Source organism: Python bivittatus, unplaced genomic scaffold, assembly GCF_059951505.1.
Source record: "Python bivittatus isolate LINGU-HERP-01145 unplaced genomic scaffold, Pbiv_v1 ctg000080_np1212, whole genome shotgun sequence".
NCBI lineage: Eukaryota > Metazoa > Chordata > Lepidosauria > Squamata > Pythonidae > Python > Python bivittatus.
In genome coordinates, this window is record NW_028277035.1 from 15,895,583 (window position 1) to 16,039,761 (window position 144,179).

Consider the following 144,179-nt stretch of genomic DNA (forward strand, 5'->3'; position numbering starts at 1 on the left):
TTACTTAGGAAAAGCAAAATGTATATATTGTTTAAAAATAATAGATTTAGTATGCATACCAACTTTCTAGCACAGCCATGGACCCTTTTAGATTTAGAGATTAAAAAATACAGCTAAATTTACATAATCTAGCTGTAACCTGATGTTACAAGAAATTAGGGCATTTTCAATTAACATTTTTCTTTTTCCAAAAATACAGCTGCTGCTGCTGATGCTGCTATTATTATTATTACTATTATTCCATTTCATATTAAAATCATATTTCCCTCTTTTGGAAACAACCATCTATGAGATTTGAGGTGAATTTACAGAGCAGTCTTATGTCATTTGAGAACTGAAAATATATATCTGTGCTGGAAGGGCTTCCATTTGCCATCTGTGCTCAAACTTCAAGGGAGAGGAACCAAAAAATAGTATCCCTTATCAACTAAATGTACAGTGAATAACATTAAATTGGATTTTTCCTACATGTGGTTTCTATACTGGCGGTAGCATGCTGTAATCAGGTCCTGAGTTATACCATATTCTACCTTCTGTTCTTGACACAGGAATAGCTAAGTTTCTCAAAACTGAAAGAAGGAAAAACAACCACATCTAATTTAGGATTGTATAAACTTGGGTCTTTGGCAGCACCATAAACTGAAATGGTAAGAATGAAATATAAAAGTATTTATTTTCTGTGTCACCCACATACTGGCTACGACCACTTCAGCCATTCTGGCTGTCTGTATCTGTCAAGGCAACGGGACTCCAAGGCTGGTATTTCTCCCTGATGCACCCATGGTGCTTTGCTGGCATACTGCTCATGGCAGTGGCAGACAGTATATTCTGTCAGCATAAATCCTGTAGTCTCAAAGCTGGCTGACTTTTAGCATGGGATGAACTTTCATCAATAATTTAAAAACATTTAAGTTCTATTTAAGACTAAAGAAAGACATAGATGAGTCATTGTGAGAAAAGAAGGTCAGTTGTCCGATAGCTGCATGATTAACACTTAGCAAGGATTATCTTCAGGGAAGGTTTGCCTCAAAGCAGAGGGAAATAAATGCAGAATCAATACCTCATGTATACAGGCAAGTAAACCTAATAGATTGAAAACTTAACCTTTGATTTTATTATGCCTGATATGTCCAGGGGGTAAAAAGGAAGCATTCTTATACATAATAAAACCTAATACATATATAAAACATATATCTAAAACAGAAATGTCAGGTTTTGGGTTCTAAAATATTATCAAAGTCACAAAAGTTATCTTTGCTTTTCCTTTATTTTATAACCAGAAATTTTTGAAATTGTTTTCCTCCTTAAACACAACTTTGAAATGGATTATGATGTCTCTCAGTTATTTAAAGAACTGAGACATTTTCAGTATAGAAACATTGTGCATCCATGACATGCACAAGATTTTCAGTTGAAAGTCTAAGAGTAGCTCCTTTACATATGGTTCAGAGACAACCATGTGATCGTTCCCCTTGGGTCCTCTTCTTACCTGAGGCATAGAATACAAGTTCCAGCTATCTAAAGTATTTAACTTATTCAGTGATAACGTTCTACTTAATTCATCTTGGAGCTTTTGGCAGATACATCTGGTAGTTAATCAGAAATTGGTTGACAGTACAGTACTGAGAAAGCATCCTCAGTGAAGATAATAGCATCATCTTCATATAATAGTACTGGTAAACTTCTGGCTATTCAGGAAGCTGAGAGTCCAGTTCATGCAACCACTTAAGGAGCTGAAAAGCAAAGGGGCAGACTTAATTAACCTCTTTCTGAATTAACATACAATTTGTAAGTGGGCTGCATCTTACTCATGAACTTGTGTTTACACGTAGCTTAAAGATAAGCAAAAGCAGGTATTTATCCAAGGATAAATCTAAACCTTTCTTATCAGATTTCTCTAAAGAGGGAAACAAATACCCCACATCCTAGTAATTCTATATTTTTCAACTCTGTGTTGTAGAATATACAGAATATACATATGCTTGGTCTGTAATGGAATGGTGCATTTGAACCTGCTTACTCCTCAGTCACAATGTATGCTTATTCCAGCCAGCAGTAAAGTAATTAGATAATTGGAAAATCAGGATATAATAGCCAAGCACCAATCATTAGGAACATGGTCATATTTCTTTCAGCTCTAGAGCAGGATTCCTCAACCTTGGCAACTTTAAGATGGGTGGACTTCAACTCCCAGAGTTCCCCAGCCTCTGGGAGTTGAGGCCCACACATCTTAAAGCTGCTAAGGTTGAGGAACCCTGCTGTAGAGTATAAGCAGACAGACAGTCTAGAAGATGTGTGTAAAATCATCTGCCTGTAACATCAGCTCTCTCCTAAATATTCCCAGGTTTCAATCTCTTCTCAAAACAACTCCAATGCTAAATTCCAGGGGATATTATGGGGCACACACATGCTGCTACTGCTTATACCAAAGTCAAGGTTTGGTTGAATATAGTGTTGCAAATTGAAGGCTGTGATACTATTACGTAAATTGGGGTGAGGTGGGGGGTTAAAACCAATATAAAACTGATGGCTTAATAAGTTTATGTAATTAGAAAGAAATATCTTCCATTCATTATACAACGTAGTATTTTCAGAATGATGTTTTTCACTTCTAATGCAATGGGTTTGTACATTAGTTCTCTGTGCAAATGAAGTCCAGTATGATGCCACCTGGCTACCATAATGAAGTAACATTTTTATGATTATCATATGCATTGCCTACTGCCAGATCTCCCTGTTCTTAAGAGTTGATTCTATATTTATTCACTGCATCCTTCACCTACTAAAACATAGCTGCCTGGTTAACACTGAATCAGAGCTCCCACCTCGACATAATCACCATGTAGAATCCTAACAACATTTCTTTCTTTCTTCTTTCTTCTCTCCTCACATTTCCCTATTCCTTCCCTGCCCAACTTCCCACAATCTCCCTCTTTATCCATCTCTTCCAATATCTTTGGCAATAGTGTCCTGATTATTTCAAATAACCAAACAAAAATAAATACATCTGAAACAGTCTCTCTCTCTCTCTCTCAACTCCTTCAGTGGTGGCCTAATACTTCCCAAACTCCAATTCATGAGAAGATAGCTAATCAATTAGCACAGCTGTTTCATTCCCCTTAGAAAGTTACATATTGCTTCTATGCCTGCTTCCATGGTTTTGGTTTAGTCAATTCTCCTTCCCACTCAGCTTCTGTAAATGTGCATTTGTATCACAAATTCTTGGATTAGTCAATTGATTCTGATGTTAATATACAACACAGCATAATAACCCACCTGTCATTTACAGTTTTATTTATGGATCAGTGTTTCAGGCCTGCTTCTTTGTACCAAGAAGCTACACCTACATTGGTTATTCATACAGGAAGATAAGGACTGATGGACTTGTTCTTAGACATACAAATCTTACTTTGGCATTTTCTAGGAATAAAATTCTTTGGTATGGGATCTTAGTCACCTGTACAACTTTGTGCTGCAGATTTAACTGTACATGCAAGAATGAATCAATCAGTTACCAAAATCAACGGTTACTTCAAACACTAAACTGTTATCCATGCCTTGATTTCATCTTGTCTGGATTACTACAATGCATACTATATAGTGCCACCCTTAAAAGAGGTCTAAAAGTTGCAATCAATACAAAATGTGGCAGCTACATTGTTAACTGATGTAAAATATAAGAACTGTGTGAGGCTCCATTGAAATATATGCCAGAAAGTTGCCAGTTGCCTTCCAGATACAGTTGAGGGCCTGACAAAGGGACCACTTCGCCCATTGGAAAGTTGTTCAGATACAAAGATCTGAAGATCAAACCCTTCTGAAGATGCTCTTGCTGACCGAGATCCAGCTATTGGGCATGTGGGAAAGAGGCCATGGAGTACACTCCGCTGGGAACTGCATTGGGCTTCTACTCTCTCAGCATTTGGGAAATCCCTAGCAGAACCTGCAGGATTAATGATTTTATTATGTATGTTTTTGTATAGTCTACATTCATGTATGTTATGTGTGTGTGTTTTATTTTAAATCAGGGAATGACAATGTGAGGCCCAAATCCCCCCCCCCTTTTTTTGCCATTCCTAGTCAACCTCTGACCCCAGCTGCCAAAAACTGGTGGCATGGTTTCCCGCCTTTTTTGGGAGGGAATAGATTTTTTTAAAAAAGGCAGTGCAAGTTAAGAAGCAATTTCATTGTTGCTTTCTCCCCTCCTGGTGGGTACGGCTTTGTCTCCTGGTCTTGTTGGAATTACTTCTGTTTTAATCCATTTGTGCCTTGTCAGATGCACATCTGTCTCAAGAAAGAAGCTTGATGTTTCATCTAGTGGATTGTCCTGCTTTCTAACCTGAAGGCACATTTCAGAAAGGAACAAGTGGGGGAAAGCCCATAGATGATTCAGGCTAATAAACAAGCAGAGAATGGGTTGACTACTTAGTGATCGGTGACACACCTCTCAGCAGCCACTTTTTTTTTTCCTCAAAATTTCAGAAGTGCCCATGGCTTTCAAAGGTTTGGTAACCTCTGATCTAAAAGGGAAAAAAAAGTGTGGCTTAGTCACCCACCTTCTGTCGCTCAGCAGAAAAGGACAGAATGTATTATTTTAAAAATTTGCTGGATCATTTTTGACCCCCTCCTTTTTTTGTTGTTGTTTAGTGAAGGGTGAACTCAGGGAATGAGCTTTCAGCAAATTATTCTCAAATCACCTCCTCCAGAGAAAGGACATTTTTACAAAGTGCATGAGAGTCCTTGATAAATGATTTGATGTACCTTCACTTTTAGCATACTTAGTAATTATATCTAGTTGGTTCTACAGAAAGCTAAAATGTGTTTCTCTTTTCTCTCCCCCCCCCCATCAATCACTGTGTCCTTTAAAATGTTACAAAAAGTTTGCAGCTACAGTGCCCAAATCTTAAGGGATGGGGAATATTAATATGGTAGTCCTTTGGGTTTGAAGAAGGCACACTGTTGTGCAGTTCATCTGTGGACATGGAGGTGGCTCTGCAGTCCCAACCTGGAAGCATAGAGTCTACACAATGGGGGCACTAGAAGTCCATTGTTGTAATAACTGTGGGTGTTGTTCTGTGACACCAATCACCATTTTCTATCAGTTTTTTGGTGGTGCCTGTCTTCAAAGCCAGTGGAGGCTTCACAACACAGGGCTTGCTAGCAGGTTCTGTCAGCAGCCGCAGCTTCTAGTTCCCTTGGCTAGATGTCATAGTAGCATAGGGTTTCTTTCACAGTGTCTTTATAGCACTGTGTGGTCAACTTCAAGATTTCTTCCCAGACTCCAGTACACTATAGAGCAACTGGCAAAGCATACAGTGGTCATTCATTCTGATGACGTGTCCCACCCACCCACCCACCCATCCAATGAATGCTGAGGATGGAGTGAGAACACACATGTGAAATTTCTCCAATTGTTTGATGTGCCTTCAGTACACAGTTCAAGACTCACATCCATATAGGAGAGAAGGGATAACCACAGCTCTGTAGACATTCACCTTTGTGGAGATATGGATGTTGTGTTGATTAAGCACTCTGGTACGCAGCCACCCCAGTGCCTGGCTGGCCCTGCTTATCCTGGAGTTAATTTCTTTGTCCAAAGACCCATTGCTCATGATGATGCTTCCCAAGTGTTTGAAGCTATTTACATTTGTCAGGTGGGTGTCATCAACAGTGATTTTTAGTTCTATGGGGTTGGTATTTAGCATGGGCTGGTAAAGTACTTCAGTCTTGTTCAGGCTGATAGTCAGACTAAGGAACATAGCAGCATCTGAGAATTTGTTCAGCATCAACTGTAGATCACTGTCTTTGTGCACCAGGAGTGCACAGTCATCAGTAAAGAGGGTTTCTTGGATGACTGTATGGAGGCACTTTGTCCATGAGTTCATGTGACAAAGGTCAAAGAGAGAGACGTCCAATTGGTACCTGATGTACATTCCCTCCCTCAGGCAGCACATGACAACATGCAAGTGAAGAACAGATTAAACAGGACTAGGGCTAGCACACAACCCTATTTTACCCCACTGGAAATGGCAAATGAAGTTGATGTATCACTGTTGTAAAGAACCTGTCCTGTCATTCCATCATGGAGTAGCTGAATCAACCTCATGAATTTCCTTGGGCATCCATAACATCTCAGTCTTGTTCAGGCTGTCAAATGGCTTTTTCAGGTCAATGAAGATAGAGTAAAGAGTCTTCTTTTGCTCAATGCACATCTCCTGGACTTGCCTCATGGCAAATATTATGTCTACTCTACTCTGTTGTGGCCAAAAGCCACCCTGAACCTCTGAGAGGTTCCTTTCCAAGAGTGACAATGTTCAGGAGAATGCAGGCAAAGATCTTGCCTGCAATGGACAGCAGTGAGATACCCCTGTAGTTTCCACAATCTGATTTGCTTCCCTTATTTTTGTAGAGAGCCACAATGAGGGCATTGTAGAAGTTATCAGGCATCTCCTCTGTGGACCAAATGTTTTTCAAGATGTCTTGGAACATTTGTAAGACATTTGGGTCTAGTGCTTTGTAGATCTCAGCAGGAATGCCATCCTGTCCTGTTACTTTATTTGAGTTCATCTGCAAGATTGCTTTCTTGATCTTATCAGTAGAGGGAGCTGAGGAATCTCCTCTATGACATCATGATTAACTATGGATGGCCTATTGAGTAGGTTGGGAAAGTGTTCAGACCAGTGGTTTTTCAGTCCTTCCTAGTCTTTGATTAGGCTTGACCCATCAGATGACAGCAAGTGGGAGCATCCTGATTTAGAAGGTCCATAAACTGGCTTTATGGTCCTGAAGAACTCTCTGGTGGCATGCATGTCTGCATAGCTTTCCACCCATTCAGCCTTTCTCTGCCACCACTCATCCTGCATTTCTCACAGTTCCACTGGTACTTTGGACTGCAGGTGCTTAAACTTGTCTTTCTTTGAGACAGAAGGTAGATCATTTTGCCAGTCTGCATAGACCTTGTTCTTGGCCTGGAGGGCTGCTGAAAGGGTCTCGTGGTTTTCATCAAACCAGTCTTGATGCACCTGGGTTTCAGTCCAAGTACAGTTGTTGCAGTCTGCATGATGACATCTTTAAATTGCATCCAATTTTCAGAACAGGTTCCTACAAGCAGTAAATTACCAGAGTTTTTCATTAAGTACATCTTGGAAATGCTGGGCTTGGCCTGGGTCTTGCAGTCTGCTGATGTTGAATGACTTTCTGGCAGTCCTTGGTTGCTTATGCTGTAAAGGGGCTATGTGCAGGTTGAGGACTGACTGGACCAGCCTATCCAGCACTCAGCCCCTCACATGGCTCAGGTGATGGTGACGTTTTTAAGGTCACACTGATGTACTATGACATACTCAAGTAGGTACTAGTGTTTAGACCTGGGATGCATCCAGGAAATTTTGTACTTGTTCGCAAGTCTGAACATTATGCTAGTGATGCACAAGTTGTGTTCAGCACATTTGCTGAGAAGCAGCAGGCTACTGCTATTTAGTTTTCCCAACCCATGTCTCCCAAGGACTCCATCCCAGTTGTCGCTGTCTGTCCCTACCTTAGTGTTGAAGTTGCCCAGAATGACAAATTTGTTGCTGGCGGGGGTTGTTCAAATAATCTGGTCCAGGTCCTCATAGAAACTTCCTTGCCTTCATCTGGATTCATGAGAGTTGGTGTGTAGGCACTGACAATGGTGATATAGTGGGACTTGCTGAGAGGAAAGTGGAACTTCATAATGCGTTCATTTATTCCAGTGGGTAGAGTAGAGATGTTCTTCAGCAGAGCAGTTTTGATTGCAAAACCTACTCTGTGAGTCTTGTTGTCAGTCTGGGGTTTCCCTTTCCAAAAGAACATGCATCCACTTACTGGTTCCTGTAATGAACTCTCGTCTGCCAGACTGGTCTCATTGAGTGCAGCAATGTCAATGCTATAATGGTGAAGTTTGGCTGCTATGAGGACTGTTCGTCTTTCAGGCCTTGACACCTTGTCTCTATCCATCAAGGTGCAGACACTCCAGGCTCCGAAGATAAATTTTCTTTGATTTGTTTTTCTTGATACTCGACTGCTAAGGAAATGATCTTCCAGCCATGGTTAGCCAGATGTTGTGGGGCAGGCAATGTTTAATCATGCATACTCAATACAGTATACAATATACTATCGAAAAGGCCATGCCATTGTTTTACATCTCTCAGATTCTAATCAATGTGTTCTACTTTGTGTAGTCCACAACAGAAACCATTTAGTACAGAGATATAGATATAGATATAGATATAGATATATAGATATAGATATAGATATAGATATAGATATAGATATAGATATAGATATAGATATAGATATATACATCTCTCCTGGGGAAAAAAAGCCAATTTGCAATTTGCAATTTGTTTGATTATCTATAATGAACTGAGGACTCACATAGCACCAACTCTAGTGGGACTGAACACTACATGTTATTAAACTGGCTTACACATTCAGAAAATCCAAAATGAAAGTATAATTAATACTCTATTACTACAGTTTATTAAATAATATTTGAGGTCTAATTGCCTGCAAGATAATGGAATAATCATTTATTTGCAGGCTAACACAGAGATTCTAAACAATGTATCAGCCTAAAGGCTAACATGGGGACATTAAGTAATTAACACATTTTAATATGACAATAAAGTAACTAATGCATTTTAATTGACTTCAAGAGATAAAAGTTGAGAGTGAAGTAGAAAAAGGATGGGACTAGTGACAGAGACATTTAATTAGTCTTGGCTGGTTTTGAAAAAAGTTAGGCAGGCTTAGACCAGGTTATTATTTGGATGGGAGACATCAGGAAATCTTAGGGCTATAGGCTAGAAGGGGAAGTTAAAACAAAAAATCCAGAATGTGATAGTCAAACCTTTTCTACATTGTTGCCAAGAATTATATGGGTGAGGGAATCTTTACAGCATATATAAGTGTGGCAGAAAATGCCATAACTCCTTTGATTAATGAAAAGTGTCATACCCGTTGGAGATTAAAACGGCTCTTTTCAGAAATGCAATAAATCAGGGTAGGCAGTAGTTAAATTAGAATTCGCTGGTACTGTAGATATCTAGGTAAATTGCAGTACAGAAGCAGGAAGACACAGTTCCCAATGACTGAATAATAGTAATATCAAAAGTCGTCCTGCCTCCTTTTAAAATCAGGCGGGTTGTGCTGGATAACAGACAGCTTTATACAACAGAAAGAATGTCTGGAAAGAGAAAGTTGAAGTTAGGAATATAACTTCTATAAGAAAATATTCATGAGGATGGTTTTTGCACAATAATGATGATAATAAATAAACCCCATTGAAGAAATAACATTGTGATGGGAAAGCCTACATTGCTGAAGTCCATCTACAATTTAGAAACTGTGCAGTGCTTTCCTCCTCTAGGGAAAGAGGATGAGTCACATAAACTTCCAAAATGCACAAGTCAGAAGAGAAAGAGCTAAATTGAGAGAAGGAAGTTATGAGAGTCCTGAGAAGAACAGTCTAACAGGCATATTACACAGAGATACAACAGTTTTGGCAAGGAAAGCTGATTCTTGCAAAGTTCAGCTCCAACTTTGGAGGATGGACCTAAATGATACGTGTGCAAGTTCAAATATTGATACGACAAATGCATTCCTAGCTTAAGCTTTGGCACAGAGACACATTACCTTGCAAGTTTGTGTCTCCCCACCTGAGTCACTCTGTTTCACCTTGTTCTGACTGATGGAAGTCATGGTTCAAATGCAAGCCTCAACTCTGTTTTTGACTGACAAATTTAAACGGAAAAAGATACCATTCAGATGGGATAAATTGGAAGGAGCAATCTTCACTTTTAAACAACAGAGGTTCAGAATGAAGTCAGTCCAAAAAGCAAGAGAATTTTTAGAAAAGTTTAAAGGGGAACTGGAAGAAATGCAGTGGAAATGACAAAGAGCCCTAGCACTCTGGACTTTGAAGAGCTACAGCAAGAAACTGTGGGAGAGACCACCATGTTAGGTGCTACAGGTATTGACTTTTCTACATTTTTGGCACAAATATGGATTATAAATGGCTAATGTGAAATATAAATGAAGAAAATGCTCCTCAAAAAAGAAGAAAATGAATTATTTTAAACAATTGAAACAAGATGTAGCCTGTTTGCAAGAAACATATTAGCAAAAAAAAAAAAAAAAAAAGTAAAATATTTGATTTGCAACCATTTGGGTGAATAATTTATTTCAGCAGGAGTTAAAAAATGAAGTTGTTTTGTATATAAACTCCCAATTACAACCAAAAGTGATATTGACTGATGATTATGATAGATATGTGGGGGTGGAAGCTACTTTGCATGGGGCCAAGATAATGGGAATTTATGCTCCAAATGAAGACAAAGTTACTTTTTACAAATGACTTATAGATAAATTAATGGACTTACCATATGAAAATTGGTGTTTAATGGGGAACTGGAATGGAGTAATTTGTCTACAAAAGGACAGAAACACTGAGAAAGATATTAAACCAACATAAGGGAAACTACCAAAAGTTCTTTTTGATGTCATGGACAATTTAGAGCTGGTAGAGGCATAGAGACACAAAAATTGTGATGCAAAAGAATATACTTATTTTTCTGAAAGATGCAGATCTTTTTCAAGAATTTATATGTTTTGGATATCTAAGAATTTGGCTACTAATATTCACAAAGTGGAGATATTGCCAAAGACCAATATCTTTTGGTAGACCAATATCTACTTTTTCAGACCATAAAAAGTAAAGCTTTTATGAGGGGACATTTCATACATCATAACAGCAAACTAAAAAAGAGAGAGAGAGAGAGACAAGAGAAAACACAGACATTTTTAGATTAGATAAAAATGAAAGAAAAATTAAAGAAATTCCCCAAAAAGAAAATTATTTCACAACAAATTAAACTTTTATATCAGCAGCTGTCTTTGTTAACAGTAAGAGAAATGGAGGTAAAAATGAATTATGCAAAACAAAACAAAAAAGTGACTTGCAAATAAACCAGGAAAATGGTTGGGATACATTAAAACTACAAGATGAAAATACCATAATAACTGATCATTTAAAGATGAAAAAAAATTCATTAATATTACTTTAAATTATATAAAGGAGAAGAAATTTCCCTGATAAAAGTTGACGTATATTTAAAAAAACAAAATCTATTGAAGATTACAGAAAAACAGAAACAATTAATGAATGGACCTATAACAATAAGGGAAGTTTGTGAAGCTACAAAAAAGGTTAAAACAGGGAAACTGCCTCTTATTATAAACATTTTGTACTACAACAACCATTGTAACACATGATGTAGTCTATTTTACAGATTGGAAAGACACCAGACAATTGGATAGAGGCCACTATAGCATTAACACCTAAAGAAGTTCAAGATTTGACCTCACAAAAAAAACAAAAAAAAAACACCACCCAATATCATTACTGAATAATGATTATAAGTTATTTATAATGATTTTAGCTGAGAGAATGAAGATGGTTTCACAGGACTTTATTCATGAAGATCAGTGTGGGTTTTTACCTAAAAGATAGCTGAGGTACAATATTAGAAATGTATTCTATATTTTGGAATACTTGGAACAACATAATGTAAAACAAGCAGCACTGATTTTTCTTGATACAGAAAAGGCCTTTGACAATTTGAATTGGACTTATGCTGGCCTATGACCATACTAAATATTTGATTGATTGAATTGGACTTGTTTAAAATTTTGGAGGATACAGATTTGGTGAGAATTTTATCAAATGGGTAAGATTGATTCACACTTTACAAAAGGCACAGATAATTGTGAATGGGGAATTAACAAAACCTTATGAGATACAGAAAGGACTAGACAAGGATGCACCTTGTCATCATTGCTATTTATTTTAGCTTTGGAAGTACTGAATAGAGATATAAGGCGAGATGAAAGAATTGATGAAGTAAAGTAAAAGAGAAACTTATAAATTATGGATGTTTTCGGATGACCTGATGATAATCTTGGAAGATCCTCTGGAAGGAATAGAAATATTAATGGAAAAACTAAAGGACTTTGGGGTACTAGCTGGCTTTAAAATTAACTTTAAAAAGACGATGCTAACAAAGAATATGAACATCGAATTTATGTTATACCAGAATATTTATGTTAAGACATGGAATGAAATCAAGGAGGACATGTTAAGATGGGAGAAATTACAATTGTCATTGTTGGGGAGAATTTCTGTGACAAAAATTAATGTTTTGCCAAGAATGATATTTTTGTTTCAAACAATAACTATTTTGACAACTGATCTACCATTTAAACAATGACAGAAAGATATATTTAAGTTTGTATGGCAAGAGAAAAAAACCAAGGGTTAAATATAAAATACTTCAAGATGTAAAGGAGCAAGAAGGATTGAGACTGCCTGATTTGAAGTTCTGCTTTGCAGCCTGCTGCTTAGTCTGGATGAAAGAGTGGCTTCTGCTGAGAAATAAGAGGATTTTAGAATTAGAAGAGTACAATCTGAGGTTTGGATGGCATGGTTTTCTCTGATACAATAAAGTTACAATTAATGTAGATTTTAAGAATCATTATATTAGAAGTGCCTTAAATAGAATATGGAACAGACTGTGTCTGAAAATGCCTTTAAGGGTCTCAGCACAGGAAGCATTTTATAGGAAAGAAACAGTAGGTAAAGAAAAGTGGTTAACTTGTTCAGAGTTGTTAGAACAGAAACATGGAGAACATAAGATGTAATCAAGAGAGCAATTGACTGCAGAGGGATTTAATTTTCAATGGTTTTCGTATGCACAATTAAGAGAAAGATTTAAGGTAGATCCAAAGACATTTGGAATTGAGCAGCAGAAGACAGAATTTGAAGTTGAACTATGTGCAAATGATGAATACGAAATTGCTAAAATGTATAAACGTTTACTGAAATTTGAAACAAGAAAAAGTGAAAGGCTGTATGATAAAATGGGCTAAGAACTTTGGACACAATATACTGATGGAAAAGTGAGAAAATATATGGTTAAAGGATTGAAATTTATATTATGTTATAACTTAAAAGATAATTTTTATAAAATGATGTACTGTTGGTATATGACTCCAGAAAAATTGTCTAGAATGTATAAAGGTACTTCAAATTTATGTTGGAAATGTGGACAATATGAAGGATCATTTTATCATGCTTGGTGGACTTGTAAAAAAGCCAGAAATTTCTGGGTTCAAATACATACAATGATACAAAGAATGCTAAAGATCAACATTCAGTTGAAACCGGAACTTTTCTTGCTGGGATTAATGGACAGTCAATTAGAAAAGAATCATGGAAGATTATTTTTATATATGATTACTTCTGAGAGACTATTATATGGGCAAAAATGGAAAGATTCTGAAATACCCACAAAAGAGGAATAGTTGGTGAAGATGACAAAACTAGCAGAGATTAACTAGCAAGCAAATTAACTTGTTTGATTAGAGAAAGATTAACTACTACATTTATCAGTGTCTGGAAACCCCTTATGAACTTTTTGCTGAAAAAAGAGAAAAATGAACTTATGATTTATAGGTCTGAAGATTATAAAGGCTAGTTTATGGAAAGAAGGAAAATATAATGTAAACTTAGAGAGAGAGAGAGGGTAAAATATAAATGTGTTTATAACTGCTGTCGAAAATACCAGAAGCTGCTTCTTTATAATAATTCCTTTCCTTTCCTTTCCTTTCCTTTCCTTTCCTTTCCTTTCCTTTCCTTTCCTTTCCTTTCCTTTCCTTTCCTTTCCTTTCCTTTCCTTTCCTTTCCTTTCCTTTCCTTTCCTTCCCTATCTTTTTTTACTTACTATTCTTCCTTATTCGTTTCTTTTCTAACATTTTTATTGTTTTAATTTTGTTAAAAATTTTCTCAATAAAAATTATATTTTAAAAAATCTCACTGGCAATCCCATTCTCCCAAGGATTTGCCATTAAAATATGCTTATGATCGGCAGCCACCAGGCTGAACAATACCTGCAGCCCCCAGCTCTCTGGTCAAGATTGTAACACAGTGGGAGAAATTCCAGTTACTGGTAGCATCTCCAATTTTGTCTGCTTGTTTGTTTGAAGGCTTATTTCATCTGATTTTAAAATACAGTCAGAATTTTCCCTTCAGGTTGTTCTGGGGAAAAAAATATCCAGAGTATGATGTATGTACACTGCAAAAAAAATGATACTATTGGGTGAAATGACTTAGAGTTAATTGTAAGAAATTATATAACTATGTCCCCAAGAAAAGCAGGGAAAGGGGAGGACAGAGGAAAAGCAAATGTTAAAATGCCTGAATGTGAACAGAAATGTTAAGTAAGGATGGAAACCATTTCATGTACAATAAAATTAAATACATTGCTTTTTGTGATTTCTTTTCTGCTGAAGAAAAGTCATTTTATATCCAATAGACTCCTGACAAAATGACCTTTCTATGGATTGATTTAAAACAAGAGATGCACAGCATATTGTCTTTGCTATTGGCTATATCTAGCTAGAATTCTCCAGCCTGAAGGAGATGGAAACTCACTGAAGATTTTTTACTGCATATTCCAAATGCTTGCTTCAGTCAATTACTAAGAACTACATACGAAGTCATTCAATTTTGCTTTAAACTGGAAAGATAGAAGGTGGGAAGAACATTGATTACTTTGAACTTACTTCAGTGTTGTTTTTTTAAAGCTCCAATTCTATATTCCGCACCTGAAAGTAAGTCTTGTTGAACTCTGTTGAACTTTCTGAAAAAAGAAGGAAAGAAAGAAAGAAAGAAAGAAAGAAAGAAAGAAAGAAAGAAAGAAAGAAAGAAAGAAAGAGGAGAGGAGAGGAGAGGAGAGGAGAGGAGAGGAGAGGAGAGGAGAGGAGAGGAGAGGAGAGGAGAGGAAAGGAAAGGAAAGGAAAGGAAAGGAAAGGAAAGGAAAGGAAAGGAAAGGAAAGGAAAGGAAAGGAAAGGAAAGGAAAGGAAAGGAAAGGAAAGGAAAGGAAAGGAAAGGAAAGGAGGATGCCATCACTCACAACTTGCATTTTCTTACATTGGAAAACACCTGATCAGTTAGCTGTTTATGTTACATTATAAAAATAGAACCTGGTTGCCTATTCAGCATCATTTGGATGAAATATTTTATAGCTTCATTCTTGAGAAAGTAAATGAAAATTTAAGATGACTGATTGAGCAAGCATTTTTTAAGAGGCAGGAATGATGATGAAGATTAAAGGTCATTAAGGATAGGATGACTTCTGATATATTGGGTGAAAAACATCACCTAAAAAAGGACACAGATTTACATATATTTTGCATCTGGTAATTTCTATCTATAGATATAATTTTATAATAATTACTATAATTTATATCAAGGGTGGACAACTTTAATACCAAGGGTGGAGAAACTATGGTTCTGCAATTGCCAGCAGCTACAACTACTATGTTTTGTGGGATTCCAGGAATCATTGCAAGTTCTGGAGGATTATAGGTTCCTCAGCCCTGACCCAAATACTTCTCCATACTGGGAAATATTGTGATCAAGTGACTTGTGTGCCTGCTAAACTTGCTGTTCAGGAGCTGTGATGCATAGCTACAAGGCTCTGCTCTCCTTTTAAATAGATCTATAACTTCAAGGCAGCCTGGATATCTTTTGCTACATAGAAAATATTCAAATAATTGACTCTTTAATTAGACTATATGGCTGCCTTATTGTTAAAAAATCCAGTTTCTAGTATTATTTTGGTAGCAATAATTTGCAATTTTATCATATGTTCTTTAGATACATGCCTTCAGACAATGTTTGACAGGACTTCAAATGTAGGATTGTTCTTTGAATAAATTTGTTGTGAAAGTTGTAAAGTTCTTTGGCGTGAGATAGCAAGCTAATCCAAGACATATTGCTTCAGGCAAAGGATAAGATGCTGCCTCAGCCCTAGTGTTAGGTGGACTGATGAAATTATCAGGTAGCGGATGCCTGATTTCTTTTTTCTTTTCTTTTCCCAGGACAAAATTATATGAACCACACGCTTTGTCCTGCACCCTATAACCTAGCCTGCTATTCTCAAGTTCTGTGGAAGACATCATTTTATCATCAGCACTGAAGAAAAATTCAATCACCTTGTTTACATGGAATCAGAGGGTCACCATACTGTCCTTTTAGCAACATACTGTCCTTTGGGTCAGCACTGACAAGATTCTTTTCTCCATCTCACATTCAAAGCTCACAAATTAGCTGGACTGACAAGTGAATCTCATTTTAATGGGAGAAATAGAATAACAACCTACACCGTACTCATGGGTAGCAATAGTAGCTTAGGAAATATAAAGCCACATAATATTTCTTGCCTCCAATATCTCACCAATATTCTTTGCATCTAGCATCTGATTTCAAAACCATCCACTTCATTTTTCCTGATGGTAGAATCAGCCTTGGCTTAGCACAACCTCCTGTAAAATATTTCAATTCCTTTATCAAACTGTGGACTTTATGTCCAGACTGAGCTAGAGAAAAAATCACAGTCTTCTGATTTTTGGTACTGGAGGCCATTAAGTACAGAAAGGGCAGAACTGGAAGGCCAGCAGTTAGGGTTTATGTATATGCTGCAGTTAGGCACTAGACCAAAGCAAATTGATATAGATGCTCCCTATCTACTTAGCTGTGTTCACAATGTGCACACTACTCTCTTCTGTACATATTTTGCAAAGATTTTATTATTATAAATACAGTTTGACAGAGTAGCAATAACTGTGATAGTGTGAAGAAAATGTCACAACACAGCCAGTCATTTGTTTCTCCTTCCTCTTTGTCTGAAGCCATTTCTTCAGCCATTTCTTCTTCATTTCTTCAGTGTCTTGGTAGCATCACCCAATCATCACTGAAATGAAAGAAAATCTGCCCCACATTACAGTGACTTTGGTTGGACATCTCTAGAAGACACTACAAGTTGCTAATGGGGAAATGTATTCAGACACTGAAAATATTTATGTTGCTCTTCATTTCTTTCTATGCCAGTGAAGGCCAACCTGTGCGCCTCTTATAGCTCTCAGCATCCCATTCATGGCTCCCAAAATACTGAGTGTTTTCTCTAGAATGAATGAGGGCAAAATGTTCTGAGCTGATTTTTCATTTAGGAGAAATTTAAAAAGCTTAAGTCTTATGGAGTCTTTAGGAATCCATAGCACCTTTCAAAAACTTAATTCTCAGCCAAAAATTGGCCAATTTTGCTTGTTTTGGAATGTTAAAGAGACAAAATGGATGCATTACTTTTGCCCCTTAAATTCCTCAGAAACGTAAGATTAAAAAAAATCCAATCCTCAGAATGTTAGCCCTGCCACTTTGCTGATACATCCCTGTGGCTACCAAGCAGGTCACAAACTGACAGATTGTCCATTCCTCTTTTATGCAATATCCCTGCAAAAATAATCAATCGAAGAAAGTTGTATATGTACTTGTTCATATTTCATAAGTGGTTTCAATAATGAATTATCACCAGGATGAGCAGCCAGATTCAAGCTGGGGAAGCCTCCACACCATCTGGTTCATGCATCATGCATTAACCTATTCTAAGGTGTGTTGATTTAACATTGGTATGATCTGTGGGCCATTTCCCCAAGTTTAGCATGAAGTTTGACCTTAGGTTGCAAGCAGCCACTACTAGCACACCAGTGAACTCTCTATAAAATTCCAAGGATGTGTTTGAAAAGCAGCTGTCTTACTCAAGACAGCATAGCCAGTTTTTCTGACACCTTATGGTATAACACAAAACACTGAGTTGCATCAGTCATGTTTCATTATATTGGCTACCTATCCATTGCTGGAAGGAAAGTGCTTATCCTTGTCTTTTCACACTGAAGAACAGTACATTGGAGTATAAGTCCACTTCCAGTTATCCACTGTAGCATCCACTAAATATAGATAGAAAAAGATGCAGCTACACTTGTTGACACCTTTTTCTAAGATCTTGAGTAAAGAGAAGAACCAACATAACTGCAAATACTCTTCCAGATTTGGAGAATATCAGTGCTTATACATAAGCATCTGCTAAAATTTTATTTAAGAGCAAAGAAACCTCTCTGTATGACCACTTCTTTCCATGGATTCACTTCCAGTGATGGAGCACATGTTTGCTGCACCAAAGATTCCACCTGTAAGGATGGTGGTCTGGAAAGACAGCCCATCTGTGAAGAGAATATTGACTGGGCTCAAAATTGTTACCAAAGTTTTGCTGGGAAGTACATACAGTAATTTCTTTGCATCTATGAGTTGTTTTAACCACTAGAACAAGTGGCAAGAGACAGATAAAGGAAAAGGTCTGTCCCTGCATCTGTTTTTCACCAGCCCATGGTTACTTGAACTTAAATGAGTCTCTATGTTGAATTGATTAGAAAACTTCCCTTATCCTTTTCCCTCTCTTCTAGGTGTAGTTAAGCTGGTGTTTTTTATCCTCATGTATTTCCCAATAAGTCTACTTTTTTCTTCAGATACAATGAATATTTGTTAGCATTCATTGATAGCTGAGCTAAGCCCATACTCTGCATTCAAGATTATATTATAAGATTGTTACATTTTCAATATGACATTCTGCTACCGAATTACTCAGTATTCTTTTAGCACTCTGAATATGCTCAGCAGCATCCTCTACTAAAAGCTCCTGCTGAATACAAATCTTCAATAAGTTTGTAAGTTAATAGATGTATATGTTCACATAAACCTATACATCCATAACATCATTGCCATTATTTCACACCTTCCACCCAGAGAATAGTAAAGTCCTTGAGTCTCAGAACATTCACTGTCCCCATGAGAAGCCATAGCAGAGATTGCCTAAATCAAATTACCCTTGGATTGCCAAACAAAAATTGCTTTAAAAACACAAATGGAGAGTGGGAGAATATTACAAGATTGATAAATTGATTTTACTTCCACTTAAGTTACATAATAATGAGAGTTTGAGAATGATCCACTGGGGAAATGATTAACCCCCAGATATTCGCTGTACTATATTTCTCAGCAGGCCTAGCTAGAATGACCAATAATGGGGAAGCTAGTGGTTGTAGTTAAGCAGTATCTGGAGGGTTACAAAGGAAGAACAAGAGAAGTAAGACAGAGGTGTGGGTATATATGCATCTGTATATGAATAGATACCTAGATAATCTCAATTGCTATATATTGTACATGGTTATATTTTAAGGAGAAATCAACTCTTGATTTCACTCATACATTCTTACATGCATACATATTTGGCGTGATCCTCTGCCTCTGCTATTCCAGCATTTTTTTTTATTTTTTATTTTTGGTTAATTGAAGTAACTCTGATTATTTTCTGGTAAATGTTTCCAACCAAAAAAACGCTTCATATTCATGAAGCATGATTTACTGTAATCATTTCCTTCAACATTCTGCATCTACAAATATTTTAAGTACTTGAATTCTGATTCATAAGCAATTACATGGGCATATCTTATAAAAAGTAGCAAGCTGAAATTGTGGGGAAAATTTCCCTGGTGCACGGTTGTTCAGCTACAGCACCCTTTTAGACTGGTGTTGGTTGGCATTCAGCAAAGTCCAAAAGCCTGTTCTTGGACTCAGTCAAAGATAAATTGTGTACTTTAACTGCTCTTCTATATTACACAATTTATTATTTATGACAATAATTACTCAGTATACAAAACCAATGAGATAGCCAAGTAGGGCCTGAAATTCACTCTGTTCTTACTTTATACCAGTAACATCCTTTATTGCTCCAGAAAATGTCATCTTTCTGGGGAAAGAAAGGCATGGGGAATTCAAGTATTTAATGTGGGTTGGTCAATCTGTCAAACATAATAAAAATAGTTGTAGTTAGCATTATATTCATGGGGGGCTGTAGGGTATAAGATGGAGATCACATCTACATGATACAGTCTAAAGGAGAAGGGAAGTTGTGTTTTGGGACAAAAAGGAGAAAGAAGGTATACATAAAATATATTTCAGTGCCCCTTCCTGCTCTATTTCTTATGCTTTGTTCTGAAACTTCATTAGTACAATATTGTTATGCCAAGAATGAGTAACCTATGGCTGCAGGCTGGACAGAACACCTCCAGTTAGTAAAATTGCTTATGTTTAGCAGTGTGTTGCTTTGTGATTTTACTTTTACAAGACCTTCCAAATGTTGCCAGACGCTGTGCTATGCTAATGGAGACCACTGAAGTATCATAGAGTTTTTGTGATGGAGCATCTGAAGCCATTTAAGTTGGTTGGGAGGATTTTACCAGTTATAAACAGAGCCAACAGAAAGGTTGGGAATGGTGTTATTAGACAAATTCCTGGATGGTTGACTGTTAAAAAAAATTGCCATTTCATTGCCCCCCTTTTGGCACCATATGAAGCAGGTCTCTTCCCCCTGCAACCTTTCTGTTCAATCAGAACAACTTATGCCTAAATATTTCTGCTTGTTTTCATATCCTTTTCTTTTCCCTTCCTATTTTGACTTTCTGATATCTCCTCCTCTTCTTCAGACATTCCTCATTCATCCCCCTTCGTTGCTTTCTCTTGATTTTGGCTGAAGGTGTGTTACTCCATATTTGATTAACAGAAAGAGGGAACTTCATTGGTTGAGCTCATGCTTTTTATTATTCCTATTCAGGCTTGGAAAGAATCCTGAGAACTGCTGCCAGTTACTGTGAAAATCTTCCTCAACTTCATTCCTAGCACTTATCACATAACGGAGCTCCAGTTCTCAGCGTTCCCTGCCAGCAGGGTTATTGCTCACGTTAACTGATAATCCTATGAAATGTAGTCCAAATTGGTTTGGGGGGGGGGAGGGACTCATGGAGCAGTGGTCTGATTTTTTTTTTTTTAATTTGGATAGTTGACTTCTGAACTATCCAAATCCAGCTTCCTAGCCATTTTCACTTATTTCCTTTTTTGCCAGAAATAGCATCACAACTGCCTGTCAGCCATTCTTCATTCAAGCTGCCAGTCTCACCTTCACTGTGATCTCTCTTTACTGATGATGAAACACTGGACATACTCATTAGTGTCTGAGATGCCAAGGTGTGATTATAGTGTTGGTGCTCAAGTTTTTCTTTTCTTTTGACTGAAAATGCATTAAAACTAAAAAAGCAAGCCACATCCAGCCTTGAGTTTTCAAAGCATCCACAGAAGGAGTCAGTTTGGCAGTGAAGAATCAGCAGGCAGGAGAAATGCTCATCTCCCAAACACATATATAATCTGAACACATATATATGCTGTTTTCCTGTCCCCTTTCCTCAGTAAGAATAAAGGAAGCATTATATGACAAAGCTGAAATAACAAGAATGGCAGTTCATGACCAAGACGGGGGGGGGGGGGGGGGAGGGGAGAGCTGGTAGGAAGTGACAATATGGAGACAGAGCTGAAGAGACACACAGAATAGAGCTGGACACAAATGGCCTTTTGAAAATCTCCATCCAAGCTGGGGCAGTGAAATTGGGTGGAGGATTTCTCTGAAAGGAGAAATTCTCCAACAATTTTTTCCTTCCCAATATCTTCCCTAGGAATTTGACTAAAGAATGAGAAACCTGCCATGGGGACTGCAGACTGCTAAAGAAAAGACTGTATGGTGAATGACAGAACATTCATACATACCTCATTACTGTAATCCAAGAACATCATATCCTGTTCATGACAATTTCTCTTAAACATTATTTCATCAAATTGAATGAAAAGTGGGAAGGGGATAGGCAAGATATTTTCTGTGTCATAGAGTGAACTGGTGGAAACTACCTAGTTTAAATGAAGATCTGTGCTTTTTAAAAGTTCTGTCTGATTCCCATAGGCATCCATAGGAATTTGGTGCTTTTATCAAAATTATGAAAGTACTGTTGTATTGTTGCACTGCAAGCTCTGCCCACTTTGTACATGCATGTGACTCATACACACATAAAGAAGGGGTGAACTTTGTGTTACAACAGCATGATGCTTCTTTCACTTTTCTGGTCCCCCTCTCCCCCTCACCTTGTGGACACTGCCAATGATTCCTAAATGGTTACATACCCTACTTGAAACACCCTTGGTGGATTCCACACTGCATTTGTAATGTAAGCCTGGAACCTAAGAAAGGATAAAAGCAGCTGGGAGACATTTCAAGGGAAATGTAGCAAGAAGTAACAATGTGAATACTTTTTCCTGGCTTCTTCATGAAAACTCTTTCTCTTGAAAGATGTCTGGAAGCAGCGGCATGACCAGGAGTTAGAGGAGCTAGAGTGTCTCTTGCCACTGGACATGCTGGTACAGATTGCTGGGATCTGGGAGGCAAGAGGTTTTCCACTCCACATTAAGATTGCAATTTGCAATTTAGCCCTCAAATTCAGCCTCATAAAAATACCCAGAGGTAATGGGCTCTATTTCACTGAATGGGTTTGAGCAGAACCTGGGGAGCCGTCTACTGAAAATGCTTTCAGTTGGATTCAGTGGCCTAAATGGATTCCTCAAGGAAGAAACATAAAGTCTCAAATTTTCTACATCTTCCTTAAAATCTGGGAAGTTTGCAGATTGCTCCAAGAGTTAAAATCAATAATACATTATAATGAAATTTGAAAGCCAGTTCCTCAGCTGGAAGTGGCATTCTCTATTACTATTTCTGTATGTGATCCACCAACACATTTCAACCCAACTTTCAACTCATGTTTTTGTGTTGGCTTCATTACAAAAGGATTGTTACTTAGGTAACTTTGTCCAAACCCTCATTTTGATAACAAATGAAGAGACCAGCCTTACACCCCATTATGGCAGTTCAGCATCAATGGGAGAAAAACTACTTCTTGGCTGTTTAATTATGTTCTAGGAACAAATGAACTGGGTTTTTTGGATCTTCACTCATAATGATAATAATTTTATTACAGTCAACAAGCAGCTTATTATCTTTGTTCACCTTCTAAAGGGTTGTTAATGACCCATTGTCTCCTAATGAAACAGAGAATCTTAGGTGTGCCAGTTCTCTGTTCATATGTAGTTGTGCCTAGTTGGATTAGAGCAAAAGGCAGAAAATCAGCATCTTGCTTCCCAAAGCAACCATCCAGATATGTGAGAGATAAGACACCAAGACAATTACATTTATTCAGTATTGTTCCTTGGCAACTAGTATTCAGATGTATAGTGTCTCTGATCCCGGAAGTAAGATAATAATATCATAATTGTGGTTAACAGAATAGTTTGTCCAAATCTCACCCACCTCTTAAAGTTACTACATCCTGTGGAAATAACTAATTAAACTCTCAGCTGGATAAATGATTACATTCTGGGGTCTCTCCTTATTCTCCCACATAGAAGAGTACTTCCTATCACCATCTGAAGATGGCTTTTTTCACCTCTGGAAATCTTTGGCAAAGGAGGGCATCTATCAGACTCTTAATGTACCAATTTTATGACTTGCTCTATAAACACAGAGAAATCACACTGCTGAAAATCACCATTTTGCTGCCAAATGTTGGTGGTGTAATATGGGGGTCGGGGGAGGCTCCAAAGGCTCAACAATTGAACTGGGAGCTACATACAAGTTGAAGGTTTCTCACCTTAGACCTAACTCATAGCATGTTTACTGAAAGTTGTAAAAAGCTCCTATTGGAAATCGTTGCAAGAGTTATTCAAAGTGCTTACCAATAATTCATTATGATGTACTTTTACACAAGAACAGTGAGATAACACTGTTTAAGATCAAGGTTTATCAAATGCGGATGACTTGCAAGTGGTCCATTGTTTGATATAGAAAATGATCCCTGCATCCCCTGGATCATAACAAGGAATTCTGCAAGCAACGATTGGCAAAAGTAGCTGCTTAGTAAAAGCCTAGACCAATGAGATTGCGTCTTTTTACAGCCAGTGGAGGTAGGTCAGTTCAAGAGCAAAATAATCTATTACCCCTTCATACATCCTGTCCCATAGATGATCATGCACCACAGGGGCATTTGTGCTGCTGTGTGCTGACTGACTTACAGCCGGTATGGAGACCAAGAAGGTAAGTTTAGAAATTGTGCAAGAATGGAAAAAGTCTGAGAAACGTTTCACAAAGCTGCATCTTTTGGAAAGCTCTTTACCTGAGTTTACAGTTTGATTCTGTCCACATCTACTCAGCCACAGAACCCATAACAGTCAATGGGATCTACTCCCAGATAAATGTGTAAACATCTGCAACTCGAATGAGTTAATAACTGTGTTGTCATGTTAGCAACAGCATGAACCTTTTCTCCTACCTCCACACTAATCGTGTAACAACCACGAGTAGTGCCAAATGCAAGGCTTTTTAATGCTGTCATCCTAAGAGAGATGCTTTAAAGAAGTTACATCTTTTTATCTTAAGCACAAATATTGATTGACCTGCTTTCTGCTAAGTCCTGCTGGCCTTGGGGCTTTCATTGAAAACAAGAAGCTCTCAGAAGAGATGCTGGAAAAAAAGAAGTAGGTCATATTGAGAACATGAGAAGGGGAGATACTGCAATGAGTAGGGCTGCATATTTTTAACAGTATAAGAAGCCATAATCAGCTCATTTTTCCTGAACTGTACTAAATAAATTTATCCAAAAGTTTACTTTGAAATCTGACATATGTAATCTTTGATCACAGGCTGTATAGGACCCAGCTGAATAAGAAATATTTGTGCGTGGTTACTGCTGTTTTAGGATAGCCGTTCCTGATTTATTTTGAATGGTCCAAGCTGGGAAAAGGATCAACATAGATGGCAAAGCACAATCAAACACAACATTATTATTTCTTGCAAATTATATCAACTTAAGCATAAATTATACTAAAAGTTTATGAAGAACAGAATGAGGAAGTAGGCTTTTTTGTCCAGTCAAATTACCAATGGGGTTCTCCTTCTGTCCCCATGGAATTTAAGTGCAAGGTGGCTACTCCATACAGCAGCAGACGGTAGAAGTTTTATTTACTTCTTGCACCATATTTCTTCCACTATTCCTTGAGAGAACATCAAGGAAGGTAATTAGAAGATATACAATCTATTCTAGTATGTCTTACTCCAGAACTGTAACATATGGCTTATTTGTACAGCGTATGAGTTCTCCAATCAGTTTTCCTTTCAATCCATTCTCCTCATACTGTACTTTTAGAACAGTTTTTGCTGTGTTATGATTTCCTGCACAAATCAGTTATGTGTGTTCAGCGTTAAAATCTGTGGACAGGAAATTCATGGCCAGTTCTCCCCTCCACCCCCCGAGGCTATATTTCACTGTGAACCTAAACTACTGTGCAGTTGGGAATCTTGAAACTAGTGTTCTGAAAATCTCTTCAGTGTTGGCCCACATTCTCTTTGTTTCATGTCAATAAAATGTCTAGATGAGTGCAAGTTTCACATATATCCTTAATTATGGGTATATATGAGTATCCTATCTTGCACTTGTATCTTCAGTGGTCAGCAGTCTGCCTGGCTTCCCATACTTCAATTAAATCTTAAAGGAATGAACTGAACAAAAGGAAATGACACAACTCTACCCATTAACCTTTTCTCAGATCAAAAAGAATGGGCAGCCAGGAAAACTTCAGAGAGAGTAAGTTCTAATGGAGAGATGTACTGTAAGTCCTAAAGCACACCTAGAGAAATGCCAAAGCACCTTAAAACTGAGGTAAGGAAAAGAAAAAATACTTCTATTGAAGGGAAAGGGGGGGAAAATCAGGAAAAGTTCAGTGTTATTCATATTTTTATATCGTAGCCACAAACAGCAGCAGAGGCCAGTGGGAAAAAAGAAGAGAGGAAATGCAAAGGAATTCATGAGGTTGCCAACATGAATACATCAAAGATAAAACATGGGATCTTTAAATTTTACCTTCCTCCTTTATCTTACTTTTATTATGGATTGCATACATTTGTACATTTAGATATTGTACATTTGTTAATGTGTGCCTCTAAAGTAGCAATTCAGTTTATTTAAAAAAAAATACTGGCACAACAAAGCCTCAGAAATGAATGCAGAAACTGCCCACAATAGACTTGAGGAAGGGGCTTTGTAAGAATGACAGGGCCATACTGCCCTCATACCTGGTTTATTTAACCAAAGTTTATCAAATAAACCACAATTGGCTGGATTTGTACAATGCCATGTTTGCAAATCAATGGCTGGGCTAAACACCAGCCCAACACACTCAAACGTATCATGGCTTAGCACAGTAGGTAAAGCAAGCCACTGAAAGAGCTGCTCTCTCCATACTTCATCCTCTAAGTTGGATTTAGAAACAAGAGGCACAAATGAACAAATAAGCTGGGAGAGTTGCTTGCAATGTTTCTCTAGGCCAATGTTTCTCAACCTTGGCCACTTGAAGATGGGTGGACTTCAACTCCCAGAATTCCCCAGCCACCCTTGGGAGTTGAAGTCCACTCATCTTAAAGTGGCCAAGTTTGGACAACACTGCCATAAAGGGTGAAGGGGAGCTGCCCCCATATCCCCTTGCTCCCAAGAAACAGAGTTGCCTCAGTGAGTGGGACAAAAGTCAAGGGAGCTTTTTGGCTGGGGACTCCCTCCGCTTCCCATTCTCCCTCTTTCCCAATTTCTGCTGAGCAAAGGAGAAGAGATGACTCCTATCTTCTGCTTTTGATGTTATTTTCGACTAAAAGTGGCAGCGTCAACAAGCGCGCGTTTCACGCTCCACTAGCCCCGCACTTTGGCTCTGAAACTCTTCGGCTGGGTGCTGGACACTGGGAACGGGAAACAAAGAGAGCTAAATGCGAAATAAGCAAGTAACCCGCCGCTGGTGCAACATGCGGTCCTTGTGGCTTGGCTTTGGGCTACAAGAGGCCTTCAAAGCAGCCGCGACTAACCCCTGTCCGCGCAGCCCTCGCGCAGCGCCCGGGCCAGCTTGCCGACGCCTGAACGGCGTTCTCGCCTCCAGTCGTGAGTCGGCCGCTCCACTTCCTAGGCAGCCTATTCGTTTTGCTTCTGCAACGAAAGCAGTTGCGCGGCGGGGCCCTTTGATCTGTACTTAACTGTCGTACCGACTATTAATAATCATGAGAACAGTTTTACGTCTGCCGCGCTCGCCTGGACAAGACTGTCAGCAGACGGGAGGAAAGCGCGCGTCGCCCTTTCGGGATCTGTTTTCGGAACAGCGGGAACATTTATTGCCACGATTTATGGGAGGGCTGTGAAGCAGGTGGATGTCACGACTGGGGAGTAGGGAAGAACAGGAGCGTAATGTTTATTGAACTCCTCTGGAGACTGGCTTTTTCCCCCTCCACCTAAATCTGGATTGATTGTTCCCATGGCAAGCGAAAACGCCAACGTTGGAACAATGGCGCCATCTCGAGGCGGCAAAGGGCACCAAAAGCTGGAGATGGAAAAAACCGATCGAGTGAAAAAAGGAAAGCCGAAGCTAATAGTGGTGGGTGATCTTGCCTACACGAATTCGACAGTAATTCTGAACCTGGTCCTGGGAATATTTCAAGAAGAGCCTGCCTGACCCTCTGCCCACATTATTTTTTAGAAACAAAAATGATGAACCGTAACAACACAGAACGGGGAAACTGGAATGCTGCAAAAGAAAATGCCAGATTTTCTCTTCCATCTTTATTTATTGGGTCTCAAAGGCATTATTAGATAGCTCATAGTGATGTCCAGTATTTGAATCTGAAGCAGATAAGGGCACTTTAGATCCAGCTACCGCACATCCTGTGCCCAGACACATACAAACAGCAAATGTAACCTCCAATAGAAGAGCATATCTGTAGCCCAGGGTTGAACTGTGGAGTCCTTGGTGCTCTCTGAGCTTGGTTGTTTGCTTGCAGACATTTCATTACCCAACTAGGTAACATCATCAGCACCAAATAATGTGGGATTTGCTGCCTGTTTATATGCAGTAGCTTGCCCTGCTAGTTTTGGTGGGGTGTAGTTTCCTCCTACACCCTACGCTGTGAAAATAGTCCAAAATTAACAAAAAACAAGATACTCAAAAAGCCAGGCAATATTTGACTTTAAGGTTATGCCTGCCAGACAGAGGACATGATGACAAAAAGGAGGATGTGTCCTCCTTTTGCCATACATCTGATAACCCTAACTATGACCACCATGACAACTGTTATAAATAGGCAAGAGCTGCCCTATAGCAACTATATTCTGAGAAAACCTAGGACATGGTCTTAAAAATAGGCCTCCTGACTTGAAAATATTATCTACAGTTACTGTAATCCTATCTATCAGGCATGTTGGTATCAGTACAGCTCCAACCATTTGATTCTGATATATAGGCATCTTTATGCTACATGCATGTAGTACACAGCTCTTAGCTACCAGAGAAATTGTTATTGTTGGATTTATTTGGCATTTTGGGGAAGAATCTCTATCTCCCTCACCTTTATTGCTGTTTACAGTGCCCTATCTGTTTTCTTTGCAGAAATTCACCATATAGATTTCGTTTCATAAGACATCACTCAAAGATTATTATTTGTGTCATTTTTGTCACAGAGGAACAGGCCTTGCTATTCGATTCTGCTTTCCTGCCATTTTTTTTTTTAGGGGTTCTGGGATTTTATCCTGAGGTTTCAAAGGACACAGTATCATTTTCCTCCTTTGCTAGTCAAAAGCTGTTGCAAAAGGGAGGAAAGGAGCCACAAAGCCGTTATCAGATATCGTGTCCCCCTATTCCTGACATCTGAAAGGAGGAAGCATTTACACAAAGAGCTGTGTTATGTATAGTTCCAGAACCCAAGATGGGTACCCACAAAAATACAGGTTTGCCACTTCATATGAAATTGTAATCAGGAGAAGCCATGCTTCATTGGTGGTGGGGCCCTAAAGTTAATCTTTCAGTTAACTATGCATTTGTCAGACTGAAAATGCACTCCGGATGCTAGCCAGCTGAGAGAAGGCTAGTCTGTAGGAGATGACAACAACATTGATTTTCCTGAGGGAACTGTCAGAATATCTGATAGAAAATCACCATACCAGCTAAATTTTCCTGGGTCAACAGGGTAGCAAAACTGTTCAAGAAGACAGATGAGGAACCTGGGAACAAGTGTTTGGTGCCAGAGTAAAATAGAAATGGATCTAGGAAGGGATCATAAAGAACAATCCTGGAAACCAAATGAATCTCAAATTAATTTTAGAAGTAAGCTAAAATTCATAAATCTACCAGTTGCACAGCCAAAAACACAGCATCCCTTCAAACAATGGATATTCAAACTCTAGAACTGTTATTGTTTTTGTAATAAAAAGTACATTGGACTTAGTGGCTGTGAGGATGCAGTCAAGATGAAATGGAATGAAGGAATTAGTAGTTTGATTCTGTCTACTTGACCGAGTGACAACTACTGAAACTTTTAGGATTTTTCTTGTGTGTGTGTGTGTGTTCCAGTACTCTGGCTTGGTCAATTTATAAACACTATTATGGATTAGTTGGCTGGATGGTCTTCTATATATAGTTTCAGTTTAATGGGAGGAACTTTCATAAATTTAATTAACTGAAGATGCACAAAGAAGATTAGTATCAGGCCCCATTAAGCTACTTAAAATTCTCTTTTCTCTCCTGAAAGACTTCAGGCCCATAGCTCTCTTGATTGTCTGGATTTTGTTCATTTGTTTAAGCCAAAAAAACATGGGGTAACATGTATGAGCTCCACTGTAAGAATTAGGCTATCTAGTGGAAAGATTTCTGTGAAAGATTCTACAGAGCAGTTAGATATTATTCCACCTGTTTCATTCAGGCTGGGTTCACACGCTATATCAAACCATAATGTGGTTTGCTAGGCTTAGCATGTTTTGTGAACTCAGTTGATCATAGTTACTAAGGAAAATATGATTAAACTTGATTTTGTAGGCTCTTGGCATACAGATTCTGAACTGGATATAGAAGGCAGTCATGAGTAGAGGTGTTTTCAACAGGGGTGGGTGATCTGAGGTTCTATAACCAAATATCGCTTCCCCTTTTTAGGGCACTCAGAGACCCTTTGATAATAATTATGGAATTGCTATTTTGAGGAGGAATCCATAAAACTTTAAGATCTAAATTAAGTATATAATGGTTAAAATGCAAAGAAAACCACCCAAACTCTCCCAAAACTCCTGTTCTACCCACATTTTTAATGTATCTCCATTGACATTGTTGTCTATCCCTGAAATCTTTAGTTACAGAAAGGCAAATTCTAGCTGAATGTCAGGAAAAATTCCTTAACATTAACAGCAGTTCAACAGGGGAACCAGTTAACTAGTGAGCTAGTGGCCTCCCCTTCATTGGATGCATTTGAGCAAAGGCTAGATACTAGATAGCCATTTGTGGAAAATTTGGATTCCTTCAAAGAGTAAGGGGTTGGACTTGGTGACCTAAATTATTCCTCCCAAGTTTATGATTCTTTATGCCACCACAGAAAAGCATTGCTCTTGGATTCCTGCTCCCTTTAACTTCCATATATGGGGATTCATAAGTATCCTTACTGGGACAAGTATATTGAACAACTAACAGTGAGTATATAAAGTTAATTTTATTAGGGGAACATAGATGGAAAAGCCTGTTGCCCTTGCAGAGTAGGCATCAATAATTTAATCCTGTGATCTTATTTAGCTATGGAGAAAAAAGAAAGAAAACAGATTACAAGAGAAAAGAGACTATAAGCGGGGTTGCCATTAATGTGAGGAGTCTTGATGGTAAAGGGAAACAATCTGTTGGGTTGAGGACTTTACCTTTACTTTGTTGGTCCCTTTTGTTCAGACAGGTTAGCAACTGCTGCCACTTTGTTTCTGATTATTTTTCTCCCCCTCTCATTATCTTTGTTGGCCCAGATGATCAGTAACAGTGCCTCAAGCCACTTTATGTTGGTTGTTGAAACATGAGTGATGGTGGGGTGTCCTATTAAGAACATAAGCAGTGCCCTGCTGGATCAGATTCCTGGCTCATCTAGTCCATCAGTCTGTTCTCACGGTGGCCAACCAACAGCACAAAGAAGCCCACTAGTCTCCTAGCAGACGGCCTTCACAGCCAGTCCACTGCCATCTAGGCTAATAGCCATTGATTCCCGTGATTCCATGGATTGATCCAACCCTTTTTTGAAGCCAGAGAGCTGGGAGCCAGCACCACATCTCATAGTAGCAAATTCCAAAGTTTAATTATACATTGTGTAAAAACAAAAACAAAAAAATCCTTTTACCGGTTCTGATTCTTCTAGGACTCCATTGCACTGAGTGACCTCTGATTCTAGTACTTTGAGAAGGGGAAATTTATTTATTTATATTTATATTTCAAATTTAGTCACCTCCCATCTCACTCAGAAAGCTTTTCCTTGCCACTTTATCCACACCAGGCATAATTTTGTACATCTCAATCATTTCCCCTGTCATTTGCTCCTTTCTAGACTAAAAAGTCCCCAATCCATCCTAGAGGAGCTGCTGCAGCTTAGTTGCCCTCCTCTGAACTTCTCCAGCTCTGTAGTGGGAAAAGAGAATGGCCTAGAGGGACAGAAGGAAGAGCCACTACCAAGGCAATGATCAGATAGAAAATGACTGAGTTGATTTCCTGGTTTGGGCTACCTTGAGTGGCCGACAGATTATGAGAGTCCAGCCTTGGTGCCTCTCAGGAGACATTTAACTTGTCACTTCTCATGGCATTTTGTACATCTCAGTGGTATTTGGAGTTCTTGGACATTAGACCATGAGGAAATCCAGGGCTATGAATTAGATTAGGAAGTTGGGGGGGGGGATTCCTAAAAATACCGTATTTTTCCGACTATAAGATACTTTTTTCTAAAATCCTTACCCTAAAAACTGAAGGGCGTCTTATTCAAGGAAGTCAGCTGAGAATCGCACGCTTCCAAACTGCCCATACTTTGTTTCTGCAGAGAGGCTTCCTCCTATTGCTAGCCTCCAATCACGAATGAAATAGCTTGTCTCCCAAACAGACTTCCTCCAATCACGAGCCTGATGTAACTGACGTCAGCTGATGCTGAACAAACCAATTAGAGGAAGGCTGATTGCAGAGACAAGCTATCTGCAGTTTCACTCGTGCTTGAATGAAATCAGTTAAGCAAAAGAGCATGGAAATAGAACTGCAGAGAGACGGTTTGGACCTCCTCCCACCGAGTGTATCAGGTCAATGTTAACTAATTACTAAATAAAAATGTGTTCTGCACTATCTTTAAAATATTGATTTTTTAATTTTGGGCTGGAAAAGTGGGGGTCGTCTTGTACATGGGGGCGTCTTATTGTCGGAAAAATACGGTAAATGGCAAATCATTTTTGAGTTGTTGCCAAGAAAGCAAATATGGATGTGTCAGTGTAATCCCCGGGACTCAAACTCAACTCTGAGGAGACTTTATTTAAAAAGAAAGAAAGAAAAGAAAACAGTTAAATGGTGTTTTAAGGGCTAACAAGTGATAATGTGCTAAAAATAGAGCCTGAAATCCTTGATCACAGAGGGCAATGTGATTCAAAGCAAGAATTGCTTTGAAAAAAATAATATGGTAGCATGTAAAGTGTTTCCTACAATTTACTAATCCACCCTTGCCCCAATACAAGTGTTGACTCTGTAGCTAGTTCTTTCTTTTTTATTAGGAAAATAAATACGTGAGAAACATTGCAACATAGTCACAAAAATTAATACTGATTGCTAGTTTTCCATCTCAACTTTTATTTTTGCTCTTTTTAAAACAGCAACAGAAGCTTTAATGTGCATATTGCTAAATCCCACTGATTATATTGTGGTGTTAGACTCATGTTTTTCATGCCAGATGAAATATTTGGGATTGAAAATGCTTCATTTCAGCTGAAATATTGGCTAAGAATTTATGTACAAATAAATAATATGGATGCATGGGCGGGGCTGTAACTCTCCAGATGTTGCTGAATTATAGCTCCCAGCATCCTTCACTTTTGGCTGTGCTGACTGGAGTTGCTGGGGAATGTTGTTCATCACATCTGGCAGACCACAGGTTCCCTGACCCATTGGTATGAAAAGTAAAGGAGGCGGGGGCGGGGGGGAGGAACAGTTTATTAATGCTAGAAATAATTTGGCATAGTGTGCTAAGTTAAAAAAAAAAAAAGTCAGTGGAAGCCAAATGGAAGAGCTTTACCAAAAGGTGGAAAGTCGTGTGACTTCATGAAATCATGATAGTCACAGTAAGATGACATATGACCATTCTTGACCATTTTGCATACATACACAAGGTTCTTTCTCTGCCTACCCACCCAGTTTTTCCTTCAGCTGCTCCTTTCCTTGAGCTTCAAAAATACATTTGAACATAAGATGAATTTAAAAAGCTGTGGTTTAGTTTTTAAAAAAATGCAAAATCAGCATGTAGGCATTGGGATTATTGTCACCTTTCATTTCCTTGGAACTATAATGTAGATGTCATATTAACTTTAAATATGTGTTTCATTATGTAGTGGAATAATTTAGTAATAAATACAAGTTTAGATGGGCATTATAACGAGCCAGCTTTTTTGTTTGTTTTCAAGGAATTGCCCTTGATCTTGACTTCCCTGATTTCCTATGTTGAAGGTCACTCCATTTTGCTTGTGATAGGAGATTCTGAATGTGTATTTATCAATACTGCATGCAGCTAATTTAGTTTTATGGACAAATGACATTCTCCTAGAAGAGAGAGCAGTTAAGTAGTACTTAGAAACTGACAATTCTCTAGGACATTACTTCCAGAGAAGGTGGCTTTAAAATACTTCAACATTAATATAGTGGATTTAATATTAATATGGGGGGGGCGTGTGGAGAGATCAGAAGCAGCAGTAGTCATTTTAATAAGCAAGTAAAGATAAAGCAGAATCCAGAATTTTTCAAGCATATTTCCTGAGAAGGGATTAAATAAGAAAAGGGAAATTGAATGCACAATTTGGACAACTATGTGCAACTTGATGCCCTACAGAGGTTTCGGCTAGAACTCTCAATTTATTGCCATGGCATGATGGTAAGATTGAGTTTAAAAGCAACTCAAGTGCATTAGTTTGCCAACACCTGGTTTAAACTAATTGCACCATTCGGCACAAGGTTAAGGTTGGAGTGGAATTTGATTTAGATACTAGTTTCACTATTTTCAACATCCTAAATCTAGCCCCAAGAATTTCTCTATCATATAAGAACTAGAGAGGAAAGCTGACAGCAGAAAGATTGCTGGAGCAGCCAAGTCTTCCTTTTTTTTAATTGCCCCTTGCTTTTGAGCTTTTAATATATAGCTTGTTCTGTAGACAATAATACTTATCCATTCTGTGAAAAGATTGCTGCAGACAAGTACACTGGCAATTGTAGGGTTGCAAACTTATATATTTATGCTTTTGGTATACAGACAAAGGATAATGCAGTAAACGTAGCTGCACTGATGAAAACGTCAGAAGATTTTGTAACAAGTTTGACAGGAACCAGTTACCCAGAAAAGTGATAGGCTGCCCTTTGTGGATGTCTTTCAAGAGAAGGCTAGACAGGCATCTGTTTGTGAAGCCATTTAGAATCCTGCATTGATCTGGAGTTGGTCTCTGGGGCCTAAATGATCCTGCCAACTCCATGATTCTGTGATTCACATTAGAAAAGGTATTTCATAGCCATGTAAGAGTCCACAATTGCTGAATAGCCTAGACCTGGGAGCAGCTACTTATATAATCTCAGTGTTTATATTTTAATAGCAGTGTCGTGGATTCAGTCTGAACAAGGAGCACAACACTGAGAAAAACCATGTTTATTGCAATGATCATTGGGCGCCTGCTTTACAAGAAAGAGGGACCCCAACAATAGAAAAACAAAGATTTTTATAGAAGTTGAGGGTTACAAGATGGGAAATCCTAGGGATCTGATTTGCTGGCCATTTTGGGGAAGCTAGGTAGGTCCTTGTTAGTCACCTGGGGTTAGTTCTATTGTTAGGCAAAATGGCCTTTCAGGAAGGCAGGAGAGCTGAGGAAGTTCATTGTGAAGGAGATGGAATGTTGAAGTCATCAGCTGATAGAGGATGAAACCTGGGGTTTCTCTCTGTTGCAGTTTCCTTCTTAGGGCTGCCTTTGGGAGGCTTCTATTCTAAATACCCACAAAAGGGTCCCATCACCCTGGGCACAGAGAGAACTGCTCCTGTCTGTGCTCCTGCTCTCTGAAGATGCCAGTCACAGGTGCTGGCGAAACGTTAGGAAACAAAACTTCCAGAACACGGCCACACAGCCCGGAAGACCCACACCAGCCACCTTCTATTCTTTGGTTTGATGGGATTGGAGGGGGCTTTATCTGAGGAAAGGGAGGGTCAGCTTGCATCTGATAGGATTAAGCAAAGAGATGAACTGGGTTTGACCCTAGTCATGTCCAAAAGTCAGGGAGGAAAAGAGTGCAACTTCCATTTTGTGTGTTAGTTTTATTTTCTCCATTACAGCAATATTCTCACTCTTATACTTAGGAAGACATATTATGTTTGAAAGTGTGAAGTCTGTAAAATCTGAGAAGCTGGGGTGGGAGAGTGATGTGAGAGTCCCGTAGCCAGCAGAAGCATACTCTATTATGTAAAATTGTTAAAATATAGAATAAATGAGGCAAAAATAAATTTGTCCAACTTCACTAAATTTGCATATTTACATAATTGTTTTGATCATTAAATACAGAATATACAGCATTCATGTATTCTACAGTCAGTGTGCTGTTATTCCTCTTACTAATACTTCCTTGATCATTTGTTGAAATTGTGCTTTGGAACTGCTGATTAATATTTATAAGGTAGCTAGGAGAAAAATAGTATATCGTCTGCCAAGCCTCGTTATCTACTTTTGATCTGGAAGACAGCAGAGAATGACAACTTTCTCTGGGTTCTTGAATGATGTTATCACATTTTAATTTATACATGTGATGATTATAGTTGTCATATGATGGCTTGAATACATCACAATAAATTAAGTGAATCATTCCCTCTTCCGAGTTCAGGAAATTGTCTAACCCAGGCAAGATGGAAGGTGATAAGTTTATCATGGGTTGGATTTCATTTATCACACATGCCTCTGAAATTAAATATATTAAATTTCCAATACAAATAAAAGTGATGATAATATAGGACTACCACGTCTGAGCAGCACAAATCCAAATAAGGACTAGATGGCAACAAAGAGGTGCTAAAAAACTTCATCTTGCTACCATCTGGTGATTATCCATATTTTTGCAGCACCGTTGTTTCTTTGGGTTAACTTCCTCACATAGCATGGATAGACAATGAGCAGTCAAGGAAAGTAAGTTTCACTATGTTAGAAAGGAGACAGGGCATATTTCTACTGAAAAGTACTTTTGTTTTATTTAGTAGCTTTTTTATATCATCTTACTATATTTATCATCCTGGTTTATGCAACAACTTAGACTAAAATGCTTGCAAACAAAGGAGGGGGGAGCCATATTACATTAAAGACCAGATTTCACATTCTGCCTTGTGGAATCTTGTCTCCCTGGAAGTGACATTAGTTCCATCCTCTTAACATTCCACACATCCCTTAAGACCTGGCTATGTGATCAGGCCTGGGGATCCCAGGTGATATTTTGCAATGGCTCCCTTATTGTGACTAACCTCATCCTCTCTTGTTCCGTGTGCTTTTTTATAGTTTTTATAATGACTGTTTTATATGTATTTATTGGTTTTCTTTTTAACTGTCGTACACTGCCCAGAGTCACTTTTTTGTGAGATTGATAGCTATATAAATATGATTGATAAATAAATACATAAATAAAACAGCACTGAAATCACTAAATGCACATTTACTCCTTTTTTTAAAGCTAAGAGGGTAAGGGCCACTCCTCTCTCTCACTGAAGAACATTCCACTATTTACAATAATTCAGGAGAAAAACCTGTTTCCACATGCCTGATAAAAAAGTCTCTCTAGGCAATGGTATTCTCAGAAATGTTTCTGCACACCTCAGCAACCAGGCAGCCTTATTCTGAGAGTAGGCAAATATAAATGTGGCCTTGGTTCTGATATTTTATTAGATCTATTCTGCCTCTGAGCAGTGCACAAATGAGAATTAATCAAATAATTAAGATCACCCATGGAACAAAAATCTCTGTTGGCTTGTTGAATGTAAGAAAGCTGTACACTGTGTGCTGAAACTTAAAGATAGATATATATAAACCATAGACCATTCATAGAAATGTATATGAAAAAAAGACTTATTTTACAAGTGGTAACATTTGTGGATACAAACCATATCAAAAAATATGTAGGTGCTGAACAAGATCACAGTTCTCTTCATTTCAGCTGGGTTTTCTTAAGAAGTATGCCCAGAGTGCCATGATTATGTGTTTAATTTGACATTAATTAGACCAATTTGACATCCCATCACACACACACACCCTCCTTACGTGTTCATCAGTTTGGGATGTAAAATAGATAATATATGTGTAACTTTTAACTTAATTGTGCCCAATTCTGGATTACTTTTGAGCAAATGGCTCTGTCAGCCTAAGAAAAGGAAACCATAAAATTGTATTTAACAGCTGAAAGACAGAATTATATGCAATCAACAGCTGTTAGTTACAGGATTGCCACTTTAAGAGCACAGCTGTTTGATTGTATCCACTTTTAAAGTGTTATTCAACCCTCAGTTCCCAAGCCCTTTTCTAAAGAACTGTCATTCTCCTACAAAGAGGAACTTGGTTGAAAACAACTGTAGACTGTAAAAAGAATATGTGCTGTCAGCAGTCTTTCCTCTTTTAGCCAGATCATGTTATTTTGCAAGGCCAAATGCTTTCACAGGATGCCAATTAAATCAGAAAAAAAAGCTGCAATTTGTAATGATTTCCTTCTCCAATCCTCTAAGTGCTCAGATTGTGTACAGCACAAGTGTATGCATTTATTCAATCCCATTATGTTCAATGGGACCTATTTCCAGGTAACTGGTAATAACATCAGCGTGATACAATTTGTTCGCTGAAAGGCCACAAAGCTACTGTTCTCATTACATATCCGTGTATTTGTGTGAAATTGGATAGAAAGAGGGCGGGGAAGCTGTAGTCCTAACTGGCCTATCATAGCTGCTGTTACTGTCCCTTTTTGTTTTAATTGTCAGCTGGTCAGCTATCACAAAGGTGGCTGAGATATTGGCCACAATAACCGTTTCCCAGGCAAACTGGCACCAAACCTTGATAAAAATGTTACCTCAAATAGTAAGAGCTTTCTGACAAACTAAACTCCAGTATCTAGCCACCCTGTCCAGTCCTCAGCGTCCATCCCCTGAGAAGGCTGCCTCACTTTGCCTAATAAGAGCACCAGTCCTGTTTGTACAGAGGCATCCTGCATAGTGAATAGAAATCTCCATGGTTCTATGGTTCTTTAGTAAAGAAGAGGCTCCTATAACAAAAATGAGTTGTTGAATATAAATCAGATGAGTTTGATATTTCTATTATCTTCTTGACCTGTCACCAGATAGTGTAACCTCTTGACTGGGGTAGGGCTTTGTTTTATTTTATTTTGTTCACCAGGGGCCATTTCAGATTGGCCAATTCAGAGATTTTCCTCATAGGTTTACTACAATATGATGCCCTTGCTAGCATGTGTCTGGTAATTACATTTTTCTGGAATATTCCTGAATTAGCAGAGGAAACATGTGTTTCTCCTTCTAAAGTAAGCTAGGGTAGTGCTTCCCAAATCTAGGTAAATGATCCAGAATTGGGTAAAAGTGTTTTTTCTTTGGCTAACAACACCTGAATCCATTACCCAATCACAATAGGGACATTTAAATTGGCTTAAAGATTGCCATGTGTACTAAAATATATTTGAAAGTCTTCCAAAGTCTTCCTGTTAAGATGGAAATTGATGAAATTACCCATGGTAATTTGTTGAAATGACATAAAGATCATTCAATTATATTGTTTTTATAATGCAGGTAGTCCGCATGTTATGACCATTTGTTCAATGACAGTTCAAAGTTACAATGATGCTGAAGGAAGGGACTTATGACTAGTCCTCAAAGTTCTGGCCATTGCAGCGCCCCTGTGGTCACATGAACAAAATTTGGTCGCTTGGCAACCAGCTCACACTTATGACTGGTTGTCACATGATCACCATTTGAAACCTTCCCTCCAAGGAGTTCTCTACAAGCTTAAGAACTTCTCCCAGAACTCAAACAACAAAACCTAGGCATGTACCTTTTGCAATATCCCTCCTAAGCTACAATTTTACAAAGTTATAATACAGGGGATGAGCATGATCTCTCTAAATGGGAAACCAAGGAGTTAAGTCACAAGAGGAAGCTGGTGGATTTCACTTTAGGACCTCCAATGACCCTAAGTCAAGCACTGAATAAGGATTCAAGAGGAACTTGGAAGATATTATTTATGTATGAATATGGTTTTAATTGTATTTTAATTAATATTTATTCTTGTTTTTACTGTAAACCACCCAGAGTTGCTTCCTAGTGAGATGGGCGGTGACCAAATTTGAAATATAAATTAAAAAAAATATATAAACATACTTTCTTTTTCGGAAAGTTGCCAGCTTGTGACATAGACATTTTCCCCAAAGTCCTGCTGTCCTACCTCATCCTGGCAGAGTGTGTGTGTCTGTATGTGTGTTCCTGGGAGGGATGAGCAAAGAACGTGGGAGTGTATGCCAAGAGTTATATATTCTCAGCAGGATCACCCAAGGCATGAAGGTCATCCCAGCTGCCCAGCTAAAGCATGCGGGGATCAAGATTGGGCAGCACCAATATAGGAAGATGCAGGAGATAGATAATCACTTTAGTGACAATGGCAAAAGTATCAATTCATACTGCATGGGAGAAGAAAGCGGTAAACCACTCCTGTATTTTTACCAAGAAAACCACATGGATAGAAAATATTAAGTGACTGACAATATAGTGCCAGATGATGGGCCCATCATCTCAGATGGCACTCAACATGCTACTGAGGAAGAGCTGAGGATCTTTCAGAGTGCTAATGTTGTTTATGATGCAGCTAGATTAAACCTTTTGGAATGTTTAGTTTGTTTATTTATTAATTAAATTTATATGCCACCCATCTCCCCCAGAGATTGCTGACTGAGATTGGACACTTTCAGTCAGAAGATCACACTGTTTATAACTCAGGACATGAAAAACAAAGAAGGAATGGTGTTGCTTTTATAGTTAGGAAAGGTAAAGCAAGAACAGTACTTGCTACAATGCAATGACTGAATAATATCTATATTATTAGACTTTGTGGACAACCCTTTAATATGACAATCATCCAAGCTTATGCTCCAACCACTGATGCAGAAGAAGAGGAAGTTGATGAGTTTTATCATCGTTCATTTTGAAATCAACAGAACATGCAAGCATGTGCTGTTTGTGATTGGAGAGTGGAATGGCAAAGTTGGAAACATTAAAGAGGAAAATGTAGTTGGTTTGTATGACTTAGGAAACTGACATGAAGCTGGACTTTACAATTTCTGCTACTCCAATGATTTCTTCATAGATAACACTGTCTTCAAGCAACCAAACGATACCTCTATACATGGACCTCACCAGTATATAGAAATTAAATTGACTATACTATTGCTAAAAGGAAATGGAGGAGCTCAGACATGGCCAGGTGCTGACTGAAACAGATCACAAACTGATCGTGTGCAAGTTCCATGTTAAGCTAATGAAAAAGAAGAAAGCCAGTCAGTTTCCACAATATGATCTTGAACATATACCCACCATTTTCAAAGAGAACATCAGGAACTGTTTTAAAGTCCTGAACTTCATTGATAGAAAACCAGTTCATTATGGAATGAACTTAAAGAAGTCATTAAGGATGAATGTGAAAAGAGACTGCCAAAAAAAAGAAGAAAGAGAAGAAAGCAAACTGGCTGTCAAAACAAATCATGGAAATTGCCAAGAAGAGAAGAGAAGCCAAGCCAAGAAAACAAAGTTCTCAGGAAGGAACTTAACAAAGAGTTTCAGAGAGCTGTTAGAAGAGACAATAAGCAGTATTACAACATCTGTAGAGACACTGAAGGTGGAAACACACGGAAAAGCAAGGAACATCTTTCAAAAGATCTCTGAATTCAGAAGGAGGTTCCAATCTCAAATTGGTTTGCTAAAGAACCCCAAGGGACAGATAGTAACTAATTCAAAATAGATCAAACTAAGATGGAAGGAGTATACTGAAACACTGTACAGTAGAGATGTCAGAATCCAAGATACCTTAGAAGATATTCCCTACTTTTACAAGAACCTCTAGCACAAGAAGATGAAGTTAAATCAGCACTCTGATCATTAACAAGTCGGAAAGCTACAGGAACTGATGCAATACCCACTGAAATATGGCAAGCAACAGAAGAAGAATCAGTAAAAGTTCTAATCAAACTATGCCAGCAAGTCTGGAGAACAGCAGAGTGGCCAATAGATTGAAAGAAGTCTATCTACGTTCCAATACCAAAAAAAAAAAAAAAAAAAGTGTGAGAGAGATTTAACAGTGTGTGCAAATTATCAAACAATACAGGTAGTTCCCAGGTTAAGAACGCCCGGTTTACAGGTGACCCATAGTTAAGAACGGAGCCTACTGTAGCAAAATTCAAGTTAAATACACAATTATTTGAGTTAAATGCACAATGCTTCAAGTTCAGTACACAATACTACTTGTACACCATTATACAATAATAACACTGTTCCATCTTACATACAAATTCAACTTAAGGCAGACTTTGGGAATGGAACTTGTTCTTAAACTGGGGACCACCTGTATCCTTAATTTCACATGTTAGCAAAATAATGCTTAGGATCATCCAACACAGATTAGAGCTGTACATAGAAAAAGAGATGCCAGATGTTCAAGCTGGCTTTAGAAAAGGTTGAGGAACACAAGAGATTGGATAACTGAGAAAGCCAAACAATACCAAAAAGAAGTCAGTATGCGCTTCATTGATTATAGAAAGGACTTTAATTATGTCAATCATTGTATACAAGTATTCCACCTTTAAAATATCACCTGAAACAAGTTTAACTGGGGTGAAAGTTTGAAATAGATGCACCAATGCAATCTTCATTCCCTCTGTGAGAGGAAACCTTTAGGTTTTGGGAAGCTGATAAATGCCAGCTTAACATTCATTATATGCATACCTTTGGTTTTTCTCTGGGATTCTTTTTAAATTCAAGTAATGCAAACAATAATCTATTATTTAAAAACAGGTTGCTGAATGTCTTTGCCCAAAGTAATTTGTTTAAATTACCACAAAATAAAATTGCCCCTTGGTTTGCACTTAATAAAACAAAAATTGAATGCAGACATTATCTGAGATGTGTTACAATGCCATCCTTCCGAGAAGCACTTACAAGACTACAGTTCCAGCAAATGGCAACTAGAGAGAGCTGATTTCTCTTCTTTTTTTCCCAATAATTTTATTGAAGATTATATAGAACAGAAAAAATGAATACAAAAACCTAATACAAAATTACAATAAAAAATAAGAAAAAAGTGTAAAGAGAAAAAAAAATTCCCCCCACAAAAAAAGAAGAAACTTTCCCTTTCATCCCCAGCAAATATATACAACTCATCAATCAATCAATCAATCAATATTAATCAACAAAAGGTGTAAAGATTAACAAACATAACAACTTAAACATTTAATCATCCTTTCCATTTAACCACAGGCAATCTCAATTAATAATTAAATATTATAAAAAGATAAAAAATTAACCATTAATCATCACCCGAGATAGCAACCCATTATTAATCCCAATTAACAATTAAATGTTACAAAAAAATAAAAAAAACTATTAAACATTACCAAAAATAGTAATCCCTTATTTTTATATCAAAAATAGTAATGTAGATATTGCAAACTAATCCATTACGTCCAGTCAGACATTTCCAAAAAAGAATAATCCAGGCAAAGTAACCATTAAACATAACAAAAAATAACAACCCATTTCTTAACCATAATCAAATAACCATTTTTGTATTTTTTCTTCTGCCTCCCATCAATCCTTAAATCCCATAGATAAAATTCCAACATCTGCTTTCTTCTATTATCCTTCTCTTGTCTCGAAATCCTTGTCATCTTTGTCCATATGTCCATATGTAATTTTTATATAGCCACTCCTGTAAATTTCTTATATTCCAATATAAACGGGTAATCCACATCCCTCTTTTGATATATTTGTATACCTTTTTTAATTTTCAAATGTTCATCCAATTCCATTTGTAAATCCAATATTTCCATATCTTTCTTATAGGTTATAATTTTTAAGTCCACATTAAAATCCATTTCAGTTATCTTCCAAGGAGTTTGGTTTTCTTCAATAGCAACTTTTGATTCCAATATAGGGTTAAATAGTCCAAGCATTTCTTGAGCCAATTTATAGAACATTTCCTTTAAAGTAGCCGTCTGGTGCTCTCTGGTGATTAACCTTCAAAGCTTCATTATCAGGGCAAAATATAAACATGAATTCTTTTCCAACATGAGGCTCCTTTTAATTAACTTCCAAAGTCTTACTTTAAATCAATTTCATCCAAATTTTTAATGTTCAAAAAGTTTCCAAAAAGCAACATTATATTCCCCCTTTTGTTATATATTGCAAAAAAATAAAGAGCTTACAAAGCCGGAGAGGGCCGATTTCTCAATATCCCATATTATATGCACTTCTCCACTTGCTCCAAGGAAATTATAGAAGATTTTACTTATTATTTATTGTACTGCCCTATTTCTCCTTCAGCAGGGGGAAAATTTCTGGAGCCCCTTTTGATAAGAAAAATCATTTTGGCCTGATTCATATAAAATTAAATATCTAATGAATTTAGACAAGGAGCCACTAATTAGCAAGCTTTGCACAGGCTGCTGCTAAACAGAGAGAATATTTTATCAAAAGTTCCTAATGGTTTTTTTTTAATATTTTACCTGCTGTAATAACCCTGTTTTAATGTTTTTTTTACTGATTTTTGTACATTTAAATGTATTTTATTAATGTTTGGCTGCCTGCCACTTTTGTGCAGGTTTTATCTTATTTGTTATGACTGATGTCAATCATGTCGAGCTGTGGAATGTGCTCCAAAAAATGGGAATCCCCAAATAACTGATTGTCCTCATGAGAAACTTACATACAGGTCAAGAAACCACTGTCTGGACATAACATGGTGAAACAGACTGGCTCCAGGTTGGCAAAGGAGTGTGACAAGGCTGTATATTCTCCCCTTATTTATTCAACCTCTATGCTGAAGATATATGGGAAGCTGGATTGGAAGATGAGTGTGGTTTTAAAATTGGAGGAAGAAGCATCAATAATCTGTGCTATGCTGATGACAGTACCCTGATAGCCAAAAATGCAAAGAATCTGCAAGCTCTAGTAATGAAAGTCAAAGAGCAAAGTGAAAAAATAGAACTAAAATTAAATATACAGAAGGCCAAACTAGTGGCAACAAGTAGAACATCCAGCCTTACAATTGGCAACTAAGATATCCAAGTGGTGGATAGCTTCTGCCTTTTAGGATCAACCATAGGCAGTAAAGGAACAAGCAGTCAGGAAATACACCACAGACCAGCACTTGGTAGAGCAACCCTGGAGGCCTTGTTAAATATATTCAAATGCTGTGATGTGTCCTTACTTACAAAGATCAGAATCGTACAAACCATGGTGTTCCCTGTGACATTCTATGGAAGTGAAAGTTGGGCTTTGAAGAAGCAGGATAGGAAGAGTTTCATTGCTTTTGAACTTTGGTGTTGGAGAAGTCTCCTGAGAATATCATGGACGGCCAAGAAAACAAACCATTGGATCATTGAACAAATCAAACCCAGATTTTAGGTACAGATGACCAGGCTCAAATTATCCTACTTCAGACACAGTATGTGAAGACTCAGCTCTCTAGAGAAGGCTGTGATGCTGGGAAAGATAGAAGGAAAGAATATACGAGGACAACCAGCAGCAAGGACTCAGTTATAGTGTTGATCGGTACACTGTTGGAAGACCTGAAAGACTGTCATGGAGAAAAATCTATTTATATGATCACTAGGAGTCAAAAACCACTTGATGGCACATAAGCAATCCATCATTCAAAACATAGTCATTTATCTGGGAGTAAACTTTTCTGATCATAGTCTTATTTCTGAGGGTGTAGGTAACTCTCTGTTGCTTATATCCTTTCCAAGGTATCTGCTAGAAAGGCTATTTGCAGCGTGCTGTTCAAAATCATTCTCCTCAGACCCTTTTAAAAGCTGAAGAAAGCAACAGCCTAGGGGTTGGCAACAAACTATGATTTTGTGTGTATATTCCTACTAAACCAAAACCTAAAAAAAAGCATCATGGTTTAATGTACTGCATAAATCCAGCCAGCTGTTTCAGTGATTTGATGATCTATCCCTCCAAAGGCAGCAACTTATTGTCCATTTTCAATTACAGTCTTCATCATGGGGTGCAAACTGTTAAATACAGTATCCCTGTCTTCCCCAATCACGCCCTGTGCAAAAGATGTATTGTTGCCTATACATTACAGATGGACAGTCTGTCACTGAGAGGTAACTAACATTTACAACAAGCCTGTAATGTAGTGCAATTCTATTACTCCCATGCAGCAGATTGGAATGATCGTCACAGCCATCCTATCCGATGTGACCTGTGCGAAACGAACGCTTGAATTAATATCGCCTGTGACTGTTGTGTTTGTGTAATACCTTTATTCACTCAGTCGTGCTCCGAGGGATGATAAAGCAGGACTTGTGGAATGGGATTTCCTCTCCTTGGATCGCCTCAAGAAAACATATCCCGTACAAATCCACCGCAGCTTGAAACGAAAGTTAACTTTCCTGAACAACTCCAAGGCCTGAATCCCGCCGAACGCAGCGACAAGCGTATTTATCTGCCGGTGATCGCGGTACCCGAGATGCATGAAAAAAGTAAAGCGCCACAGACGCTCAATTTTCCTACATAGCTGATAGGATTCCCCATATAGCTTCTCACGCCCCGCTCCGAGCAAGTCGCGGGACGGGAGGCTCTGATTTGTTCACCAGATCAGGACAGTAGCCAATCGGAGGAATCCTCATTTCTTCTATAAAAGCCGGGGCGGAGTTTTTAGAGTAAGCCGTAGTGGAGTCTGCGGGATCTAGTTGTCTCCGGAACAGAAGGAGAGGCGGGGAACCTTCGCGTGCCTTACTCAAAGCTGCGGCCGTCACTGCTTGTTCTGTGCTTTTGTTAAGTAAATGAATGAAAGGCTAAATTATTTGTTTTAAAGAAATATCTGGAGGTCTATTTATTTTAAAAATCAATAGTTTATTCTTTGTTTCAACTCCGACTCGGGTTATCCGAGGGGTCTCCGACCGCCTGTGTTTTTCCTGGAATAAAAGGTAAGGGGCTGGAGTTCTGGGAGATGGGCTATTTATTTCGCCATAACCTGTGTGCTACTGGTGGGTGGCTGTCAGCGGATGTGTCGAGAGGGCAAGCCCAGACATGTCTTCGAAGTTGGTGTCCTTAGAGTAAGAGATTACTGACTTGATGAAGTCTGTTTAAGTGTAATAATAGTTCCTGTGTCTATCAGCTGGAATAACGCAAACTAAGGAGAACAAGAAGTGAAAGATTTCCCATTCATATCCATATTTTCCAAATAAGGATTCCCGAAAGGAAAGTGAGAGAGATAAAGCCAGCTGTGGCAGAGAATATTATTATTAAAATGTTACTTGTTATATTTATGTTGTTAAACTTGGCAATACTTAACTCAGCCTCTCCCAACCAAATGCCCATTTAATTCTGCTAGCCCCTTGGCAGTGCAGTCAAGCCCAACACTTCTAGAGGACGCTGGATAGTGGCAGGCTAATTTAACGGATCTATTATGTCAGGATCTTCTAATAAATTATAGTTGACCTTTTCCTACGGGAGAAAGCGAGGAACTTCATAGGGAGAAAGTCAGAATGACATTCACAGTAGTGCTCTGTAGCTAATACAGAGTTAGTGGACTAGTAAATAAATCTAAATCTTTATCCTATTGTATGTGTTGCTCTCTTTACAGTGTTTTAAAGGCTTAAATCATAGGGCATTTATAGTATAAAAATAGTTTTAAATGTTTCATTTTTAAAAACCATAAAAAGTATAGAAATATAAGTGAAGGTGTGATCAGGATAATTTATTTTATTTATCAGATTTTAATATGAAAATACCTGTTTCACTGTGGATACAATGGCTCTGTTACAGTTATAACTTTAATTCACATTTGCATTTTCAAACCTCTTCAGCGGCTCAGCTCCGTATTCAATTAATTATTCTGACAATCTCCACCCCCTCAGCTCACATTTTCCCTCCTGCTAAGCTTTTTACCTGTGCATTTTGCATTACTTCTGCCATATGCATGTTACATATGTAGTTAAAGAGCACAGAGTATGACTTGGAGCAATGTCTCTGTGGCTTTACTGCTTTGTAAAAGGCGGCAATATCAAACACAAACTTCTCTAAGTGTTTTGCTTGAAGCAGTCCTGATCTAAATTTTGTATTTCAGATGATTGATACATTTGCAACAAATGGGACTCGGGAGTTACTGCTGCAGCTGAATGTGTTGCTTGAGCAGGAGTTAAGGTATCAGCCAAAGCTCTCTGGCCTGAGAATAATTGAATCAGCTCATGATAACGGGCTCCGGATGACGGCGAGGTTGAGGGATTTTGAGGTGAAGGACCTGCTTAGTTTGATTCAGTTCTTTGGCTTTCGCACAGAGACATTTTCTCTTGCCGTGAATTACTTAGATCGTTTTTTATCAAAAATGAAGGTAGGTCTTTCGACTATGAAGTTATAAGCCTATAAGTGATGTTTCTATTTTGACACAAGACTTCACAAATTGCTGCTAATTTGCTTTTTTAGTCTCCAGCTGCCAAGGAGAATTTTATCACTACAGCATTAGTTTGTAATCTTAACATACAGTTATGCCATGTAAATCTTATTAACTGGCATCAACACTTACTTTTAGCTGAATATAGTGGATGAATAGCTCACAGGAGGAGCATTTATAGCAGAAGCTATAGCAGCTTGTATGGTTTAACATCATTACAAATACCAATTACATTTGGACATTTCAGGATACTTAAGGACTAACAGGGGAACCATACTATGACTATCTAAACCTTTTCCTTGCCAGTCTTATTAAAGCACAGGAGTTCTTTTAATTTGGGTGAATACAGATCAGCCTTCCTCAGCCTAGTGCTAGATTGTTTGACTGCAACTCCCATAATTCTCATTGAGTCTGGGGATTCTGGAATCTGTAGTTCATCATAGAAGTTTGGCCTAATGGACCTTTCTGTTGCCTTATGCAAAGTATGTTGCTACAAGCTTCTGTATATATTTTGGGGAGGGGGCTTAGTGGATTTATGTGGTCTTTAAAACTTCTGGGTTCTTCAATGAAACAAAGATGAGGGAGGTTCCAAACAAGTGTATCCCTCTAATAACATCTTTTAGAAAGTGCTATTTTAGATGTGTGATGCCCTTCAGGCCTGTATGCTGAGCTGAATTGTCTTGAGGGGTAAATATATAAATGGTAGGTGCTTGACTGATGTTGGACAGCAAGGAGTGATTGCTTTACTTTCTGAAACAATAGAAGCATTAATGGCATTGTGCCAGAGCATTGGTTCCACAGTGGGAATTCCTGTTTTCTTGAATAAACGTAAATACACTAGAAGTTTAAAACATAGGATAGAAGAAAATAGCTAAATGATTGACTGCTTTTTATTCTATGTGAGAAAAAGTTGCTATAAGCCCACGCTTAACATTTTTGAGTTAAAAGTCCCATTGAGTTAAATAATATTTACTCTGGTAGGTTTGTAGTCTCTATGCAAAGCAGGGATATTGTAGACTTCAACTCAAAGTCTTTTTTTCTTCTAGGTACAGCCAAAGCACTTGGGCTGTGTTGGGTTAAGTTGTTTTTACTTGGCTGTGAAAGTCATGGAAGAAGAGAGTAATATTCCATTAGCTACTGATTTAATCCGAATAAGTCAGTATCGGTTTACTGTTTGTGACCTGATGAGAATGGAGGAAATTCTTCTAGAGAAGCTACATGGAAAAGTAAAAGCAACAACTGCCTTCCAGTTTCTGCAACTTTATTGTTCAATTCTGTGTGACAGCATTAACTGTGAAAGGTAAGTTTCCTTTTCAGGGCCAATTTGGAATTGACAGTTCCTTTAAAGCAAAGATATAGGTTTATAGAGAAGAAATGTCCTAGTGCCCTAGCAGGATAGTAAATATCCAACAATCTCTTCAGTCCCTTATTAAAATAATCTGGTTGTGCATTTTCAATTCAGATTTTAACCATGTGGTGAATGCCCCCACAACTCATGCAAAAATGCATTGCTAGATGTACATTACAGCAAATGGACAATCTGGCTTTAAGAGATATTAATATTTACAACAAGGCTGTGATGTGGTACAATTCTATGATTCCCCCACAGCAGGTTGAAATGTTATAATAATCCTATCAGATTTGAGCTATCTAAAATAGCGTTCAATAAATATCACTTATTATTTTTGTATAATACTATTATGCACTCTGTCATGTCATCATGGTTATTAGAGTAGTGCTTATGGAGTGGAATTATTTTTCCTTGCTCCTCAAGTAGTAACTTTCTGTCAGTGGCCTTTGAGGTTTCTAGAGAAACATCTCTCATAGAAATGTACCTCATCTGCATGCAAACAAATGCAACAGAGTTAACTCTGTTTAATAACCTGAATTACTTGAATTCTGCAGAATGCAATGGAAAGTGTACTTATCTGGCTTTGAACATGGTATCAGAACTGGATGGAGGAACCAAATGAAAACCAAAAAACCCCCAAAACAATAGACACTCAATTTTTCTGTGTAGCCCAATCAGCAAGATTCTGAACAAGAGTTTGATTTATCTACCAAAGATTCTCTTCCTTGGTTGAATCTAAGCTAGGCTTGAACTACTGTTGAACTTGAATATTGTTTTTAAATATGCTATGATTGAAACACAGTTGTATTTTGATGTGATTTTGTAATTTATGAAAATTTAAAGCTGTGGGCAAATATTAGGTAATGTATTTTTGATTTAAGCTCAAATATTACTTTATGACATTAAGTTAGCTTTTTATATGTTATAACTTCTCAGTTTATTTTTTGCTTTGTGGTAATCCTTATATAGAAATATTGAAAACCAACAAATTAAGCCTTGTTTTATCACAGGAACAATCATCTTAATTTAGAGAGACTTGAAGCCCGACTAAAGGCCTGCCACTGCAGAATTGTTCTTTCGAAAGCAAAGGTAAAGACTCTGATCAATTAGCAGTGATCAATTCAGCAGTTAGAATTTTGCAAAAGCTTAGCATAATTGATCTTAATTATTTTGTCTTCCACTAGCCTTCAGCGTTGGCACTTTCAATAATGGCTCTAGAAGCTGAAGAGGAGAAAGTGCCAGAATTGATGGAAATAATACAATGTCTGCGAATACATTCCAAGGTAGACCATAATTAAATGTTTGTCTGTTTGATGTCATTAACTTTGAATTAACTTTGTTTTCTTAGAAATATTATGACTGACTTGTCAAGAGGCTAAGTATCATTCAAGGATTGCTTTCATCTAAAAATGTTTGGTATGGTTAGATTAGAGGAAGAAGGAAATAGCTATGTAGGTGGCAAGAGAAACTGAATAATTTTCAGGAGAACCCTTGCTCCATTGTAGCCTGACAGTTTTGGAAAAAATCTTTTGTGAAGCTATCTCAAATACATGTTTGGGGCCACAGTTTCAGTCCTTTGTAAATATCTCTGATAACACAGTAGCTATTTTGCAAGCATTAAAATAACTTATTTGCCTTAACTCTTGTCACAGCAAATTGTGCAGTTCAGTTCTCATTGTTTAATTTGTTCAGTGGAATTGAGTAGCTGGCTAGAGTTCCATGTAGAAAATCCTTTTAGTGCCTCTTTATTTGGTCAGCAGAATGGGAGTTAAAGGGCAAACCTGACACTAGGAAACAGGATATAGTTCTGGATTAAGGGTGCTGATATTTGGACAGTGGTGAAGGGCAACTTTAAAAGTTTCCACAACTTAGAGGTTTAGTAGTTTAGAAACCTTTTTGGAAGTGTGGTGAAATTCATAGACTAATTCATAGATTAACTGATTTGTTAAATTAGCCACACTATGTGGTCCAATATAACGTACTAAATAATCCTTGTTTTTCAAATCACATATTACAATGTGTGTATGTTTATGGATTTTATTTTATTTGATCCACCTAGTTATAAGCTGTTTAAATCTTACCTTATAGTACAGAAATCCTTTTTTCTTTTTAAGACAGAGGGTCTTAAATTGTAATATCAAAAACATAGTTCTAATTCTTTAGCAACAGACTTAAAATGTCAGGGTTTTGATAACAGGAACCATGTTTCCTAAAGACCACCTGTAGAAAATTTCAAGTCTTTAGAATATTTCTCTGTTCTAAAAGTGTTGAGAAACTTCACATTATTCAATCTGCTGCAATGAAAGGGTTGAGTGGGCTTAATTGTAGGAAACATACTAGTTCGTGTTTCTGGGCACAATTCAAAATATTTGTTATGACTTTTAAATCCTTAAACAGTTTGGGTTCACGCTATTTAAATGATTGGATTCCTACTTGTGAGTGTACTTAAGTCTTTAAACCTTTTAGAAGGGCCCTTCTCTTGGGCATTTCACTATTAGAGATGCATTTGGTGAGAGTATGAGAGAGGGCCTTCTCATTAGTTTCTTCTAGATTTGGAACATTTTTTTTTGGAATATATTTGGTATATATATGTAGATATGAGTATGTTGATATATACATTTTAACTCCTAATTTTTTCTCTGATGCATAATTATCTTTCATTGTAAATCACTAACTTAATACTCAGTCTCATTTTTGAGAAACTTGTTATCTCAAAATATATTGCTTTGTTATATTTTTTTTCTAGACACTGATATCTCAGATAACTTTAAAAATACAGTTCTGCAACTTTTTATCCTTTATAATCTTAATCTCTGGTGAATCTTCATTCTAGAATTCCCTTTTTAATTATTTACCTAAATCACCTTGCACATTATTTTTTTCATGACAGGTACTAACAATTCATTGTGAACCTGCTTGGATTTTGATGTATCGTCCTGTAATAAATCAGTTTTTAACCTCTTATTTACATTTCCATAGTTTTATATTAAAAATGCTTTCTTGTCATAAGACAACCTAAAATGGTCTGAAGTAAACTAAAATTCGGTATTGAATAACCATTTTTAAGCTTACATGATAAATGAAAGCATGTGTAATTGTTTCAGTGGTATGAACTTTCTAGGTTATGTGTCACCTGGTTATCACTAACATGTATTTTGCTGCTCCTGAGTGGTACTGATTGGTTTTTAATTTCCAAATTTGTTTTCTGCAGATAAATAGTAGAGAGTTTTCCTTTTGGAAGGAACTTGTGTCAAAGTGCCTCTCAGAATATTCCTCAAGCAAATGCTCCCGGCCAAGTGGACAAAAGCTAAAATGGATTGTATCTGGTCGCACAGCCCGGCAACTGAAACATAGTTATTACAGAATTGCCCATCTTCCCACTATCCCAGAAACTGGTCCCTGAAAGGTAAGTTTTCTAAAAGTGGTGTTGACTGAGCATCATAGGAATAATTCATAAGCTAGAGCATTAAAAAATTATAGAATATTTAACTATACTGACTTCTTGAGTTGAAAAAAACTAGTGTAAAAGTTGCAGCACTTTTTTTTAGGAATCTGGAAGATGTAATTCTGTAAGAACAAAAGCATCTATGTCTGAGAACTAATCTCTAGGTATCTCTAAGGAAAATATTGAAGGCCTATTGAAATCTAGTGTCAATTTTATACTCTCAAAGATCCTAATGTGCTTTGCTATACAGGTGATCCTTGCTTAACAACTGCCCTGTTTGGTGACCGTTCAAAGTTACTGTGGCGCTGAAAAAGTACCTTTATGACAGGTCCTTGAACTTATGACTGTTGCAGTGTCCCCATGGTCACATGATTGCCATTTGCAAGCTTTACAGCCGGCTTCTGACAAGCAGAGTCAATGGAGAAGCTGGTAGTGAAATTGCAAGTCGCAGTCATGTGATGTCTCATTTAATGACTATGTTGCTTAGTGATGGAGTTGCCAGTCCCAATTGCAGTTATTAAATGAGGACTACCTGTATTGATCCTTTGTTTTTAATATATTTGCATGCATTCTTCAATCTAAAATGGCACAAATACTGTTTGTAGTAGATGGCATGTAATAACCAAGAAGTAAAGCCCTAAGCAGTGAGAAATATGAATTTTGGGCTTTCCTATTGTTGGTATACATACAAATGCGCTCGCTTACCAACTGCTTGTGCAGTGACTGGTTAGGATGGTGCTGAAAAAGTAGCTCTATGATCAGTCCTTGAACTTGCTGCCAAAGCGTCCACGTGGTCACGTGATTGCGAATCAGGCACTCAATAACTGGTGCACATTTACAATGGTCACAGCATCCCATGGTCATGTGATTGCCGTTTGTGACCTTCACAGCCAGCTTCCAACAAGCAAAGTCAATGGGGAAGCCTGCAGGAAGTTGCAAGTCGTGGTCACATGATGTCTCGCTTAACCACAGCTGGAACTGACTTTAAGTGGGAGCAGTCATGTGATGTTTCACTTTATGACTGCATTGCTTAGTGATGGATTTGCTGGTCCCAATTGTGGTCAGTAAGTGAGGACTACCTGTAATCTTAAAGAACTCTATTAATGAGAGAATAGAGAGTTCATCTTTGCAAACCAGGAACCCTCCAGATATTTTAGGCTTTCTTTCCAGTAAGTCCCTGCTGATTTGGTTGTTGCTGGAGGGGGTTTATGACAGTGGACTCAACAAAGATAAATATAGATAAACAGTTTTGTTCAACAGCATAAAAATTGAATAGTGGAATAATTAATGGGAATTTTCAAAAGGGATAAATTCCTGTTTGTTCTTTTAAAAATTACTACTTGTAAACAATGTTAATTCAACCCACTCTTTTGTGTAAGCATATTTTATGTTACAATAATAATTTTAAAACTTCTTTTGATTCAGGGGCAATCCTGAAGAAGAGTGGATGGGACATTGCCTGGCAACATATGTTCAACTAAGCTTCCCTGTGCTGAAGCAGAAACATTGTTGGATACTTCTGACCTATGGAAAGTGTGATTTCATGAATATTAAACTACAGCCACATTTTTTGACTCTGAACCATAGGACAATATAGCATGTTGCCATAAGGCTGTTCTTAACCCTCTCAAAGTTCTTAATAAAACTGAAGACATTTTTACAAAACAATACTTGGGTCTAAAATGCAAACAAGTCAGCTGATTTTGTTTTTGTCTGCCTCTGGAAATGTGAAATGTGAGTAGTAGGGCTTGATCCTTAATATTCTTCTGAATGCTGCACTTCTGCACTAACTGTTGGCTGAAAATGAGCATAATCTAGATATATTGAGAAACCATCTCTAAACTAATAAAACATGCGCATAGTACTCTGGTGAAAGTAGGAATGTTAAAGGAAAGCATGCTGCATTATGGTAATGATTGATAGGAAACAGTAACTTAAAATTCCAAATGAATCCAAAATTAGATAATTCCTTTAAACTGTGATGCACATTAGAAGTTTGGAACTGAATTAAAGATATGTGGGCCCTAGATTATACTGCTTGCAAGTGCCAGATTTAGTGATCTGTATTTCCAGTGTGTTGAAGTAAAGAATACTTTTTTTTCTTTAACGTAACAAGTATCAGCACCGTTCAGATTCTAGCAAAATGTATTTGAAAGAAGTCGGAAAGTAATACTCACTGTGGAAATTAAAGCTGATTGAAGAATGCAAGTCAGGCACCAGCTGAGAATGTGGGCAATGTCTAAAAATAGGATTAACATTCTAGATCTAGCCTGCAGTGCTTCACCCTAGCCTTTAGTTCAGCTTGTGTGGACCAAAATTGGTGAGACAAGTTAAGCATGATTTGAGACCTCTGTGTTTCACTGCGAACCAAAGCTTACTAATTTTACTGCATTTCCCTGGTTGGATTAAACTTATTTTAGTCCTTGCTATTAGAAGCATAAAGTTTTACATCAGTGTTTCTCAACCATGGCAACTTTAAGATGTGTGGACTTCAACTCCCAGAATTCCTCAGCCAGCCATGGCTGGCTGGGGAATTCTGGGAGTTGAAGTCCACACATCTTAAAGTTGCAAAGGTTGAGAAACACTGTTCTATATGTTTGTATTTAGCATACATTTCGGGAATGTTTCTGTGGTTTTGGATTATTGTCAAACTTTCAGTAAAACATTGCGTTAAATGGACTTCAAAGAATAGAATTTAGTGTTATGCCACTTTAAGCCATTTTAATTGATGATTTTTTCAACTTGAGAATGTTTTCTACCAGTGTATACTGCATTGTTCAGCCAAAAGTTGGAATGGGTTCTCCTAGGAAGAAAGAACTCCTGCAGTGATGCTAATAAAAACTAGGCAGGATTAAATTACTATTTTGCTCATTCTGTTTATAATTATCAGTTGATTCAAATGGATAGTTGAGATGGCTAAACCAGAAGAAGTTAAATTTGTGCATCGTGATTTCTTGAATGTTAAATGGCCTAAGGAGGCAACAGTTGCTAAACAGCAGCCTTGCTACACAGCAGTGATCTGTTTAAGCAGCTGTTAACATGTTCAATAGCTTTTTGACTTTGGTTCCTTTAAAACACTTCTCCCAATGTCTGTTTCTAGCTGTATTGTGTTCAGATTAGTATTCTACCTACATCATTGTATAGGCATTTTTCTGGTTCTGTTTAAATTGCCACAAGAAAAACTGGAAAGGATAATGCAACCATTCTGACATTTTAAATTTTAGCTTCTCTGCCTTTGGTGCTGTCTTAATGGCTCACTTAAAGCTGACTGTCTTGTATTTAGAATTGAAGTAACAAATTTAGGAGAATTGCTTAAGTACAGAAATCTGAAGACTTGTTTTTGGTTTAACCCAGCGTTTGGTACAAACCATTTACTTCTACCTCATTGCAAGCTGCTCTTCAGAACAAAACTGATGGGATGTTTCTTCAGACATTTTTTTTACGGACAAGTTATTAAATTGTATCTAATATGCCTTTGCTATCTGAAGATTGAAAGTGAACAATATTCCAGATGGAGATGTTTACAGTGCCAAGGAGGAACAAACTGGTTATCAGAAAGTCCTATTATGCCTGTAAGCAACAAGTGTACCTTTCAATAAAACACATTGAAATGGAATTGCGTGAATTAAGTTGCTCTGTACTCTAAACAAGGCTATATGTTAAGATATGTATGTCTGTGTTTGCAAGACATGGCTGGTCTAGCCAGCTACTATCCTGGGTCAGACATGTACCTGTAACTCTTTGCCAGCAATGCAAAATTGGAGACACACCAATCAAAGTGTGGGCCATCTTTGATGCTCTCCCAGCTACTGCAAAGGTGATCCAGAAGCTTTTTGCTTTGTTTTCCAGAAAAATATACAGCAGCAAAATATGCAGATGGGCTTGTGGGAACTTACCTTCTTTATCATTTTCCCCTCCCCCGATTGGAGGTTAATTGACCCGATCAGTTAACCTGGATTTAGAAATTGCTGTGTTGTGGGAATTCAGACAGATATTCTGGTCCTAGATTATTATGAATGGCAGTTAGATGTTTTGGACTTCAGCTCCCAGTCATCATGGCCCATATGGCCCAGAACAATAGAATATATCTGGAAGGCACCAGATGATGCTAACCTAGATTTAAGGCTTTTAGTTAGGAGCACCAATTTTGAACCCCACGTGTGGGCAATGGTAAAATTACATACAACTGCAAAGGTTTAAGCCCCCCTCTTCAAATAATGCATTTCAATGAGGTGAAGAGGATACATAAAGATTACCATTTTTCTGCAAATTTGAATGCGCACTTAAAACACAGTTCTTTACATATTCAAAATAAAACAGTAAAATAGGGCAAATCAAATGTTTGGACTCTTTGGACTGTCAATGCCCAGAGTTGTTGAGAGCCAGGCAGCATATAAGTTTAATAAATTACATCTATGACAGAAATAATAGCTGCCATGTTTCCTGTAGCCAGCTAGGAATCTCTTCTTGTGCAATTTTTCCCATACTCCTCCGCAGAAGTCTTCCAGCTCAAAAATATTAGGCCTTCATCCATACACTGCGTGTTTCAGATCTCCCACAGATTTTTCAACAATATTCATCTGAGGATTGCAAAGGCCATTCCAAAACTTTTTTTTCCTGTGAGGACATAATGGTTTGAAGATCACTGTCTTGCTGAAATAATCTCTTTCCAACATCCTCATATGAGTACTATTGATAATTATTTGTGAGAATACTACTTGGGCTTAATGTACACATTTTTCTCTTCTCCTTTGCATTTCAAGTCTGCCTTAGGCATACAAAATCAATTTTATTGATTCCATTTCCTTAATTTGTATAAACAATCCATGTTCCTCTTGTGGCATCTTAATAGCTGAAATAGCAGCCTTGAGTTCTTGGCAGACAAAACACTTAGCATTCTTGGCAATGTACAATTAAAACATACTATACAACAAACTGAGGTAGTTTAAATCTTTTCTTATACATGAAAATTACTACTTAACGATAGATAACTAAACACGTCTAAGCATAAAGATGCCACAATTATAGACAGAGTACACATGGTTAGGGAGCGAATCTGATTACAATTAACTTTTATTTTGTTAATTGGATGAGTGTGTATATGCACAAAGCAGAAGCGTCTTATGTTTAACCATCCTTTTGAAGGTGGTACAACTGTTAGAATTTTTAATTACATAGGAAGCATGTACTTTATTCTTACATATATAAATAAAAGGTATATGCAATGTTTTCCAAACGGATTTCCAGTCACTGAATGAGAATTCACCTCACTGTTTTGTCCTGTCCCCAGTTCTATATCCCCTAGCATGCTGGAGCCAATCAGGGATGCAGAAGGGAACTGTTTGGGTGGCCAAGGCCAAGAACATCGCTGGATACAACCCAGATCTTTTTGACAAGAGTGTTACAAACTTGACAATAAATCATATCTTGGGCTGCAGAAAAATATCCACAAATCCAAGGGCATTCAGAACAATGTCACATGAGAAGTTACACATATTTTTAATAATCTTGCCAAGTGTTCCAGACAGTTTAATGTATAGCACAAAGGAGCCTGTTGTCAAAACAACAGAAGTTAAAAATATTCCTTGCATGAAACAGCTCTTTAAAGTGTCCAAAATGGTTATCTGGATCTCATGACAGTAAAACTGGAACTCCTATTCTTATGAAGAATGTCATGGGATAAATTTATGAATTCTAAACTGCTTTACTCAAGGATGCATACTAGATGTTGTGATTTGACTGACAGTACAGTGTGGCACAAAATTATGGAAGGTATTTATAATACCAGATTTTAACATTACTAGTTTTAAAGACTTCTATGTGAAATATAGTGCTTGAGTTGGCTTAATACGACTTTTTCAGGATAGTAAATCTGCTTTTAATCATTAGCCTTCAAAATGTGCTTATACCACACAACAGTGTATTTGAAAACATATTTCAAAGTCTATTTTAGCAATTTGCCACTGGAGAAAAGCTACAGTTGTAATTACAGCCAGGAGCATTTAGGTAGTAATTTTTTTTTTACTCATCCACGTTGCCAAAGAATAAGCCAGGTCTCAGACTTTCAAAAAAGTATTACTAGCATATAAATAAACAGCTTAAATTGTAGCAGCTGAAAATGTGTGCTCTTAACCTTGATTAAAGTGTCACGATACAAATAATATTGATCTGAGTATGCATGAAATGTTTATTTTTAATTACTCTGTTAGTGCAATTTTTGATAAAAGTTGTTGTTTGTGGTTTTTGTCCAGAAAAACCAATAAGCTATTCTGAAGCTTAAGGCTTTGTCATTTTGTAGCAACTGGAGGATATATAGCTGAAAGGACACCACTATCTTTCAAGACTAGAAAAGTCTGGCCCCCCTTTGGTATAATTTCCAGAAATTTCTGCTCCACTGAAGTCAAATCCAGGGTTCTGCAAGAGAAGGCATAACATTTTATTGATACTCTTGCTGATTATACCTATTAGGATATATTTAAAATTAATCATTTTAAAAACTAAGAATGCACAGCATTCTGTTCTGTACTCTTCTTAACAATTTCCAAAAATTTACTGTATTAACACCTGAAAAACATAAATAACTTCACATTGCCTCTAAAGAATTTATTGTTATTTATTTCATAATATTTGTAACCTGCACCAATTTGAATGCCACTTCTATTTCTTGCATCTTCCCCTCATTCTTCTTTTAAATAAAGCTAAATGTAAAAACAGCCAGCTGTGCTCTAGCATCATTAATACATAACACATTTGAAAGCCAAAACAAAATTCAGAATATATTTAAAGTACATTCCATGAGTCTTGGTCCCTGGTAAGTGAATATAGTACTACAGAGCCAATATGGTGATTATTTTCTGATACAGATAGTCTATAAATATAATATATTCCAATTAATTCTGGATTACTGTTTATAAAGCATTGCCTACAATACAGGCATTTTACTAGGTGGATAATATCTGTTGACTTGCCTCTCTCTGGAACCTTTCCAGTGTAAGCTTCCTTTGCATTTGGTCTTGGACCCAAGGATCAGCAGCATACTCATTCTCCAGCAGGGAACTCCAACAGTTGCCAGCATCACGGTTGGTTTTTGTCAAGGTGATTCGTATCAATTTCTGGTCCTCTTTTCAAGAGAAAGAACACTGGATTTATTCACAATTATCTTTGGAACAATTCTTATTTGGAAGAAGACGACGATTAGCAGCAAGGTGGATGGACTCAATGAAAAAGAGAATTGAGGTCTCAATTAAAAGGTCTTCTAGCAGTGTACTCAAGGACAAGGTTGAAAACAAATTGTCCTGGAGAAAATTTATCTATGTGATCACTAAGAGTCAGCACTGATTTGATGGCATATAATCATAATCCTCGTATTTGGGACTGTAAGAAAGTGGAACACAAATTATTGTGGACCATCCCCATCTGACTTCCAGATGGAAAGGACAGGGTCTAATGATATTCCACTGAGATCAACCCAATACAACCATTGGGGTATAGTCCTGTTTTCTGTTACAGCTGAAAAGAAGGGTGGATGCTTGTACTAACTATGCTAAATTTCAGATGCTCAGAAAGCAGAAAGAAGGTTCAGGAATTTCCAAGATGGTCAGTGCAACATGGGGAAGAACTGCCATTCTTCTAGGCTTCTGAATTCAATGTGGCATTTAAGTAACCCTCAAACTTTGCTGAGTATAGGAGGACAAGAGAAAGGCTGTTTTTTGTTTTCATATAGTGGATATAACAAAATATTCACCAGTGTATTCTGCGGAGCCTTATATATTACATGAACATCATGAATACAAACCTTCCCTGTTAGGGCTATTTCTCTTTTTCTTGCATCTATGCATGTACTGGCATTACAATAAATCTTTTAAGGTTTTTAAGAGATCAGTGCTGTCCTGTCACATCCCCATATCTCTTTTCTTCAATGCTCCATCAAATTAGAAGAAATCTGAACATATCTTAACCCAAGATAGCTGAAGTATTTCCATGGAACTCAGCAGACTCATTTTTCCCTCCACTTCTATTCCCAAAGCAGTATATGAGAATGGAGGTCTATGCAGCTCCCTCACCCTTAAGAAGCTTTCCTTTTATTTTAAAAAGTGTGGAGGGAGAGAAAGGGGAAAACAGTAGCCAAAATTACATTTCATGTGTTCCTGCAAAATAATGACCAAATCCCATGTGATTTTTTTAAACAATGAAACAAAATCCATGCTAGTAGAAAGAAAGTCCACAATGAAACTAAATTGTTATGTAAAGTCCTCTGAAGCACAGGTCTTACCTAGTGTCCAGGTTGCCTCGTCAGCTATTGTGGAATCAAATAGATTACCCTGAAAAAAAAATATTTTTTTTAAAATACAGTACAGGAACAAACTCTGTGTTTCAAAAGCAAATAGGTTTATAATAAATGAACTTCTCAAATTGGTCACAGCAGCACTGTAGTTTTGCATATGTTTGTAAAATTTACTAAATAAATGTTAGATTTAGCAGATCATCAAAAAGGTCAGCTTGCTTGGTAGTAAAATTATTGCATAAGAGGAGTTCACATTTTTGATAGATTTTGCCATTTTAATTATGAGACCTTTAAGATCATGATATACTAATACCACAATTCCAAGCTTAATTATGGCCATTTGTTTTTCTTGCATTTGAACTCCATTCTGCTAAAATGGCAGGATTTAATTCCAAATTGCATCCCCTTTGGAAAGAAATGATTAAGTAGCCAACTGCTTAGTAACACCTAATGAATACAAAAAAAAAAAAAAAAAAAATGGTAATAGGGTTGCTCTTTGCAGAGCCATGATTCCAAAGATGGAGATGAGGAAGAATGAATCAACATCAGCAAACAACATATATATTTGGGAAATAGTCACAAGGGGGACAGATTATCCCAATGTAAAAGCAAACTTAAGAACAAAAACATAATACTCCTTTTTAACTTTAAGGCAAACACTTGGTGCTGAAAATAAATTCCAAAGCTGTCCAGCTTATGAGAAAATCAGGTTGTAACTTAGATAAGCAAAAGAAAAATACTAAAAATATATATAGAAAAAAGGCAAGATAAAAATATAATAATTTTATTAATAAAAACAATAACATATTTCTACACAGAAGATCCTGAAAAACATATTTGCTCTGCTTCAAGTACCTGTATTTCCAATCTTTAATCAAAGGCTGTGGGGACGGTGGTCCCATGTTCTTCCCAGCTTTAGACTTTCAAAAAGTTCTGCCAAATTCTCTCCTTTGTTTTAAAGTAACCAACCCTTTTCTATCTGTAGCCTTTATGTATGTTATAGGGATCCATCTGCCCTTATGGGATGTTTACTGATTACATAGGTATATAGGCTGTAGTCTCTTGTGGAGATGTGGACTGTGAACATCTAAAGTTGGCAAGGCAAGCAAGCTATACTCACAATAGCACAGATGTTATACTTTAATCAGCTTCTCAAGATAGACTGGCATCCAAAAGGAGTATACAACATAAACATTTATTACTCTTTTGACTGTACATTATTCCTGGCTTTACTGATGGTTTTCTTTATTTCTAGATGGCAAGCTAGAAATCTGCATGTCTGCCTAAGATAGGAGACAAATATGAGACTCAGAAGCTTTTATATGAAGTACTCAGGAAGAGAGTGAAACAATTAGCCACTCTGTTCCAGAATTCTAGATATAACCTGCTACCTAAAATATTTATTACTAATCAATGCATCCAGTCCACAAGTTCCATTGAGATAATAAATAATGCATAGCAATTTTCATTGTCATAATGCCTACAGTAATAGTTCCAAAACTTCATCTCCTGAAGTACCATCTCTCCCTGGAAAGAATTCTAGAAAATGGAAAAGGTTGCACATTCTTCTATGCCATTTTGGCTGGACTAATAAAGATATTACACAATTGTGGATTTTATATTATTTATTCCCAGGTTTTTCAATGTGAAAAATATGTACAGTACTAGAATAAAGGTGGTAAGTACATTGGACTGAATACCATAAATGCTCTCTGTTGGAAAGCAAGCGAACAAACATATGAAACAGCCACAGTGTGGTTGATAGTATTTTCATGAAGTTGATAGTTTCATTCAGCTGGATGACAATATGTCTGTAGTTTCTATACATTTCAAGAATTTCTACTCATTTGTAAAAGAGGCCTTGCATCTGTTCAGGAGACTTTCCAAAATGTTGCCTTCTAAATGTCCTGCATTAAACTAAGTCTTCCATAAATCTTGACATGTCTTGATGTCAAATCTTCAACAGCAAAGGATAATGTCGGTATTGACAACATGGAACACATCTTTTTTTTTAATTGGAACTGAACAACAAACAGCTGCTCTTGTGTATCTGTTATTAACTGGGGAAGAAAGGAATGAAGAAGAAAGAAAAGAAGCCTATATGAAAAGCTGGAAGGAGACTGATAGATATTTCCAAGTTGTGCTGAGAGAGAAAGAGCTAAGAGAACTATAAGGCCAGAACTAAGTCCTGCTAAAAAGATGTACAGGAAGAAATCACTTAAAGCAGTGTTTCTCAACCTTAGCAACTTTAAGATATGTGGACTTCAACTGGGGAATTCTGGGAATTGAAGTTGACATATCTTAAAGTTGCCAAGGTTGAGGAACACTGTCTTAAAGGATCAAGAAGCAGTTCAGCCAATGGAAACCATTTCTGAATCACAGTGAATGACGTGTACTTTCCCCTTTCAATCACTTGTTTCTTGACTAGAATATGCATACTGTCTAATGTTCACTCATTAGGCTTAATAAGCCTTTAGTTTCTAGAAAAACAAGTTCTTTGCATTTTCAGAGCAGAGTGGTATTTCTCTATAGTAAACAGACGCTCTGGTGGTAGGACCAGGTCTTGGCCGTAGCTGTGTTGGTGCCTCAATGTGGGGCCAGGAGTGCAATCTTCTCATTTTCCTTCCTCCCTCCCTTCTTTCTCAGGTGTAAAAGAACATGTGTATGGTACTACTGATGGAACAGTGTAAGGATACCTTATCCTGGTGACAAATTGCCATGTATTCCATCTCTTCCCTATCCTCTCCCATTCTCCTTCCCTGACATTTTTTTTCCCTAATATCCTCATATGTTCCCAGTCTTCCTCAAATCTTTATTGCTGCTGAATTTTCTAGCTGTTACAAAGTGTAGGGGTTTTATTACTGTTTGCTTTGTTTTTTTTTTTTTTTTAATGGAAGACTGTGGCAGGGTTCATGAGCCCAGAGCAGGGTAACATCCAAGACTGACTCTGGTAACAGCAGGATGGGGAGGCACTTTTGCTGCTTCTATATGCTTTCCATGCAAAAGTGACATTTTTATTGTGCATGTGTGCCTTTGAGTCAGAGTAGACTCCTGGTGTCTGCCTTGACAAACCCCTGCAGTCTTCTTGGCAAGGTTTTTTAGAAGTGGTTTCCACTGCCTCCTTCCTAGGGCTGAGAGAGAATGACTGGCCCAAAGTCACCCAGTTGGCTTCATGCCTCAGGCAGGACTGGAACTCACAGTCTCCTGGTTTTTAGCCTGGGGCCTTAACCATTACACCTACCACAAGCATAACCCCAATATCATCAGAAACCTCAGTTATTACCACAGCTGTTACTGCAACATTTTAAGCTCACCATTATGCATATGGAGCTCCCCCCCCCCCAACTAATGAATTAGTCCTCCTGCAACCCTGATGACTTGAGATTGAGACTCCTGGTTTGAGGAAAAGGCTTGAACATTTAACTGATCCTGAATCCAGAAAGCGACAACTCTCTTGACATGAACAAAACCTTGACACCCTTGATATGTTGACAAAGCAAAACATTTTTCACTCTGCTGCTCTGCACTGCTGTATAATATTATAGTATTAGTATAATATTAGTATAGTATGCCAGTTTGGTGTAGTGATTAAGGCATCAGACTAGAAGCTGGGGGACTGTGAGTTCTAGTCCTGCCTTAGGCACAAAGCCAGCTGGGTGACTCTGGGCCAGTCCTTCTCTCTCAGCCCTAGGAAGGAGGCAATGGCAAACCATTTCCAAAATCTTGCGAAGAAAACTGCAGGGACTTATTCAGACAATTGCCAGGAGTCAAGATCGACTTGAAGGCACCAAAAAAAAAAAGTATAGTATAGTATAGTATAGTATAGTATAGTATAGTATAGTACAGTACAGTACAGTACAGTACAGTACAGTAAAATAGCGTTAACCAGAGCTCAATACGGGACCACGCGATGAGCCCTGCACTACGCTATCCCATGCCACATCATGAGGGCTATACGAAATAGCCTCGAAGGAAATGCTCTCTCCCATTTTGCAAAGGTACCTTGAGCACCTCCTTCCCCGCCACGGCCAAAGCCAGGTGCCGGCTCTTCAGGCTGCATTCCACGTCCCGCGCGCGGGTCCCTGGCGGCACGTTCACCTCGACAAAGACCTCTTCCATGGTCTGGTACCAGCGGCCCCAGGGAGTAGCGCAGGGCACGAGCCCGCTCCGCTCCTCGAACGGCGCAGACATCCACCTGGCCGCCCAAGCCTGAAAGAGACGCATGCGCCCTTGCGCGGCTACCGCTCATCCGATCTCCTCGTCTATCCTCGGAGCGATTCCGGCAGGAACCGCGGGGGGCGAAGCCACAGCGTGCCATTCTTCCGCCAGCTTCCACGACACAGCCCATAGACCTAGAGTGGGGTCTGAGGGGGGGAGTCTTAGGCTGCGTGGTTATATCGTTTTACAACTGGCTGCAGGACAGCTTGCCATTTTTGGGTGGGGGCAGCTGGTTCAGGCTTCTACTTGTTATCACTCAAGGTGCTTTCGTTTTATTAATGAAAGGTCTTTAAGACCTGCAATATGACAGCCTGCCAAGAGCTACTGCAAGACAATACGGGGAACCAGGACTGAAAACAATAAAGCCCTGTGGTTATCCGCCACATACGGTAACTTTGTTTGCTCAGTGCTGCTAAAAGGAGCATAAGTAGAAACACGGGCCGCTTTAAAATAAAATCACATTTAATTGCTGCTGTTCACCTAGCACAGCAATACTTTGCGTGAAGAAAAGGATGCATCAGTATTATTATCACGTGCATTACTCTTGACCGAGAGATGTTTTGGAGTTCAGTTCCCATAATCATTCACTGGCCAGCAGATTGTGAGAACTGAAACGGGATTGATCTGGAAGTAAAAAGATATCAGGCTGGGGAAGCTTGCTCAATATATCCACAATCTAGTCGACATGTTTGGAACTGAATTCTGTGTGCCCAGTATAAAAGGTATTTGCATTTAACAACACGAAATATATTATTGAAAACCGGACAGTTTATACTTAAGAAGAAAAAAATAAGTAGGTTCTAAACTATGTTAAACGTTCATTTTTCTTCGCAACCTCAAGTTGACGATAATTTCCGTTCAGATTGCACTGCGCTCAGCATGAGGAAAGCCAAGAACTTTCCTCACTATTCCGACTTTCGCGATCTTCGTCTTATCTATCCGCCCACCTACAGCGCATGCTCCACGGCGGACCCCTGATTTGTAGACCAACTCGCCGGCCGAATTCTCCGATTGGCTGATTCGGGCGTTCCTTAAAGCGGGCGGGATGGTGTTCGATTTTTGAATTTGTTCTGTTCCTTCTGGGTGTGGGGGAGTTGCGGACTAGTTATGTCGTTTCCGAAGGCTCCGATCAGGCGCTTCAATGAGGCACCAAGTAAGTGAATGGGTGCTGGGCAATGCTGGGCTTGGTCTGGTTTTCCAGAGGCTGTCTTTCGTTCCTCCGAACGAAAAGGTCGTTGAAAATATCTTTTTCGAGCATGATGGAAAATTAGCGCGAGAACGTTACTTTACTGTATTTCTGTGCAAACTTAAACTTTCTTCAGAATAATTGTATATTGTATGGAGTTCCGTTCCTGAGACGTTTGGGGTATCATATCTTCACTTCCTCCCCCCCCCTCCCCCATGTAATAGGATAGCCTTCCCCAATCCAGAGCTTTCTTCTAATCAAGTGGATTATAATCCCCTTTATCGCCAGCCAGCATTACTATTGGCCTGCAGAGAAACAGGGTAGTAAAACATTGTTGGAAAAAAACATTAGAATTGCTTGGCTTACATGTAATATTCTAATGCACTAGGATAGAGCTACCTATCAACATAACTAGGTGAAAAAATTGAAAAAGGAGGTGTCTGCTTATCATATGCTAAACCATGGAAAAGTTTTCTTGAAACTGATTAAGAGTACCTCTATTTAGCATCCTCTTTTCATAGTGAACTGTTGCAAACCTCATGAACAAGGAGGAGATCAAACAGATTGTTACATCTGCTGGTGAGTCAGGAGAAAAAAAAATGCTGTTAGGTGAAAAACCTCTCACTAATGGAAGGAGCCTTTCAATAGGAGGTTTTTGGAACTCTAGAAGTGATGCAAAAATGGTTCCTGTTAGGTTCCCTCCAGTCCTCATGTAAACTAACTGATTAAGCAATGGAATTAAATGGGCAGATAAGAAAATGTAAAAATAGAAAGGTCTGATCCTGTTAAAAGAATCAAATAGTAACTGATAATGAAAGACCCAGTTAGAAATCTAGGGAGGTAAAAGGTAGTCTTGTGTGAGCTGAGCTTAACTCCTAATGACTTCATGGAGGAGTTCAATTTGTTTTCTTGGCAACATTGTAGAAGTGGTTTGCCACTGCATTCTGGGATGTTTTCTGACTTCTCAGCCCTGATATTCCTTGCAGGTTTCCTACTCAAGTTGTTACCATACCTAACCCTGCTTAGTTCCGAGCCCAGATAAGGTCAGAACTAGATTTTAGGGAGTTTCCTGTTGCTTTAATATCACTAATCTCATCCAATCCAATAGAAGCCATGGCAGTTATGCAATCACATTCCAGAAGCCTGTACCAATGCTAGTTGGAATGTCAGCTCTAGAAATACCTTGTATTCTAATTGAATTCAAGATTGCTAATGAAATAAATCTTCAAAATAACTGACCTGTGCTGAAGGAAGAAATCAGGGTTCCAAATAATCTGGGAAATCTCAGTTATGGGCATTGTTAGATTGAGGGGTGGCATATCACTCTCTCTCCGTCAAGGCTGGTGGCATTTCCCCCTCTCTGAGGCATTAATCACTCCCTGAATTAGCCACACATGCCAGCCTTCAGCCACCCAGCTTCAACATAGATCCAGCCTGCTGGTAACAGAGGTCATGTTACAGAGGATCCTATTCTCTTTCTTGGGGTCATGAAATCAAAAGAATCCCAGATCACATTGAAAGATGTTACCCCATTCAAGTTGCTATGAGCGACTTTATCTGCAAAGAATTTCACAAAGATGACACAGTAACCTATAACACTGTCCTGCCCTTTCTTCTCCAATAACATACACATTACCCTGAACAGTCAAAAGTCTGAAGATGCAATAAGAGCAGAGAAGTACACATTTTGCTACACTTATCACCATAGTATACCCAAACATGGTTATGTACGTAGACTTAGCCATATTCACTCCTGGTCTTCCAATATAATCTCTTCAGTTGTTTGGTCTACCAAAGCTATTTGATAAGCCAGGAGTCCCCCAGGATCAGAGACTAGAGACAGGATCAGTCAAGGCCAATCTCATCAAGTGCACTGGTCGTCTCTATTATCCAGAGATCAACCAGGTATGAGATAAATTTGCCTAGCAGATCACTGGGGAAAAAAAGGCATAAAAGAGGGTTTGTACTCAAGGTATGTCTATATACAGTAGTTTTCTTCTGAAGAATTGATGTAGACTTTGTATATTAAACTTTCTAATTCTTTTATATCTTGATGACCTTAAAGTACATATTTATGAATCACTGAGATTAAAACATATATAATGTAAACTTTACAAAATCAATTTTTACAGTCTTCAAAAACAGCCTCATTTCAGTTTGTGCTACTGTACATACAAACACTAACTAACTTGCAAGGTGTACATACTTGCCATATTGTATGCACACATGCAAGGTTTACAAACTTGCCGTATTTTTATGTACATGGAAAAGAGGGGCTTATCTTCTACACATTTATGCCATAAATTATTTTTGTCCTTATCAGCTACAGATAATTTTTCGAAGGCAGAAACACATGACAGCCTATTGGGAAGGCAACCTCTGTCTATCTTTCTGCTATGTATGAAAAGTAGTGTTTTATGATTTGTGTCAGCAGAGATCGTGCTGTTCAGTTGTCTGCTACACTTCATTTCATTGTGGAAAAACACCTCTACCCCCCATTCGTTACTGTGTGGAAATGGCAGGAATACCTCTTCAATTACGGTTGCTACCCTCCATGTCCATTTAAAAAAAGAAAAAAGAAAAAAACCTTCACCAGTGGAACTTACTCTTTTTTTAACAAGTTTGCTGATAGAACAGTGAAACAATGGGGCTGTCTAATTTTATTTATGTTTGCAAGTTCACTGATGGAACAATGAAAGGACTACCTACTTCCTATTTTTGTTTTTTTGTTTTTTAAACCAGATGAAATTGACAAGAGTTCCTCGACTTTCCCCTTTTATCCCAACCAGCAGGGAAAATGATAAAACTTAATTTTAATAATGGCTCCCTGGTGGGTTATATGAATCTAAAAGAGTACAAATATAATGCACAGTCATGCGTGTTAATAGTTGTCAGCATGCAAATACCAATGGGCTGTGTGCAACAAACAAAGTGTGTTTTGTTTCCAACTGGAAGCCTAACATCACATCTGGAACAGTCCTTTGAAACATTAAGCATTCCCCCACCATGGTAACACAAGCGGAAAACAACAAGAACAATATATTCTCTTCTTTTCACTCCATGATCACAAAAACAGATAGGATAGCTATTTATATCGAGTGCTCTTTGAAAGCTACTTTGCAGAAAAAGTGGCAGGAAAAAAAACCCCCAAATACCTCTTTTTAAAAAATTCCCATTATATAAGCATTTGTTTCAGCTTCCTAGGCTGTCTGTTCTGAATTCAAGTGCAAGTTGAATTTGCCCTAGGGAGGAAGGATGGCAAGCAGAGCTTCCCAGGGTTGGCTATCCCACCTTTATTATTTTTATAAAAAAACTCAAGGCAGCAAACATACCTAATATTCCTTCCTCCTCCTATTTTCCCCACAGCAACAACCTTGTGAGGTGAGTTGGACTGAGACAGAGTGACTGGCCTAAAATCACCCAGCTGTTTTTTCATGCCTTTCTCTTAATCTCCCTCAAACACAGACTTTTCTCTTATACACATTTCCAAATCAATTACGTCCTCCCAGGAAGAAGGATATGCTGGCAGAAAATGAACCCCAGTCAGTCCATTAATACAGATGGGATTTCTTTTTAAATTCTTTTAAAGTACAGTAATTCTCTTAATCTAGGTTAAGTTTGTCTAAACCTACTTTTGCAGATTGTCAGAAACATGGACTGCCTCTTTCCATGTCAGTAATGTATTTAAAGGTTCATCTGCAGATTTACCTTCTGTTCCCACCTTCCCCCCCCCACCCCCCGGACTATTTTTGGCAGCCTGGGTAACAAAAACAAGGCACTCCCCCAAAGTGTCTGCAGAGGCGGGCGCTCAAAATATCCAGTGCTCAGCCGACTGAACCAAAGCAAGACATCAGCACAGCAAACATGTGGGGACAGAATACCACCTTGATGATATATGTGTTTGCCCTTCTTTCTGAGTAATCATTGGAGACTTCCCCAAATTGAGAATTTCTTCAAAATCCCCTAACAAAGTTTCAAATAAATTTTCCCCAGCTGTATTCTTCCCAAATAGCCCATGGTAGATCATTCAAAAAGAGAATGTACTCTTTTCTTTAAAATCAGTGCCAATTACATCAAGGTCTCAAATTACATTTTTTGGAACAGATGAGTTTACCTTCTCAATCCATGATGTGGGCATTTCATTAAGAGTTCATAAATATGCAGAGGTACCTTCTACATTTAGTGGAACCATGAAATCAGGAAAAAAAAATAAACTCAAAATGTATACATTTAAGTTAAATATCATTTTAATTGATTATTTAAAAAAACAAAAAACAAAACTTATTTTAATTGGGGCTCTGACTTTGATTAATATTCATTCCCTATCCACCTCTCTAGCTTGTGCCCCACCACCAGGCTCTTACGATATCAAAACTTCAGACCCATCAAAAGGACCTGTGTCTTTTGAAAAGTCTCAGCGATTTAAGATGCAAATGGGTAAGTAATTGGGTTATGAATAGCACTGGTTTGCAAAGTTTCTTCAGCAGCTTCTTGCTTGCGTGTATGGTTGCTTCTTTAATGCTAAGCATGTGTCTGGAGGGCCTGTTTCTAACTTTTACTGCAGTTTGATCATGTGTAGAGCCTGGATGTTGAATAACTTTATTCATTGGGATATCTCCTGATTTATGACCTCTATAACAACTTGAGAACAACGTTCAGCAAACGTAGCAGAGTTTATTTCCTAGAAAATTCACACAGGACTGTGCAGTGAGTAACAAACTAAGGCTCAGTGCAGAATCTAACTGAGTCAATCGGCAACCTTACTCAAGATCATTGTTTCTTAACCTCAAGTTTGCTGGTCTATGACCGAATAAAAATTGATTGATTGATTCTACTTTATCTCTCGAGATTAATCAGATTCATCCACCGCTAGTTGACAACCCTGGCAGTGAGATAATATGAAAATAACAAAATTCAAATTGCACTATGTAGAGATATGGGGCGTATCTAATTTTTTCTTTAAAAAATAACTCGTATGGCATACTGAACATCTATTTTCAGTTTGAAATTGCTGAAATAACTGTTAAGAATGTTAACAAATTACTCCTGCTTATCTTATACAAACTGGATTTTAATCAGATGTTTAAAGGATTGCTTCTGTTTGACAATGCTACTTTTAAATATACACTAAAAAAATTACATTTTGATTTTACTGTAAATGTAATCAACTAATCTTGGCTTACTAAACTAAGTCTTGCAAAAATGTGTGTATGTGTTTCCCTTGTCTAATTCCTGCATTTTTATTGTGTCAGCTCACATTTAACACACTTTTGAATGTAAAAGGCTGCATACAGATATAAAATGCATTTTAAAAGTTAAAATATTATACCATAGTCTCTCCTCTAAAGCAAAGCAGTCTCATTGGTCATTTTAGCTGTAAGGCTCTAAATAGCTTAAGAAAAAGGAATCCTATATATACTGGAACCATGCATTTAACATTTGGGATTTCTGTAATGTCTATTAATCTCATTATAAAACTGTAATATGCTTACATTTGGCATATAGGTTTCCATGGAGCACAGAAAGGGGGGCAAATGATTAATGTGATGACATTGCCCTGTGTCACCAAGTGGAATTTGTTACATGCGCCACCAGTTTGGAACCTAAAAATTGGATGTAAAATAGATAATGTGCCAGATTTTCTTCATAGAGTGCCTCCATCTTCCAGTGTTTCAGTGTTAATAGCTTTGAAATGTATTTGGGGGAAATTACAGTCTTTAGGATGGAGAATGAAACCTCTTATATTATATTTTTGTAGCGGATGTAGGAGTTCAGCCAAATCCAAGCAACATGAAACCTATGCCTTCCCCAGCAACTACAAGAAAACTTCCATCTCTTGGTTCAAGAGTAAGAATCACATTACACCTCTTTCATGTGCCATTAGCATTATTTTGTAGAGAGTGAGAAGTCATTTGTCTCTAAATAGGAGTTTGTAACTTACAGTAGAACATGTAATATCTAAATGTTAAGCAAGCTGCTGGTCACATTAAGGAAGACAGAATTTGGCATTGTAATAATTGTGACAGTGACAATTGTTTTATGGAGATGGGGGGAAATTTCCAGACCCCACATTTTAAACTGAATAGCTTAAAATGTGCTGAACTATTTTTCAAAGAATTTTCGCCAAATGTCATTAAATATCCCTGTGAATAGGCATCTAGGTTATGGTTTCCCAGCAATTAGTGTATTTCTCAGCTCGGTGGCTGTTCAACCTGCATTTATACTTTTAAAAGTTGTTCTCATAAAAAGTGAAACCAAAATTTCAGTTTCTAGCTTCCAGTAACCTTATGAAGCAAACCTGCATAGTTCTAACCTTGTTTCTGTATTTCTTGAATTTACAGCCACACAGCACAGGAATAAAGTCTGACAAGGATCTGACTGCCATTAAAGAATCGAAAAAGCAAAAGGAGCTGGAAAAGGAGGTATGAATCAACATCATTTTAAGTTTGATATGCAGTCAACATTCTAGTTGTTGACATATCTAAATCAATAAGCCAGCTCTGCAAAGCAGGCTTCTAGGTTTTTGTCTTCTCAGTTCAGCTGTATGTTTTTATCTTGCATGGCAGCGGTTCTTGAACTGTTTGATCCAATTACCCCTTTTTCTGGTTTTGAATAATGTCATTACCCCCACAAAAAAACCCAGTTTTATACAAGTGACTCAGTGGTAGTTCCAAACTGGATCCTCAGCTCATGAACAAGCAATTACAAATTGTTCCATTACCCCCAGGATACTGGTAGTCCTCAGTGGCACTGAAAAAATGGTGGTTACGACCAGTCCTTGGAATTCTGACCATCCCAGCACCCCCACAGTCATGTGATTGTGATCTAGGCAATTGGCAACCCATTCACACTTATGACCAGTTGCCAAGCGCCCCGTGATCATGTGGTTGCCATTTGAAACCTTCTGTGTTGGTTTCCCAAGAAAGTCAGTGGGGAAGCTGGCAGGGAAGGTTGCAAGTCGCTGGGGCAAGTCTCCCCCACCCATGCACCCTTCTGCATCTGTCTGCTTTTGTGCTGGCTACTCATGCACCTGGCCTGTGCAGTGCCTCTCGTATGCACCCTCCCCAACCTGCACATCCTTCCAAACCCTCCCCCACCCCCTCACTCCCTCCCACACCTGGCAGCAGCCACTTACCTGTCTGTGAGCCTGGGAATTGCAACTTCCTGCTGGCTCCCCCACTGACTTTAGTTGTGGGAAGCTGGCAGGAAGTTGCCCCACCTTATGACCATGGGATTCAGTTAACAACAGCAACTGGGACTGCAGGGATGGCCATCGCTAAGTGATGTGGTCGCGCTTTATGACTGCATCACTTAGCAACAGAAATTCCAGTCCCAATTGCCTTTGTAAGTTGAGGACTACCTGTATGCCCAAATTATCCTTGGGGGTAATTACCTCCAGTTTAAGAACCACTGTTGTATGCTGACTAGAGATGTTATGAGTTGGGTAGCCTACAAATTTAATAAATAAATTGAGTATCAGTAAAATATCATTTTTTTCAGATATTTGATGGAGGGACTGTCTGATTACTGATCTTTGTAAACTAGTCCCTGGTTGAAGAGCATGTTATAAATGCTTTAATTTACATCCTAAACTCTGTAAGAGTAGACTACCTACTTTCTTTTGGTTGTTTAATTTAACCTGTGTTTTGTGATTTAAGTTTTGTAACCATCCTGAAATCATTGATAGAAGGCAGTGCATATTAGAAATAAATATATGGTTGCTTCCCTCAGTGGGCAAGTAAGGAATGGAACATTTCAGTCCAATGGTTTTATTTTAGGAACAAGTTTATATGTATTTTGCCAAAATATATAGAGGGCTGGACTTCCCTTCTGTCAAATGTTTTAGTTAATTTCATCCTGTTTGGATAGATTCGGATACTAATTGGAGAACGTGGCCAGCAAGGTAAAAGATTGCAAGTCCTGGAGGAAGATCTTATCAAGTCTGAATCAAAGCTGTCTGCTGCAGTTCGGGAGAAAAACACTCTTTTGGCAAATGTTGCTTCTCTGGAAAAACAGCTTCTGGAGTTGAGAAAAAGCAATGACTTGCTCAAAACAAAGGTGCATATAGATCTCTATAAAGGCATTATAACAGCTTGTTGTGGGGGGGAGTGTAATGATGAGCTCCAGAATTTATGGGTGGAAGATAAAAAGCAATGTAGGACAAGTACATAATGATCACTGTTCTTTTAAGGTAGATGTTTTATACAGGTAATCCTTGCTTAATGACAGCCACGTTTAGCAACTGTTTGAAGTTACAATGGCGCTGAAAAAGTAACTTTACGACCAGTCCTTGCACTTATGACTGTTGCAGCCTCCCCATGGTCACATGATCAAGATTCGGGGGCTTCGCAACATGTGGGCATTTACAACCGTCACAGTGTCTCGCAGTCACTTGATTGCCATTTGTGCACTTCACAGCCAGCTTCTAACAAGCAGAGTCAATGGAGAAGTCAGCAGTAAAACTGCAAGTTGCGGTCACGTGATGTCTTGCTTAATGACTGCAGCAGATTAGCTTAACTATCACAGTGAAAGTGAGGTTGTAAATCCATTGCAGTCATTTGATGTCTTGCTTAATGACCGTGTTGATTAGTGACAGATTTGCCAATCTCAATCACGGCGGGTAAGTGAGGACTACCTGTACATTTAAAATACAAATGCGATACAGATAGTCTTCAAGTTACGACCATTCATTCAGCGACCGTTCGAAGTTATAACATTGCTGAACGAAGGGACTTATGACTGGTCCTTGAAGTTCCAGCTATTGCAACACCCCCATGTTCATGTGAACAAAATTTGGGTGCCTGGCAACCGGCTCGCACTTAAGACCAGTTGCAGCGTCCCGTGGCCATGTGATTGCCATTTGCAACCTTCCCTGCTGGCTTCCCCCAAGCAAAGTCAATGGGAAGAAAGCAAGAAAGGTTGCAAGTCATGGTATAAGTCTTCTGCCCCCCAGCCTTTCTTCGCTTGCATGCACCACACCCTCCTTCATACCCTGTGTCCTCTTTCCCCAGCCTCCCTGTGCTTGCACGCACGTATGCATGCACCCAATGTCCTCTTTTCATGGCCTCTCTGCAACTGCATGCACCCTGCACCCTCTTTCCTCAGCTTCCCTGCACTTGCATGCACACACCCCCAGGCTCTCTTTCCTTGGCTTCCCTATGATTGCACGCACACATGTGTGTATCCTGTGCCCTCTTTCCACGGCCTTCCTGTGATCGCACCCACCCTGCACCCTCTTTCCTCAGCCTCCCTGCACTCATGCACATGCACACACACTCATGCCCTCTTTCCTTGCCCTCCCTGTGATTGCACACACGTGCACGTATCTCATGCCCTCTTTCCACGGCCTTTCTGCGATTGCATGTACCCTGCACCCTCTTTCCTTGTGCATACCTCATGCCCTTATTCTTCATCCTTTCTGAATTTGCGCTGCACTGAGTATCCCTTCCCCCAATTTGTGCATTGCCTTTGCCAGGCCTCCCAGGGTCTCCCCCACCCCCTGAGGCACCCCGGCACTCCTTACCTGGGACCCCTTCACTTCCCACTTAATGACCTGCATGCGTTGGGTTATGACAATGACCAGGACTGCCTGGATTGCTGTCACTAAGCAATGTTGTCACGTGACATTGCACTTTACGACCGCATTGCTTAGTGATGGCAATCCTGGTCCCAATTGCAGTGATAATTTGAGGACTACTTGTATTCATTTCTTCTCCAAGAACATTTTGGTGGTAATGCTGTGTAGCAAATTTCTGCATTGTTTTGTAGCAATTAATATTCAGTTTCATGAAAGAGAATTTGTTTTCAAAATTTTCTTTCAAAGAAAAGAGCAGTTCACTGAAATGTTAGGACAAGTGTGGTTTTCTTGTACTTCATATCGTTTGAGGTAGCCAAGGAATTTGTAGGACTGCCTTCTTTCTTTTTTGTGCCATAACATCTCCAGCAGTCTGGAGTTTTCCTGGCTTTCCATAGCTTCAAGAGGAGACATCATGCAGGAACTCATCCTATTGAACTTGTTTCAGACTGTGCAAGTAGCCGAGGAAACTTCAGAGCGGTGGAAAAATTTAGAGCAGAAAACATTGTCAGTTGTAGTTCAGCGATAAAGTAAAAACCACAAGAGAAATCAGAAAGAAGTGTTCAAGCCCTAGGCACAAAATGTTTGCAAAGCAGATTTCAGCACGTGATTTAGTGGCACTACTGTATGTGTAGTGATTATTCATCCAAGCAATGGCAAACGTATGGCGTGTACTCAAACAAAAAAGCCCCACGCATAGTGCGTGTTTCCCTTTTGGTTCTAGTTGAATTTAAAGGAAAGGTTTTTACAGGATGCCACACTGACATCTGGTGTAGCATCTTCATGAAATATTGATATCACTTAAGTAGATTCTTCCAACCGAGAATCAAGAACACGTTTAAGACTATATTTGGGGACAAGTGTCACTGAACACTCTGGGACTTCTGAGCTTGGCATGGGATTATCCTCTCCCACTGGAATCAGATACGTCAAAGTCATGTTTTTTGTAAGTCTCCTAGGTAGTTTCTGGAGTAGCCTATGTCGAATTTAATAATAAAACTAACTTGCTTTGCCTTCTGTCATTTTAAGTGTTTTGAAGATGGAACCCAGAAGAAAATGCACAGTCTCTATTTGGAATTAATGAAGCTTAGGAACAAAATGAACTCAAAAAAGGTATGTTACCTGACCGATGTGGATTACACTTTCTCTCTTAAAAAAATTGTAAGTATCACAAGTTCATGATAATATACTGTATTAGACCTACAGTTTTCCCTAATGAATATGAGTTAGAGGAACTACTATTAGTTATGTTATTCTATTTTCATATCTTTTTCCTGGCTTAAAGAAAGTTTAGGACAGTCATAGTCCTTCACATGGTGAGCCGTTCTATAATGTTTGTTGATACAATTTCAGATGGATCCTATTAAAAAGGAAGACATGGAAATTCAACTAAATGTAATCCAAGGAACTGTGGACGAAAAAGTAGCCCACCCTGAAGAACTGTAAGTTATCTCATGAATTGTTAAGCACCAACTGTTTTTATTAACTTCACTGAAATGTAGTTTCGTAATAACATATTTGGAGTTTAGTATCATCAGTATGCTGTTGATACCCAGCTTTACATCTCTATCCTGGGCTGCGCAAGTGAAGCTGTTGAAATACTGACCCAGTGTCTGGAGGATGTTTGGGGCTGGACTGGGAGGAACAGGCTTTGACTCAATCCTGGCAAGACTTAGTGGCTATGGCTGTTTGCACCACCCACCCCCCTCACAACACCCTGCCTTGGGTCAGGGACATCACCATCATTGGTCTTGGATGGGATTACACTTCCCCATTCAAGACTGGTGCACAACTTGGGGGTTCTCCTGGACTCAAAGCTACTGCTTGAAGAGCAGGTGGCAGCTGTGGCCAGGAGGCCCTTTGCACAAGTACATCTTATGCACCACTTGCACCCTTTCCTCAACTGGGAGGTCCTGCAGACAGTCATTCATGCCCTGGTGACCTCACAATTGGACTACTGCAATGCACTCTACATGGTGCTACCTTTGAAGACCATTTGGAGGCTACAGCTGGTTCAAAATGCAGTGGTGTGAGCAGTAATGGGCACTTCTCTTGGTACCCATTTGTCACCTCTGCTACATGAGCTACATTGACTGCCAGTTGGCTTCCTGGTGCAATTCAAAGTGCTGGTTGTTAATTTAAAGTCCATCATGGCATAGGACCTGGTTACCTGAGGGACAGCCTTTCTGCCATTATTTCTGCCTGCCCACTACATTACAGCAAAGGAAGTATGCGCCACATTCCTTCTATTAAATGTTGCCATCTTGTGGAACCTAGGAAGTATGCCTTCTCTGTCATGGTCCTCACCCTCTGCAACAGCAACCCCCCGAGATAAGGACTGCGCCCTCTCTCCTAGGGTTCCGAAAAGCCCTTAAAACCTAGCTTTGGTCCCAGGCCTGCAGTTAATGCATTTTGGGGAGGGGGGGGCTGTCATGTGTTGTTTAAAAGGTTGCTTTTAGTCTGTTTTTAACTGTTCTAATTTAGTATTATAGTTTGTAAGCTGTCCATTGTCTGCTGGAGTGGGTAGCTATATTAAATTTAATGAAATAAATTAAGGAAGTCTTGAAAGACATGGATAGACAAGCTGCCATTATTTTCTGAAACTTTATTTTAAAGAAACATGAGATGTAAATTAAATTATCCGTTTTGCCAACTTGAGACTTGGAAAATGTTTTGTCCTGTTTTCTGAAGATTAATACTCTGTGATCAAACTTTATTTCAGAACAGAAACAGAGAAGCCAATTGAAGGGAAATATGACTCAGAGAAACTCCTGGAATATATAGTAGAACTTGGGTAAGTGAAGTATGCATATGAAATCCTAATTTTGGACAAGCCATGTTGTATAAAGATCATGGGGCTTGTTTTCTATCCATTAGTAGAAATATATGTAAATATTCATTTGTCTAGACTTGCTAAACCAATGAAGATTACAGATAGGCACATTGCTTCCAAATCCTGATTTTCTCAAGCTACAGTTTTATACATGATAGATGAATCCCCAGTTCCCAACATGGCTATCCTAATACACTAACATGGTCTATGGGACCCAGGGCTGGATGTAACAAATATTTTCAATTAATATTGGTGACTGGCAGAAGATACTTGCTAGCTAACTGTTCAATTTTAAACTAGTATGGTGGAGAGAAATTAAATTGGTATTGTTGGATAGGCATGTAAAAAACAACCAAGACATTCATTCACAACATTTTGCCCTTCAAAGAAATAATTTGTATAAAAGCTACATGTACAGTATGTTGAACACCCTAAGGACAGCAGCAAAACCAAACTCTGATTGAAGTGACTATTTTAGTTCTTTATTGCTCAAAATGGCTTCTGCAGAAATTCAGAACAGAAAACCTATCCATCTATCTGTCTGTTTTTAATGATTAATACCTTATGGGAATTACCAAATATATCAGTGTTCTCACGTGAAATCTTGTAAGGCTGTGAAACCATTAAATTCAAAATAACATAAGATAGGACCTTAAAGGTGACATCACTGATTTTGACCATTTTAACTTATTTTTGAAAAATTATTTTTGGTGCCTGTGAGATTGTTCTCTGATGCTTGATGCCAAAGAAGGTTAGAAACACTTGTCCTACTGCGTACAATTCAGCTAAAGATTTAATGAAAATATTGGCTAGGAATAGCTTGTCAGATATAATCTAAACTTCAACTGCAAGCAAAAAAGCTGGGGTATTTTTGGGAAGAGATTATTTTAACAGAGATACAAAAAATAAGATTCCCCCCCCCATAAATTTGTATATCATATAGAAGAAGATGAACTGAAATATACTACTTTTGCTAACCAAATTATTGTAAAAAACAATGACAAAACTAGTATGATTTTTTTCTTTCTAACAGCAATGTTGCAGAACAAGTTGATGATAAATACAAGCTCCATATTGTCAAATTAGAGGAAATAATAGAATCCAAGAACAAGGACATTGAAACATTGGAAAGTACTCTTCGTCTGAAAGAAACTATGGTATCTACACAAACTGAAGAACTGAATCAAAAGTGCAAGATACTTGAAGAGCAGAAAGGTAACTCCAGTAATGTTGTGGTTTGGATAGATATTACTCTGTCAGAAGATAACATTCATTTGTTAGCATTCTGAAAAATATTTCTAAGCTTGGCTGAGAAATATTTTCTTCCTGCCCATCATGACAAATAAAATAATTTGTCTGCCAAGTCAGAACTTCCTATCAATTGATGAAAGAAATAATAGATGGCAATGTCTAAGCTCTAGCCCAAACACTACCTTTAGATCAATACCATTCTTCTTTAACTGGGTTGCACACTAATATAGATCATAACAGGAATATATGTCAAAGGATTTTCTTATGTTGACTTCAGCGTTGTTTCATCTCAAATTTATGTGCAGTGGGCTGGTTTCTATCCTAACTTGAACCTCAGAAAGGGATTTAAGGAAAATTTGGCTTGATGTGCTTTTGAATATATTAAGCAGCATGTGGTTAGGCACCTTAAAATACTATTCAAGAACATTGACAGGTTATACTACCTTGACCTGATGAGCTTTTATCATGTTACATTGATAATCTCACAGAGAGGGCATGCTCCGGACCCCCTCGACAAAAGAACTCCCACTAGCGGGGTCCAGAAGGCGGCCCTTCTCTGGTGTAGCCCCCGCCCTTTGGAACATCTTGCCCCCGGAGGTGAGACAGGCCCCCTCACTCCCGGCCTTTTGGAGGGATTTGAAGACCTGGCTCTGCCATCTGGCCTGGGGCCGGGAGGGAGGTTGTCAGAAATGGGGTTGGCTAGCCCCCTAGAAGGCCTAGTGTGGCTTCCATGAGCCTCTTGGATTTTTTTCTCTTCTTTCCATCTGTGTAGATGCGTTTGTCTTTTTATAAATTTTAATCATATATTTATTGTTTTAACTTGATGTAAACCGCCCAAAGCCCCCCATTGTGGGGAGATGGGCGGGGATAAGTCAATGTATAAATAAAATAAAAATAAATAAATAATGCCTCATTAGTCAATGAAATGGGATCTCTATTGATTTCCCAAGGGAATCACATCACCAACATGCATGCATGGTTATGCTTTCAGTCTTCTAACTCTAAAGATGGGAATCCATTAGCCTTTCCATGAATGTTATATATTGGTTACTAAATATTTGTTCTCTCTATGGGCTCCATTTAGCATTGCATCAACTTTCCTCCTGCCTTCATCCTTCTATAATAGGTTAGAGAAAAGGAGAATGTAAAAAGGAGAGGGAACCTAATTTGCCAGAATTGGTATTCCACACGCAGATGGAACTACTGGAAACTTTATGCATATAATCTCCACTCTAATCAGGACAGAGCTAAATAAATGCTTTATTTTGTTCACATCTAACAGTTACAGAAAAAAAGAAGAAAAAATCTGTCAAGAAGCTGTGCTAAGAAATGGACACTTTTTGCCTTTAATAGTCTGATCTTAAAAAAATGTAAAGAGAGTGCTGTAAAAATTGTTGTTTTGATCAATCCCAGCAGCTTGAATAGAAAATGTTCAAACATTTACTGGCATTTTTGAGAACAAAAATAATTAAAAACACATTCTGGAAATAGCTTTTGCTCTTTCACTTGCATTTCTAAGAAATAAGTGAGGCTTGAAAGCTGCTAGGTGTTCCATGGGCTCTAATAATATGTTATTATGAAACAGTTTATGCGGAGAAACTTAAGCTGTCAAGTTTTCCTGTAGTAGTAAAAATAATCAAGGAATCTCAAAAATATATGAAAAAAGTTAATAGAACAATAGATAGAATGTATATCTATATATGAGTTCTTACGTAAAAAGCAAAGTTCTCATTTAGAGAAATGCTTCCGTGAATATGGAGAAAAGGAGCAAGTTATGACTGCTGAGATACAAAGCCTAAAAGAAAAATTATCTACAGAAGAGCAGGAACACCAAAAGCAGAAGAAGATTATTAAGGTAAAAAGATTAGATAACTAAAGGTTTGCTGTAACTAAAGGTTTATACATTTAGAAGTGTATAAAAAAAAAGTGTATAAAATTCAGTATGTACTGAGCATCCCCTGTGTGCTTCCCAGTTCTTCCCCCTCATGTTCTATCAGGACCTGGATGAAGACCTCCCCTGGTCCGATTGGCCTCTCATTGGCATTCGGTACCATCAACTATGGTATCCTTCTGGATTGTCTGCAAGGATTTGGAAGTGGAAGGTGTTGTTTTACAATGATTTTGCTCCCACCTGAATGAATGATGCCATTCTGTAGTTGAGCCCCTGACTCCTTTAGTGTGGGGTGCCACACGGAGCTTGGCTCTATCATTCATGTTGTTTAATATCTACATGAGATTTCTGGGAGAGGTCAATCAGTTTGGGGTGAAGAATCATCAATATGCTGATGATACTCAAGTATACATTTGGGAATGGTGTGGAGATCCTGATCAAGTGATTGGAGGCTATGAGGGGTTGGATAGGTCGAAACAAGCTCAAATCCCTGTAAGATGGAGTTGTTGCTTGTAGGTGATGGTTGAAATTTGATCCCAGTCCCTAAATTGGTTTGGGATGAAGTCATCCTCTTTTTGAAGGAGAAGGTTGCAAACTTGGGGATCTTTCTGGATTCATGAGTACTGCTTGAGCAGTTGGTGTGCCAGTTGTAGGTATTTCTGAATTAGGATAACCTTGTGATGGTGACTCATACTCTCCTGACCTCACAGTTAGACTATGGTAACATGCTTTAGATGGGGATGCCTGTGAAGATGACTCTGAAGCTGCAATAGGTTCAGAATGTAGCAGCCCAACTACTGACAGGTAGAAATATCTTAGCAATGTTACCTCTATGCTAATGTCTTTGTATTGGTTACCTGTATGATTCTGAACTCAATATAAGAAAGGTATTCAGCCTTTCATGGTTTGACATCAAGGTACTTGCAGGATCATCTCCCCTAATGAGAATCAGTCCATACTGCATGTTCATTCCAAGAAAAGCTATTCTGGGTCCCCATCTCATGTGTGGTAAAAAAAGTGAAAACCTTTCTGCGGCAGCCCCCCTTCTTATGGAATACCTTGATTTTGGGAGACCCCATCTGAACTATTCTTATCTTCTTCTCTGTAAATTAAAATGATATTAAATAGAAATGCTGTTATAAATATAAATGTAAAAAAATAAGTGAGAAGCTTGAGTAAATTGTCACAAGCGAAGGTTAGGTTCTTGCTTCCTGCCTTCTGTTAAATACTATGTTCTTCAGGTAGGAAAAAAAATTACCTGATTATTGACCACATTTCATTTGTATTTTTGTTGGCACCCATTTCAGGATGCTTCAGCTGATATGCATCAGAAGTTGCTTAAATTCCAAGAGGAGGTAGCTAAAGAGAGAGAGATTCTAGAGACAGAATTGAAAGAAGCCATGAATGAGTTGGATAAATTGCACACTAAAGAAGCTAAAGTTGAGAAGCTGTTAAAGCACTTGGAACAGGATAATGAATCCCAAACTGGGGAGTTATCACAGCTGGAAGCAAAACTGCAAAGGTTTGTAGAAAAGCTATTAAAACCATCTGTGTCAGTCAGCTAATAGGACAGGTGCTGCTGATAGAATGGATTTCCTTCTTCAAGCCTGTGTATTCTCAGATCTCTTCTGAATGTTCATAGTCCCTTTGGAGACAATCAGGGTATATGTGCTAAGAAGGAACATAATTTCCTGTTAAAGAAGCAGAAGTGTGGTCATGCACTAATGGATGGTGCCCTTAGTTCTCACAAATGGCAGATAATGTAGACCAGAAGTGCATGGTTTGAGGTCCCAGGTTTGCATGTGACATCTGTAAACTCCCCATGTCTCCCCAGAGACTCCAAAAGTTGTTATCAAAGTGTAATTTTTTTTATATGACAGGAAAAAAAATGAATAAATACATGAGCAAGGAATAGTCATATCAACTTTTTTGGTTTAAATTAAACAGAAGCAGATTTTTATTTAAAATTAAGGATGAGAATGGAAAGACCTTGTGCACCCTTTCCTACCCTTAATCCTCCTATCCCTGCCCAAAACTTTCAGGCTATTTCTGGAGTCTAAGAAGAGGAATTCCCAAAGGACTCCCATTCCTATCCATTTAAATATAAACTAAATTAAATCAAATTTGAAATTAGTCCTGACTCCCCCACACTCTGTTTGTAGTCTCCAGTTCAATCAGTAACTTTTGGAGCGCTAAAACAAATTAACTATTGAACATTATCACTTTGTGCAGGAAAAGTGCAGAGTTAGAAGAAATGGCTGAATCACACAAGAGTACCATTGAAAAGCTGCAAGGAGAACACAGCAAACTCCAGTGTAAACTTGGAGAGACCACCACTGAATTTGAAACGTATGTCAGTACCATGGCATGGAAGGGTTGGAAGGGTCCTACTTCTTTGGTATGTTGAACTTTCTCTTTTTTCCACGGTCATCTGTTTCAGAGTGACTATATATGAACAGAGGGATCAACATCTTGTACCGTGTTTCCTTGCTTTAGGTAGCAAAGATCCACTGAAATTAACAGGAACCCTTTTAAAATTAACAAGCTTTATTGTTCCTCTCTCTCAATACAACCTGTCAGCCATGAGCTTTGTGATAACCCCTTGTGTCAGGATGGTGGGTAAAACCTTAGCATAGAGGTTAAGAATCAACTTTTAAACTCAAAAAGAAATGCTAACCGTTAAAATCTTCCGTAGTTACAAAGTCTGCATGGCTGAAGAGATTACATGCCTGAAGCAAGACAAAGCTACTTTGCAAGATAAATTAACTGAGATGAGTAGAACAGTCCAGCATGTGACTCATGCAGTGCAAGAAGAACAGCATGCTAAAGATCAGGCAAAGGAAGATTATATGAGGTATGGACAGTTAGGAAATTTTGCCAAGTAGACTTGACCATGAACTTGGTGACTACTTGGTGCTTTGTGGCATTTGTAGAATCAGAGAATTGAAAGAGGCAGCCTAGCTCACCAAGTCCAACTCTCTACTTTATACAGGAATCCAAAGTAAAGTATCTATGACCATTGGGTACCCAGCCTCCTTTACACATTCAGTGAAGAGAGGCTCACACACCTCCCTTCTTAACTGGTTCTGTTGTCAAACTACTATGATTAGCACTTTCCCCCCAATATTTTGTTCTCTTGTATTTGTTCTGATTTCTGACTGCTTAGAATTATGTAGTTTCCATCAAAAGACCAGTTTATAGGAAGTTCTAATTTCTATCAATTTTGGTTTAGATTAGTTTAAGAGAGAATAAGCTATTTGGAGAAGAATTCTTGTCTTTTGACTAAACCAGAAAGAAGTTTGTATGTTGACTGGAAATTGTATAAAAGCATATATCTCCTTTCACCCCCAACTCTGCAGTATGTTGAATTATATACTGCTGAATTGATATCTACAATGATTTCAACAGCACAATCACATTTAGGCCAGCACAAGAGTAACAGATTTCAGACTGTAGGATTTGCTTTTATAGACAAACAAACAAACAAATCCCTAGGATTTAGATCCAACAAGATTGCATTCTAAAAGACATGACAAACATTTGGAATTAAACAATTTGTTTTGACCACCATACCGTAGTCTTTTTCTGCAAAGATAATTTTCCAGTACAGTGGTACCTCGGGATACGAACTTAATCCGTTCCATGACTCTGGTTGCAACTCGAGTTGGTCTCAAGTCGAGGTAAAGTTTCCCATAGAGTTCAATGTAAATCCGGTTAATGCGTTCCACCCTCCGAATTTGGTCACAACCCGAGGCAAATTTCCCCATAGGGTTCAATGTAAATCCGGTTAATCCATTCCGCCCTCCGCCCAAATTTGGTCGCAACCCGAGGCAATTTTCTCTTCAGAGCCTTACTCCCGCCAAGCCTGCTCTGCATTTTCTTTGGAGCCATGCTAACACGCACACCAAAAACCTTTGCAAAACACCGCAAAACACACCACAAGCCTCGCCGAACGTCTCCTTGCTACCGCGACCTTGCCCACAGGAAGCCGCGACCGCGTGGCAGCAGGGAAAATGGCCGCGGATCCGGTTCGTAAGTCGAGGCGAGTTCGTATCCTGAGGTAATTTTTTCCTGCCGAAGCTGGTCATAACCCGAAACGTTCGTTAGTAGAGGCGTTCGTATCCCGAGGTATCACTGTATCTTCAGCTATATTAATGTTAGCAGTATAATTTAGACAGTGGGATTATTTTTAATGTTTGCTGATTTATTGGTAGCTACTGACCTACCTTTTTCCCATTTGTGACATAACATGTACCACCTTTTTTTTCAGTCTAAAACTTTGCCAGTGTTCAATCATACTTAAAATTACTGTGAATTTCTTCTAATTTTTCTTCTCCTCCTACCTTTGTTTTAAGGATGCTTCTTGAAACTCAGACGAAAATAGCATTAAAAGATGCAGAAATAGAAAGAATCAAGGAATCAAGTATTATGCAAATTGCTAATCTACAAGCAAAACTAGAGGAGCAAAGTGAAGAACTAAACAAAAAACTTGAAATAGAAAGGTGAGTTTCAGCTTTCTTGCATGGGATCTTCAGATGAAAATAATTTGAGTCTTTGGGAAAAAGAAGTCTTCAGTAGGCATTAGAGCGGTGGTGAGCAACTTGGGGCTCTTTGACAGGAATGCCCAACATTTTTTTCAGCTAAGACATGAAGTTGGCCTTTGGATGGCTTGTAGTTGATCTTACTCCCAAAAAATGGGACCAGGACAAAAAGTACAGTAGATAAAAACTTGCTTTGATTTAGTAGAATATAGCCAATATTATCACGCTCCATGCATTAAAAAAATTCCCCTACTGCCCTGCTTTTGGAAAGATTCAAATATTTCCAAAGTCCAGGGGTTATGCACTTTGGCAGAAATTGGCAGAATTTCCAAAGCCTGATATTCAGATCTTTTATTGCAAACTGCTTTGAGATGCTTTGGCATATAAAGAGAAATATAAATATATTAAATAAATGAAAATAATCTGCACATTTGCTGTCATTATTTGGCGGGGGGAAGGTACAGGAGGTGTCAGACAAAAGGGTATCAGAAGAAAAGAAATCTGCAAAAGAGAAAACGTCTCCCTCCATCAACTGATATGCTGTGCTCCAAGAGAATATGGTCCCAGAGAGAATGGCTGCCTACATAAATAGAAATATTTAGAAGACTTAATTGCATATCCCATTTTTTTTAATCTTTAGGAAAACCATTACAGAAAAAATTGGAGTAGATTACAAAGAGAATATAAAAACTTGGCGTGTCCTCTATGAAGACCTATATAATAAAGTAAAGCCTTTTCAGGTTAGTCTTTATTAAGCATTGATGGGTTTTTGGCAGCTTTTAATAGCTTATTACATTTGAACCCCAAAATCAAGCTGGAATTTTGACTATTTCTTGGATGCTCCCCTTGTTCTAACACTACAAATACCCTGTATTCATGGATGGTTACTACAGTGAATTGGTTATTATTATTTTTTTTAAAAAGAGGTATATTCTGATGGTGGAAGATTTTTTGATCCATCACAAACATGGGCAGGAAAGCAATTCTTCTCTCTATGTCATTGGGAATTGTACTAAACTAGGATTGGGGGACCCTTCTGAATAGTGTGGGAGATGGCACAACTGAGAAGGAGATCACCTCCTCCTATTTTGTGGAATCTGTTGAGTCAAACATGGAGATCAGTTGAGATTTGCTGATCATCATAATTCCACATATATTATCCTTTGCATTTCAGCAACAGCTAGATGCATATGAGGCAGAGAGAAATGTCCTCTTAAATGAGCATGGTGCAACCCAAGAAGAACTGAACAAAATTAGTGATGCTTATGCTAAGTTGCTGGGCCATCAGAATCAGAAGCAGAAGATCAAACATGTAATGAAACTGAAAGAAGAGAATACCCAACTAAAACAGGTCTGTGTTACTCTGTGAAGGACACAAAGTGTTTATGTGTGATAGGGAGAGACAGAAATATCAAAGGACGTGTGAATAACCAAGGTGCCTCTGCATGTATCTATTAAGGTTGGGGGGGAAGTCAACATATGCTGTCAAATTGCTATCTGTGTATATGGATAAAGAACATATGTTTAACAACTATAAAATAGCTATGAAATGATCAAGCACATGTTCAAAGTAGAGCTTCTCTCCACCCCCATCAATTAGCAGGGAATAAAAGCCAACCATCCTGGAACTTTAGTGGTGATAAGACCCATAAGTGATAGAAGTGGGTAGAAGAATGAAGGATCAAGAACAGCACCTAACAATACTTACTGGAGGAAAAAGAACATATACCTCAAATCAGTCATCAAACACTAACCACGTGATACTTACTAGCTGAGGGGAATAGAGGCAAAAAGAAGGGATAGGAGTTTGAACAGGTCATAATATGTGCCTTGAAACTGAGGATTAGATTGGAGAAGGGTGGGAGTGGTAATCAAGAATTATGTCTCATGCTATATAGATAGTACAATATAATAGGACTAGATAAATTTTAGGCTGATAATGCAGACTCAAGAAAACACTTCTGGTTTCTCAGTTTCAAGCACAGCTAATTGAATGGATACGACTGAATGATTTTCTCTTTCTTCCCTAGGTTTAGTTGATAAGAGAGAAAAAATCTTTTGTTCCCTGAACTCAAGATTTCAGTATAAAACAACTCTAATCCTATATACAGTGGGGCAAAAAAGTATTTAGTCAGCCACCAATTGTGCAAGTTCTCCCACTTAAAAAGATGAGAGAGGCCTGTAATTTTCATCATAGGTATACCTCAACTATGAGAGACAAAATGAGAAAAAAAATCCAGAAAATCACATTGTCTGATTTTTAAAGAATTTATTTGCAAATCATGGTGGAAAATAAGTATTTGGTCACCTACAAACAAGCAAAATGTCTGGCTCTCACAGACCTGTAACTACTGCTTTAAGAGGCTCCTCTATCCTCCACTCGTTACCTGTAGTAATGGCACCTGTTTGACCTTGGTATCAGTATAAAAGACACCTGTCCACAACCTCAAACAGTCACACTCCAAGCTTCACTATGGCCAAGACCAAAGAGCTGTCGAAGGATACCAGAAACAAAATTGTAGACCTGCACCAGGCTGGGAAGACTGAATCTGCAATAGGCAAGCAACTTGGTGTGAAGAAATCAACTGTGGGAGCAATAATTAGAAAATGGAAGACATACAAGACCACTGATAATCTCCCTTGATCTGGGGCTCCATGCAAGATCTCACCCCGTGGGGTCAAAATGATCACAAGAATGGTGAGCAAAAATCCCAGAACCACATGGGGGGACCTAGTGAATGACCTGCAGAGAGCTGGGACCAAAGTAACAAAGGCTACCATCAGTAACACACTACGCCGCCAGGGACTCAAATCCTGCAGTGCCAGACGTGTCCCCCTGCTTAAACCAGTACATGTCCGGGCCTGTCTGAAGTTTGCTAGAGAGCATTTGGATGATCCAGAAGAGTATTGGGAGAATGTCATATGGTCAGATGAAACCAAAGTAGAATGTTTTGGTCTAAACTCCTCGTGTTTGGAGGAGAGAGAATGCTGAGTTGCATCCAAAGAACACCATACCTACTGTGAAGCATGGGGGTGGAAACATCATGCTTTGGGGCTGTTTTTCTGCAAAGGGACCAGGATGACTGATCCGTGTAAAGGAAAGAATGAATGGGGCCATGTATCGTGAGATTTTGAGTGAACACTTCCTTCCATCAGCAAGGGCATTGAAGATGAAACGTGGCTGGGTCTTTCAGCATGACAATGATCCCAAACACACTGCCCGGGCAACGAAGGAGTGGCTTCGTAAGAAGCATTTCAAGGTCCTGGAGTGGCCTAGCCAGTCTCCAGATCTCAACCCCATGGAAAACCTTTGGAGGGAGTTGAAAGTCCGTGTTGCCCAGCGACAGCCCCAAAACATCACTGCTCTAGAGATCTGCATGGAGGAATGGGCCAAAATACCAGCAACAGTGTGTGAAAACCTTGTGAAGACTTACAGAAAACGTTTGACCTCTGTCATTGCCAACAAAGGATATATAACAAAGTATTGAGATGAACTTTTGATATTGACCAAGTACTTATTTTCCACCATGATTTGCAAATAAATTCTTTAAAAATCAGACAATGTGATTTTCTGGATGTTTTTCCCCATTTTGTCTCTCATAGTTGAGGTATACCTATGATGAAAATTACAGGGCTCTCATATCTTTTTAAGTGGGAGAACTTGCACAACTGGTGGCTGACTAAATACTTTTTTGCTCCATTGTATACATGGAAGTTATGATGAAATCTTAACGCATTACTCTGTTTTTAACTCTACTTACTGTATGTCCTAATTCTAGAGTTAAAGAAGGGCTTATAGAGATTGATAGCAAAGTTTTTGAGATTATTGAACTTTCTCTAACTGGTAGACTTCTGGCACCTCTGCTTCTGCTTCACTAGTGTTGCTCCTCCGTGCTCTTCACCCTCTTGTGGGTCTTCAGCATGCTTTTCCAGAACATATCCTTGTCCTCTTGGGGATCTCAGCCCATTTGGAATTAATGAGCCTTCAGTAATATAATCTATTTTGGGATTACCACCACACTTTCTGTGTCTTAAACCTAACTGTCCATTTTCAACAGCCATTTCTTGCCTTCTCCATTTTATGTGCCAGAAATTTTCCAAATCTCCATTCCAGTTCTTCCCCCTGAGTTCTGAGTTTTCTAAAAAGGCTTCTTGCCTTGATGCCAGCTCAGTCCAGTGGCCACTCCTATCTCCTATGATATAAGCTTTTCTTATAAATCTAAGCTAATACCTACTCTCGGCTTCTTGCTAACCACAAAGTTAGCACAGCCTGGCTCCAAAATGTTTGTTTGGGTTAGAGCATGGAAGTTTGGATATGTGACAAGGGAGATAGGACAGATGAAGGGCACATGTCACAAGGGATATGTGTGAAAGATGAAAAATGCTTTGTTTTGAGCCTCATAAAACAATATTACTCAACTTTTTGCTGGGATTGATCTGGGGGCATATATTGTCATATTTGCAGTATCTGGAATTTATTTTGCATTGGGATTTTTTCTTTTAGGAGGTATTAAAGCTGCGTGTCCAAGTAGCAAAGGAAAAACAAGCAAGGGGAGAGCTCCAAGATCAAATTAATGAAATTCAGGGTATTAGACGATTTGATCCTTCTAAAGCTTTCCAGCATTCTAACAAGGAAAATGTTGGTCCCAAAACACCTTTTAAAGAAAGTGAGTACTCATAAGTATATTCTATAAATATTAACAAGTTGGGCTTGGGGAATTAGTCTGATATTAGATGTATGCATTAACTAGCAGAGTAGCTTTAATATGTTTTATTCTTATTTCAGCACTATGAATGCATTTGTTTTATTGATGATTTAATTAACTAATTGGTGGAAGTAATTCCAGTAATTGGGCAGATCAGAAATACAATAAAATAAATTCTAAGTCTTCTGTAATTTAAAAATAATAGTTTCAATTAACTTATCTTCACTATTTAACAGGTAACGAAAACAAAAATCAAGCTGTTCTCTGCTGAACAAGAACAAATTCATACTTGAGAGATTCATCTTTCCAAGAAAGTATTGATTGTCTACTATTTTGTGTGCTTCAATCTATATTTCTATAATAGAAAGCTCTCTTTAAATATCTCTCTAATAAAGCAAGTAATACTTACTTTTAAACTATCTAAAATGCAAACAGCTACAGTACTTACATCTTAAAATATCAGTAGGTCACAATGATAAAACATTAAGTGCTAGCCTAGTAATTTTTGTAGATGACATTGGTATATAACACCTAAGTGAAATTTGTTTATACACACACCCAGGCTATGTTAGATAGTTAAACTCTGACTTATATACAGTATTTTAGAAATTGAAACAGTTGCTTCAGTGATCATAAATAGCTCATAGTTGTGGAAGTACTTAGCCTTCAAACACTATGCAACTTATAATTTACAAATTTTTCTGTTGTTTAATTAGCATGTGAATTGATTTTGTTTTTTTGCATGTGAATTGAAATATGTGTGGCTCTGATTTTAAAGATTACATTAGGTTGTAGTGTTATTTGATTTTATTCTTGGCTCACCATTTTATTTAGAAGAATTTGTGAAACCCTCATGATTACAAGATGCTTGTCTTGAGCTGGACCATTTCTTAATTTTAGGGTTTGTAACTGGTATATCCCTTAGTTTCCTATTTGTTATCTATATCCTATTCTTCTGTGGAGAGAACAAACACAAAAGGAAATTCTTACTAATAAGTGTATGGAAGAAGAGACTTTGATATTTGGTTAGTTCCTCCTGCCAGCCAAACAGGTTTCATCAGCAAAACAAAGCAAATTTTTCCTGTCCTCATTGTGCCTACCCTGGAGCAATTCTTTATTTTTACAATACTGATGATGCTAAGAAATAAACTTTTATTACTATAACTTCTATGTGGAGCTGCTTATCATTCCATTCCCAGAATAACTAACCAGAAGCTCTGTAAGCTTCTTTGTGGCAAGTTTCTGACCAGGACTAGATGTGATGTTTGTTTTCAATGTGTTGAAGGTTGAACCTGTTTGGATATGCCTGTATAGTCTTTTCAGTGAAAATTAACCATAAGATACTATTAATCATTACTTTGATTCTTAGGGAATGTGTCAGAATTTTTTTTTCTTTTTTTAGATATATGATACTATACAGGTTTTTATATACAATAAAGATGGTTGCATGGATGGACAAAATTCAGCAATTCAGACCATGCCAAGCTGCTTCAGATTTGAGGAATTCTGGAAGTAGCTGAATTCTCAGAGATATACCAAGTTCTAGACGGAGATCTGATTGTTCTATTCCTTTCTGTTTGTTAAAACATTTTAAACTTTTGAAATGGCTTATCTTCCAGATTTTACTGTGCAGAGTTTCTGGAAGTTAGTTAATGGAAACTATTTAGTTTAGGGCTGCAAAAATCCTGAGGGCAACCAGATTGTGTTTGGGTCCAGCCAATTGACCCTCATTACCAGGTTTGGGACTCGGTGCGAGGTAAACAGAACACCAAGATGAAAATCAGACTTTTTCTATCCACTTTATTTTAGAGCTCTAAACAGACTGGAGACTCCCAGCTAATGGAGGGAGTCCTGATTACAGATTTTACATACAGTGGGGCAAAAAAGTATTTAGTCAGCCACCAATTGTGCAAGTTCTCCCACTTAAAAAGATATGAGAGCCCTGTAATTTTCATCATAGGTATACCTCAACTATGAGACACAAAATGGGGAAAAACATCCAGAAAATCACATTGTCTGATTTTTAAAGAATTTATTTGCAAATCATGGTGGAAAATAAGTATTTGGTCAATATCAAAAGTTCATCTCAATACTTTGTTATATATCCTTTGTTGGCAATGACAGAGGTCAAACATTTTCTGTAAGTCTTCACAAGGTTTTCACACACTGTTGCTGGTATTTTGGCCCATTCCTCCATGCAGATCTCTAGAGCAGTGATGTTTTGGGGCTGTCGCTGGGCAACACGGACTTTCAACTCTCTCCAAAGGTTTTCCATGGGGTTGAGATCTAGAGACTGGCTAGGCCACTCCAGGACCTTGAAATGCTTCTTATGAAGCCACTCCTTCGTTGCCTGGGCAGTGTGTTTGGGACCATTGTCATGCTGAAAGACCCAGCCACGTTTCATCTTCAATGCCCTTGCTGATGGAAGGAAGTGTTCACTCAAAATCTCACGATACATGGCCCCATTCATTCTTTCCTTTACACGGATCAGTCATCCTGGTCCCTTTGCAGAAAAACAGCCCCAAAGCATGATGTTTCCACCCCCATGCTTCACAGTAGGTATGGTGTTCTTTGGATGCAACTCAGCATTCTCTCTCCTCCAAACACGAGGAGTTTAGACCAAAACATTCTACTTTGGTTTCATCTGACCATATGACATTCTCCCAATACTCTTCTGGATCATCCAAATGCTCTCTAGCAAACTTCAGACAGGCCCGGACATGTACTGGTTTAAGCAGGGGGACACGTCTGGCACTGCAGGATTTGAGTCCCTGGCGGCATAGTGTGTTACTGATGGTAGCCTTTGTTACTTTGGTCCCAGCTCTCTGCAGGTCATTCACTAGGTCCCCCCATGTGGTTCTGGGATTTTTGCTCACCGTTCTTGTGATCATTTTGACCCCATGGGGTGAGATCTTGCATGGAGCCCCAGATCAAGGGAGATTATCAGTGGTCTTGTATGTCTTCCATTTTCTAATTATTGCTCCCACAGTTGATTTCTTCACACCAAGCTGCTTGCCTATTGCAGATTCAGTCTTCCCAACCTGGTGCAGGTCTACAATTTTGTTTCTGGTGTTCTTCAACAGCTCTTTGGCCTTGGCCATAGTGGAGTAAGGAGTGTGACTGTTTGAGGTTGTGGACAGGTGTCTTTTATACTGATACCAAGGTCAAACAGGTGCCATTACTACAGGTAACGAGTGGAGGACAGAGGAGCCTCTTAAAGAAGTAGTTACAGGTCTGTGAGAGCCAGACATTTTGCTTGTTTGTAGGTGACCAAATACTTATTTTCCACCATGATTTGCAAATAAATTCTTTAAAAATCAGACAATGTGATTTTCTGGATTTTTTTTCTCATTTTGTCTCTTATAGTTGAGGTATACCTATGATGAAAATTACAGGCCTCTCTCATCTTTTTAAGTGGGAGAACTTGCACAATTGGTGGCTGACTAAATACTTTTTTGCCCCACTGTAGCTTATATACTTTTTCTTTGCAGGATCCACGTGACAGTTTAAACAAAGAAACCGGTTAACTTCTTACAAACATCTGCAGGTGTTTCTTATAAAATTATCTATTTCACCAGGTCACTGTGACTTCAACCAAAAATGAGTTTCTGTGTCCTTCACAACCTCCTTCTGCTATGCATTAATTATCACTCATTATCTATCTTAAACTTATCTTAACCCCAACCCCTTTCCCCTTATCCTATCAGGAGAATAATATTACAGGCTTATAGATCTTGTATGTTCTGTCAGTTGCCCAAGCCATGACCCATCTCATCAGACTGACCACAGCTGGTCTCTTCCACCTCTGCTATAGGATCAAGGAAATCACAAATCATACAATTATTTTTATCTTCAAGGATACAATGAAATCACTAAATAATATAATTCTATTTAAAGATTAAAGATTACAAAAGCAAGGGGGTTGCAAGAAAGCCATAAAGCACATAATTATCTTTAAAAATTGCATAGGCACGTCATTGGGAACGAATACATCACTCTTGACAAGAATACTGAGTATCGTTTCTATCACAGATGCCACACATTCTCATGCCAGCCCACCACACATGTCTTCATATGCAGGTTCAACTTCCACATACTCAGGTTCACTATCAGATTCAGCTCCCATGCCCATTCCTACAATTGTAACCTTGTTTCAGCAGTTTGAAACATGTAATAAAAGCTAGGAAATTAGATAGCAATTTCACTTTTAATTGTATCTTGCCAGGTTCCCTTCTAACCTGTGTATTTAAAGCAACCTATTTTGAACTGGGTGGCAAGTTTGTGCATGCTGTTTTTAATGCATATTTTCCATGTATTTTGTATATGCATACAACATGTTTCCATATTTGCAAAGATTTCTGGCTTTGAGAATAAGGAAGCTAATTTTTGCCTTACATACTAAACCAGTAGTGTGTTTAACGAAGAAGTTTTGTTTTGAAGCTGAGAACAAGTAGGAAGTTCAATTTATAAGGGAGGCGGGGCTCGGATGTTTTCATGAATTTATTGCCCTGCGGCTCTCTAGCATTTCCGGGACAGGACAATGTGCAAAGAACGGCCACCAGCTGATTTCTCAGGGACGGGGGGAAGTGATTTTCTAAAACAGACATACTGCGGGGGTTCCGTTCAGAAATTCCCTCAGCCTCCAAAGCAGACAGGAAAGCCTTTCAGAAAAGGAAGATTAAAGTCTGGAAGAGAGCAGCCCCGCCCTCGCACCGTAGCGCACGCTGCTCGCACGTCCGCAGTGGGTAGCTCCCTCCGAGCCCTGCCTCCCGCGGCGGAAAGAACCAATCAGCATCGCGGCTGGAAGAGGAGGGGTGGGCCTTGGGCGACGGCCGCCGCCAGAGTCCAGTTGAACGCGGGCGGCGGCGCCTCAGAACCAAGGCAGGAGGGATGGTCGGGTGGGAGAAAGGGCTCCGCATCCATTTTGAGCCGGGGAGCTGTTGGCTCGAGGAGGTGAGGAAGGATTCGCAAGACCCCTCGTCCTCTGCGCTGGCTTTTCCGTGGTAAACAAACTGGCCGCGCCTCCTCTGCGCCGCCTCACCCTTCCGGCCCGGCGGCTCGGCTTGGCGGCGCCCTCCTTGCTCTGCCGGGGGCAGAAGACGCCTAAAGGAGTCCTCGGGCTGCAGTTCTGAGTTAGCTCGCAGATCTCCCTATGTTCAAGAGGGTTTCCTCCCGTGCCAGGGTTTATGACAGTGTTCCTCCGGCTGGCGCTCTCTGGGTGTGTTAGACCAGGACGCCCATAATTCCCAGCCGCCATTAGTTACGGTGGAGGTTTTAGGGCTTGGGGTCCCACTCAGCTGGAGAGTGCCAGGTTGGGTGTGCAAACACTTGCAAACAGTCTGGGGAATGAGATCTAGAGGGAGTTCCTTTTTTCCCAGTTAGTACTGTATGGGAGGAGATTTATTAAAATAATCCACCCATACACGTGATTGCTTAATACTGCTTGTTGTTTGGTGAAAAATACCATATCTGGGGAGGCGAGTAGTTAAACTGTAGTCAAACTGTAGTATTAATGTTGCATAAAAATAGTATTCACAGTTCCGCTACTATGTGCCTAGTAAACAAATGAAAGATTAAGCAGATTAACTTCCAATTGTCTTTTTAATTTCTAAGGTTTCTCTCTAGTGGGGCTCTATATGGACTTGGAGGCTATTTCTCTTGGCTAAGGTGGGATAGGTAGATATTGTATTAATTTGCATCCCCCCTCCTCCTCCTCCTCTCTGTTTCAGTAAGAGATCCTCTACTATCTAGGTTAAGTTGCATAGCCTGAAGTAATAATCATCCCTAGTTCTTATGATCACAAAAATTGCTGATTTTATTATTTGTCACGTATTTGGGCTTTTTCTACTTCAGGGACAGACGTGTTTAAAGTGGTCTAAGTGCTTTTTTTGGATATGAAATTCCATTAACCCTTTCTCAGCTTAATTTTTAAAAGCATTTATGCCCTGCTCCTAAGTTATATATAACCCTGGACAAACTTACAGATCAACAAAGGCAAAACAGACCTTGCTGTCCGACCTAGCAATCTAAAAAGTCGTATCATGAAAGGAAAAAAAAAAAAGTAGAAAAAGAACTATTTAAAAAAGCCCCTCAGAATTACTCCTTAATGTTGTGTAATTCCAATAACAATTCTTTATAAACAATTGGAATTACAATTCTATCAGCTATAATGCTAATAGAATTCCAGAAAGCAGCTGAAAATCATTGATCAGTCTGGAATGGAAACACTTCCTAGAATAATTTACAAGGAAGGCAAACATTCAGTGGGACTTTTGGTAACTGTGTTTCTTTCTGTCTTTGCAGAATCTTGATAGAAAAACTTGATAGGTTGATAGGTGAAGAAAAGTAATTTTGTGTTGTTTTGTTTTCTTTTTAAAGAAAATAATCCACCTTGGAAGGTTTTTGTTTTGACAGTTTAAAACAGAAACAAAATGAATACATACATTCTTCAGTGAATCTTTTTGTAGAGATCAATTTTAATAACATGGAATGACTAGTTCTAAGTTATAGTCGTCTTCTGATATTGTTAACCACAATATATGGGTATGTTATCTTCAGTATTTGAACTTCCTATGTAGCACAGATTATTATTGAAGCTGCTATTCTGTGATTTAAGCCCAACATATTTTGAAAATATGGGATAGAGATGCACAGGAGCATGCAAGAGTTTTGGGAAAAACAGTGATAATTTGATATGACTATAGATTATATTTTCTTTTTACAGGATGATGTTGATATCCCAAATAGACGTGTCCTAATTACTGGTGCCACTGGACTACTTGGCAGAGCTGTTTATAAAGAATTTAAAGTAAATAATTGGAATGCTCTTGGCTGTGGGTACAGTAGAGCTCGACCTTTGTTTGAACAAGTTAATCTTTTGGATCCTGTTGCTATTCACAGTGTAATCCAAGATTTTCAGGTGAGAATTTTGAAAGGAAAGGAAAAATACCTCATGCTGTTCAGAATTGTTTGTTCAGGAATTTAACTGGCTTTCCTAGATACTGGCATTTCCTATTCATTGTGTAGTATGAATATTCTGTTTTTAAACAATCTTGACCTTATTTATGTGAAATGCTTGTATTAGAAAAAGAAATGGAACAACAGAAAAATAGTCTTGTATTGAATTTATTAAAAGTAAGACCATACTTAGTAGAATCTTTTCTGTTACTTCTTGTTGTATGTTTGAAATTCTTTGGGATGGCATAAGCAAATAAACAGGAATCATCAGTGGTAAACAGCCAAGCTCGGGCCCTGTTTTGGATACATATTATATTCATTCTGGTAGATCTCAGGTAAATTAGTCTTGCAGCAATATAATAGGAGTTTTAGGTAGAATGTATTTGTGTATTTAAATGGAACTTCAGTGGTCCTGTTTGAATGAACTTCCTCATATGGGTGTATCATTTCCAGCCTCATGTGATAATACATTGTGCAGCTGAGAGAAGGCCAGATATTGTAGACAGTCAACCAGATGCTGCTGCTCAGCTCAATGTGACTGCTTCAGGAGTCATAGCAAAAGAAGCAGGTAAAAATGACTGATTTTTTTTTTAAAGTTAGGTTATATTATTATTTTCGATGATATTGTAAGTATAGGTAGTTCGATCAGTGTTGAAGAATTTTTCCCAGTTAATGTTTGATTAATGTGGTTTGGTAAAGGAGGATTGTGGGAACTGCTGTTTACTATTTTAAATCTGGTCTTTGGTGTGATTCAGCAAGTTTATAAGTGGTATAATATACTGGAGAACTGAAAGCTAGATGGAATATTCCCATAGATACACATTTAATTACGATAAATGTTTTTCCAATTTAGCTCAAGTGGGAGCATTTCTGATCTACATTAGTACAGACTATGTATTTGATGGAACAAATCCTCCATACAAGGAAAATGATGTACCAAATCCTCTAAATCTCTATGGCAGAACTAAACTAGAAGGTGAAAGAGCAGTTTTAAAAAACAATGAAGGTAAGTATGAATTTGGGTACATATTTTTCCCTTCCCCCCTTTTTATTGTTTTATAGCAGTTAGCAAGATTAACAAATAAAAATAATCAATGGTAATAATACAATAAAAAGATATACATATATGTGGTTAAAATAAGCTAAGAAGGAAGGAGGAGAAAAATCCATATAATAATACAAAAGTAGCTCAGGCCTTTGACAGCTAGACCATGTCAAAATGTATTTTGACATCTTATTTTTATAATAAGACATTTCAAAAATATTGAAGATCAGATCTCTTGAACCCACTCTTTGACACCTGGAATGTTTTATTTTCATCTACCTAGAGTAATTCTCCATAAAGTGCCAAATTCCTTATTTTTGGAATGTAATTCAGTATCACATATCTTTAACTACTATGTTTTTCCCCCCAAGGTTGTATTCACAGATTTGATGGAATCCAAATCATATGAGTCAGATTTGTTATGGTGCTAACGCATACACAAAAAGAATCTGATATCCATCCTTTTCTGAAATATTCTTTAGAAAGTCCAGTAGATTTTTTCTAATGAATTAACTTCATGTATAAGTCATAAGTATACAGGTGGTCCTTGTTTAACAACCACTCGTTCAGTGACTCTTTGAACTTATGACAGTGCTGAACAAGTGGTACTTACAACCGGTCCTCAATGTTCTGGCTTTTGCAGTGCCCCCACAGTCATGTGATCACAATCCAGGTATTTGGCAATTGGCCCAGATTTCTGACTGTCGCAGCATCCCATGGTTACATGATTGCGATTTGCAACCTCCCCTGCTGGCTTCCCACAAGTGAAGTCAATGGGGAAGCTAGCAGGAAGTCGAAAGTCGCAATCACATGAGGTCCTCACTTAACGACCCACAATGATTTGCTTAATGACAATAAGCAGGGACTGCCAGAACTGCTGTCACTAAGTGACATAGTCGCATGATCATGTGCTTTATGCTGTATTGTTTAGTGACAGAAGTTCCAGTCCCAATTAGTGGTGTTAAGTGAGGACTATCTATATTAGCATTTCTTAAAACTTGGCCCATTAGTTTTCCAAGATCAGAAAATCCAGTTGCTTATTCCACAAATTATATATACTACCATTATTAACCATCATGGTTTTTTGTCTCACATAAAATTGAATTGTTGGTTTTACTTCAGACAAGGCATTTCTTAAACATTCTACTATTTTATGCGTCTCTGGAGCTGCTAAGGCATCCAGGCCATATTGTGTTAACATATTTTAATTGTATATATTGCTGTTCAGCAGCTCTTTAGCTCTTTTTGTTTTATCACACATGCTTAAGTACCTCATTTTCACTATTTTTAACTTTTACGTTTCTCTTGACATACCCAATGCTTAATTCCATATAATGATATGAGCAGAAGAACATTATTAGAGTCATTTTCACTTCTTTTGACAAACATTTCCTCCCAAAAGACTGCATTCTGCTGCATTTCTACCAGGACTTGCAAGTCTTAAAATTTCTCCATTTTCATCTTTAGTAAATGGTACACAAGGGACACAGATTCATCCATTTTTTCTTAGTTTTTCAGTGTTTATATTTAATTTACACTCATGCACTCTATTTTCCTTGTCAAACACAAATGTGTGTCTTTGAGCTTGCTAGAAAGAGAATATAGAGGAAGTGAGGCCAGTATGCTGTAGGGAAGGGAAGATCTGCCTGTCCCATGTGAACTCTGGCCCCCTTCTATCAGGAGGTACAATAGGAGAGAGCATGGAGGCAGGCCTTCTCTGTGGAGCTCCCCTCCTTTGAAACAGGTAACCCTCTGAGTGAAGAGTGGCCCCCGTTCTTATGGCTGACTTTTCTGGAGGGCTTGAAAGATTAGGAGACCTTTGCCAAATGTGGGAATGTTGTTATTGTTACTACATTGTGGTTTTATTTTGTATTCTATTATATTCTGTTATTGTATTGTTTTGTATTATTACTTTTGCATACTGCCCAGAGCTTTTGCAGTGAAGAGATTTATGACTCTTACAATACATAAATAAACTAACATTGCATTGTAGACCTCTCAAAGAAAGGGTAAATTAAAATGGTTTAATATTTAATCTACTATCTGTAAGATTATGTCTTTTGTTTCAGTGCTTGAACAGAAAGGTGGTTACAGTGACAAGCAGGATGCTGGTTTATAAATGATCAGTCATAGGCTTTATGAAAATATTTTGCCTCTTCAAAATATAAATTTGATCTATTTAGCCAACCAAGCTGTGGTAAACAGATGTAGTTAAACCATCGGCCATAAAAGCATCTCTATGCAATTATAAAATGCTTGTTTGCTTACTTTTCAGTGATTGACTTTCATTGTAAATAATGCTGGGTTGGATGTGCTTACATAACAAGCTGTTTCCTATGTTGTTAAGGGAAAGATTTAAGGAATGGTGGAATGCTACGTGAACAAGTGGATTATGGCTAGGTGGAAATTAAAGAGAGCATATTTCTGAATAGGTGGTTCATTACATAGATAATAGAAATGGAAAGAGGAAAGATAATAATAAGGAGTGGCAGCAAAAACAACTTCATATTTTGAGTTTTTAAATGATGTCTCTTGTTGGTATTTCAGAGCCAGTTGAATTTGCAAGCTCATGTTGGTAGTTTCCCAGATGTTAGTACAGTGAGAATACTGTACTATGAAAGATTTTATTGACAGAGTTATCATTAGAAACAAAGCTACCTGGACTTAGTATTGACAGTTGAAGTTACTCTAGGAAACATTGCTACAAGCAGTTTTGAAGCAGTTTCCAGTTTACAGCCTTTTTTTTTTTTTTTTGGTTCACACACCATATGTAAAATAATTTGGCTTGTCCCAGTTAAACCTGTCCCTTTTCCATTTTTTCTATTGGTGTGAAGTTTGCAGCAAGCTGGGCAATTGCATGGATATGCTTAGTTGATTTCGTGCAATATTTATGGCTTATCTTTCTTTTCTCTTAGGTGCTGCTGTGCTTAGAATTCCTATTTTATATGGAGAAGTTGAAAAGTTGGAGGAGAGTGCTGTGACAGTTATGTTTGATAAAGTGCAATTCAATAACAAATCAGCCAATATGGATCATTGGCAGCAGAGGTTTCCTACCTATGTCAAGGATGTAGCCATTGTTTGCCAACAGCTAGCTGAGAGGAGAATGGTGGTAAGAGCTTTCCTAAGTGTATTAAATGCACCTAAATCAAGGTTTTAAGGACTGCTTCACATGTAAAATGTGTATAAATAATGTGTGTTTTTTGTGACGTATTTGAGGTTTCAAAAATTCATGCAGACTTCCTAAAACATTTAACATGTATCTGATTATATTGTAACATGAGAAGCATAATAAAGTTCTGATTAAAACATGCAGAATATTTGTACAAAAGTAAGTGGTTACAATATATATTATAATATTATACGATAGTATAGTTATTCTTAGGGTTAAGATAATAGGGAAACAGGAATCATATGGTGGCATAAAAATAATGTTGGAAGGACATGAAATAGATGTAGAGACATGTTCTGCTTCTCTGAAAAAGCAGCTGTTTCAAAATTTAAAAACAAAAGGGATCTCCATCAAAAAGGGCAACTGTCAATTCCTCCTTCCTCATGTAAATCTGTACATTCTATATTTCCCTGCCAGCTTTGAAAATCAGTGAACATTAAAAAAAAAAAAAAAGCTATGAAGCTGTGATTAAAGGTATACCCATTTTTCAGATGTCCATTATATTTATGATGCCTCCTACTGTCAGTCTCAATGCCCTGTGTGCAGGACCTGTATCATTTAACACTTAAAGCATTAGATAATTTTATACAAGGCTAAGTTTTTAATATTCAGAGAGTTCACTGAGATTTTTTTTTTAAAAAAAATCCTGCATCATGATAATGCATCTTGGATTGCTAGATTATATTTGCAACAAAAATGGTTGTAAAACAGCCACAACTACTCTTTTGGACAAGATCAGGATATTGAGTATTTTCTAGTAACACTATTGTGTACAAAGTACCATATAGCTGAGTTGAATTTGTGTATAGTAACTATTATATTCTGTAGCAGAAACAAAAATCTGTTGAGATAATGCAAAAAAAAGTTCATTGAGTTAAATGTTGCTTCTCATATTACAGATAGTCCTCGACTTATGACTTCTTGTTTAACAACCAGAGTTATGACGGCACTGAAAAAAGTGACTTACAACCAGTCCTCACACTCATAACTATTGCAGTGTCCCTGCGGTCACATGTTCAAAATTCAGGTGCTTCGCAACTGGCATGTATTTACGACAGTTGCACCATCCTAGATCACATGATCACCTGCGACCTTCTCAGCCGGCTTCCAACAAGCAAAGTCAATGGGGGAAGCCAGATTTGCTTAGACTGCATGATTCACTTAACGGCCATAGTGATTTGCTTAACGACCATGGCAAAAAGGTCATAAAATCAGGCACAACTCATTTAATGACCATATTTTATAGTGACAGAAGTTCCAGTCCTGATTTTGGTTGTAAGTCGAGGACTACCTATAGTCTAAAAAGAATGGCCTCCAGTAAAGCTTGGATTTTTTTTTTCCTTCCTGGAACTGTTTAGCATAGGAAAATTAAAATGAATTTAAATTGTTTATGTTTGTTGCTTTTCCAAGGATCCATCCATTAAGGGAACATTTCACTGGTCTGGTAATGAGCAGATGACCAAGTTTGAAATGGCATGTGCCATGGCTGATGCTTTCAATCTTCCTAGTAGCCACTTGAGACCAGTAAGTAATTAATCAGAATGAGAAAAGCTAACTTGTAGTTGATAAACATTCAACATTTATTTTATATTGTGCTATGAAATGTTATCCTTAAGGAACAATTGCTCTTTTTCTGATGAAAACTTTGAAATTGATAATCCATTTATCTGACTGTTTGGGAAATGTGTGTTTTTACCTCTGCAGTTTAAGTGATAACCTTATAACAATGTAGCCCAGAAATTTCAGCTGCAGTTAAGATGCTATATGGAAAGGATGAAAAATTACTTTCTGATTGTAGTTTCTCACATTTTAATAAGTGGCTATTTGCATGGCCTTTTTATCCCAGCCTTTTATGTAAACACAAGGAATTCCATGCAGCTGACTGAGGGCCTGACAAATTAGAGAAGGAATACTTTAAAGTCTTAAAGTGTATCAAGTCTAGAAATGAATTCATCTATCCCTCTTCTGTCAGCCTCTAGTATCCTAGTAAAGGGAAAATGTAAGGTAATAACTTTTGCTTGATTTACAAGCAAAGACTATCTTTAGAAGTATCTTCTCAGGAGAGACAAATGACTTCAGTGTCTGTCTGTCTGTATCTCTGAATTCATAGGCAGAAGTGTTTTGGCAGATAACCTCTGATTCTATTTTTGCACTACTAGCAGATTTCAGGATTCCTTGCTAAGTAATATGAGAGAGAAAAAGTGGTTTTGGGCTAGGAGAGAAAGGATCCTTAGAAATAAATGCATGTCAATATTTTTATTCTGAAGATAAGTATATTGGTCTTTGAAATTAAAGATTACAGATAGCCCAGTCCTGGGTGCTCCTCGTCCCAAGAATGCTCAGCTTGACTGTTCCCGTCTTCTGATGTTGGGCATTGGTCAGCATACTCCATTTCAAGTTGGGATCAAGGAATCACTTTGGCCTTTCCTCACTGACAAGAGATGGAGACAGACAGTCTTCCACTAGCTTGTAAATATTTTAGTGTAAGTATGGTATGAGGCACTTTTTTAAAATGGGGAGAAAGAATAGTTTTGTATTGAGCATTCTTTGTTTCAAGTTCAATCAGGTAAAAATATGGTCTTGCACTAGTGAAATTGTAAGAAGTATTGGCAAAAAAATGATCCTTGTTTGAAGCTGTTAATATTCATTTATGTTTATCACTGGCTTATGATAAATATCTAGTCATCTACAATTATTGCAGTCATCAGTAATGTGGTATGAGAATGTTTCCTCACATGCAATTTTTGTGTTTAAAATTGTTGGATAGAATCTCTCTTGGCATTTATTTTCTTGATTATTATAAATAAATAAACATTGTAATGCAAAACATTAATGTTTCCAATGCAATTTGAAATTAAAGTGAAAAGCACTGGAGCTGCTTTAGATATTAAAACATTCTAATAAAGTAAACTTTATTTTTGTTTGGAATGAATGTATATTTCACATGTTTTCACATTGTGCTGCATCTTGAAACTCCAGCTTTGTATGAAACAGTTCACTACCCTTTCTCAAAAATGCTATTGTATATGCACACTGATGTATATTAACTGATCTTATTTACCATGTCATAAAAGAGGTACATTTTTCCTGCAATTTACTTATTAATATTTGGATCTGGTAAAATCCTATAAACCATTCAGACCATTCAAAGAACTATTCATTTATTCAGTTCCAAATATTTACAGAATCTTACTTGTTTAGCTGAAAAGAGATATATCAGAATTATCTCTCATTCATCCCCAAAGCATACTAGCAGATGGAGTGACAACATTAAGTAGTATACTATACTATAAGTAAAAGGCAAAGCCTGAAATGCAGTTACTTAAACTGTTAATACAGCTTAATATTGAATGAATATCCACTTTAAGTTTTTACAATTTAAATGCAAATTTAGTGTTTTTACATCAGTAAAATATTGGGAGTATTACAAGGATTCCCCTAAAATAAAAAAACCAAGATATTTTATGACAGCATCTTTTCCCTACTACTCCCTGATCTTCCAAGCTAATGTACCCAAGAAAAAAATTCTATACTTGTGACTTTTCCTTCAAAATATGTTGATAGAGCAGCAGTCTAACTAAAAAAATACTTTGAGGCCTCTTGATTCAGTTCCTTCACATAAGAAAATACTGCCTTATCAATACTCTTGATAATGCTTTGCTAAAAAATATAAAATTAAAGAAGTATCACTAGCATAGTAAACATGTTATACTTCTTGACAATCTCTTGTGGAAATTAGAGGCATTTTTTAAAAAAACTTAACTGTTCCTAAAAATTGGAAGGCATTACAAAAGCATATATATTAGAATTTAATTTAATAGATATTTGGGTTTTTTTAAATACAAAATATACTTTTTCACATGTACTTCAACATTATTTCAAATTAAATGAATTTTTTTAAGTCTACTTTACTGTATCAAGTTACGGACTCTTCAGTAGGCCCGTTGCAATCTCAAACAAAGCTCCAGGGAGTCTGACTATGAAATATAACTTATAAATCAGCCAATTCTACATGGTATTTGAATATATTTCTTCTAAGAGTTCTCTTTATATAAAATATATTAAGGATTTTTTAAAAAATAAATTGGACCTCTACTAATCCATTAACTCTCTGGAGTACATTTAAGGCATACTGTACGTCGGGATCAATTATTGCTGTCGCCTCAGCAAAAAGTTCTAATCTTAATACAGTTGGATTGTTAAAGATTCACTTTTGTTATTTGCTAGAACCCAACAGACACATCATATCAAGCATTTATAGCAGCATTTATAGCAGCAAAGCATGTACTGGAGCTACTACACTCAGAACAATTTGAATACTGTTTGAAATTTACTAACAAAAAATACTGGGAATCATAGGAGAAAGCTAGAAAGTTACTGGCTTATGGCTTGAAACAACAAAACTAAGAAACTGCCATCCAGACTAATGGTAGAGTTATTTATCAAAACAGAATCGGTTAGTTGTATGGTGTTTGCTTTCACTTACATCAACTAGGGATTCCTGTAACTGAAAAACAAATTATCAATTTCCTGAGAAGTATTGAAATGGAAGAGATTTCTCAGGAAGATGAAATTAAATTGGTACAGCCATTGTCATAAGAAATCACAGAAATTCTGCAATCTCTGAAGGTGGGGAAAGCCCCCGAACCAGATGGACTTCCAAATGAATACAGACTTATTGTGACTTAACAGAGTTGGAGATCTGTAATCATTTTTTTATTCTCCATTTATCATTTTATACTCCTACAAGATGTGCAAACTATAGTCTAATACCTTTGCTTAATGCGAATGCTAAAATATTTCCTGCAACACTAGCCAGGAGGCTACATAAGGTAATATTTATAATTCATCCATCTCAATCTGGATTTATAAAAAAAAAAAAAAAATAGACAAGCACCTGACAACATCCACCTGGTGATTGATATTATGGATATTGTAGCTGATGAAATTAGCTGTTCTAATTTTGTTGGATACTGAAAAGGAAGGACTTTGATACGGTTCATGTCAAATTGAAGATAGAGGATTCCATCATTTTTTTGTTCATGGGATTACAGTTGGGTATCTTTACCCAATGGCTAGAGTTATTAATGGAATTGTTTTTCAAACTTCCAATTTATATTGCATTTGTAAGGATACTCTTTGACTCCTTTCATTTTCAATTTGTTTCCTGAACTACTAGCTGCTTCTGTTAGATATTTTCAAGATACTGAGGGTATAGTGGTATTTAACAATGAATATAAATTGTTCATACATGCTGATGATATTATCCTTGGTGATTATGCAATGTCATTACCAAAGCTTATTGAAGTCATATAGCAATATTGTTAATACTCTGGTTATACTATTAACTGGAACAAGGCTAATTTGCTGCCTTTGGGAACTTCTATATCTATGAATTACTGTAACAGATTAGGATTTACCATTTGTACAGGCTGCATAAAATACTTCGGTTTATATCTTTTTTGAAATATATCACAATATGCTAAATTAAATATGTATAAATGCAATTTCAGTAAATATAACTTGATGGTTAAAAGTCCAATTAAGTCTTTGGGGCAAGGTTAATGTTATCAGAATGAATACTACCAGAATTCTAAGATAGATTTAAACATTAAGTCCTATTAGATACTTTATACTGATAAGTTAATAAGAAAATTCTTACGGCAGGCTAAAGCCTTTCAAATATCCTTGGCCAAATTGAGCTTACCTTGTGATAATAATGCTTCAACCTACCAGATTTTCAACTATATGATTGAGTTTTATTTTAACATTTGGGGGGAGGGGGAGAATGAGAGTTGTATGCCCCCCTTAGGCCCATTTGGAGAGCACGTGTGTAACACCCCTGAAATCTTAGCGAGATGTAGGGTCAAAGTATACTAAACAGGGATGTTCATTTCCAGGTTGAAAGCTACCAGGGACATTTGGTTGTTCATAGGTTAGTAATTAAATTTTTCATACAGAACAAAATTAAAAATTGATGCTGAGGAATAAGCCAAATTTGAAAATAGGGAAGTTGTTTTACTGGAATGCTTGGGCTAAACAAGGGATGAACATTTTAGATCAATTTATAATGGTTGCTTTAAAAACGAGAGGTTGAATATTGAATATGATTTATCTTTAATACTCCTTGGAAATATATCCAGTAGAAGCATACATATTAATTAAACAGTAAGACCCAAATACGCTAGCAATCTCCAAGGTACCTACAGTTTTTAAAAATACTTAAAAAAGGATGGACATTGACTTTTTTATGTTAGCATAAAAGGTTCATTAACATCTATGATTGTCCAGTTGTAGCCTAGTTTGGCTTTCAGATCACTACATATATCAACACAGTTGTAATGTGCAGTCCAGTTTTAGAAACAAATTGCTTAAACCTGGAAGCAGAAGCTTCCTTTTAAAGAATTACTTATAATATGATTTTAGAAACTGGAATTTAGGATGCTTAAAATGTGACTCTGATTTTCTAGAGAAGAATTTCCCTAGGAGTGGCCTAAATTACAGTGGTGAAAGTAGCGGAATGCTTCTTGGTTGTAGGCTAAGATAACAAAGTTGTTTGTTTTAAAGGGCAGAAAAGTCATTAGTTGAAGAAGCGGATCATTTGTCAAAAATATTCTGTGAAAATGAACCAGGAAACAGTTACTCAAGTGTATGTAGAAAAAACTTGCTAACCTGCTTTTTCATTTGAATAAACTGGTCCTTAACAATTGAAGTGCTGAACATCTCAGCTGTCCTATAAAAAAGCAGGACAGACTGTCCTGGTAAGTGGACAGAATGGAATTGTTCTTTGCCCCAATTATACCATGATCTCAATCTAAGTAACAATCCTTGTATAGCCCATTTATATGAGAATGGGATGTGGAGAGAGGGAGCAAAGTGGGTAGAAAAATCCCCCATTCCAGTAGCCCAGAGATAATGGTCAGTGTGCATGGAAGGCTAACTGCCCTATTTTGAGTATAATAGAATTCAATGTTTAGGAAGAGAAGATTCCTACAATGGCCCATTGAGTTTCCACAACAGAAATTTGTTTCTCTGGTGTTTTGGGAGGAAGTCAGGATTAGGCAGGTAAAAAAGGAAAAACAATTTTATTTCTAAAATAATCTTTGGCCCAAGAGTGATAAATGATTCATCAGAATGTACTGTAATTTCTACATATAATTTAAAAATAGGGAAGGCAACTGTTAAAACTATCTTGACTACTTTGATCTTTACAAAAACGGATATCAGAGTGTACATATGTCTATTTCTACAAGTGTATATTTAACAAAACACTATAGATTGTATAAGCTTATTTTATCCAACTCAAGCACATTATCAAAAATTAAGCTTAACTAACAATTTTTCTGACATAAGGACAGAAAAAGTGGAAAAGCTTTGTCCAATTATCATAACTTCCTTCCTTCCCCTGTTGCTTTTTATATGTGTTTCACAGGTATCTTTTAAACAATGATCTGTTAAGAGTCTCTTTAAGTAACAAAGAAAACTGGTGTCTTAGGAAAGCTGAATTTTGAACTTCTGATCCTATTTTTTGTCTTCTTCCACTCTCACATATGGAAGGGTTTTCATAGATGCATCCCTGTATAATAGCAGTCAGGTACATTTCTAAGATTAAAATAAATGATGTCAAAGGATCTCTATTAATAATTTGAGAAGATGTGTGAACAAAGAAAAAGAATGATCCCCAAGTGATAAATGCAGTAATTCATATAAATATCTAAAGCTTCAAAAAGACGGTGGGAAGTCAATGAAGAAAAATGAAGATGGATGGTGCTGAACTTGCTAAAACCCCAAATGGTAGCCTATTATTCATTAGACTGACTGAAGGAGGTCACATTCTGCAAGCAAGAATAAGTGAGATGTTAAAAGACTTTATCATTATGGTAGAGTCAACAGACAATTATAACTATTACAGGCTGATGTGAAATGTCATGTTCATCCAATGTTAACTGATCAAAATGTAGCTCCTTTTAAAATACTTGAACTAAATGTTATCTTTTAAAGGTAATTATATAAGGGTTAGAGTTAGGAGCAACCCTCATCATTCATTGTAGTGTGTGAAAGAGACTTTGTTTACATATGTTTGTGAGTGTGTCTCCAGGCAACTATGTTAGGGTCTTGCACAATTTGGCTGGGATTCCACTCACTTTCAGCTGTGACCCTGCCCACTGCTGGCAGCTACTTCTAATGCTCTTGCCTGTAGCCAGTTTGGCCTTCAGACTGCATTAATTTCCTCATCTCCTTAGGAAAAATATTTTGCTGGTATTTAGCCTCTTGGTCTTGCAGGCCATCAATATGCTGCAGACAGCTTGTACAATAGAATTGTACAGTTACAATGTACAGATTTCAATTTCCCATGCTGGCTTGGAATTCTGGGAGTTGAAGTCCACGCTTTTTAAAATGGCCAAGGTTGAGAAATGCCGATTTAGACCACAGAATCCAACTGCCTGCTTAGTGCAACATTCCATATCAAAGCAATATCAAGAGACGGCTCCTTAGGGTCCACTAGAACACATTCAATGAAGAGAAGTCCACCACTTTTGGGGAATAGTTTCACTGCAGAATTTCTCTGAACATTAAAATCTATTTCTTAACATGAAAACCTTTAAACCCCTTCATGGCATGGGGCTGGGTTATTTGAGGGACTGGCTCTTCCCAATAACAATTGCCCATCCCATCAGGTCCGGCAGAAGTATGTTGCAGGTCCCGTCTGCCAAAGAGTTACACCTGGTGGGATCCAGGAGATGGCTCTTTTTTGCCATGGTACCTGCCCTGTGGAACATCATCCCCCACCCCACCCCCGAGGTGAGACTGGACCCATTTCTGCCAACTTTCTAGAAGTCTCTCAAAATCTGGTTATGTCACAGGCCTGAGGGTCACAAGGGAATGGTGATCTGATGAGGTGGCTCCATTGTTAGTGATATCGGACACACTCCTATTTTAATAATAATTTTAATTTTTGTATTTGTTGAATGTTTTTTAAAATTGTTTTTATATTTTGATTGTATGCCTTCCAGAGTCACATTTCATGAGATGGGCAGCCAGATAAATGTGATACATAAATAAAACAGATAAACATTCAATTAGAGTCTGTTTTCTTGTAAGACTGGAAAGAGGATGCGAAAGTTACTTTCCAGAAGCAAATTTCAAGTCTTTCAAAAAGGCATGGATTTTATTAGCAATTTGGATGAAGAAGTGGAAGTGGAAATAACATAAAATCCCAAGTGGTATACGTAGCTAATACACTAAAAGAGAAGTAAATTTTTTAAAAAATTAAAACAATGTTGATAGGTTAGAGAAATGTTCTGAAAATAACAGAATGAAATTAATAATGCAAAGTGCCTGCAGAGTGATGTATCTGGCAAACAATCAAATGTGCATGAGGAATATGGGTTGGTAATAGTATTTGTGAAAAAAAAATAGCAGTAGAAATGAAGTATGACTCAGCAATATGAAATAGCTGCCAAATACACACACACACATACATAAATACATAATTTTAGGTTGCATGAATGGAAGTAGGTTTTCTAAACAGGAATTAATACTTCCACTTTTTTTCTGGATTGGTCAGGCAACTTTTAGTATTGTGTACCATTCTGGGCATCACATTTTAAGGAAGACTGAGGCAACCTGGACTAGGTTGAGAGAAGATCAGATAATCAGGGTACAAGGAAATATGTCCTGTGAAGGGAGACTGAAGCAACTGAGACACTTATTCTGGAGAAGAGAAGGGTGAAGAACCTAAAAGAGTATTTTATGGAAGAAAGCCAAGTTCTGTTATTTTTCTCTGTGAATCAATTGGATAGGACATGATATAATTGATTTAAGCTACACAAAGGCAAATCCTAGTTGAATTTTAAGGGAAACTTCTAAGAATAACAGCCGTTCAACATGAGAACCAGTTACTCAGGTCAGTGGTAAGCTTTTCCTTGTTGGATGGGTTCAGACAAAGACTTCTGGTCACAGCAAATCAGATCACAAAGACTCGCAAAATACTTCGCACTATTTTATTTTATTAATCATGTATCACCTTTTCTGAGTGAAAACCTGTATAGTCGTGAATTGGTGATGCTTTTCTGAATAAAACGTGATTGGATTCAACGGCCTAAATGACCCATCTTAATTTCACAAGTTTTCTAGCCTCTGATGTCTATTTAGAGATGGAAAGAATGACTACCCTCAGATTAATTCTCTAACCGGAATCTGTCTGACACAAGGAGTCAAAACCAAGATATATAAACTTTTTAAAACATTGGCTTTAATCACAATTTAATCCATAGTCCAATTTCAAATAACATGCTGGCTCTAGGCACACATTGTACTGGTTTAGTGTGCTGTGCACATCAGGCTTTAGAAATTGTTTCCTTGTCCCAAAGTGTCCCACTATTACACTATTTCTTATAACTTAACTGAAGTTTTGTTTTCTGCTGCTTCCTTTGTCATAGTAATCAAATAGTCAAATAATAATATAAGCTACCCTGTTTCTTTTGTTCTGTGAGCTGGGTCCCTGCTAGGATGAATAGGACATCAAATGGGGCTGAACAGCTCTGGGTCAGAAATACGTTTGAAATAGTTCAGATTTGTTCACCATCTGAAGTGGAGCTGCAGATAAATCCCAAGGTTTGAACAACGTCCTTAAAATAAAGAGGCCAACCTCGTAGGGCTGTGTCATAAGACTTTAAAATTACCTTATGCAACTATTTCAGGACCAGGATGCCCTTAAGAAGGCTTTTATTTGGTTTTTAAATGTAATTTTGTTTTTAAAATGAACTTTAATGTTTGTCTTTATTGTTTGAGCATTGTTGGTTTTATTTATTCCTCCAGCAATAGTTTATAAGACTATTATAATCACGGTTCTAATATGCGAGTACCATGCCTCAGGCTCTCCCTGCATTGTGGCTTCAGTAGTTTTGTTTTGCTTTTTTCCTAAAAAAAAAAAAAAAACCTTGAAAATAAAAGTAAAAAGTCTTTGAAAACAAAGCAGTAAACAGTTGTGAAAATAGCAAAAAGGAAATGTTACTGATGTTAAAAAAAAAAAAAAGATCCCTTGGAGGGTGGGTCCGCTGTCATTATTTTTATCCATGGATATGTCATGCATTTTGAAAGCTGAATGCTAATAAAAATTAAACTTGAACTAAAGATGGCAAAGATCAAGGGAAGTTAGAGCAAAGCTTTCTTGTTCCAGGACGAAGTTCTGTATCTTGAGCACCAGGGGCCAGCCTTGCCCTACTAAAAGGGCTGCTGTTTTGTAGGTTGACTTGTAGAGCTTTGTTAGATTTCACTGTGTATGTGTGTATTATTTCTGCAAATAGAACCTGATTATAAATGCATACGTATATTTTATTTTATGGGATTTATGGCAAAACTGGTAATTCTTCTTCATATGCTAGTCCGATTGACACATGCTAACAATCTGAGCAGGTAGTTCAGTTCTGCTCTGATGGAGCAATTACAGAATAGGAAATACAAGGCAGGAAATGTCACTATGGTAATATGCATACCGAAATGAATGGAAGAAAATCTGGACATTGTTTAGCAATCTCCGTCATTCATCTGTGTAATTCAGCCGACAGCAAGAAACATGGGAGGGTTGGCAATGAACTATTTATTTCTAATTTTAAAACATCATTCTCCTGTGTATGGAGTTCAGCAGGTGAGCGTCAAAAAGCAGAAATAGGCAGTCTTTATCGCACCAGCCTCCAAAGCAGTTTATTAAGGGGCAGACCCACAATGCAACTTTGTGTTCTATTTTTGCAACCCACTTGTCCATTCCTGCCCGCTCTGAAATTGGGGTCAAGATAGATGTGACATTAAACTTGTCTTTACATCCTACACTTCGGATCACATTTCATCTTTTTTTTTTTTTTAATTAATAGCATACGTAAGGAGCCCCAATCATATTGTGTGTTTATTACTTTTCCTCCACCTAAATTCCCCAATGAAAAGTGGCATTTGCTTAGTCTCCTGTTTACTGAAAACATACAGTTTGCAGACTGGGGAAGCAACATGTAGTTAATTATTTAAAATGTTATCTTATTTATTTATTTCATTAAATCAGATTTTAGACTGACATACAATGAGGTAGATAATCAAGTTTTTAAAGCCTAATCCAACCCAGGGAAACAATAATTAATAACTTAGGGTCACCCAGTGAAGATGATTAGCAATAGATATGGAGAAAACAAAAGAAGACATTTCTTTGGAATTAGACTGTTAATATTTGGAGTTCACTACTATGAGTTTTGGCAGCATAGATGCCTATAAAATAATTCTAGTATTTAAAAAGGATGCATCAGTTGACATAAATCAAGATTGGTAACTGAAAGTGCAAAATATGGTGGTAGGATGGAAAAATCAGGTCATTTCTGCACTAGTGATTTGTAACATCTTCTAGATTCATCCTGCCATTATTGTGCAAAAGTAACAGTGATGCAGACAAGCTTTATATCACTTCAGTGATGGCTGGGTGATGCTATGAAGATGCTATAAGTCACTAGGACAGAAATGATCTCCGTGCAAAGAAAAATGATGTGAAAAGATTACCACACTAGCATTCTCATTTTTTGTGTCAGCTAGATGCTGTTGAGCCCAACATGAAAGCCAAAACCAGCCTTCCTACCCTGGTGCCCTGTTGATTTTTGGACTTTACCTACCATAATCCCCAGCCAGCATGGCTGTTTATGGGGAGGTATGTAGATGAAGCTCAACACATCCAGACAGCATTCAATCAGAACAGTCTCGTCAATTTTTAATTATATATTTTATTAATTTTACTGGGCTGAATCTCAAGGAAGGAGCTAAAGTATTCAGCCATGGATTCTGATCAGATGATTACTGAATGTTTTAGTTTTGCAGCAGAATGGATGGTAACCATCATATCAAGTCTTCTGTGCTTGAACACTTTTTTTCATCAGAGGGAAAAGTGCTGAACAGTTGTGTGAGAATACTAGTTACCTTTTAAAAATGTGGTTATTTTAGAGGGGTTCGTCTTTCAAAAGCCTGCCTTAAGGATGCAAAAAAGGAAATCAAGAAAGCGTCCAGTTAAGAAAGGTTTCAGTTGATTAATATTAACAACTATGTAAATATGAGGAATATGTATTAAAAAGTTCCACATATATGAAAAATTGCAGTATAAATGGGAACTATTTTTCATATATATGAAAATGTGTATATGTGTGTGTAAAAATCTGTGGAGACTTAATGACTTGTATGAAGTTGGATGTTGCTTAAGCATGAGTAAAATCATGAGAGTATAAAGCAGGGGACTGGCACTATGACCCTGGAAGAGGGACAAAACCAGACAGTTGCCTTTTCATGGCGTGAAAGGAGGTGGCATACGGGCACAATAAATGCTGTTGTTGATGGTACCTGGTGTTAGTATCTAAGATGGGAATAGAACCCCATTAGTTTAGAGGAATACAGGGGCCCCACAGTAAGGTTATCTCCTAAGTATTATCAAAGAGAGAGGCCATGGCATGACTTGCACTATTTTCATATGTAACAAACCAAAGGTATATAACCTGTGACCTTGCTTCGTTCAGGGCTCTCCTGTGTTTCTTCAGCCCAGTGATCACTGTAGTTGAGCATGCCAATAAAAGGTACTTTGTTTCAGCTATCTCCAATTGCTCTGATTCCTAATTTAAGTATGCTAGGCTGGAATATTAAGGTAAATCAGGCTGGAGTTTTACTAATCCCCTTCTGGGTTCTCTGTGATGGATCTGATCCACAAAGCCATCTTTTATGTTCCAATGCCCATCTATGATGCCTCAAAAAACTTGGGAGTTTTAGTTCTTGTATTTCTCATGGAATAAAACAAAAGCAAGAACAAAATGCCTAAAGCATAATTAAAAACCACAACAATTCATTCAAAGCCCCTGGAGAAGAGGGTGGATAAAGCAGCAGCAGTGTGGACAGAGTAAGATTTTCCACAGTTGCAGTTCAAGTACCTGCCTGACCTACTGTATCAGTGATAGAAAATATCATTCATAAAAGTGATCTACTGCTGTTTTCCCAATGTTTTCTTGTTATGTTGGCCAGCAGATGGGGGGAAAAAAATCCCTTGTATACCAGGGTTTTCTTCTGTTTTAAAAAAGGTATTATTCTTTTTAAGAATTATTGACAGTTTGAGGCATTTTGAGATAGCACGAGGGCAACAGTGAAGGGAGGGAGGAGAGAGAGAGAGAGAGAGAGAGAGAGAGAGAGAGAGAGAAAGAAAGAAAGAAAGAAAGAAAGAAAGAAAGAAAGAAAGAAAGAAAGAAAGAAAGAAAGAAAGAAAGAAAGAAAGAAAGAAAGAAAGATAGTTTTGAATCTCTATATTGACCTGTTCTTCTGGCAGCTTCATGCATTAGGTATTGTTTGCAGCCACCCATCTCAGAGTTGATTGCTTTTTCTATGTTACACTTGCAATTGCATTCAGATGGCTATTCTCTGAGTTGAAAAGATCAGCTTGACTATACGAGGAAGGGGTGGGGTGGCTTTGTTGCACAAACCTTTTACTCAGTGAATAGATGCTCCATCTTACAAATCCTCTTGATGGCACTGGAGCCTTACAGATATTTTTAAGTCCCATCTTTTGGGCACCAAATCCTATTATCTGGGTTAGCTCATCTGTATTCAAAAGATCAATGTTGCATTATTACAAAGATCCTTTCAAGTGTAAAAAGGATGGCACTTCATTACAGAAAGTAAAAGAAACTAATCAAACTTTCTTGGGGAAATCATTGACTTTTTTCAGTAAAGGGCAAATTTAAGAATTTGAAAGTCCAAGATGTGAGTGAGCTGCATTGGGTGTTTCTTGCTTTGACTTAAATCTTGCATTACACATTCCTTAGATTTTCATGTAACCTGAAGAAGAAAGTGGCACAGTAGCGCTCACTAAATGGATTCCAATTACCTAAATGTTGCCACTCACTTTCCCTGAATGTTCAGTATTCTGTCTCTGGCAGCTTGCCTGATTTGTAAGAGGTTTCCTGCACAGCAGAGTATTGGAAAAGAGCAAAACTGCCAAGAGCAAACACCAAACACTGCTGTATTCCTGAGAAGCGTAGAATGATTTGCAAAATCTGAAATCATGTGCTTTTGCTTTTAAAATTCAGGACATATAATTGGAAAGGGATTAGGAAATATTTCATAAGCAATAATTTATACATGTGTTTGCTTCTGCTGCTCCTGCTGCTGCTCCTGCTTCTCCTCCTCCTCCTCCTCCTCCTCCTTCTCCAGCTTGTGTGCGTGTGCTTTACAGCTAGATAGCAGGGACATCAAGTTTGCATTATGACTGCAACATAACAGTCTCATATACTAATGTTTTGCCTTGTGCTCCCAACATGTTTTCTTAACACTTTGCTACGTAACATCGGCGGTGTAGAAATCCTATAATTATTACCATACTTTGCCTTTGATTGAGCATTGGACTTTAAAAAAAATTGCATGGGAGAAAATTGTACAAGAAAATAAATATTAATTTAAAAAATGCTGAAAAGATTGTATATATTATTTAGATTGTATATATTATTTAGTATTATTTAGTATGAACCAGGCTGTTTCTTGATAGATTCTTTCCCCTACGCATTTTCCCAAATATCTTAAATGAATGTATGGCTTTATAGGATAAAGACAAAATTTACTTTGGCTGTCTTGATTTTTAATATTACACTAAGCATATCTAGACTGCAAAAATCTAGATGAGCACTAGACAGCGACAAAGAGATAACATTTTCTGTATCTCTTTGCTGCCATTTAGTAGTCATTCAGATTTTTTCAACTCAAATTTGTATCAGCCTTGCAAGGTAGACAAGACAGGAAACACGGCCAGATGAGCTAATTCTACTTTATTGTCAGGTTACACTGACAGAATCTTGCAAGTCTGAAAATACATCTCTCCCCGCATCTCCTTTACAGCCCAAGAAACTAGGGAGGGTCTCTTCTGAGCCTCTTGCCCTGCCTACATTCCTCCTGTGGGCTAAGCTGCCTTTTATCTGACTGTTCCCTTGGCTGTGTCTCGTTGCCCTGTCTCCCAAGGTCATTCCCACATACCATTACATCATGCTCCCCTTCAGACTTAGCCCCCCTCCTGAGTTCACAGGGAAAACTGAGTGTGAGCTGTGAGAATGAAGTGCAGCTGTGTTGCTCCCCTCTTCTGCTGGTAGCTCCCCAAGATCACATGAGGCGTCCTGCAACCAAGCTGTGCCTGTAAAGGTGACTGCCCCCCCCCCCCATGTCCTGTATGCCTGCTGTTGGCTATCTGACTCTCAAATGATTGAGGGCTCCCCTTCAGAGGTCTTGGGAGGGGGGCTGGCAAAGATTCTCTGGTGTGCTGCTTCAAAGCAAGCTGAGCACCTGCTGGTTATGTGCGTCCTTGATTTACAAGTTCTGCATTTCATTGCTGTGTCTGACACTTGAGTTTTCACCAGGCATGATCTGGCTATGTGTCCAGGGGCCCCGCAATAAAAGCACAGTCCCTGATCCCTTCTTCTTTGTTTCTCTGCTGATGATATGGATCTCTTTGTTGCTCTGATTTGCATGGGTCTTCCCATGCTAGATTCTGAGGAGGCCATTGGGAGGGGTGGTATGGGAGAAGACAGGCTGTAGGCTCTTTTCTCCTTCCCTGCCTTAACTCCTCCAGTTGGGCACTATTATTTCACAATGTTGATACAGCTCATCCAGGGTATTTGGGGTGCCTTGCCTCACCATCTCGGCTCTCAAATCTTCAGCCAACCCTTCTCTCAGCTAGTTAATCAGGGCTAAGTTGTTCCATCCTACATCTCCAGCAAGTAATTTAAAGTCCAAAATATATGACCTTACTCTCCTCTGTTCCTGCTTGAGCTTTCAGATCTCTTCACTAGCAGTGTTGTGTTGTATGGGATCCCCAAAGTGTCCTCTGAGTTTATGCATGAAGTCCTGAGGGTTGTCCAGCACTGGATTGTACACCTCAGTGAATGGTATTGCCCACTTAGCTGCTGCTTCATTTAGCAAACTCAGCACAAAAGTCACTTTGGTGCAATCAGTGGGAAACTCCACGAGCCTGCCTATCATAGAAGTTCACACTGAGCTTCGAATGTCCAGAATTGATCCTGGTCCCATCTGAACTTTTCTGGCAGCATCCTAAAGGAACGTGAGAGCATGGGCTGAGCTGCAAATTGTTGTGCTGCTGTGGGCTGAGGCACATTCTGCCCCAGATGTTGCCTTAGTTGAATCATGGCATTCTGCAAATTGGTCACTTGTGTATCTACCTGCTAAGGTTACATTAACAGAATTTTACAAGTCTGAAAGTATGTCTCTCCCCACATCTCTTTTACAACCCAAGAAACTAGGGAGAGTCTCTTCTGAGCCTCTTGTCCTGCCCACATTCCTGCTGCATGCTAAGCCACCTTTTACTTGACCATTCCCTTGGCTGTGTTTCATTGCCCTGTCTCCCAAGGTAATTCCCACATACCGTTACAATATGTTAGGCCTAACTAAGCAACTTGGAAAAGATTAAGGCAGATTGTTTTGCTTCATCTAGGAATAATATAGAAATGACTCATTGATTATCATCTTGGCGTCTTCTCCAAAATACAAAAAATTGAATTCTATAAAGAATTTAGATCAAAGGCTCCTAGCCCTATCAATAGAAAAACACCATGCAGCGATCTGGTTACTTCCTCCTTAACACAGTGAGGTACAAGTGAGAGACAACAATGTTTGAAAAAAATGTTCATGAATTAGACAGATCAATTGCACAATTTCCTGGCAATACCATCTGCATTCTAGAAAAAAATCAGCTGAGCTCATTGACCACCAGGTTCTTTCCTTTGTAAAATATAAAACGCCCATCTAGTTGTTAAGATTTCTAGGACAGCCCTCTTTGAAGATGTTCTGCTGCCAGAGACCCATCATGGCATAAGGCCTTTTCCTGCAAAGTATGGACTTCAGCTCTGCAGGTCTTGTTGTTGACCCTTCCCACTCAATGTTTAGAAACTCTTTAAAGACCCATCACTTTTACCAGGCTTTTGACTATTAGATAATTTTAGAATTTATTTTATTGTTCATTTTAATCTGTACTTCTAACTTTTTATAAGTTGTTTTTAGTTTTAGATTTTGTCAGCTACTTTAAGGATGTCTCAGATTAGAAAGGCTGGGTATAAATGAATGAAACAGCTAAGTAAAAAATAAGTACAGTATAAGTACCAAAGAGTGGGAGGTTTCTGCATGCAAATTTTAATTGTACCTACATTAAAGGAAGTTGTGGGCCTTTGGGTACTATATACCTTGACTGCAGTAGCAAAACCTATAATGTTAGTCTTGATAGAACCTGGTTGCAGAAAGACAAAAAAGAAAGAATAATTTACAAGATGAAAAGTTCCAAATGATAAATTATTTAATAGGGATTTGCATGCTTGGAAAATGATTCAGAAGAAGTACTTTGGATCTTGTATGAGGGTAACACTTTTTGGCTATTCATGAAAGCAGCTTGACTTTTTCCAAACTTCTCTATGTGAAAAATGGTGCCACTGTTTTAAGAGTCACATTAACTATAATTAGAACTTTCATTATAAAACATACTCTTCTCTCTCTCTCTCTCTCTCTCTCCCCCCCCCCCCATCTCCCTGTGCACCCCAGGTCATATGAAAGTCTGGAAAAAGTTGGGTGACTTTCTGAATAACAGAGAGGTTCTTTGTATGCATTTATTATATTTCTAAGTTTACATTCGGCTTCCCTCCCACTGGTAGTTAATGCTTTTGTGGACATTTAGCGTACCAGTGGATATTTGGATTTTTTTTTCTTTTTCTAATACAGGCATTGATAGAGCTGATATGGGCTCAAAGTATACTACTAGAAGGAGGGAGGGAGGGAGAGAGAGAGAGAGATCCCTTTTATCTGTGTGAAATCAATTTGAAAACAATCCATAAAGTGGATTCTTGATGAAAGAGGCTGGCATTATTAAAAAAAAAATGCACATATTCATGTTACCATTAGCATGTTCAGTTTTGTATATTTCTGTCAAAGCAAGTATCAATCTTTGTGTCAGCTAACAAAGTGTGAAGCTCTAAAAATAAGCAAACAAATCAACAAACACTAGTATTAATCTCCAAATAGACCACATAATACATCAAGCAACTTCCCCAGTTTCACTTCACATACTTGTATATATACCCCCAGTTTCACTTCACGTACTCATACTTGGCATTTGATAAACATAATTCTTAATGAACGATCAGCCTTAGAATGCCTCTTTTCCAAAATGAAGGGAGAAAATGGATGTTTATTTAGAAATGGAATGACTTGTTTACCTCTTCAAGGAAAGAAGGTGACCAGATTATTCCTTCCCCCTTTTTAGTACTAATTACAGTGTACCAAGGAAAGCTGTGGAGTATAGAACCAATCCTGTCCTGAAAATCCTTTTTGCAGCCTCTTCATTCAAGGCTGTGGGTGGCATTCTGAGCCATTCATTTCAACTGAAGTTTTAGCTATTTGACTTGAGACGAGACAGAACCATGTGACATTATTAGCTGGTCCTGAAGAGAACAGTCAGGTATCTCAATAGGGAGTCTCTCCCTAATAAGTTGAGAAGCTTACTACTATCCCCTAAACAGGCTGGGCACCCCCGAGTACACAGACTGACACTCTGCCCTGGAGTTGCTATGGTTACTGTTGTTTTCTTTGCTCCTGTTATCTGCTTATGACAGAGCTGGTAGATGCAGATGTGCCTGCCCTGCCCTTCACGATCAGGAGAATATGATCAGGGAGTCAAGGCAGCCGTAGTTAAGAATGGAAGTCACAGTTTTCAGCCAGAAGATGTTCTGCTTCTGCCGTAGCAGCATCAGATTTACCTTTGTTCCCCAAGAGTCAGTTATATTTGTGACATTTCTGTACACTGCACAGATCACACAGTCATTTGATTGTTTTCCTGCTGTCACTAACTAGTTAGTCACTACCGACGGTGCTTTCTTGTTGGAACAAAAGAGCAGTTGTGTTTATAGGAAGAAAATGACAGCAATGAAGCTGTATGCGCCAGATATCAACCTGTGTGGAAGTTTCTTGTAAAGGCAATATACATGTCTCTACTGCGTTACTCAAGGATACAGTTTTATTTTGCCTAGCATCAAAGGGTCAAGCTTTCTTGACTGGCTTCATTTTATTGTATACTTGATACTGCTCGTTTAATGACGCTGCAAGACATGTCTGAGGCACTCAAAATGAGATGAACTAAACTTCTATTTTGTTGAAGGAACAAGGTCATCCTGCTGCAATTAATCAGTGGGTTTCAAATCAATGAAAAAAGCTTATTTTATTGCCCTAGTCTGCAAATTGGAGTTTAAAGAAGCACCTCTAAAATTTATTCAGCCTTTTCTTTCTGAAGTGTGTCCATATTTTATACCCAGGGCACTTTACTTTAGTTGTTTATAGTGATATGGTAATTGCTTTCATAAATTACTGATCTGACACCAACAGTATTTGTGCAGAAGATCATAACTGAGCACTGTGGATATTTCAAAATGCCATCCATGGCAAAAAGAGCAAGAAATGAATCAGGCAGTAGAGTTTGACTGTTCAGCACAAATATCAGCATGGAGTGATGTCTGTACGGGCCAATTCTTTCATAGGTTTAATATTAGATTCCTGTTTCTTTTTCACTGATTTGTTCAGTTGCAGGATCAGTCCAACACAATGCTACATTCTTCCCAATTACTATCTATCTATCTATCTATCTATCTATCTATCTATCTATCTATCTATCTATCTATCTATCTGTCTATTGTGAGAATTGGAATAGTAAAGTAGTATCATTGTACATTACTGCAAGACTCTTAGTATTAATAGAACATGAAATACAGAGATTGTAAAAAGGGACCAGGAAACATGAAGAAAAAATGTTCACAGGGTCTTGGTTTTGTTTTATTGCTGCTGTATTTCATTGGCTGAGTTATGGAGCTATTGGCTTTATAGCTCTGTAGCATCCTAAAGCTGGCAGCAGTCAGTAGTCTGAAAATAAAAATTTCTTTTAAAAATTGCAGGCAGTTTTGTGTGTGTGTGTGTATGTTGCAATTCCATATCCAATATTAATTTGATAAGCCTTTAGACCCTACATGTCTACATGTCCTACATGCAAGGTTAGAGTGTGCGCCTTCCAAATATTTCCAACTCTTCCGTTTTCTCCCCTCACCTAATGTCTTGGTTTGTTCTGTAATAGCAGCAGTAGCAAAGACTCCCTTAAGTCAAACAGCTAAACCTTCATGTAGTTTTCCTGGCAGCATTATTGAAGTAGTTTGCCTTGTCTTCTTCTGGGGTGGCTTTGAAGACCTGGCTGTTCCCTCAGGCATTCAAGCCAAGATGTTAGATGAGCTTCTCCTGTAAGGCGTACCATATGTTGGTGTGTCCTGTAGTGGATGTCTGGTTGTTGTGACTTGGTTTTTTTTGTTATCATGTATATTGTAATTCTGTTTTTATCGTATGTTACTCAAAGTCCCTTTTTAAGAGCTAGGCAGCCATATACAGGTAGTCCTTGACTTACAATGGCAATTGGGAGCAGAATTTCTGTTGCTGACCAATGCGGTCATAAAGTATGACTGCATCACTTTGCAACAGTGATCCCTGCAGTCCCGTTTGCCATTGTTAACTGCATCCCATGGTCATTAGGTGAGGCAACTTCCTACCAGCTTCCCACAACCAAAATCAGTGGGGAAGCTGGCAGGAAATTGCAAGTCCCAAGCCAGCAAGTAGGTAAGTGGCTGCTCCCAGGTTGGGGAGGGAGTGGGGGGTGTGGGGAAAGGTCAGGGAGGGTGCATGACAGGTGCAGTGCAATGTGGTCCAAGGGAGGGCTGGGGAAGGTGTGCGAGGGTGTGAGGGACTGCATGAGAGGCACCATGTAGGTCAGGGATGGGGCATGGGGGTGTGTGAGTGGCCAGTGTGGTGCAAGTGCAGTGGGGCTGAGGGAGGGTGCGCAGGTGGAGGAGACTTATCCCAGTGACTTGCAACCTTCCTTGATGGCTTCCCCATTGACTTTCTGGGTAAGCCAGCAGGGAAAGTTGCAAATGGTGATCATGTGATCGTGGGGCACGTGGCAACTGGTCATAACCACGAACGGGTACCCAAGCACCCAGATTGTGATCACATGACTGTGGGGTGCTGGGACAGCTGGAACTCTGAGGACTGGTTGTAACCACCATTTGCTCAGTGTTGTTATAACTTGGAATGGTCGCTGACTGAATGGTCATAGGTCAAGGACTACCTGTAAATCCAATCAATCAATCATTTCTCACCTTCCCAATTTGACCTGGGATTTCTTTGTGGTTTTCAGATACTAGCTAGGACTGACTCTGCTGAAATGTTTGGGATCAGCCAAGGTTGGGTAGGCCCCCACCCCATCAGTTATTCAATCATAATGCTTACACAGTTGTTTACATGACAGAAGAAAAAGAATGGGAACAGCCAGGAGTTAGTGTGTTTTGTGCACCAGGATAACCCAGCTTCGGTCCTGGCTAAATTCTCTGCAATTCACTGTGATTTATGAAAGCTAGATTAGAGCACAGTGTCATATCAAGCAAGATTGCCAGTTGCTTTCCAGGGCTGTTTTCTTTGCATTTTGACATTTTGTTTTCATAAGATGTATTTGAACAGTCTCCATTTAAAGGAAAAAATATAAAAAATAAAACCCCTAAACATTACTTTGACAATGTTCTGGACAAAATAATAGATAACATTGAAGCCAGACTTTTGTAGAAAGTTGTTTTTCTCGATTCCACCCCACTCTTTATATCCAAGAGTTCTTAGAGTCCAGAAAGAATAACAATTGCAACAACTGCTGGGTTTCTGTTGCACTACACAGGTCCTGGGGATGCTCAAGAATGTGTGAGGCTTGTCAGGGGAATTATTTATTGAACACATTTGTATCTCCCAGTTGCTATAGGTGTTATAGATGGGTTAATCCCATTCTAATCTTGCCATGAATTTACTGGGTTACTCAGAGTGTAACATAAGCCACTGAGAAACCTGCTATACTGAGAAATGTTCTTCCGTGGCCAAGTCTTGAATTAATTAATCCATTATATTTACAACCTACTTATCAAAGGAAAAATAGCAAGGCAAGAAATGGATACAGACTTTTTTGAACCCATACTGCTTGTGATACAGTCCCAGACTATGTTTGTGGGAAGAAGGCTGTACTTTAATGAAAATGCTCCTCTCCCATTTCTGCAAACACATCTGCTTCCCTTCCTTTGATCAGCAGAAATCGTTACAAACACTCAGGCCAAATATACATGGTGCCTTCGAATCAGTGTTGACTCCTGGCAACTGCCTGGACTAGTTCCTGCAGTTTTCTTGGCAAGGTTTCAGAAGTAGTTTGCCATTGCCTCCTTCCTGGGGCTGAGAGAGAATGACTGGCCCAAGGTCACCCAGCTGGCTTCGTGCCTCAGGCAGGAGCAGAACTCACCGTCTCCCGGTTTCTAGCCTGGTGCTTTAACCACTATACCAAATTGGCTCTCCATACTAGTAATAATAATTTATATCTCCTTTCCTGATGGAAACCCATTAGGGATGCTTTGATTTGGATTCTTGCACTAAGCAGGGAAGGAACAGGTGTTGCTCCTTGAGTGTATGGGCAATGTATTAACATTGGAAAAAAATCTTTAGATATGATTGAAGAAATCAATTGGTTTGCCTTCTGTCCAATAGCATTCAATCTGAAACTGTGGTTTCAAAGGGTTAGTTTTGTGTTTGGGGACTCAGACCTTTTTCTGCCTTGTAATCAAGCTTTTGGGAAACTTGCTTGCTTTATAATCTTCTTTGAGTTTCCCTTCTGTGAAACAGATCTTTTGTTGCAGTAGTAATTATTACTGTAATGATTCACATCCTAGTTGTAGCCATTTTGTGCCTGGGTATGCCCAGGCAGCCATTTTATAACAGTGCTCATGACAGTTTTTTCAAAATCTCAAAAGTGCCCTTAAATTCCCAAATGTTGGAGCAAATGTCTCATTTTGAAATGTGATTCTGCAATAATGACTGAATGCCAAATGCATTTATTTTGACTACTGTACATTTGTCTGTAACAATTTGTCTGTAACAATTCTAGGAAGCACAATTCTTTCTTGCTTTATGAAAACTCTGGAAACGGCTAAGTGTTGGATCAGGGAGACCCAGATTCAAGTCTACTTTCAGTCATGGAAATTCAATCCAACCTGTATCCCAAGATTATGTAGTGGGGGAACAGCAGGGGAGGGAGTGCTGTTAGTGCTGCTTTGAGATCTTGCACAAAAGATAGAATGTAAATGGAACAGAGAATCAATAAATGTCCAGTTTTCCACAATGCACAATGCAACTTTTCTATATGACTATAGAATGATTCTGCTTTGCATAAAGCTAATCTCTTTGCCCATATATGTGAGACTCCTCAAAAACATGAAGTGGAAATATCAAAGATAGGCACTAAATATTTATGATTCTGCCACAGAAAGTTAACAAAGAGATTTAAAAAGAAAACACACATACATGGTTTATTTCTCCTTTATTTTCTTTCTGATTTTATGTAGCCCAAATTTCTGGCTTGTCTTCTGCTGCCTTCCTAAATGGAAAGGTTATCTTGTGATTGAGCCACAATAATTCTATTAAGCCTGTCTTTTCATTATTTTATCTCATTAATTGTCTGATCACTGGAAATAAAAATAATCTGCCATTAGTTCACAACTTCAAAGAACCCTGTGCGAAGATCAAGCATCTCTTTAATAGCTCTTTAAACAGCTCTTTATATCCAATAGGTTAACTTCAACATATACCCTGTGGGTGTCTTGATTTCAGCTGACAGGTAAACAGTAATTGATGGCCAAAGATAGGAGTGTAATGAAGTGCTTGCTTAACTATGAATGTTGTCCTTTTCCTCCTCTAAGGAATAAATTTGTTGCTTTTTTTTTTCTTTTTAAACTATCAAAACATTCAAATTTGACAAGACTGGGTACCAATTCCTCCATTTAGCAACAACTGGAGCAGCAACAATTGATTCTTGTCTTTCACGTGCTCTTTTTTCCTGTATGAAATAAATGTATATATCTGTGAATGCTTTGGTTTCATATATGAGACTTAATACAATGTTTACCTGAAACATGATTTTGCTGCAGAAAGAAATGTCCTGACCAGAATGCCAATTTGCACTGTTTATGTTCCCTTTTGGCAATCAAAACTACTAACATAGTTCAGGCTCAAATGCAGTAAAATTTCATAGCTTATATGAATTGCTCCTGTCTTGGGTTCAACATTGAGGACTACAGTTCCTATCACCCAGCATAGCCAAAAGTTATGAATAAAGAGGGGATTAAGAATATTATAGCTACTAAGATTGTGAAGTCTCTCTAGCACGAGGTTGCTAACAAAGCACTGTTGCATGAAACAGGCTTCTTTATTCTCATCAATCTCCTCTCTGAGCATCTGTGAACAGTGACAAAGATAGGGAGTGCAATGAGGCACTTTGCCATCGTAGTTCTTAAAAAGTCATGTTCAGGTCAGTATCTGGCAGCTTACTTAGCTTAGATCTACCATCAGGGAACCATTTCTATGCAGTTCTGTTACTTGCCCACATAGTTTCTCTGCCCTTTGCTCTGTATTTTCCCTAGCCAAACTGACCTTTCACTTCTCTCACAGGAGCTGAACTATTTGCAAACATTAGGTGGCTGACAGTTCAATTCCCTTAGCAGTTAAACTGTTCATGAATGTTATATGACATCAAGCATCTCAGGCTAAACCTGGCTTCAAAATATAGATGGATTCTTGGTCAGTTAGATGCTTCTAGACACTCTATAAAGCTGTATTTGTAATAGCCATTACAAGTGGAGACCCACAAGGAATTTCAGCAGAGAAGAAGGGGGGGGGTGTTGATTCATTTCCTTCCTGTGAAACAAATCAATTACTAGAAGGAAGAGGATTGAATTCAGATAAAGTTTCCCTTGAGCCCAAGCAAGTATTTCAGCAGTTGCTTTGGAGATAAAGGATAAGAAGTTCTTCTTTTCATCCTCTGAATGATAGTTAAGGACAAGGAACTGGGTTCAGAAGTACTTCTTGACACTAGTTCAGATTTAATTTATGAACATTTTTTTAACAAGAAGTGGTGACAGTCATTTGTTCTGGTGGGCTTTAAAGATGAGATAAATTTGGGGAAGACGTCTTTTCCCCACGTGAAATCTTTATGCATATATTAAGCCACCATGTTAAAAGGCACCTTTAAATGTCTGCTACTGAGACAACTAGCTGGAGCACGTCATTGCTTCCATGCTCTGTTTGTGAGTTTACAGGAGGCTTATGTTTTCTTTGTGGGGAGGCAGGATGCTGTTGAGGAGTTTTCTTATTTCCTGAAAACTCTGGAACAACCTCTCTGTGTTAGTGAAACAACTTCTCGATAGGTAGGGGAAGAATTGGTTTAAAAAAATAGCAAAGGCAGGTATCAAACATCCCCTGCACAAGCACTAACAGTACCTCTCCAATGACTTGGATGAACATGACTAAAAACTAATTTTTTTTAGTTGTAATTCAGGAATGGAAGCCATTATAGTCAGTTAACAGTGTCTGAGCTAGTGAAAGAGATGAAACAGAATTTATACCCAAATGTGTGTCAAATCCTTTGCACTCTATTCTGTTCTTCCCCTGTGTAGAGAGGCTTTCTGCTTTTTTTTTTTTTTTCTTTTTCCTTCCAGGTCCCTTGAACCCTTAGTTGAATGGTTACATGTTGAAGATACCTGCATGTTTACATTCTCTGCAGTTCTTCTCTGGCCACCAGCAGAATCCCGACAACAGGTCTTGGAAAAATGAGCCCTGGAGCCCTAGATTGGTTGGGATTGCATATCGAGCCTCCATGATTTATCTACTCACCAGGAAACCAGTGGATTCAATATATCGACCAGGATAAATAGAATGCATTACATTTGGCCTAATAGTTCTCCCATATATATCTTATTTGTCCTAGCTGAAGAACAGGCTGGCTTTAGACCAGAAAGATCTGCCATAGACCAAGCAATAATCCTACAACACTTAGTAGAGAAATACACCTCTGAATCCAAAGGCTTTCTTTATATAGCTTTTGTAGATCTCAAATCTGCATTTGACTCCATGTCAGGGGAATATTGTGGAAGAAGCTGCTATCTACCAACATAGATAAATGATTACTTCTACTAATATATACACTTTATAGCAATACCGTCCTGAGGGTAAGATGTGGTCCCCAAGGGCAGTAACCAACTCAACTGTATTCTTGCTCCATTACTTTTTAATTTTTACATAAACTCAGTTATACAACACCTCAATAATGGCAATTCTCACCCACCAAAATTAACTGACAGATACCTTTCAGTTCTCCTGTATGCTGATGACATGGTTATTCTATCATCATCTGTGGTAGGGAGGTGAACAGCCCTTAAATCCTTTGCTCAATATTGTGAAAAAGAAAAAGTGATGATAAATTACCAAAAAACAAAAATTCTGACCTTTAACAAAAGACCTAAAATTCATAATTGGTATATCAATGGCAATAATATTGAGCAAGTCAAATGCTTTAAGAACCAGGGAATTATCTTTCATTTCTTGGGATGCAGGGACCCATACTTGGCCCACATACTGCAGGTTGCCCTGAGGAGTGCCACAGCTATACTTTTATACTTTTATCTCTCTAAAGTTGGCCATTATATTCCAGCTGTCCTAAAACTTGTTGAGGTAAAAGCTATGACACAACTATTATATGGGATTCAAGTGCGGCCTTACATTAACCTAACTGTAGCCAAGAGGATACAGTCCAAGTTCTTAAGATCGGTCATGGAAGTACCTAGATGTGTATCTAATGCAGCTTTAAGGCTAGAATTAGGAATTACAAGGATAGAAACCAGGATCTCAATTGTTATTTTTAATTACTGGCTGAAACTACTCTTTAACCCAACAGGCCTCATTATCCTTCATTAACAGAGATAACTTCCAATCTACCTAGAAGATATCCATTAGAGAAAAACTGGCAGCCTATGGCTTCTCTGATGAGGCAATACAAATGAGGATATATAATCAAGCAGAAAGATCACCGAAGGAGAGGATTCTTGATACAGGATGGCAACATGACATTAGTTTAGCACCAAGGCTACATAAGTCTTGGAGACTGTCTTTTGCCACCAAACCAGCTGATTATTGTCAATCTCTAATAAACAATAGACATTGCAGAGCATTTGCACTGGCCAGATTCAACACACTCCCTTCAGTAGTTATTGATGGCAAATATCAAAAAGTTCCCTTCCACAAACAACTTTCTCCCTGTGATTCCCATGCTGTAGAGGATGTCCAGCATGTCCTGTTGTACTGTAATTTCTGTTTGAACCTGCATGAGGTATTAATCCAGCCACTCATAAAGGAATTCCCAGGGAGAGACGACCAATGGTACATCTCCTATCTTTTAGCAGACCATAAAAGCACTATCAGACATTATTTCGCCAAATTCTGCCTTGCTGCTATAAGAGTGGGGCAACAAATACTGTTCAACAAAACTGCATTTCTTTGATATCTTTAAAACTCCTTTCCCTTCCCTTCCTTTCTTCCTCTTTAACTTATATAACTTATTTTAATTGCCATTTTAATGTATATTTTATATATTTTATGTATGTGTATGTATGTATGTATACGTACACATGTTGGTCAAAGACTGTGATAAAAATCTATCAATCTATTGATCTATCATCTATCTACCTTATTTGGCACTTGCAAGGGTTGAAGGTCTCTAGCACTGAGAAGTACCTTTTATCTTGTTCTCTGTGTTTAAAGAACAAAACTTGATCCCATACAGATAGCCCATTTACAAACATGTAGTTTGGTCTCAGTCCATTTTTATATTTTTTGAAACATTGACCTTTACAACTCTTCAGAGAAATGAAATGCCTTTAACAAATATAATGTGCATATTTCTCTCCTCCCTGACCCCCTTTCCTCTCTCTTAATTGTCCATGATTTTCTAGATTATTGAATATGAAAAAGATTATATAATGATGATCTAGATGGAGGCTATGAAACCTTTTAAGTAGATATAAACAATGTAATTATATATCACTAAAGTAACATGGACACCATATTTTTTATGAACTATGTAAGAATTATAATGTATCTTCTGTAAATAATACTTTCTTACCATGCCTCTCAATTAAATACTTCAGTTGGCATTTTCAAATATAGACCTCTAATATTAGACACTTTACTGTACTAAGTGCTGATTATTAGTGGATATTCCACTGACTTGATATAATCCAGTTGGCCTGGATTTGAACTAGTGCCCCAGCAATTAAAAACTTCTTTTTCATTAGTACTCCCTTGAATTGCTGAATATTCCTTTCTCTTAGTCACATTTCTAGTGTTTCTGCCTGAGGGTTGGTGCATCTTAGCACATGACATTTTAATATCCGCAAAACAGAGTCCCAGAATTTTAAATGTCAGGCTTGCAAAGTATATCTTCTGAACAAGTTCTGTTAATATTGAAAAGGCTCTGGGTACAGCTGAAACTGTATGTGGCTGGTAACAGTGAATGATCTCTTCCTAGGTCAAAAAGTATGAACATGCTAGCAAACAGAGTCACAGTTTGTCAATATCTTCAAGACACTTCCTTCCTTCCAATAGAATGAAACTGCTATTCAAATCACAGGGGTCATTGCTGCATGCTGCCAGAGTCACTTTATGTGAGGTGGGCAGCTATATAAATCTGACAAACAAACAAACAAATAATTCCATTCATGCATAGCCAGTATTCACAGAAGTCCCATTCCATAGATGCAAATGTACATTTAGATTAAAAACGTAATCATTCAAGTTGTCTAATTCAGGGCACATGTGGAATATTGGTAAGATGTTATTAATACTTTCACAGAATGATTGCCATGATAAGCATGCCAGTTTTTTTAAAAAAAGGTTTTGTTTTGTTTTGTTTTGTTTTGTTTTAAATCAGAGGCAAACTGGAAAGAATACTCTGGAGCTTCATGATCAGGTGCCTTTTAAAATTTAAGTTTAACAGCAGTTAATCCACCACACTAATATATTTAGTGTCTATGAAATTATATAAGATCCACCCAGTTTACAGTCATGCTCACTTTTATTATCATATATATATCAGAAATATTTATTAGTGCAATCTCTCTCTGGTTGGAAAAGCATGGTGTTATTGGTCCCAGTTGTTCTGTTTCAGTGAGATTTTAATCCAAATACTACTTTGAGTATTACAGTTACTGTATATACTTTCAGATAAGCCAAGAATTTTAGGTGCCAAAATACACCCCAAAAATTGAGTTTGGCTTATATATGGATGGGCTTATCCATGAGTGTATAATGTAGATTTCTCTCTCAGCTTTTTAAAAGTACCCTTATTTCCCTTATATACTCAAGGATAAATCCATCTGCAGATAAGCTGATCTTTGAATTTTCAACCAAAAGACCATGAAGAATGCGCCACCCATGGATAAGTCAATTACGAAAATTAAAACATACAAAAATTTCAAGAGTTGGCTTATCCGTGGGTGGCATATTTTTCATGGTATTTTGGTTAAAAATTTGAGGGTTAGCTTAGCGCGGATGGGCTCATCTGCGAGAATATACAGTACTCTCTTCCCACCAGCCACATACTCCAGAGCAGTGTTTTTCAAACTTGGCAACTTTAAGATGTGTGGATTTCAACTCCCAAAATTTCCCAACTAGCATGCTAGCTGGGGAATTCTGGGAGTTGAAGTCCACACTTCTTAAAATTGCTATGTTAGAAAAACACTGCTCTAGAGCAACTGTCTCTTCTCTCTGTGTCTGTACATATGTCATTTTCATTTTGCATGCTATAAATTTGCAGTATGTAGGTACTTCGTAAATCTCAATGGTAAATGATATCCCCCAAGAGTTCTGTACTGTTCCAATCCTTTTGAATTTCATCAAATTGTTGAAGACCCGATTGTTCTCCCAGGGCTTGGCCAGGATAATGGTTGGTTTTTTTGGTCCTGTCTTCCAATCAGCTGTATGCTTTCTCTTTGATATATATTGTTTTCTTTATTTTTTTGTTAATTGTAAGCCATCCAGAGTTCCTGTGTAGTCAAGCAGCCTCAAAACTGAATGAATGAATGGATGGATGTATAAATAAATAAATAAATAAATAACATGAATGGTGTATCCCTCCCCTTTCTTCTTCCACTGACACATTATTCATTGTAGTTTCCCTAGTAAGTAAGAAACTATAGTCACAAGAATTGACACAAGACAATGTCTGAAATCACTGACTTTGTTTAAGATCCTGCCTTGTTTTGAACCTCACAGTTTCTTGGCTCAGACTAAGAATAAAAATATAATGGCTGATTATACTTAATTGAGATAAAGGAAGAAGCAATATAAAATGAAGTATGGGGACATAAGCGTGTGCATATTATAATTTAGTAAGCCAAGATATGAATCCCCAAACAATGTTAGTATACGGAAACATAGATTTCCCATAAAAAATTACAGTGACCACTAGAGCTCTATTATAGTTAGTCGTGGTGAACATACCTCTTATTTATTTATTTATTTATTTATTTATTTATTTATTTATTTTTAAAATTTGTATGCAAATTTAGTCTTGCATTAGTCCTCTCTCTCCAAAATAATGTGTAAATATGATGACTGGTCATAACTCCAATGGTCTTTACTTCAACACTGTATCCTGGAAACATTGGATCATTAATTCAGCACATGACTGAAACTGATAGGAGATAAGTATATTTAACTATTTGGTATACTGTGCTCTTCACTTTTTATCCAATAAAAAGTCTATTAAAAATCTTACATAAATTATAGCTAGATTTTTTTCCAACAGAAAAATAACTCTTTTTACTCTATCATTTTGACAGTTGTTAACATATAATTTCTGCATCTGTCATCCAAATATAATTGCATTTAGCCTGCAATAATTCATTTTCTTTTCTTTTCTTTTTTCTTTCTTTTGCTTCATCATCTGGAAATTGTCCATCTCACTTGAATTTTGACTTAATTATTTTTTGTATATGTGAATATTACAATATCGCTAATCATGGAAGATATATCAAGTATGTTTGTTCCTAATGAATTAGATTCACTGTTATGACTTCTAAAAATATGGTAGCATCAAAAATAGCTGACCTTTTCAAAATCACTAGTGCATTTTTATCTATCCATGCCAGGTGGCCATTTCAATATCAGTAACAGTATAAATCATAGCAGCAAACCCTTTTATCAGCTTTATATTTAAAAAAAAAAAAACATTCCTCTTTGTAGATGCTGACTTTAAAAGGATTCCTCTCCAACCATACAAAAAAAAATTAAAACCATACAGATTCAATCATAACAAAGTCCAAGAATCTCAGCCTGTTATTCCTGTGCATGAAATTTGACTTCAGATACAGTATTAGACAGCTCAAATACCTTGTGTACAGCTGATAATAGAAAAATCACTGACAAGTTTTGAGTTATAATTGCATCAGGTTGTAACCTGTTGCTAAAAATAATCCCACCTTTTGAAGAAGGGAAAAAAAGATCAAGACTAAAGGGTTAATCTAGAGATAAGCAACACAGAGAAACAGATGGTGAATTTCTTCCAGACTACAAACTGTGGCAAGCGTAAGACATCAAAACAATATCCATTTTTTGTTTCAAAGTGTATGTGCAAAATTAAGATTAAAGTTTACATTTAACTTTATTAGAAATACCCGTGTCACACAACAAGCTAAACACTTTGTACATTATATGGTAGAATTCATGTGTGATCTGCCAAAGGAATGCTTACCCCTTAATCTGGGTTTATAGACAATATTTTGCCTCTGCAGATAAATTCTCTCTCTCATACATCTTGAGCTAGTAAAGGAATGGAGGATAAGACTAGCTTGGGAAGCTAAAGTTTTGTTGTTTTTTTTAAATGGAAAAATAAAGCCCGTCATTACAGGGTTCTGCAATGTTTCCTTGATCTGCACTGAAATCACTGGCCAACATTATATGGACTATTAATCTTAAAATGAGAGCTCTTTCTCAAATAAGTTATTAAAACTTATCTATTCTTTCACATGTAAACATATTCTACATCCACAACAGCTTTTTCCTGGTCCTTCTCTTCCAGCCCTTGCCTGTCCCTGAAGCATGAATGTGCTCTACCACATTTTAATGATGTTCAGGAATAAATGCTAATCTATGGAGAGGGGAGAAGGGGATGGAATTTCTCTCACATTCAGAAAGGGCCGAGGAGCTCAATTATACTGACTGCACAATGGTTCCTCTAGTTCAATCAGTAAACTTTCTTGAGAATGTCAGGGAAAAGCCTTTGCAAGTAATGTAATGCCTGAGATGTAGGAATAAATCTATGCTGAAACTCTCAAGATATGACCTTTCCCTATTAACTGTGAAACTAAGAAGAAACCCTTTTATTGGTGTATCGCAAAAGGAGAGACTGGCAGAGGATGGGTATCCACACCAAGAGCAAAGCTGTCACTGGAGTTGAAGCAAGCTTTGTTTGTGTGTGTGTAAGAAAACATGTTTGTTTCCCCATTCCCCTTTTAATTATTTTATTGGCTCAACTATTTTGTTTTGAAATGTGTCATTTTAATGTTTTAATGTTTAAGAGTGGAGGCAGTCCTTGTTTAATGACCATTTGTTCAGCAACCATTCAAACTTATGACAGAGCTGAATGAGTGGTAGTTATAACTGGTTTTCAAAGTTCTGGCTGTCACAGCATCCCTATGGTCACAGGATCACATTTGGGGCACTTGTCAACCGGCCCACACTTCCAACTGTCTCAGCATCCCACAGTTATGTGATTGTGATTTGTGACCTTCCCTGCCAGCTTCTTGTCATTGACTTCTGACAAGCAAAGTCAATGGGGAAGCCAGCAGAAAGTTGCAAGTCGCAGGCATGTGAGGTCCTCGCTTAATGGCCTGCACAGTCCTCACTTAACGGCAACCAGGACTGCCAGAATTGCCACTGCTGAGCAGTGTGGTCACATGTTTTTTAACTTACGACAGCGTTGTTTAATGACAGAGTTTCCAGTCCCAGTTAGCATCATTAAGCGACAATTACCTGTATTTCTATTCTTTTCATATTAGTTCTATAAGGCTACCTGTGGAAGAGGTAGCATATATTGTACATACTTTAAATAAGTACTTTAAATATATATATATATTTTTTAATGAAGAAAGGAGGATGGGTTGACTTGTTACTTCACAAAGCCTAGAAATTGGGGAAGGACAACAAACTTAGTGATTGACAAGTTTGAAGAGGGAAATGTGAGCACTGTTTGGCTTACATTCATTTAACTCAGCTATTGACTAGCTGGGACTAAGCAGTGATTGGCTGAGTTGCTATCTATGATTCTGAGATTTGCAAGCAGCACGACACCCCATGCTGAATGCATCTTTAATCTGTAGATGGTGAGGATAAAGACTGTGTTTGTGTAGAATGCAGGTTAGATTTAAAGTATATTGGAAATGATTGGCATCTGAAGTGGATGGTGGTATAGCAGAGATCAAAGTATCTGATACATGTATTCAGGGCTGGTTTTAGGTCTAAGGTTGAGTAGGCACTGACCTAGGGTGCCAAACCTTAGGGGATGTCAACGCCACCCCTCCTTCTGATCATTCTAAAAATGCAAATTTTTGCATTGGTGAGAGATGGCCACCAGTCAATGTGGCCTAGGGGCACCATATACTTTTGACTTGGGACTGGATGTACTTGATAATGTTTCCAAAGCTGATCAGTAGACCTTTGTTGCCTTATCTCCATGTTTCAGGCAAGCTGTTGCTTTCCAAGACTATTTGTAAAGCACTTCATGTCCATTTACATATGCAAATAGATATTAAGACTGATATAAAAGACCACAGGAAAGAAATGGGACACAGAAGGTAAACAATATTTCTGATTCCAGCGAATGTGCCCTACGCACCAATACTAGCAGAAGTGGATTCCCTTAAGCTAAATTGTACAGAGGCATCTGCAGTTTTAAACAAAATACAGGGATTGTGCTCCTATAGCAGCTCCATCACATGGATCGTGTTCATTTGGATGCGCCAGACGATCCCTTGGCACTATGCCAGTTTTTGTTTATTGCAAGGATTGAGAATTAGTTGCTCAGAGTCAGAATCATTATATAAAGTAAATGATCAGGCTTTTAAGGTGGGAGGTGAGAGAGACAGTGTCTGATGTTATTAATTAGAATTGGAGATAACACTAATTGCATGTGACACTAGGTTCCTGTGCACACTGTCCATCATGATAGAAACAAACAAAAACATAATGACTAACTGAATTATGTGTGAAGAGGAATATCAGTCACATTGTTTTATAGTCAGTTTTATTTAAAGTGCCTTCTCTACCTGGAATAGATTATATACACACATTCACGTTTATGTCATTGTAATAGATGTGGTGGCTCGGACCCGCTCTAGTTTCAAAGTGGGGCTTCTCAAATGTCCTTCTTGCAACTTGTGGAGAGAGCTGAAATGGTATGCTGCCACCAACCAGTTTACTCCAGAGGAATCCTCTTTACTGCTGAATCACTCAGAGGAAGGAAATGTTCACCAAATCCCTTCCATGGTCTGACCAGGTGCTAAAGGTTAGAAAGAAAAGGAAGAAGGAACATGAACAATTACTTTCTGAAAATGTAAAGTCAGTTCCTTCTGTAGCCCATGAGCTCTCTCTCATACACATGTACACACACATAAACCAGAACAATTTTATGTAACCCAGATCTCCATCCATAGAAGAAAATATGTAGCACAACTAGATTCATGGTTCTAGCTTGCTGCCAATCACCAACTCCAGGGCTGTTTCTCCTGGCTTCCAGACAGCCTCTGAGAGGATTAAATCAAATGCAGCCAAGATAAAGGCAAAATGGAGAATGCCCTCCTCAGGTAGAAGCCCACCTGATTGGCTCTCTGCATTTGATTCTCCCAGGCTTTAGTTTTCTCCATGCAACACCTGAAGTGACAGGTCTACTACTTCAACGTTTTTCATGTCTGAATCTCTTGAAATGGAAATTCTCAGCAATACAACAGCAACTATAATACTCCAGAGTGCCTTCGAAAATAACAGAATTAGGCAAAGTGTCTTGCTACTCATTCTCCTTCTTTCACTGTTCAGATAAAGGATGGGATTTATTCTTCCATGGGCAAAGTAGAAAAAGCTATTTAATATACACTTATTACATGACAGTTCTGTTTAGACAGTTGGCCTCCTTGCAACTGATACAGCTGGAAACACGAAGAAGAAGCCACTGGGAAACATGGTGTCTATGCTATTCTCACCCATTTTCATAGTGGTTAAGATGTCGGACTTGAGACCAGAAGCATCCACATCGAAATCTCTGCTTGACCAAGGACCTGACTGAGTCACTTTAACCCAATCACTATCTCTCAGTCCACTCTACGTCACAGAGTTATTGATAAAATAAACTGAGCTTTCAGAGGAAAGATGGTATATAACTACAATGTAATAATAAAACTAATGCTGTTAGGAAAAAAAAAAAAAAGAGTAGTGAATACAAGTAGCCCTTTCTAAATTTCCATTATGTTTTGCTTCAGCCTATAGCATGTAGCATGGCCTTAGCATAGGATCTATGTGAGAAACAATTTTGGAAATATCTGCCTAACTTCCTGATAGAACAGCATGTCAGAACTTGCTAAGGGTAATAGGTGGTACAGGAAGTTCTTTACCAACCAGGATAGAGAGCCAACTACATACATGCTGGATTCATTAGTTATCTCTAGATGTTTCCCCTGCTAGGAAACTACTCTACATTGTATGTTTGTCTTTTCTTTTTTACAAAATGAAAAAAAAATATTTTGCTTAATGTCACTTTGTTTATTAAAGGTCTTTAGATACTCTGTTGGCTTCTACTAATGTCAGTTGCCTGCTTACTACTTTCATTTTCATGTGTTCCTAGGAGTGTTGTCAACTGGAGACACATGGCATAGTTTTCCCTCTGTTCCTACTCCTCCAATTCCTCACAAATGAGTTTGAAGCCAACTTTCAGTCATGCAGGCCTTCAGACGCTGACGGCTGGTAGCGATCAGGTTATCCATTTTTCCTCTAGCTGAACAAGAACAAAGCTAAATAAAGGACTCAAACAGGACTCTACCTCACTGAGTAACAAAAGTACTATGTCCCCCATAACTGTGATGCCAAGGCAGGGCTGAAGGACATGATCAGGAGGACTGAGATCCTTTTAGCTACATGACATAGCCCCTTTCTGGTGATCTGTTATAGCATGTAACAAAAGTTCTATTCAACACATTAATCCCATGAAGAGGCCAACTCATAGTTATGGAGGAACATTGCCAGGTGTTTGCTTTGGTTCTGATATCTGGTTCTTCTGGACCTAACTCCCTACCTCTTGAGTCTGGACATCGGTACCAAAAAGCCTATATTTGTAGACCTCTGTGCAGATAGTTTTCCCTGATGCCCAACAAATGAATCCCAGGAAAACTGAGCAATTATTTCTTCTCTTTAATTACCTGAAGTTTATTTCATTCAATGAAATGAATCCATGACAAACCAGCACCATATATTTCTTCTCAGTATAACATCAGTTATACACACACAAACACATTATGTCAGTCCTTGGAGATAGGCCAGGTCAAGAAACCGACACCACAGAGATTCTAGGAAAGCTGCTTTATTACTGTATAGTAGTACGGCATGATAGCAGAATCTTGAAAGCCTGTCCAATTTTATTTCTGCCACTTATGCTAACAAAGTTAGGCCAAGTTATTTCGAGTTTCTTTCTCATGCTTTCTTCAACCTCTGGATTATGTAATCACTTCTCCAAATCCCTCCTCAACAGTTCTTACATACCAAGGTTATCTCTAAATTCCTTTATACCCCATCATCTTTAGTCACGGTTTTTTGTTTTTTTTTGCAACCACAATTTCATCGTTCTCTGTTTACTGAACTGCAGCCAGTTTACTGAGTCACTGTGGTGCCGAGACAAGTCTTCACCTATGATTTGAATGGCATTTTTCAACACTTAAGGATATTTTCTTTAACATTTTGGTTCACCTTCATTACATTAAGTTGTTAATCAATTTTCTTTCTGTGCACAGGAGGCAACTGAACAAAAGTTTCATCAGAGACATGATTGATGAACTGCTTAATTTGCATAAGTGACACCTTGCATTAGCCTTGTCCCCTTATTTTCCCTTCATGATTCCCCTGAGATCTAGAAGTTCTGCCTTAGATACTCTGCTTTTCTTAACTCACACTTAATGGGGCAAAGTATATAATGAAGGAAAAAAGAGATGACAAAGAGGAACAATAAAACCAGACCTTTAACTTGAAAGTGTATTTTATGTTTTGGGATATAGAAAGCATATCTCTTTTCCACGTAAAAACCAACAATAATGTATTAAGCTACAAATAATAATTCTAAAGGATATCCTACGGCATTTTGTCCCCCATCCCAATTTTTTTTATTACAGAATACATTCTGCTGGGAGACAATACTCATTGCAAACAGCTATTTTAAACATAGGCTATTCTTCCACAGTCAGACATGACTAGGCTGACTTACAATAGCATGTGCAAACAAACACATCACTACATTTAAATAGACTGAGAAACCAAAGAAACCTATTCCACCATGCTATTACAGAATTAGTGTTTTTCTAGCCTTTGTTCATGTCTTGAGGAGAACAAGTGAATGTGCGTGCATGCGTATGTATGTGTATCTATATATCTATATCTATATATCTGCATGCATTAAAACAAGAAATAGTCTTTGACTTAACTTGGCCTATCAAATCCCCACCGAACCAGAATCTCCAATGATATCTTCTTAGACCTGTGCAGGCAACATTTGTTGCTTGCTGATTGCCTCCCCACTCTATAATCAAGTGCTTCATGGTTGCAAGCACACTTCTTCTGCATGTTGTAATTACCCTTTGTTTTGTCAAGAGACTAGTAATTACAGCTATGGGCCAAGTTTTTCATTTGAGCAGCATTTGATTGCAACTAACCATTTATTGTGATAAAAATCTAAAGCCTTGCTGCAGTGTTTATAGATAAACCTTCTGCACGACAGACATTTAGCTTAATCATCCATCCACAGAGTCAAAATACCACTTTCTTGTTGCTTATGGAAGACAATTCACTATTGTTTTTGCTTGCACTTGGTTCCCATAAACACTGTAATAGTGTGGTTTTATTTTTGATAGAATCATGTTGGGGAATCAAGCCCATTCTAACCAACAATGATGATACCAAACAAAGGAAGAAATGAACTGATAAGTATATTATTTCCTGTTTCCAAGATGAGCAGCCTTATAAACTCTTTAATCAGCCCCTGGAACATCACTATATCCAGATGCATTGTGTGTGTCAAGTGTATGCCATTCACAAAATCATAATTATCGTAGAAAACTGCACAATATAAGCAATATATAAACAATATAGCAATTTTGGTAAAGGTTTAGACTGTAGCATGTCTTCATTGCACTAATGTGTTATAATGTTCTTAGAGTTGGATCAAGAGGTACAAATGGTCAAGGTTCTCATAGGCCATCTCCCCAAACAGATTGTAGTAGTTGCTGCAAGATTTTTTTTCCTTTTCTTTTCAAGCTTGTCACAAAACAGATGTGCTGCTACAATGAAATTCCACCGCACTCCCACCTGCTGTACTCATTTCTCAGGGTGCTGGGAAACCTTATTTACAAACTCTTCCTAACCAGACTTGGTTTTTGCAGATTGAATCCAACAAATAAAGGTGATAATACTGAAGCTCCATCACACACTGCTGATGGGCTTTTCTGCACTGAGTTCAGAAATGTATGTAGGTTTAAATTTCTACCCCCCTTCCCCCAAATGGCTACACCATTTTTTCCCTTAAATACACCAAATCAATAAATGTGTACATTTATTTATTGGTTGAAATGTTATTTTTATCCAGGAGAAAACTAACTTGAGATAAGTTGCAATTAGATGCAGTTGGATGGAAGACATCGTTTCCAAAGTAATACAAAGTAAATGTAACCAGATATGCTGGTGTCTAGGCATGATGAGGCTCAGCCAACAGAAGTATGTTTGTTGTTCATTACCAAGACATTATATGGACTGCTTAATTTTTAAGGAAGAATCCTGAAATCACACATTCAGTTTTCCATTCAGGAAGTGCTAGCATTTTGGCTCTGATTGGAGGATGAAGGAGAAACCTGCCTGACTCTCTGAGATTCTCTGCCACCACAGTTTTTCTCCTGCAAGTGAACTGCTGCCATGATCACCTATTGACTATGCATGGAAACAACTGTGGTGTCAGGACTCATGCTTTGAGCTGCACAGCAGGTGCTTTCTGGCTTGAAGTACAAAAACAGCAGCCTTTTCATGCAGAATTCTCCCAGGAGGAAATGCAGGCTTGGTGAATATTCAGGAGCAAGCAGTAGTTAACTATGAATATCTTTCTTTTCATGTGGCAAGGGTAAGTTTAAATGCCTGGTAATTTATCTAATAAGCACATCTGAAAATAAAAGTGACAAAAACTGGTTAGAAAAGGCTGTAGGACAATGATGATGATTATTGGGGATTTGGGGGTTTAAACTTTATTGCAATTGTATCCTCCCCAATGGACAAATAATTGTCTAAGGGGATGATAACAATGGAATTAGTGCAGCATCACAGAAGTACCCAGCAAATACATATCATTTAAATAACCTACTATAAAATTTACTCCCTAAATAGTGAATCCTTTGTTCAAAGAAAGAGGCAAGAGGCACTTAAAGTGCACTTAAAAAAATGATCTTATGAATGCTACCAGGGTAAGGGTACTTATGTACTAGCTTTGCTTCACCATGTACTTTAAGAAAAGAAATTTGTTTGGAGAATCAATCTAGGGATGAATTACCACAACATGGATGTCATAGCTGAGAAAGCCCTCCTCAGAGTCACTGCCTTTTTAACCTCAAGGTCCCAAAAGCAAAGCCTTCTCAGTTCACACCACCAACAATAATATATATGATTAGAAGTTAGGCATGCAGATTTGTCAGTAACATTTCAATTTACGAAGTGAGTAGCAAGCAGCTGCTGGATCAACAATCAAACTAGAAGAAAGCTGCAGATACAGATGTATGGAATGATATTCTGAGAATAAGTTTAGGTTCATATCAGTGTTTTAATACCAACCAAAACTCAGATTTGTGGAATGCTATGATAATGAGAAATTAATGGTAGCTCATCTAAGTTTGTTTTTATGATGGTAGACTAAAAGAAGGCTAAAAAGTAACTGAAGCAATTGTGGACTTACAGTATTTCATGCTATCCAAGTTATTTCATGCTCTCTTGTTTTGGGCTAGTTCCTATTCTCCCTCTAGAACAGATGGTAGAAACAAGCAAGATCCATTACTTGCGTCCATTCAGTTTGTGAAAAAACATCATTAGATAACAACCTTCTGCTCTGAATAGCATTCTGCATTGAAAATTAGAGAACATTGTTTAGAATAAATCCAATAGCTTTGGCACTATATTTGCATTAGAACTATACTGAGAGAAGTAAACAGAAATATTACTTGGATAAGGTTATTTCAAATATTTGATCCTTTCTTGCAGCCAGGATAAAACTATAAGCTTTTGATAGCATTTATTAGTATGATCAGTATGTCAAACCTGTTTTTCCAAGCTATACCTAAAAATACTCATGTTGCCCTCTAGTTCAGTCTTGTTAAATAGAAAAAACTTGACTATAATAGACAGATGTTATGCCCTTCCGTTATTAAGAGAACTCTGCTAACACTCAAACATAATGCATTATAACATTTTATTTTAACAAGAGTGAACAACCCTCACATAGCAACATGCTATTTTTCCCTCTAAAAGCCATATTTCACTATAGCTTTCTTGTAACCATTTTAGTTCTTATGCTGCTTTTTAATACAATGGTATTTCATAACAGAAGCAATGATAAAATATAAGCTGCTTCTCTCTGTTCAAATTTTTGTTGTGTAATGTTATTCTGCATTAAGTTATAAACAGAAGCAAGAATTATACATCCTGCATTTACAAACTATACCTAGGTAATTTATTGCAATAAAGAATTTGAAATACTATCCATCTGTCAAGGAATCTGAATCAGCAGGAGCTTCCTGGACAAGAAAGAGATTTAAGTCAGTAGCACGGTTTGAGGAT

General features: G+C 37.9%; 4 protein-coding genes across 4 annotated transcripts; 3 read left to right on the top strand and 1 right to left on the bottom strand.

Moving 5' to 3' along the window:
- Nucleotides 1-41,793: 41,793 nt before the first annotated feature.
- Nucleotides 41,794-54,897, top strand: CCNG1 (cyclin G1). The gene is made up of 7 exons (XM_007435559.4): nt 41,794-46,157; nt 47,300-47,563; nt 48,670-48,923; nt 49,985-50,063; nt 50,159-50,257; nt 52,186-52,380; nt 53,845-54,897. The coding sequence occupies exons 2-6, from the start codon at nt 47,300-47,302 to the stop codon at nt 52,375-52,377; spliced, it is 888 nt and encodes a 295-aa protein (XP_007435621.1). The 5' UTR covers nt 41,794-46,157; the 3' UTR covers nt 52,378-52,380; nt 53,845-54,897.
- Nucleotides 54,898-57,424: 2,527 nt separating this feature from the next.
- NUDCD2 (NudC domain containing 2) lies at nt 57,425-64,940 on the bottom strand. The gene is made up of 4 exons (XM_007435560.4): nt 64,706-64,940; nt 60,692-60,740; nt 59,388-59,539; nt 57,425-58,833 (listed from the first exon to the last, which is right to left on the bottom strand). The coding sequence occupies exons 1-4, from the start codon at nt 64,925-64,927 to the stop codon at nt 58,750-58,752; spliced, it is 507 nt and encodes a 168-aa protein (XP_007435622.1). The 5' UTR covers nt 64,928-64,940; the 3' UTR covers nt 57,425-58,749.
- Nucleotides 64,941-65,932: 992 nt separating this feature from the next.
- On the top strand, nt 65,933-92,058 carry HMMR (hyaluronan mediated motility receptor). The gene is made up of 18 exons (XM_007435561.3): nt 65,933-66,074; nt 70,446-70,544; nt 71,866-71,954; nt 72,449-72,529; nt 73,977-74,165; nt 76,711-76,794; nt 77,035-77,123; nt 78,404-78,475; nt 79,548-79,729; nt 81,502-81,620; nt 82,964-83,178; nt 83,889-84,005; nt 84,352-84,510; nt 86,012-86,158; nt 86,838-86,937; nt 87,372-87,548; nt 90,702-90,864; nt 91,140-92,058. Exons 1-18 carry the CDS (start codon nt 66,029-66,031, stop codon nt 91,172-91,174), a joined length of 2,163 nt encoding a protein of 720 aa, XP_007435623.1. The 5' UTR covers nt 65,933-66,028; the 3' UTR covers nt 91,175-92,058.
- Nucleotides 92,059-95,700: 3,642 nt separating this feature from the next.
- MAT2B (methionine adenosyltransferase 2 non-catalytic beta subunit) lies at nt 95,701-110,913 on the top strand. The gene is made up of 7 exons (XM_007435562.4): nt 95,701-95,856; nt 97,628-97,822; nt 98,314-98,428; nt 98,714-98,866; nt 101,821-102,014; nt 103,485-103,598; nt 104,370-110,913. The coding sequence occupies exons 1-7, from the start codon at nt 95,794-95,796 to the stop codon at nt 104,538-104,540; spliced, it is 1,005 nt and encodes a 334-aa protein (XP_007435624.1). The 5' UTR covers nt 95,701-95,793; the 3' UTR covers nt 104,541-110,913.
- Nucleotides 110,914-144,179: the final 33,266 nt, after the last annotated feature.

Bases quoted from the DNA above. Each gene is read 5' to 3' on its own strand.
- HMMR (XM_007435561.3), top strand. From the start codon at position 66,029: ATGTCGTTTCCGAAGGCTCCGATCAGGCGCTTCAATGAGGCACCAA. The intron at 72,530-73,976 runs GTATGAATCAAC...CTGTTTGGATAG, and splicing joins AAAAGGAGCTGGAAAAGGAG to ATTCGGATACTAATTGGAGA. The intron at 90,865-91,139 runs GTGAGTACTCAT...ACTATTTAACAG, and splicing joins CAAAACACCTTTTAAAGAAA to GTAACGAAAACAAAAATCAA.
- CCNG1 (XM_007435559.4), top strand. From the start codon at position 47,300: ATGATTGATACATTTGCAACAAATGGGACTCGGGAGTTACTGCTGCAG. The intron at 47,564-48,669 runs GTAGGTCTTTCG...TTTTTCTTCTAG, and splicing joins GTTTTTTATCAAAAATGAAG to GTACAGCCAAAGCACTTGGG. The intron at 50,258-52,185 runs GTAGACCATAAT...TGTTTTCTGCAG, and splicing joins GTCTGCGAATACATTCCAAG to ATAAATAGTAGAGAGTTTTC.
- MAT2B (XM_007435562.4), top strand. From the start codon at position 95,794: ATGGTCGGGTGGGAGAAAGGGCTCCGCATCCATTTTGAGCCGGGGAGC. The intron at 98,429-98,713 runs GTAAAAATGACT...TTTCCAATTTAG, and splicing joins AGTCATAGCAAAAGAAGCAG to CTCAAGTGGGAGCATTTCTG. The intron at 102,015-103,484 runs GTAAGAGCTTTC...TGCTTTTCCAAG, and splicing joins TAGCTGAGAGGAGAATGGTG to GATCCATCCATTAAGGGAAC.
- NUDCD2 (XM_007435560.4), bottom strand. From the start codon at position 64,927: ATGCGTCTCTTTCAGGCTTGGGCGGCCAGGTGGATGTCTGCGCCGTTC. The intron at 60,741-64,705 runs GTACCTTTGCAA...TTTTTTTTTCAG, and splicing joins CGGGGAAGGAGGTGCTCAAG to GGTAATCTATTTGATTCCAC. The intron at 59,540-60,691 runs GTAAGACCTGTG...TCTCTTGAAAAG, and splicing joins CGAGGCAACCTGGACACTAG to AGGACCAGAAATTGATACGA.